This window comes from Phocoena sinus, chromosome 14, assembly GCF_008692025.1.
Source record: "Phocoena sinus isolate mPhoSin1 chromosome 14, mPhoSin1.pri, whole genome shotgun sequence".
Classification (NCBI taxonomy): domain Eukaryota; kingdom Metazoa; phylum Chordata; class Mammalia; order Artiodactyla; family Phocoenidae; genus Phocoena; species Phocoena sinus.
The window spans coordinates 89,138,185-89,260,080 of record NC_045776.1 but is presented as its reverse complement, the minus strand read 5'-3'; the positions used below and the strand labels follow the sequence as shown (position 1 = coordinate 89,260,080).

Here is a 121,896-nt window from a genome sequence, read left to right as displayed (position 1 = left end):
CAGGCGTCCTCGCCCCCAAGTTCACACGCAAAATGCTGCAGACGCCTGTCCGCCGTGGGCAGGAAGTGGGTCTACAGTTTTCCTGACTTTTTTTCTTCCCCCAAACTTCTTATTCTGTAGTCACAGAATGCAATTTTTGAAAGACTGTGGTAAAATACACACGACCTAAGAATTTCTCTCTCAGCCATTTTAAGCGCACAGCCCAGGGGCATTCAGTACATTCGCACTGAGCGACCGTCCACCACCATCTCCACAAATTCTCATCTCCCCACACGGAAACTGCCCCCTCAGACCCCTGACACTTTGGCAGGCTTCCAGCGCCGAGAAAGGCTGAGCCCGCGGCCTTGGGCCGCCCCGCCTGTGAGCACTTGGCGCCGTCCCTCTATCTACGTGGGGAGGGATGAAGCCACCTCCCTGCTGCAGGCTCTGCCTGGCGGTCACTGCTCAGCGCGGCCACTTCCTGCGCTAAGAAGCTCTGGCTTAAAAGCCCAGTGGGTCACGAAACTATCGATAATTCCCCGGGACGCAGGGCCACGATGGGGAGACAGTCAGGGGACGGGAGCTTCGCGCTCGGGACAAGTGGCCTACACTGGAGACACTTACTCTGCGTGGTCTCCCCCAAAACTCTGATGAGAAGTGACAAGAGGTGTCGGCTCCCTGGGTAGGGTTTCGGATTAAGTCTCTAGGTGGCTAATCCCCTAGGTGCTGCGGGCTGAGCGCAAGCATGGCCCTGGAAGCGCTTTGTGGCTACGGTAACGTGGCTGGAGAGAAAGCGGGCGCTTTGTGGTACCGATGCGGCGAGCGCCGGCGGCTGGAGCCTTGGGGCGGCGTGGGCCCTGCAGGACCCGTGGGCAGGGAGCCCCGAGCGCTGGGAGGTTTGCTGGGGAGAAGGAGGGCGGGGGCGCTGCGTCCTGCGGGCGTGAGGGGCACGGGAGGGAGGGAAGACCCAAAGTTTGGCTTTTGCAAAATATAATAGAATAGAAAAACCTCTGAGAGTCTGACTGACAAAAGAGGAGACACCGGTGAGCCCGAGGAACGTGAAAGACAACAGTCTCAGAGGAAAGACAGTTGTAAAAACTGGAAGAAGCGTGCTGTGTGGACCCATTCGCTTGATGCGCCCACATTCCTCAGAGAGCAGACCCATTCCCAGGAAGATAAAAACTGCCCAAACTGTCTCTGAGACCAGGTAGTAATGCTGAAGAGATGGGTTACCCCCTAAAATCAGAAAAGGTCAGTGCCCCTGCCTGGCCGGGGGCAGGCTCGCCGGGACCTCCTTGGGGGACAGATGTGGTCACAGATGAACGCGACATCCTCAGAAAGATGTCGGCAAGGTTGCCAGGCAATGTGTTAAACAGCCACGGAGGCACAGGAAACTAAGTCTCAACTTCCTCCTCAGGACTCGGAGAAGCAGAATAAAATTTGGTCACCAAAGAGCTGTTGAGGGACTTCCCTGGTGGCGCGGTGGTTAAGAATCCGCCTGCCAATGCAGGGGACACGGGTTTGAGCCCTTGTCCGGGAAGATCCCCCATGCCGCAGAGCAACTAAGCCCATGCGCCACAACTACTGATCCCACAAGCCACAACTACTGAGCCCCCACGCCACAACTACTGAAGCCCGGGCACCTAGAGTCCATGCTCCGCAACGAGAAGCCACCGCGATGAGAAGCCCGCGCACCGCAACAAAGACCCAACGCAGCCAAAAAAACAAAAAAACAAAAAAAAAAAAACACACACACACCTGTTGGGTTAAAGTGGTCAAGTGTGCAACCTACAAAACCATTTTAAAATTGAGTGCCTGGCTCAAGGCAGCGAGGGTCAAGGGGAAGAGCACGGGTTTGCTTGGTCAGACTTGGCCATTTCACAAGAACTTGAGTGCCTAAGCACAAAGGCGGTTCAGAGTCAGGACAGCTGTTTGTGCCATGTGTGACGTTATCCGACTCAAAGAGAAAACCCACACGGCCAGCTAACAGATACTGAACACCTGTGTCTGATTTAAAAATTTTAAAAAGTGAGCTAACGAAGAAAACCTGGTGACCTAACGTCAAACTACCCACTATATACGTACAGCACGTAAGTGCCAGCCCCGGGGTGGCACGAGGGGACAGCATGAGGAGACAGCACGAGGGGACAGCGAGAAGATGCTGGAGGACAGCCAGACTGTTCTTGCCTGAAGACGACCTCCCAGTCTACCTGGAAAGTAAGAGAACCAACAGAAAGGCAGTTGGAACTGCTAGGAGGTTTGGTCAGTACCTTGGTCAGGAGAGGTCCGGTTGTGTTGCCATGACGAACAGCCCCACGTCTCAGGGCTCTGCTCTGTGCTTTCCCACCACGAGCCCCACAGTGCAGCCCGCTCGGGAACAGTCCTGGTTGCTGAGGCCCCGGGGGACGCCACACCAGCGATCGAGCGTCCCTGCTCAGAAGCAGCTTATGCCCTAACACGGCTGACGATGACCAGGGCGAGTCCCACAGCTCCGTCCACACACGGGGGCCAGTGGTGCAGCCCTCCCGTGCACTTGGAGGCTGCGGGGTGCTCGGCAAGCAGCACCAATGCCACAGGAAGGGAGAGAGACCCACGGCGGACACGCGAACCAGGAGCTGCTCTGCACTGTCGTAACGACCAGCGCGACACGCAGCTTTACCGCGAGCGTCAAACACGTGGCAGTACACACGAGCAGCTGCGAGACAGCTGAAGAGAATTAAAACCTTTACCAAGAGCCCGAAAAGGAAACTTAAATACATTAGTGAGAGTCCTGTGATGGGTCAGGAAGGATCAACATTGTAAAAGTGTCAATTCCTCCCAAACTTGTCTATAAATCCAATGCTATCCCAGTATAAAAGTGACAGGAAAAAACTAACAAAATTTGACAAGCTAACCCTAAAGTTCACATAGAGAAACTGTCTGCAAGAACAGCAGCAAACTTTGTGCTCACAGCCTCCCCCAAGGCTTCCCACCTCCTTCCTGGGCCAGGAGGGTGTCCTCCTGGGCCCCTCTCTTTCTCTTTCACGTGGTTTACACCCTTATTTTACCGGAATATTTCTTCCAGTGGCTTGCAAAGAAGAGACGCAGGGAATGAACGTCTGTCTGAATCCTTGCGTGTCTGATACGTCTTTTTCTTGACTGGTATTTGGCCAGGATGTTTTAAGATCGCTCCTTTAAAATGTCCCACTGCACTTAGCTTTCTCCCCGCCGCCCAAATTCTATCAGTTGGATGAGGGACATCCTGGAAAGGCCGTCTAAGTCGTTCACCTTTTCTCACATTTTCAACTCACTTTTTGTTTTACCTTCTAGGGGATTTTATCAACTATAAATACTATCTTTTAACCCTTTTATTGAAAAATTTTGACAATCATTTAACTTCACAGACGCTTCCTAGGGGGTGGCACTCCAGCGTGGACTGTGGGTCCCTGGAGGTTGGTGCTGCCTTACAGACAACGGTCCCTATGGGCCACTTTCGTAGACTACGGCCCTTGTTGGGTGATGAGCCAGCACGGAGGGCGCCCCCCAGTGGGCAAATTCCGTTATTGATTTTGCTCCATCAAAAATCGTGCCCTTCTGGATGATACTCCATTAGAGAGCATGATCCCTTGAAAAGGACGTCCCTTAGGGATGGCCTGCCCCAGGGCAGATGCCAGCACTACCCTGCAGGTGACACGCTGCTAGGGGCCCTTGTCTGGGAAAAGGCAAGCCGCGCAGGCCTACTCCCCTGGTCCCTGTGGTTCAGTGCAGACTGTGTCCTTTGGCTTTAACTCAAGTATTTTATTCCTTCATGTGACATCCCTGGACTCCCAAGTGACACTGGTCAAGGGCAGACCCTGAATCGCACCCACCCTGCAACTACACCTACGGGTGGGGTCCCAGAGCCCTGGGCGCCAGCCGGCTGGGCCTCTGCTTCTCACTGCCTGCTCTGCAGGGACCCTGCAGCGGGGTGGGGGGCAGCCCAGGGTGGGCGTGGCCATGACCCTCTCCAGTCCATCACAGGAGAACTTGGTGACGGGGTGCCCCTGAAGCTCTGCTGTGTAGGCTACAACTGAGACCGGGGAAAACCAAGATGTGCAAGAGGAAGGCACTGCGGCCCAGTGGCGCTGGTCCCCGGGAACCAAACCCCTTTGGAGAAGCCCCTGGCTGGTGCTCCAGGGTGCAACGGTGACCAGGAGCTTGTCCCTGGGGATGAAGGGCACCCCCCCACAACCCTCCATGGGGACCGTCATGGGCTCAGAGGCCCTGCTTAGGCCCTGGCTGCTCACCCAAGGAGGCCAATCCACTTGGGGTACAGTGCCAGGGCCCCATTTCTAAACCACGGCCAGGGCAGGAGTAAGGGCCCAGTGCTCAAGTAGCTGCGGTCCCCAGTACAGGGCAGGCGCCCCCTCGCCCTTCTCCTCCAGCGGGTGGAGGCAGCCAGCGGTGGCCCTGCTCCCCTCCCTCCTGAGCTCTCACCTCTCCAACAGCACCACCTGCTCTGCTGGGGCAGTGGGGGGCAAGGCCCGCCCCGCCCTGCACGTGCACCCCGACAGCTGGTGCACAGAGAAGACCAACCCAGCGGACAAGTTCCATACAGGGGTGACGTGGCAGATGACAGGGTGGGGACCACGTGACCAAAGCGGAGTTGAAGACCCAGCTGGAGGTGGCAGGCAAAGGTCAGAGGGATGAGGCTGAAGGGCCTGGGGGAGCGGGGCGAGGCGAGGCGAGGCGACGTCGGCGCTCCACCGGGCAGCCCTGGTGGTGGCAGCGGCCAGGGTGCGGGAAGGAACTGAGGGTGGGTGCGCGACCCCCAGCTGTCACAAAGCCCCACAAAACACTCAACCACCTGTCCATCCAAAATCAAGGCTGTATTTACCTTCATTGGTTGATGTGAGAACAGAATGTTTAAAATAACCGGAGTCTACAGTGGAAACACAGGGTTGAGGATACAGAACCGAAGAAAGCAAACAGCTACAGATGGCCGAACCAAGGCTCAAACGCCGAGGACACAGGTGTGGATGCCAGCAAACGAGGTACGCTGACAACAGGGCATGGTGACATTCACGGGGTTATGAAAGTAAGCCTGAAACCAAAAGGAAATCATGCCAAGGCCTTGGCCGGTGGGAAAACATGAGACAAACGTCTGCTGATGTCCTCCGTGAGAAGTTACTTCTTTTGTGCCTTTAGCCTTTTCACCTCCCAAGCCCTACTTGTCTGGGGTGGATCCCGAGGACGCTGCACAGTTAGCACAAGGTGCACACACGTCCCAGGGCCGCTCCGTGGTCCCCCCGGCGGCCCGGCCGCCCTGAGCGCTTGCATAGTTGAAGGACGGTGCTGCAGTTAAACGTCTCAGGGCATTTCCAAGTGACAGCGGGTGGGTTTTTGTGACCACGTTAAACAGATAACCAGAGGAGTTTCTAGAAACCGTTTTTATAAAGTCTACCCAGGTAAAGAATTTAATAACATCATATATTTATATTAACAGACTATTTACACTGTTTGTGTTTTTTTTTAAAAAAACAAACCGAAAAAGAAACCCTTCTACACTTCTGCATAATAAGGCAAATAAAGTTTTGTACATTATTAATTATCTTAATATATATCTGTAACTTCGGTTCCAAGTACCAAGGGAGGGCCAGGGCCGGGCCTGAGTGGGGACATCACAGTGCGCTGGACAAAATGACCGTTTTCTTCTCCATAAATAAGACAAAAAAAACCCCTGGGGCTCTGAGGCCATTAAATCGCAAAAGCAAACTAAAAGTTAAAAAGCAAAAGTCTTTTTTGTTTCATTTAAATGTCTAAAGAGCACAAAGTTGAAAAAAATACAAATCTATTAAAAACGCTTCTCACCTGTGGGAAAAAAGGTACAAACTTGAATTTTTTTTCCAGTAGCCTCATCTCAAGCTCGGAAAACAAAAGACCACCCCCAGAAGAGCTGTGTATGACACCCCCAACTCCGCAGGCTGCGAGTGGAAGAGCGAGCATCGCCCCAGGACCGATGGAACTGTGCTTAAGTTCTAGAAACAGACGTTTAGGTTAGTCGACAGCAGTGTGTTCGTTCGTGGAGGAACCTCCGCATGCGCGGCGGGCGCGGCCCCGCGGCCACTACCGCGCCTCTACCTCCTGGGGGTTGCGCGACGGGGAGTAGTCGCGGGCCTCGCCGGGCGCGCGGGCCCCGAGCGGCGTAGTCCTGCTCCGTGGCGGCCCCGGGGGCGTGGGGGGCCCGGCCGCGGCCACCAGCGGGGGCGGCGCGCCGAGCGAGGCGGCGGCGGCCGGCGGGGTCCGCGCCAGGAGCCCGTTGTGCAGCGCGGCGGCGGCCGGCGCGAGGCGCGGGTAGTGCAGGGCGCCCAGCGCGGGCAATAGCGCCGCGCCGTCCAGGTGCGCGGCCCGGGCGCGCTCCAGCTCGTCGCGGCGCGCTTCCCGCAAGCGCTCGGGGCTGTAGTCGTGCGGCTCGCGGTCGCGGTAGGGGCGCTCGGGCGGCTCGAGGAGGGCGGCGGGTCCCGGGGCGAGCGGGGCGCGGCGGGGCGGCTCGGGGCCGCGGTAGACGTCCCGCGGCGGCTCCCAGGCGAAAGCTGGGCGCTCGCGGCCCGCGGGGCCCGGGCCGGGCTGCGGGGGCGCGTCGCCGTCCTCCCCGCGCTCCTCCTTGACCTTCACGTCGCTCTGGGGCCGCTCGGCCGCCGCCTCGAGCGGCTTCACCGGCTCACGGCCCAGGAGGCCCGCCAGGCGGAGGCCGTCCCCCAGGGCCGCCTTGCTGGGCTTGGCGCTGTCCTCCCGGGCCGGGGAGCGGCTCTCCTTGACGCGGGGCTCGGCCTCGCGCTCGGCAGACACCCCGGGCCGGCCCGGCTCGCCCTGGCCGCGGAGCAGGAGGCCACTGCCCGGGTGGCCCACGGCGGCCACGGGCGAGGACCGGCTCAGCAGGCGCGTCTTCTCCAGGAGGTCCCTGGGAGCGACAAGACAGCACCCCTCAGCCTGGCGGGACACCCTGCAGCGAACTCCCCTGACACAAAGCTCCCACCTCAACGCGGCGAGGCCACTGCCCGCCGTAGTGACCTCAGGGTCCTTGCCTGCGTGCGTGTGGGGTCCGCTTAGCACCCCCGGCTCCCATGGAATCACTGCTAGTGGGACCCCGTCAACACGTGGTGACCACAACCCACGTCCCCACGAGTTACCCCACGCCTGTTTCCCCTCCACAAGCACCACGGAGACCGACTTTGCAGCAGAACCGCAGAGCGCTCCACGGGGTCCCAGGCCACTGAGCCCCTGAGCCGGCCCCAGACCCGCTGCAGAAACAGGGTCCTGCAAATCCTTCCTCACGTGGAGCGTGTGGCCTGGCTGCGGTCACCACAGTTCCACCCACCCCACTGCAGGCTGGTTCTCACCCGAGGCGCCACCCTGTTGTTGTTTTTTCACCCTGTACTTTTTAGTCCTTTGCCCCTGAGCTGGGAGCACGATGGGCACGGCCCCCACCTTGATGAAGGGCTGGGAGGGCAGCTGGGCTTGACTGGGTCAGATCCGAGGCTCCTTTTCCCCTTGGGAGTCCCCAGGTCCCCCGGCCCCCTGACCAACCCTCAGTGCTGCACCTGGCCACCATCACTCTACTCGAGCCCCACCCGCTTGACCCTGAGGTCCCCATGGGGGACCTGCAACTCCCCGGGCTCCTGACCCGCTGTGGCGTAAGTGCTGTGGCTGTAGGAGGTGGGCAGGCCCTGGGCTGCTCCCTGGCACCCTTCCTGGGTTCTGCGACACATCCCCACCGTCTTCCAGGCTGATTCTAGGTCATCTCCTCTCTCTCCTTGCTGTCTCAAGCTCCACCCTGTGCACCCTGTGCACCCAGTGCTTGGCACGCAGCACTACCCATGAGTGAAATGCTCCACATTCAGGAATGGGGGCACAGGACCTGGGTGGAAGGGCCGAACAGGGAGCCCTCTGCTCCAGTCCACGTGGCGGGCCACGACTCAAGAACACTCAAGCCCCAGCCTCTGCCCCTGACCTCAGAACGTGGCTACCACCTCCCCTGCCCTGGCCTAGCTCTGCAACGCATGGGGCTGGGGGTAGGGAGGCACGCACAAGCTCAGCCCCCATCCACCTGCCCACAGGTGTACCTCCCAGACTCGGGCCCTCTGGTGGCTCAGCAGCCCCCTGCAGCGTGCAACGGCATCCTCTGCCCTGCTGATATCTGAAGTCCCTCGAGGCCCCGCTGTGGTCCACAAGCCCACGGTCCCCGCCAAGGCCTCGGAGGGAGCGAACCCCCGCCCTGGATGGTGCCTGCCCAGACCCTGCACCAGCAAGGGTCCTCTGTGCAGGTAGAATGGAGAGTGCTTGGGTGTGGGGTCCCCTTCCCCTACTCTTCCCGGGCCCTGAGGATACAGACTTCACAGCCTCCCAACCAAGGAGACTGAGGGCAGAGCTCAGTGTGCCCCGCGGGCAGGTACGCGCGGCTCAGCTGAGCTGCCTAGGGTCTGCGGGGGCAGGAAGCCGGCAGGATGGGAGAGCGGAGGGTCCCCACTCACCGCTCCTCCCTGCTCTTGTCCAGCTCTCGGTCGTGGTTGGTCAGGGCTGAGACCTGCTCGGCGTCTACAGGCTTAGGCCACGGGGGTGGCGTGGGAAACGAGGGCGGCGCCCGGTGCAGCCGGTTCCAGGCCTCGCGGGGGCTGGGCAGGCCGTGCAGCGTGGGGCCCTCCTTGGGGGCAAAGAGGCTGCCACCGGGAGCTGGGGGGTGGGTGGCGGTGGGAGCGTGAGGCCGGGTTGCGAGGGAGGCGCACACACACGGAGATTCCCGACCTCAGACCTACACGTGCCCCAAGGAGCCGGCAAAAGAGGTCCGTGCGCCCGGCGTCGGGGCGGCCCTGCCCCACGCAGGCGTGCGCGAAGTGAGGGCGCATGCGCGGGGAGGGGGGACGCAGTCACTCACTCAGCGCGTGGCTGCCCAAGCCTCCGAAGGCGTTGCTGCCCAGGCTCCCCAGGCCCCCGAAGGTGCTTGATCTGCTGAAAGGGTCTGTGGGGGTAACGAGGGCTCAGGGGTCCCCACGTGCGCACCGGACCCTCCCCACACCCCGTGGCTCCCGAAGCTGGCAGGCGCTACCTCTGCAATCGGAGGGGTACCTGCTTTTTGGGGTCATCTCCCCACCCACCTGCATCCCCCCAGCCCTGAGGTCAGCACAGGCCAGCCAGACCGCACGGACCTCAAGGGGCACCTACCCGTCAAGTGACCAGTGGGCAGGAAGCTGCCGGGATGGGCTGAAGGTCCGAACGGGCTGGTGGTCGGATGGGCGGCACCTGAGAGGGGGACAGGCTGCTGGAGGCCGGAGTGCAGCCGGGACCTCGACTGCGGCTCCTGCCAAGGGCAGGTGCGCCCGGGGCGGCTGTTCCTCCCACTGCAGGCATGTGACCAGGTAGGAGGTGGGCTTTCATCTCCCCGGAGCCTGGGGGACCCCGAGGGGGCGGAGCAGAGAGGCAGGTGCTGACAGCAGTGGAGCCCCCAGAGGAAAAAGGGCAGAGACACGGCCTGCGATCGAGCCTTCAGGGGGCTCTGCCGAAGCCAGCGGCCCTGGAGTTTCCGACCAGAGCTACAGTCCCGGTCACCTAACAGTGGGTGCGGCCTGGGTGCTGACGGACACTGGCCAGAGTCACAGCTGCCCGAGGCCGCAGCTCGTCCTGTGGCGTCCCCTGGCTGCAGGCCACAGTCCACAAGCGTCACGATGGCAACGGCCCCGGCTCCCCCGACGCCCCTCAGGACCGAACCTGGAGGGCAGCCGGTAGGCCCAGTCTGGAGACGGGGCCTGTTGAGTCAGGGGCCGACTCTGCTGCCTAGGGTGCCCCACCCCGTAGCCTAGGAGTGAGTGCCTGGCGAGACCAGTAACGTGGGCGCCCCCTCGTGTCCCTCCAGCTCCCTCCACCTGTGGGGACCCCAACAGTGGTGCGCTGTGTGCGTCACAGGCGGGCTCCTCCACCTAGACACACGCAGGTTCGAGTCCCCAGAGAGCTCCCAGCTAGAAACTTGACCTCACCTCCAAGCGACCTTAAGTCAAAGTTCGGAAGACAGCTGGCCCCAGGGCTAAAGAGGATGGTGCACGACAGGGCCATGGGTGGGTGAGGAGCACAGAGGGGCCCAGGCCACAGCCTGTGGGCTCTGGCCCAGATGGGAGGCCCTCTGCTTTCTGAGGGGCCCTGACGCCTGGCTGGGGTCTGGAGGCCATCAGGGTGGTGGAGCCGGGGCTGGAAGAGGCGCCACGCTCACCAAGCCGGCCAGCGTGACACCCATCATGCCTGTGCGCCGACGGGCTGCCCGCATGGACCACGTGTCCACGTGCAAGGGGGCAGCGGGCGGGGGTGAGCGTACATGAGCCTGGAGAAGGGCGGGGGGAGGTGTCCGAGGAACAGTCAGGGAGGGCTCTCTGAGGAGGGGACGTCCTTTGAGGGCCTGACAGCTGGGGAGGAAGCAGCAGCAGCCCCGGAGCGAGGGCTCAAGGCCGCTGACCTCGGAAAGGCCTGCTGCTCGGCTGCCCTCGGCCGGCGCCTGGGAACTCGGGTTCCAGCAGGTTTCTCGCTTCCCTCTGATAGGAAGGCCTCACGGAAGCTCAGTTGCTTGTGCAAACAAGGTGGTCTGTGTGACCACCTGCTCTCCTTCTGGGAGTCCGGGTTTTGGTCCATGCAGGCAAAGCTGCCTACGTGAACGGCCCCCAGTAAGAACCCTGGGCAGTGGGTCTCCACGAGCTTCTCTGGGAGACAGCGCTTCTCATGTGTTGTCATGGCTCCTCTCTGGGGAATGAAGTGCGTCCTGGGGCCCCTGGGGCAGTGCTCGGGAGACACCCGCCCATTTCCACCCTCCTCCTCTTCCCGGCCGAGGCTGCAACGCATACAGCCAGGGCTGGAGTGTGACTTGTGCCGAGTCCTGGGAGCACTGCCAGCCTGGGGTAGTCCCAGGGACCCTGACGCCGCGAGGCTGTGGCGCGGCTGCTGGGGGGCGAGCACACGGGTTCTGAGAGAAAAGCCAGACCCTTCCTGGGAGGGACAGCGGGAAGGACGCCCCAGAGAGGAGGGCATCCTGGCCAGAGTCCACGCGGGGCTCAGGTTGGCGGGGGAAGTCTCCGCAGGGGGAGAAGCTCGAGGACCCACCAGCTACGGCCGGAGAAACAAGAACGCCGCTGGAGCAAAAAGGTGAGAACGCCTCCGCCCGGCCGCCCCCCGGCCTGTACGGTGGCCGAGCCCCCAGGGCCCACGAGCCAGGCTGCCTTACCTGAGCTGGAGAGGAGGGGCCGGGCCAGGTCCTGCGGGTAGTGGAATCCGGCGAACACACCCGGGGCAGGGGGTCTGCTGAACAAGTCCAGCTTGGCGCCCGCGTCCAGTTTGTGAGGGCCCAGCTGCATCTGCGGGACAGAGTGTACGCAGGGGCCGCCGGTGAGCTGACAGCAAGGTGGGAAGCTACCTGCTCCGCTGGCCTTGCCCAGTGAGCGCACAGACAGGTAAGATTTATCCTGACGGCGTTTCAGCAGATGCAGGATAACCGAACGCCACGTGTGACTGACACAGGAAGGTCCTGACTGGGGTGTTCCACTCCTTTTCATGCGCTTCTTGAAAGCTGGTGTGTTTTACACTTAAAACACATCTCAATTTGGATGCTACATTTTCACTGGAAATACTTTGTTTAGATTTTGTAAAATTGAGCTGGAAACGTACATCCCACACCCAAGTCGTTCCAGTTTTCCGATGACTAAATTTACCTTCAGTATTAAGATTCAAGTTTATTGAAGTTGAACAGAACTACGAAGCCCGTCCCTGGGTCACAAGGGCCGCAGGAGGCATGGGGCTAGGTGAGTTCTATCTGCCGAGATAGCAGCGACAGAGCGGGTGCTTGGGCCCTAGCTGGGGACCTGCCCCACCCCCGCTCCTTCACTGTGCCTTCTAGGTGGCTGAGCGTCTGCATGTTGAATCCCACAATACTCTGTCATAAATCCCTTTCTGTGACTGGGCCTTTGTAGCAAATTTAGGACGTGATGAGTTAAAAGTATTGTGTGTGCGGTAACGTGTTATCTGAGACGGCAGACGAGAGCACGGAGACCCTTCTGCGATACGAGGGCAGGGTCCCGTCCCGGCCCATTGCCCCAGCTGTGGGTCCCCAGGTCTCCCACTTCCCTGTGTCGCTCGGCCAGGGCGCCTGGTACCACCTGCCGGGAGGGGGACGGCCTCGAGCTGGGTTCCTGTTCACCACCTGTCACCCGCCCCAGCCCCAGGAGCACGAAGGCTCCGCGAGCGCTTTTGGTCATCTTTGCCCCTGGCTAAAAACCCAGGCACACAGCAGGCCCAAGTGCTAATAGACGCCTGGGGGGAAGAAGGGGACAGGGCCGACGGCCCACTGGGAGGACTCAACTGATGGTGGGGAGGCCCCCAGAGTCAGCTCCTCCCAAACCCCTGCCTGCGTCACCCTGGGCGGCCAGGTGGGAAGTGGCCTTGAGTTCCCCACACACCGCTGTCCTGTCCCCTCCCCACCTCCAAGCCCTCACAGCCCAGCACAGCGCCGGGGCGAGGGGCAGCCTCTGAGCCGCAGGCCTGGCCGGCAGCATGCGCACCCAGGCTCACCTTTAGCTTCTGCTGATGGTGGTAGATCTGCCAGGCGATCTGCACGTGTACAGCACACCACTTCCCGGGCTTCTGCGACAGGGCGGGCGACGGGCTCAGCTTCGAGGCCAGGACCTCCTCGCTCCCCCCACCCCAGATTCCTGCTGTCACGGTGCACCCCTGTGGCCACTCAAGAGGCACCCAGAGTCCTCCCTGGCCTTGGACCTTCCCTGAGGTCCCGCCAGGCCCCTTCCTCCCAAGGTGAGGCAAGCAGGCATACGCACACTCACCCTGACTGCTGTCCGGTATGGGTCTGACACCTGCCATCGACAGAGGAAGAAGCATTAGACCCAGGCTCTGCAAGCAGCCCAGCCCCGGGGGGTCGGGGGGAGAGGACTACGTGGGCCTCCACGAGGAGCCACGCCGGCGGGAATGCCCACCAGAGAAGGAAGGAGGCACGGGCACCGCTGCCACCTACCCCGGGGGCTTTCTGTAGGAGGGTGTTAACAGCACTGGCCTGGCCTGTTAGCTCGAGTGGGTTTGAAGTCTGAGGGGAGAGACGGACAGGGCACGAGATGACTTTGCAGGCCCCATGCCCAGGCGGCACGAGAGCCCCCAGGCGCCACCCAGGGGCGGCCTGGAGTCCCACCATATCCTATCCGGAGGTTTCTGAAAAGGTTCTTGATCGACGTGCCTGGGCCAGGGGCTTCCCCAAGGGCCAAGGCAGCCCCGCCTCAGGCCAGGTGAGCGGAGCAAGCCCAGTCCCTGGTCCTGGGGCGTAGGGGGTGCTTCCTGCCTGGGCCTCCTGCAGCGAGGATGTCCCTGAGCTGCCGCCATCCGTACCCCAACCCCGAGCGCTGCCAGCAGGAGGTGAGAACGAGCGAAGCCACGCTCTCCCGGCCCCGTGGGGCACAGAGGGCCCCAAGGGTCAGGATGTTCTGCGCTGAGGTGAAGACCCCTTGGGGGCCACCCGGGGTCACGACACACGCAACCACGTGCGAGGCGGCTGGAGCTGCCCCGGGACGGCGAGGGCTGGCTGGGGGCGGGGCGGTCCTGCAGACCCCACCCACCGTGCCCACCCCCCTCCTGGGAGCAGCTGGTACCTTGGGCTGAAAAGCACCCTGCAGGGATCCAAAGGGACCTGGGTGTGGGAGCAGGGCGGGCAGTCCTGGGACGGCTGGAGGGAAGGGCGGGAAAAACTGCAAGAGAAGGCGGGAGGGGCATTCCAGGGGCCTCGCTGGGGCCTTGCTGGACGCTTGGACGCCCAGGGCAGGGACGCCGGGCCCAGCCCTCTGGTCCCCACCCCGTCACCCCTGCACTGGGTGGGAGGCTACACGGACACGGCACAGCCCCGCCGCCCTCCACACCCCTCACCCTGCCTGGAGAGCTCAGAGCGCACAGGGACACTCACGTTGGAATGTCGGAAGTAGGGACTGTCCAGCTTGGGCGTGTACTTGTCAAACTGGAAGGGAAGGAGACAGAGAGTGAGGCCTCCGGCCACGCTGACGCCCTCCAGCCAGGCAGTGGCCAGAGCAAGGCTGCTGGCCTTCAGCCAGCTGTCCCCTAGGCTCCCCGAGGGTGCTGCCCCTTGGCCTTCCCTGTTCTAGTGGACCCAGCACGGGAGGCGCAGACTCGCCCATCTGGTGTCTGTGGCCGTGACTGGGGCGGGGGCGGGGGCGAGGGCATGGAGCCCAAGGCCGTGGTTAGGCTGCAGGACACACCGAGGCCACTGTCAGACTACTGAGCGACCAAGCAAAGCTGGGCGGGAGCAGAGGGGACCCTGCCCCACGGCAGCTGGCTCAGGGCATGAGACCTCGAGGACAAGGAACATGGGAAGAGTCCTGGCTCCCGTAGCCCCTCAGTCCTGTCGGGCCTCCGGACCTGCAGCCCTGCTACCAGTGGAGACACTGAGGACCCCATGTGGGTGCAACTGGCCCCACGGCCGTGTGGACACGCGGTGCTCCCCAAGCCCGAAAGAACGGCTCAGGATGGGGAACCTCAAGGCATGACCCGGGGCGGGTGGCGGGGGGGGGACGAGAGAAGAAGCTGGACGGATGGCCGGACGGAAGGGGATGGTGTCAGCCTGCATGCGTGCAGAGAGCGTCTGCGTGTGCCTGCTGCGTGTCCTGCGCCCGGGCCGCCCCCGCCCGCCCGCCCGCCCCGCCGGCACGCAGCCTACGCACCGGCGGGGGTGCGGCAGGCGGCAGGAGCGGCGTCGGGGGCGGCCCGGCAGGGAAGGGGGCGAATGTGTGTTGGTGCTGGTGTGTGTGCTGGTGTGTGTGTTGGTGCTGGTGGAACTCCGCCCGCAGCAGAGCTCCCGGGCCCAGGGGGGCGCTCTGGACCAGAAAACGCGCGTTCAGCTCTTGCCTGAGCAGCTCGTGATCTACAAGAGAAAAAGAGAGAGACAGAGAGGCACGTCGGCCGCGGGCTCCCGGCGGGGCGAGGCGGATAGTCACCTGCTGGCACTCCCGGTTTCGGCAGGCCAAGCCGTGGTGGCCGCTCGCTACGTGCGGGCCCCAGGGTGGAGGTAAGAGAGGTGCCTGTGACCAAGTACCAATCAGAATCCCCGAATGAGGCTGGCAATACATGATTGGCTGGCTGAATGAGATCAACAGGCTGGCATCTAAAGGCAAGAGAGAACACCGTGAGCCACCCTGGGAGCCCCCGGAGACAGCCCTGAAGGGGAGCCCTGCCCGTCCCAGCACCCCCGGACCAGTTTCCTGGTCCCATCCTGGGGCACTGAGCTGCCCCAACCCAAGCTAGGCCGACAAGATTTTAGAAAAAAATTGGGAGACCCACAGAGAAATCCTTAGTGACCTAAGATTTGGCCGTGAGGAAGCCCCTGCTGGAATCAGGCAGGGAGGGAGAGGCCAAGCTGGGCCAGGCCAGCTGCTGTTCACCTGGGGCCCCTCTCCTCCACCATTCAACCCTCCTCCCTTCCCCCACCCGCCCAGCAGCCCAGGGACGGTGGATGGGAAGAGCCACGGCAGGCCCTGGGAGCCCTCACTGCCATGACCACGGAGCAGCTCCAGGTTTCACCAATCCCCTGCCTCAGACTGCCCGACCAGGCCTGGCAAGGGCTCAGAATGGAGCAAGGGATGTCTGTGTCCGTGTACGCATGTGAGCATCTGTATCTGTGTGTGTGTGTGTGTGTGTGTGTGTGTGTGCGCGCGCGCGCGCACACACATCGGAGGCCCTGGCAGGAAGCTTCCTCTGCCCTGGGCAAGGTGGCCTGCTAGCGCTATGGGCTGCTGGGGGGCTGCCATCCAGCTGGGTGGGGGCCGGCCCCTCCCCAGGGGCCGCTTCCCTCCCCCCGGGGATTAGGATCCCACAGTGGAGGGGAACAGTAACCCTGCTGCCCCACCAGCGGCGCCCGGACCTACCGGCGGGGTGTCCTGGGATGACCAGGCTGTTGGCCGGCAGCGCCGGGGGCGGGGGCAGTGTCGGGGGCGCGGCGAACATGGCCGCCGCGTGGTGCTGGTGCTGGGCCTGCGAGCGGAGCGCCAAGTGTGAGGTAGAGAGGTGGGGGCCCGGCCCGTGAGGCGACAGGGACGCGTGCTTCGCGAGCCCCAGGCTGGCGCCGCTGCTGGCGCTGCTGCTCCTGCTGCAGGGAGGGGCGCTCAGTGCCCGGCCGGCGGCGCGCCCCGCGCCCACCTGCGGCTGCGCGGGCCCCGCCCCGCGCCCACCTGCGGCTGCGCGGGCCCCGCCCCGCGCCCACCTGAGGCTGTGCAGGCCGTTGTGCGCTGCCGCGCCGGGGCCCGGGAAGGCGCCCGGGGGGAGAGGCACGTGTGTCGGGAGGGAGGCCCGGGTCTGCAAGGGCGCGGGCGGCGGCTGCGGCTGCGGCGTGAGGCGGGGCAGGCCCGGGGCTTCCTTCTTGACGGGTGGGCTGGACGAGGCGCCGGGCGCGGGGCCGGCGGAGGGCAGGACCGGCGCGGGGCTGCGCACAGGGGGCAGGAAGGGCGGCTCGGTGCTCAGCTCGCGGCTGCGCTCCAGGCCCGAGACTTTGGGCGCCGCCCCAGACTTGGCCTCGGACTTCTCGCCCAGCGTGGGTCCTGCGGAGAGAGGGGGCCGGAGTGAGCCCGGGTCCTGGCTCATTGAATGCCCTCCAGGACTGTTTCCCACGGGGCGATGCGCCGCGCGGAGCTCCCGCCCACAACACCTCGGTACCCCCGCCCCCCAGGCCACCTGCCCCGAGGGCCGACCCGCAGGGAGTGTGCTGCACCTCCTGCCCACGGAGATCCCAGCGCAGGGGCTGTCCCGGCCCCATTTTACAGAGGGAGACGGAGGTGCACGAGGAAGCCGGGCCAGGCAGGGCGCTGGGCTCCCAGCTCATTCTGTCGCCCTTCCTTCGTCTGGCAGGAGCTTCACTTGTGCTAGGGGCTGCTCCTTCGGGACCCACCCGGTGACCCCTGGCCTAAGCCCTCTGTGGGCCCTTGCCCTGGGGGAGACTTCCGGATGACACGCCTTGCCTGGTCTGTCGGGAGGAAGCTGCTGCGGGCCAACACCGCCCCCCTCGTCACCGCCCCGAGCCTCTGCTCCCTTCCGAGCTGCGGGCCTGCCCTTGGGCCTGAGCTCCAGCCAGCTCACTTCAGACCCTCCTTTTGAAACTGCTACAAGGGAGGCCTCAGGTCACAGCCCCAGCGGCCAGGCGGAGGGCAGCCCCACCCGTGTGAGCAGCTTTGCCTGCACGGGGCAGCATCCCAGTCCCCAGGAGGAGTGGAAATTCAGGTCGCTGGGCTGCCACGCTGAGTGAAGAGCTGGCCACGGCCTCCCCTGCAGCTGCAGGACAGTGTGACCCAGGCTGGCAAAGAGGTGAGAGGTCTGGAGCCTCTGGGAAGTCTCCTTCCCTAGGGCAACACCTCCCTCTGCCTTGGGTCTGTTTGCTTAGGGACGCACCTACAGAGGAGGCCAATGCCACCACTCCTGCAAAAGGACAGGAACAGAGGACCGCTGGCTTCAGCCCACGTGCTGCTCACAGCTGCCCAGGGACGCTAGCCCTTTGTCCCCTCCTGCCTCTCGCACATCTCCACACGAGGCCCTCACAAAGTAAGAGCAGCCATCAGAATGGGAAGAGGCAGGCATGGGCCATGCAGACCTGGACGTGACCCCACGTGCACCACGAGTGCCCCAGCCCTTCTGGAGACGCCTGGAACCTTCGAAGAGCCTCCTGCCACTGGAAGAGCACGAGCACTGCCGCTCATCACCCCCCGCCCTCCGCCACTAGGCACCTCTCTGGGCGCCTCAAAGCCCAGAGTCCCCTGAGCTCTGCTGTATCATAACCTCCAAACCTGTGGCTGTGACCTTATTTGGAAAAAGGGTCTTTGCAGCCGTAATCAAGCTAAGAATCTCAAGATGAGATCAGCTTGGAATCGGGTGGGCCCTAAATCCAGTGGCAGTGTCCTCGTAAGGGACAGAAGAGGAAGAGGCCTCGTGAAGACGGAGGCAGAGACGGGAAGGATGCAGCCAGAAGCCAGGGACGCCCAGGTTTGCCGGCGATACCAGGAGCTGGAAGAGGCAGGAGGGACCCCTCCCCCGGAGCTTCTGGAGGGAGCGCAGCCCCGCACACACTTGACTCCAGATTTCTGATCTCCAGAACCACGAGCAGGTGGACGTCTGTTGTTTCAAGCTGCGCGGTTTGTGGTCATTTGTTGAAACGGATGCGCCCTACGTTAATTCCGTGTGAAAGGCCAGCTGAGCGTGCCTGGCTCCTCGGAGCCTCTGGTGGGCCGCCTTACCCAGACTCCCCAGCAGGCGTCTGCTCAGCTGTGATGCTCTGACTTGAGGAAGGGGCTTCTTGAGTTCAAGGCACGTAGAGGCCATGCCCGGCTACCAGGCCAGCAGGACCCACAGGGCTGTGGGTGCCCCAAGGCCTGTCCTGTGTGGTCACATCCTGAGGGAGCCCTCCAAGCAAAAGGGCCCCTTCTCTGCGCTGGGTCCAGTGAAACCCCCTTCCCGGCCACAGCCCACAGCCGACAGGCTGGGTCACAAAGGCCTATCCTGGCCTTGATGGGACCGTGGCCAGGCATCCACCCTCCAGAGCAGTGCCTGCCAGAAGAGCTTTGTGGGACAGTGAGATGCTGGGTACCTGCGCCATGCCACTCGGGGCTCACTGGCCAGGGCCTGGGTGTGCTGGCGGGGCTGCATCCCGAGCCAGCTCTGGCCACCCCAGAGCCCCTGAGCCCGGGGAAGTGCATTCCTCACGGTCCCGAGCGGTGCAGGGACCCCGCTTTGGGAACCGCCGCTCCAGCACTGCCCAGCTCTGGCCGAGACACTGGCCCCGTTCTCAGCTTCCCTTGTTTCCTTGGGGTTTTCCCCGGGGGTTGGCGGGGGGGGGGGGGGGGGGGGGGGCGGGCTGCATCCCTCAGTAAATGACAGCACCCAACTCCTGCCTGAGGCTCTGCACCTGAAACCCAAGACAGCCTAACTTGGGGGCCGCCACGGACTTCAGGAATGTGTCCTGTCCCTTCCTAGAGGCCAGGAGCCCAGGGACACACGTACCTTTATCGGCTGCCGGGGCAAAGAGCTTCTCGGAGCCCACAGACGCCTGGAAGAAAGAGAGGAGGGTCAGAGGCCAGAGAGACCTACAGCGCTGGGGTGAACCTGGCCCTCACCCCCTGCCCCCGGCACCCAGGAAACAGGTCTGGGCAGGTTCTGTGCACACAAGGGCCGCCCAGCCTGGCAGAACACATCCTTCTGTGCCCACAGCCCCCATGGAGGAGGGTGACCACGCCCAGGCCCAGCTGCAAGTACTCGGACACAGGTCATTCGGCCTGTGATCAGGGAACCAAGGATGCCCCACTCAGCAGGGATGCAGGGGCTCAGCGTGGCCCTGCTGGGTGGGGAGCTAGGACTTGGGAATCGGGGCACCAACCCGCGGAGCCGGCACCAGGAACCTGAGGGCTCCGCTAGGCCTGGCACTGGAGGTGGCGGGGGGTGGGGTGGGGAGCAGAGTTGGGATGCCCCCGCCCCCCAGCCCCAGGCTGCGGGACATCACCTGCCACGCCCCAGACATGCTGCGTCACAGGTCTGGGGACCCCGGCCACCATGATGCACTGAGCATCCAGGTGGAGTGGGGTCAGCCCACTTCAGGGGGGAACGTGGCCGTTTCTGATGGGCCCCTGGGCCGCTCCCCTCCTGGGGAGACGCCCCTGTGTGTGCAGGGCCTTGGGAAGGACGGGGGGGGGGGTGAGGGTGTGGCCCACCGCTGGCTCGCGGTTCTCCCCAGCTGATGTTGTTTTCAGTCTCGCTGAGGTATGGTTCGCATACCATACAACACGCCCACTGGAGGCACACAGCTGCGAGCGACCGTCACCTCAGCCTGTCTTAGAACATTTCCAGCCCCAAAGAAAGACCACGTGCCTTTCAGCGATCAGTCACCCCAATCCTCGCATCTCCCGCCGCCCTGGGCGCCACCACTCTGCTTCCAGTGTCTCCCGATGCCCCCATCGTGGGCTTCCTCGGGGAGAAAGCAGACAGTGGTCGCTGTTGGCGTGGGGTGACTGAGTACCAGAGGGCACGAGGCCTCCCCCCAGGACGTCCACTATCAAGAAAGACAGAAAACAGCCGGGGCTGGCGAGAACAACGTGGGGAAACTGGAACCCTTGTGCGTTGCTGGTGGGAATGGAGAACGGTGCAGCCGCTGTGGAAAACGGTATGGAGGTTCCTCAAAAAATCAATCACAGAACTACCGTATGATGCGGCAATCCCACTTGTGAGCATATGTCCAGAGAACTGAAAGCAGAAGCTCAAACATGTATCTGTCCACCCACGATCACAGCAGCATTATTCACAACAGCCAAAACGTGGAAGCAGGGACTTCCCTGGTGGTCTAGTGGCTAAGACTCTGCGCTCCCAATGCAGAGGGCCTGGGTTCGACCCCTGGTCAGGGAACTAGATTCCACATGCCAGCAACTAAGAGCCCGCCTGCTGCAACTAAAAAGATCCCACATGTGGCAACGAAGATCCCGAGTGCCGCCACTAAGACCCGGTGCGGGCCAAATAAATAAATACTTAAAAAAACCCCAAAAACAAAAAAAACAACAAACGTGGAAGCAACCCAAGTGTCCATAAACAGATGGCTGGATAAACAAAATGGGGTGTATACACACAATGAAATATTATTCAGCCTTAAAAAGGGAGGAAACTTTGACTTGGCAGCAACGTGGATGACCTTGAGGACACTAGGCTCAGTGAAGCAAGCCAGTCGCAAAAGGACAAATCCCGTGTGCTTCCACGATATGAGGCCCCCAGGGCAGGCAAGTCCATGGAGACAGAGAGCAGGCTGGTGGGTGCCGGGGGAGGGGAGGGGCATTAGTGTTTGATGGGGACAGAGTTTCAGTCTGGCAAGATGAAGAAATTCTGGAGCTGGATGGTGGTGACGGTTGCACGACAATATGAATGTATTTAATGCCCCGAGCTGTACACTTAAAATGGTTAAGATGGTAATTTTGTTATGTGTATCTCACCATGATAAATAAAAAACTTAAAGAAAAAAGCGTGAAAGAGCTCTCTGGGGGTGATGAAGACATCCTCTGTCGGACTCTGGTGGGGGGTATGTAGTGGGATGTATTTGTCGAAACACCAAACTGTAAACTCAGAACAGGCGCGTTTCGTTGCACGTAAATTGTGGTGCAAGAAAGTCAATCATGAGACGAGGACTGAGGTGAGAACAGACTGACAGGTGAACAGAACAGAAACAGGAGTCCCAGACAGTGACGCACACAGGAGGCCCAGCACAGGCAGGGCCCGGGTCTGTGGGAAAGGGCAGGAGCCGCTCGGACGGAGGCTCCCCGGGCCCGTGTCACTCCAGGCCTGCTGACGGCAACGTGCAGAGCGAACCGCGAACAGACCGCTGTGCCCCTTACACTCGTGCTGGGCTGGGGCCTCCTGCCTAACCACGCCCCGAAACCCCACACTGGGAAGAAAACAGGTGGCGAACGCAGCCCGAAAACACAGGCCCACGCTCCTCGGGCTGGACTCGGACCCGCACCAGAGGGGCGTCTGTCAACCAGCGGTGCCAGGCCGGCGGGAGTCCCCAGCGGAGGATCCCCCGCCCAGGGGGGCAGGGAGCTGAGGCCCGGCGTGCCCTCTGCAGGGAGGCTGTGGCTTCACCTCTTCCTAAGGGTGTTCCCGAGGCATCCTGCGTGGTGAGCAGCCTGGATCGTGGCCTTGCCCGAGGAGACCCCGGGGGGGGGGGGGGGGAGGGCGGGGATGGGTGGGTGAGGGGTCAGGACGGCAGAGTCAGCAGCGCCGGCCCTCCTACCGCTCAGGGCCAGGATGGGGACACCTCATGCCAGCTCACTCTGCACCAGGCATGGCCCCAGCTCTGCTGGGAGCTACGGCCAGGGGCCCCCAGAGCCCTGTATCCTCCCGCAGAGGCCCATGAGTCACCGTTCCTCCCACCCGAAGAACCCCAGGCCTAACAGGACTGGACCCTCGCCATGACCCCAGGAGGGGGTCCTGTTGACACTCCCACTTGAGGCCACACAGCCCGAGTGACAGCTGCTTAATTACTAGCTGGTCTCGTTAACACTCTCACAAATTAATTCTCCATACAGCAGCCAAGAGTATCTTTAAAAACCAAATCAGAACAAGTCACCCTGGACTGAAAACACTCCAGTGCCTTCCCACTGCCCCAAACTACAGTGTGAGCTTCTCCCCCAGCCCCCAAAAGGGTGTGGCCGGCCGGCCTGTCTGGGCCTTTGACCCAGTGGCTTCAGCCAAGTCCCCACAGGCCTTCCCAGACCCCGTCAGTCTGAAGGTGCCCCGCCCCCACTGGCACACGTTTAAATCCTCTTCGCCTGCTGCCCTGCACCAGCGGGAGAAGGGCATGAGCGGGCAGGGCTGGCGCCGCCCGAATGAGATGGGCCGGAGCAGGGGCAGCCACTCTGCTCTCCGGAGGCCGCCCCCTTAAGGTCTCCAGTACCTGAGGCACCGACAGCCCCTCCGGGCCTGGGGGTGGTGCTGACCATGCAAGCAACCCACCCCAGTGCCTTATCGGGTGCCATCAGCAGGTGCAATGAATGAGCTCAGCCTGCAAGCTGTCATTAGCTCCCAGGGGTGTGGTCGCTGGGCCACTGGGAGGGGGAGGGGGCTACTCCACGGCAGGTGTGCCAGCCCTCACCTGATACAGCAGGGCACCCCGACCCACCAAGGCTGGTGTCGCAAAGGAACGTGGTAGAGGTGTCACTGTGAGAAAGTGCGTTTGCTCCTGCGGGGCAGGACTGCCCTCGGTCCGAGACTGGGGGTGGAGGGAAGAGCGGCAAGTCCAGTTAAGGCTGCAGGCGCCGCCGCTGCCCTGCCCGGGAGGCCCAGCCAGGCCAGTTCTGGTTCACTTCAAGGCCCCAGAGCCAGGAGGTGGCGCCCCAGACACTGGGAAAGTGAAAGGGGAGCAGAGGAGGGAGTGGAGGGGGGCGAGGAGCGGCGACGGGGAGCGTCTTCCCTGGCCCTGCCGAGCCCTGGGAGGCCACCCGGGCAAAGGAGGGAGGCAGGTGGCAAGGCCACTGTCCCCTGTCCGTCCGGTCCTCCCAGCCACACTGCCCAAGTTAAAGTTTGCTCAGGGAAGCTGAGGGATCCGAGTCCCCACAGGGGTCGTGGGCAGGGACCTGGCAGGCTTCCACCGCACGGCAAGGGCCGGGATACCGGGCCAGGCACAGCCAGGCCCACTGGAGAAGGCTCTCAACAAACACCCACAGGCACCCTTAGCTCCCAGGACCTCTGAGGCCGTGGCTCAGGTTCCAGCCCTTCCCAGCACAGGCACAAAGCCACCCCTGCTGGGACTTGGCCCAGGTCGAGGTCCCTCGGTTCTTTCCCTTCCAGGACAAGGGGTCCGGAGCCGGCCAGCTGACCCAAGGCGGGTGGGCAGCCCTAGCGCAACCACCAGATCTGTGCTAATAACTTCTCGAGGATTATCCACTGAGACTTGACCCAGGCAGCGCCGGCACCCTCCAGTCCTGGCACTGAGCCGGTGTGGGTGTGAAAGGAAAGGGTCACTTCAGGCCAAAGTGCAGGCTGGAGGTCCCCGGGCTGCAAGTTCAGGGTCCCCGTGGAAGGGGCCCGCTCCGTACGGAGAATGTCAGGGTCAGCACTCTTTCCCCGGAGATACGCAATCCCGGCCGCGGGCGGAGGTCAAGGCGCGCTTTGTTTGCGAGGACCCAACCTACGAGGCAGCCTCGGCCCAGACACGCGGCAGACTCCGCCGGCCGCGCCCCGCCCCAGACAAAGAGCTCCAACTCCGGGCAGGTGAGCGCGGCGGCGGCCGGGAACCCGGGCGGCCGAGCCCGCGCCAGGGCGCAGACAAAGGCGCGCGTCCCCCAGCGCCCTGCCCCGCCTCCGCCGCGGGCCCCCCAGCGCCCTGGCCGAGGCCCAGGACTCTCTGCGGGTCTGCCGCCACGTGCGCCCCAGGGGCGCAGGCGGAGGTACGTGGGGTCTCCGCGCGCCCGGCTCCCGTGAGAGACGGAGTGAGCAGAGCGCCGGGGGCCTCTCCCGCTCCCCGTTCCTACAGAAGGGGCGGCTGCTCTCTCAACCCCGGCCCCCGAAGTCCCGAGTTCCTCCCCGCAGCCACCAGCGCTCACTCACCGCGCGGGCGCCCCGGGTCCGGCGCGCTCTGCAGGCGACCGCCGCTAGTCCCCGTGCCGGAGCCGGAGTCGAAGCTGGGCGGCATGGACGCGGGCCACCGCCAGCCTCGGCCCGTCGAGGTGGCCCCTCTCCCGTGGCGCCCTGCCTAGCCGGAACCCAGGCCGGGGGCGCGCGGGGCACGCACGTCCGCCGCGCCGACTCGGCGCGCTCCGGGCGGCTCTCGGTGCGCACTGGGCTCCCAGACGCCGTCGGGCGCGGCGCAGGGCCCACAGGCGGCGAGGACGACGGCGGCAGGCTCACTGCTGGCTGGCGCGCAGGCGGCGGCCAGGGAGCGCGGCGGGGCGGGGCGGGGGCGGGGCGCGGCGCGGGCAGGCCCGATTAATCCAGCCCCGAGACGCAGATCTGCCCGCACGGGGCCGCGGACTTGGGTTCTAGCGTTCGCCGTCCCATCCCCGTCACCAGGTCAGAGAGCGCGGTGCCAGCTGTACCGAACGCTGTATGGGCCGGCTCCTCCGACGCTCACAGCAACGAATATGGATGGCTCCTACGCCCAGTTTACAGGGGGGAAAACTGAGTCACGGAGCGGCGAGGTCGAGGAGCTGGGACTTGAAGGAAGGACAACAGAGCCCCCACATCTGTCCGATGTAAGCTCCGCCCTCAGTTTCACCATCTGCGAAATGGGGATGCAAAGTGGGAGAAGGGGTCCAACTAGTTACTGTAATTGCGAGTACACGCCAACCCTGACCACTACTCCGGAGCCACCTGGCCGCTCCGTGGGCTCAAACCGAGTTCAGATCCAGGGGGTACAACCGCCCCTTGAGAAGGCCGAGTATATGCCCCACATGGATCCAGGCCCACGGGATGGCACCTAACATTCCAGAGCGCGCAGGTGCAACACCAGGACGCCAGCAGCACAACTCCCAATCATGAAACTTGCTGTAAAACAATCCACGGAGAGTAAGGGGGCCGAGGGGCTCCTGGAAGGAGTTTGAGAGCCCACCTCTAAGCTGCTGTGGGGCTAGGGGCACCAGGAGGTCAGCTCTGGCGAGGCATCCAGGGACCCACAGCTTAGAGCCCAGGTTCAGGGCCTGCATACGCCTGCCCTAAGCTGGGTGGTCAGAGGCGGGTCCATTCAGCGGGGAAGCTCGCAGCCATTCAAATGGGACCCTGGGACACAGCTCCAGAGCCTCGGGCACTGGGCCAGCGCTCCCTTTTCAAAAGGCGGCAAAACACAGGCAGACACATGCACTTACACAGCCCACAGTTAATCTCCAACCGTAAAAGAGAAATGGCCAACGGTGCCAGCCTCTAGGTGGGGCTTTTAAGTCCTTTTGTTCTGTTTGAATTATTTACCAATTACATATATTCCCCTTACCCCGCCCCCATAAACATCATACCACGAAACCCTGTTTCCTGCCATAAAAACAGCACATATGTGGCACCGTGCTGAATGGCTTCTAACCATGAAATCACTGGGCCCTCACGCCTATCCTTTGAGGACATACTATTGTCATCTCCGTTTTGTTGATGAGGAAACTGAGACAGAGAAGTGAGGTGACACGCTGGAGGCCACGGAGCTGGTGTGTGGCAGGGCTGGGATTGGAAACCCGGCAGTCTGACCCTGGGGTCCGTGGGTTTAGCCAAGATGTGCTCTTCCTCTAGGAGAGCAGTAGAGACTGGTCCTGGGATGTGGGATTCTGGCGGGAGAACCCTGACTCCCAGGCTGGGGGGTGGCTGTACCTCAGGGGTGGGTGTCTGCGGGCCCATGTGCCCCCGTGCCCACTGCACCGTGCCCCAGCAGGGTGTGAGCTCTTGCACTTGGCCCAACTCCAAGGCCTCTGGCAGCGAAGGGGAAAGGTGTTCATGCAGTGGGGTGTCCTGATCTACCCCTCTGGGGTCAGCAGCAAAAGGGCCCTAAGCCCAGAAGTCTGTGAACCTTACACAGCAAAGTGGAATTAAGGTTGGTCAGTTGACCCGGAGATGGGGAGATGATGCCATGGGCACAGCTTAATCTCAGGGTCCTTACTAGTGGGAGGAGAGACGGGAAGACGCTGCCCTCTGGCTGTGAAGATGGAGGAAGGGGCCGGGAACCCAGGCATGTGGGCGCCTCTACAAGCTCAGAAAGGCCGGGAAGGGATTCTCCCTGGAACCGCAGAGGGGCCGGCCCAGCCCACAGCTTGACTCCCGCGGGGACACTCCTGTGGGACTTCTGGCCTCCAGACTGAGAGATAATAGTGTAGTACTCAGCTGCCGAGTTGGTGACAACTTGTCACTGCAGCCACACTCAACTACACTCACAGCCAGGACCCTGACTAGGGGATGGAATGCAGAAGAACAAGCCGCCCCATCGGCAGGCCTGAGTCAAGCTCACAGCCTAGTGGGAGAGAAGGGCCATACACAGGGAGACAGGTAATACGAGTGCAGATGGGGTGGACAGACAGTAAAGGGCAATGTGAAAAGCAGTGACGGGCACTGATCTGAATGGCAGCTGGGGGAGCCTTCCCATGAGGGGCGTCTGAGCTGAGACCTGAAACATGAGAAGGACCAGGCTAAGCTGAGGGGAGCTCAAGGAAGAGTCTTCTGGGGCGGCCACAGCCAGGGCAAAGGCCTCGAGGCAGGAACAACCTGGCAGGGCCAGCCAGGGAGGTGGGGTGGGGCACAGGGCCTTGAGGGCCATGAGAGAGCTTGGGCATTTGTGTTGAGCAACGGGAAGAGATGTGTGTGGGATCTGAGGAGGAGACGGACGATGAGGTCTTTAAAAAGACCCCTCTGTAGGATCCGCCACAGGGCTGGGTGGGGCACAGGGAGCTGGGCTAGGAGCTGCAGTGACAAGCAGGCATGGGGATGACAGCGGGTAGGTGGTGGGGCCCCTCCAGAGGTGGGGACAGGGGCTCTCCCACTGGAGATGTCAGCTGGCAGTGGTTACGGAGCTTGGAGCTCTGGGGGCGGTGACCCTGGTGCGCCAGCTCAGGCAACCTCCCCCAGTTGAGCAGCTGAATCCTTGGGGCCCCAAAGGTACACTCCATCATCACGTCTCCTCCAGATGAGCAGCCGGGCTGCACCCAGTCTCTCCCAGCTACCTGGAGACCCCACCCCTGGCAGTAAAAGTTTCCTGGAGCCAGTGGCGGTGGGGAGAGCGGGTGGCAACTGAGGGCTGGGCCAGCGCCGGACACCAGCGGGAGCAGCTAGGAGCTTCTCCAGCCCCAGCCCGGCCTTGTCTCCCGGTCCAGACCAAGCCCCTGGGTCTGACCATCAGGTCATGGTCAAGGTCTCAGTGTGCCCCCCGGCTCCTCTCCCACCACAGCCTGACCTTGGAGGAGCCTGTCTTCCCGTAATGACACGGCTTCACTTCAAACATCATTCTTAAGACCACCTTGGGCACTCATGGTCCTTGAAGCCACTGGGCCTCACTGACCAGCCCATCCCTGAGGGGAGTGGGTTCTCAGCCGGTGTCTAATGCAGAAGCCATGAGCTCCAGGTATCAGGAGGGGCGTGTGGGCACTGAGCGCACCCGTGTATGTGCACACGCGAGTGCCCGCTGAGTGCACGTGTGTGCGACACTCCGTGGGCGAACACGCGCACGTGTGCGGGTGTGAAGGCGTGCGTGTGCGTGCGTGGGAGCACGCGCGTCGCGACGCAGGGCAGGGACGTGCGGCGGCTGCCTGTCCCCAGCCGCGTCTGCGTCTGCACGAAGGCCACGGAGGCCTGGCTCTCTTCAGCCAGAGCAACGGCAAAGCCCTTCCTCTCGGGGCAGCGCCTCCGGTCCTGCTGGGGGCCCGAGGGCACAGCGCCGTTGTGGCGCTGATCCAGCTCTGCGCCGTGGCAGGGCCGGGGCGTGCAGGGACGGGGTGGGGGGTCTCGGCCGCCCTCTAACCCCTGCCCCAGCCACCTGACTGGCCCTCAAGCTCTGACCATTTCTGAAAGCATCTGCTTCTTCTACGTGCTTGGCCTCTGCCTGTGCCCTGACCAATCCATGGTTCCCCCAGGTAAGGACCACCCACCTCGCAAGCCTGCACCAGGCCCCTGGCGCCCCCGCCCAGTGAGGCCCCCTCTGAGGCTAGCAGGGCAGGTGTCGTCTGAAGGTGCTACGACCCCTCCAGGCACAGAGGGGTATGGACACCCCAGGGCCAGAGGACAACCTCCCTGTAAGCGCCCAGGCAGCCCGGTGCATCCCTGCGGGAGCCCGGGGAGACCTGGAGGTGGATGCGGGAGCTGCCCGGGGTCCTGCTCAGCTAGTTCTGGAAAGGCCAGGGCAGGGGAGGCAGCAGGGGCAGCTGGCCCCCACCGTGGAGGTCTTCCTGCCTTCTCCTCCAGCCTCCCGGCTCCTCCTCGGCCTCAGCGTTCCCATTCAGCTGGAAGGTGCAGGTGCAAGTCCCGCCGGGCACTCAGGTCTGTGTGACCCCAGCAGGAAGTTAAACTCTCCGCACCCGGCTTTCTGCTGAGCACAGCGGGCACTCCCACCTTCGCTGCTGTGCCGGGCCTCACGCTACACGGCGCTCGTGGACGGTGCCCCTGGGGTCGGTGCCCACCCCCCATTCTCTGTCCCTGGCAGCCATCACACCTGTCTCACCTATGCTGGGACACCCCTCAGGCTCCTCAGACCCAGCACCTCCCAGACTGAGACCCTCCCCTACCTCTATCCCGTGGCACCCTGCGGCCCCCCATGCGCCCAGGGCCGTCCCAGGGGAGCAGTGGGTTCCCGAAGGCATCAGCGGGCTCTAGCGTCCCAGCCCACAGGCCCTAGTGGGCCTGGATGGACCCAACGTGGTCACAAGGGACCTCATAAGAGGGAGGCAGGAGAGTCAGAGAAGAAGACGTGACCTCAGAAGCAGAGGTCAGAGTGACGAGGGGAGGAGGCTACGAGCCCAGGAACACGGCAGCCTCCAGAAGCCGGCCAGGCAAGGAACCACGTTCTCCCTGGAGCCTCCGGAAGGAACCAGCCCTGCTGACGCCTTGGTTTTGGCTTAGGGAGACCCATTTTGGACTTCTGACCTCCTGAACTATAAACCTGAGCTGTTTTAGGCCACCCAGTCTGTGGTAATTTGTTACAGCAGTTGTAGCACACAAGCGCCTCTCCCACCCCTGCTTCCACAGCCCAGGCCTCCGCCCTCGCCTGCTGGGACTCTTACAGTAGCCTGACGGTACCTGACTCCCCTGAGGCCTCCGGTCCTGGCAGATCCTCACTCTGTACCTTGGGCTCCTCGCTGAGGGTGGGGCTGCAGGACAGATGCCACTTCAGAGGGTTATCTGGGGCAGAATGAGCTGACGCGTGCAGGGCCCAGGAGGCGCGGGCTACATTTCAGTCATCAGATCGTGGTCCTTGCTGGGACCTATGTGCCGCCCCAGTGCCTGCCTGGGACCCTCAGTGAGCAAACCGCCAAAGGCCCTTCCTCTTCCTCGGGCAGCCCCGTGGGAAGACACGCTCTGGTTGGAGCAGCCCTAGGTCACGGTGCACAGCCCGGAGCCCCTGTGAGGACACCCTGGTGAGGTCACCGGTGTAGGACCCCCTGCACGGGGGAGCACCAGCTCCCTGCACCTCTGTCCCCCAGCACCCAGCCTTGGAGGGGGGCCCGCGGCTGGGAGAGAGGAAGACGGGTGCACCTCCTACAGACTACGGGAAGGTGTTCTCGGGAGCGGGCTGGGCCGGCACACGGAGGAAACCTCTGTGAGCAGGGACGCTCCGAGGGCAAGCAGGGGCGTCCTGCGGGAACTGGGGGCGGCGGCGGTGGCGTGGGAGGCAAGTACCAGCGGGGCCCGGGATGCAGAGGGAGCTGCCCCGAGACGGGCGGCAGGGATGCACGCCGGGCGCCGCGCGGAGCTGCTGTCGGGCTGTCGTGCCCTTTCCTTGCTGCCACAGGGACCTAAGGGGTGGGTCCAGTGAGCCTCGTGTCAGAGGCGAGAAGGCGGGGACTCAGAGGAGGCCCCCGTCAGGCATCAGGCGTCAGCGCCTGGACCGGCGTCCGTGCTCACTGCAGACTGAGGGCCCCGAGCAGCGAGGCTGACCCGGGGCCTGGGGGGCGGACGCCGCCCGGCCATCTCAGCAGCAAGTGCCGACCCCTCAAGCCCCAGCCTCCACCCCGAGCCACAGGCACCGCCACAACCCCCCTTCGCAACGCTTAACTAAGCGAAGACCGAGGCTCGGGGCTGCAGGGCTGCCCTCGGAGGACACCCGGCCCTCCGGCCAGCCACCTGACGGCCCCATCCCCGGCCCTGCCCGTTCCCGCAGCCCAGTGCGGGGAGCACGTCCTGGCGGGCTGGAGGGGCGAGCCTGGCGGGCAGGCCAGACAGACACCCCTCAAGAGAGGGCTGGGTGCTGGCTGGGCCGCTCAGGCAGACGGCAGCCGGCCCGGACCAGCAGGCTGCCTGACGAGCCCCACACAATTTTTCACCCCGTATTTTTCCAATAAAACAACAGTTAGACACCAACCGCAGCCATCTGGCCGCGCGGCTCCGGAGCCTCCTGGCAGCTCAGGCCGCCTTCCCCGCCAGCACTGAGCGCCCAGAGCAGGGCCGGGGTGGGGCGTGGGGAAGCATGTAGGGGTTCTGTGGCGAGGGGAGCGTCTCAGGGGGCGCGGGGCCTGCATCCCGGGCGTGGGCTGCCCCTGGGGCAGGGCCTGGTCCCGCAGAAGGGGAGGCGGCGGAGAGGTTTTCCATCTGTCTGTCTGTCCCTAAGTCTGCGCGTCAGCCTCCGGGGCTGGGCTGGTTGGAGAGGCCTCGCGGGTTTCCGACTGTCCGTGTCTGGGAGGCACACCGTCCTCAGCATGTCGGCACCTCAAGCCAAGAGGCAGAGCCCGAGGCCGGTGGGCAAGGGGCGGGTGGGCCGGCAGGAGCCCGGGGCCGGGGAGGCAAGCAGGGCAGGAGGGGCAGCCGTGGGCCCTGGAGGTGCAGCTGCCCTCAGACCCTGACCTCAGACGCTGGCGGGCGCGGGGGCGCAAACCGGCCAGGAGACACGGAGCCCTGGTCTTCCCGCCGCCCTGCCCAGGAGGAGGCCTCCTTGGGGCTGCCTGCCTGGCACGCCATCCCCAGCGCCCAGCACGGGTGTGGAGTCAGCGCCCACAGACCCCCGCGCACAGGGCTCCGCCCTCACTCTCCCGCCCCGCCTGCACACCCAGCTGGGTCTCCGCAGCCCGGGGGGGGGGGGGGGGGGGGGGGGGGGGGGGCGGGCTTCTGGCCGCTGCTTCCAGTCTGCTGTGCACCAAGAGGTGTGACAAGTCAGGCTTGTCCCAGCTTCGTTCAGCCTGTTCGCGGCCCGGCTCCAGGGGAGGCCAGGGCACTGCTGTCAGCGGACGGTGTTTTCCTTGACACCTGTGCTCTCGCGGCCTCGGAAAGGCAGGGCTCTGCCCCGGAGTGCGGCAGAGGGTGGACGCCTCTCTCTGCTCTCCCCGCCCTAGGGGGTGGGGAAGGCGGGGGATGGTAACTTTGGCCGAGGTCCCAGGCAAGTGTCCACCCTGGCCCTCTGACCTGCGCCTGCTTTTGGACAGGCCCAGAGGAAGTTACTCATTGCCCAGAAACCCAGCTCGGGTAAAGGACAGAAGGAGCTCCAAAGGTCTCTCCATACCCACCACCCCAACTCAGACCCAAACAGCCTCGAGTAACCGGGTGTCCCTGCCATGGAGGAAACAGAGAGGTCTGGACCGCAAGTGATACCCTTGGTGCATAATTCGTGTCCCTGGGGAGCACTGCCAGGGGGAGGCTGTGTGTCAGGGACCTCCCAGGATGGTGGCTCCCCACCACACTTGGATCAAAAGCTGAATTTCTTGCCATGACTTTTTACAACGTGGCCTCTCTGAGCTCAGCCACTCTCTCCCTCCCTCCCTCCCTCCTTCTGCTTCGGCCCCACTGTACATTTTACATCAACATCATCCCTGCGTCACCACGCAGGAGGTGATCAGTCAGGCTGTAAGATCAATGATGTGGGAAAGGGGAATGCAGATAAGATGGCTGGTGCTACAGCTGCTTCTGTGGATTAAGAGGTGGCTATGAGGAAGGAAGCCATATGCCAAGAATGGCCAAGCAGAAAGACAGGGGAGCCTGATGACCACAGACAGGCCATGCCAGCCGGCAGGGTCCACATCCGGGCCTTTAGGTGAGAAATGCAAACTCCTTCTCTAGTCCAGTTCCATTACAGCTTCCTCCCTGACACGGGGCCACGTGGTAGACAGTTGGTGTGTGCTTGAAAGCCAGGACAGAGGTAGGGAGTTTATCGCGTAGGCAACAGAGGTCTCTGCATCCTTCTGGTAAGGGCAGAGATGTGAGCTGGGGAGCAAAGAAACTGTGCCACACCCAGAGGAGAGCTGGTGAGGGCAGAGTGAGGGCAGCTGCAGCCTCCAGACCTACAGCCCAGGCAGCCACGCAGGGCCTGGCGAGTCACAACAGCCCAGCCAGTGCTGACCACACACATCCCCGTCCCGGCAGCAGAAATACCAAGATTTGTCCATGCTGGTTGGTGAACAGCCCTGGGGCCCTAGAGGGGGCCCCTATCCCAGGGGGCAGCTCTGGGAAGCCCCAAGACCTCCCCACCACCAGGCAGCTCTTGGGCTCCGTCCAGGCCCCCTTCTCCGAGCGGCACCATGGTCAGCTGCGTGGAATCTCGGCCCTGGCCTCTGGCCTGTATCTCCAGCTGTTTGGAACACACCCTAGTGTCCCAGAAGCCCCATGTGCTCATGGAGAAGGCAGACTCGGGTGACCGGGGAGGAATCCTGTACCTTTCCCTGGCTCATCAGCCGAGAGGCTCTCTGCAGCATGGCCCGGCTCTGCCCACTTCAGGGGGCCCATCGCCCCACAAGTGGCAGGCCCAGTCACCCTGTGCTAGCTCACTCAGAGCTCACCATAGCCCAGCAGAGGCACCCCATCACTCACGGGGCAGGTGGCGACAGTGGGAGGCTTCTCTCTCCCACCCCCTGCCCGGGCCCCACTAAGGCCTGCCCGCGACGGAGCCAGGGGTGGTCACATGCCCAAATCGCCTGTGCAGCCCACTGGGGGCCCACCGCCATGGCCACGCCGGGGCCCAGTCACCATGGGGAAGACTGGGCTCTGCCCCTCCTCCTGGGGAGCCCCGGCCGCCGAGGCCCGATGAAAGTGCCACGGGGTCAGCCCCAGCGCAGAACCCAGTCTCTCCCAGCAGAGGCCTCTGGAACTCGGACCCTGGCCTTCCCAAAGACCCTCAGAGTGGGGCTCTTCCCTCACGCTGCACGGGGAATCGCCAGGAGGAACTGCTGGTTCCAGACCCCACCCCAGACCCGACCAGAGCGAGCTCCCGGGCCACCCCCAGTGACCGTGCCTGCTGTGCCCATCAGTCCTTGGCCAGGCTGAGCTCGGAGCCACGGCCAGTGCGCGGGTGGGCGTGAATGCAGAGGAGGCCAAAGCCACGGCCTCTGGCTAGCCCTCGGTCACAGCCTGCTGGCCTCGGTGCTCGGGGTTGACGGCCCTGGGCAGAAGTTCTCGGCGTGCCTGGTCGGAGCTGCCATGTGGGGCTGTGCCCTGGCTCGGCCCCTTCCAGCGCCTGGTCTCCACTCCAGGGTCCTCGCTCCGGCAGGAGGGGTGGACCGAGGGGTGGAGGGTGAAACATGCCAGACCCAGCGCTGACCAAGGGGCCCCTGGACAGAGCAGTCAGCTGCCTCAGGGTCTCAGAAGCCCCTCCCCACACCCCCTCAAAGCAGCCCATGGCCTCAGAGAGCGTTTCCTGCAGATCTGCAATTAAAGGAGGTGCTGAAGGTGATGGCCCAGCGCAGCACTTTCCCAGGTGCTGCGATCTAATACATTAAAGACATCAGGAGTGGGGCTTCCCTGGTGGTGCAGTGGTTAAGAATCCGCCTGCCAAGGCAGGCGACACAGATTCGAGCCCTGGCCTGGGAAGATCCCACATGCCATGGAGCAACTAGGCCCGCGAGCCACAACTACTGAGGCCTGCGCTCTAGAGTCCATGAACCACAACTACTGAGCCCGCGAACCACAACGACTGAAGCCCGTGCATCTAGAGCCCGTGCTCCGCAACAAGAGGAGCCACCACAATGCGAAGCCCGCGCACCGCAACGAAGACCCAATGCAGCCAAAATAAATACATAAATTTATATATAAAAAAAAGACATCAGGAGTGACAGCTCCTGCGGAAACGCGGCACCTGTCCCAGTGCCCACCGGCGGCCCGACACCCTGTTCACTCCCAGGACGGCTGAGGGGCAGCACTTGGGACCACAGACACTTCCTAGCTGCCCTGCCCTCTGGCCACCTTCCCCGGATGGTCTAGACCACAGCAAGGACTCCACACGGACCTTCTGGGCCCCTCGCCTTGGGCGGCGCACCCCCAGCCTCAGCCGCCCACACCTGCTCCTCCTCCGTTCGCCGCGCCACTCCTGCCCCCTCCCGGCCCGTGGGATGAACGCTCGCCCAGCCCAGACCCGTGCCCTACCTCACGAGGCTGGTCGTCCGGACCCCAGGCACCCTCAGCAGGCCTGCCCTGACCCTGAGCACCCCGCTAGCCGGCCTGGGTTCCTTCCACACTTGCTCATAGGCTGCTCTGTGCTTGAGCGTGAAGCCTGTACGAGTGGGGCTGGCTGTCTGTCCGTCCAAGCTCCCGCCCACGCAGGTCAGGACACACCACAGAGGCAGCAGCTGAGGCTCTCACACTGCACAGACCCCCCGACGGGACCACGTTCCAGTTCACAGAAACTTGCCTAGACGCCAGTCGGTATTCAGCTGCCCTTCCACCCGCCTCACACGAAGAGCCCTCATGCACACTGGCCCCGCTGCCTGGACACTTGTCCTCCTTGGTGCCCAGCGCCACCCCCGGGGGGCCCCACCCGAGGACGAGGGGCTCCACCACGGCGGCGCGGCCACCTCCTGCCGTCTCACCACCGAAGGCCTTTCAGGTGGGCTGCTAGCTCGTTCACCAAGGACGGCGTGCCCAGCCTGCCCGGGTTCCAGCTGTGTGACCTCGGGCAGGTTCCTTACCCTCTCTGTGCCTCGGTCTCCACTTCTACATCAGATGGCGACAGTCCCTGCCCCACAGGGCTTTGGGGCGGTGAGTGCCAGGCGCCTGCACCCGCTGGGTCTCACGCCTGTGCCTGCTGCTGCTGGGCGCTGCCCCTGAGAGCCAGTCCCGAGTGGCGCTCCCAGCTGCATCCCTGCCCACACAGAGCTCAGCACACAGTAGGTGCTCTGCAAGTAACTGCTGAGCCAAGGGCTCCTCCCCTTCCCCCAGGACACACAGGGCCCTGCAGATGGCCAGGACCAAGGCCTCCTGCACCCCAAGGGCCAAGGCAGGAGCTGCGGAAAGGAACGCGGAAGGATGCCGGCACCTCCGGGAGGCCCCTCGGCTGTCCCTGTGCTAACTCTCCCACTGCATAAATCCCGAGTTAGTAGAAACTTCATTGTTCCTGAAAAGCGGGGGGTAGGAGGGAATTGCGAGGGGCCAGGCGCTGTTGCTATTAGCGGAAGTCTCTGTTTTGGGGTGATGTTTACGGCCCCCAGCATGGAAACGCAACAGAGTGTGGCCCCCGCTCTGCCCACGGCTCCCCCATCCCAGGGAACCCTGGACTGAGACAGCTGCTGACAGGCCAGGAGCTGAGGCCCGGTCCTGCAGTCCCAAGGGGCCCGGGCAGCGTCCCAGGTCCCAGCGTGGACGTCTACCGCATCTGGTCCTCAGCCAGGTCGGGGAGGCGACAGTCACCCGCACAACCCACAGGAGAACCATGACCTTTCTGCCTGGTGTCCAGGGCCCTGCCTGCTGGGGTCCAGGTCAGCAGGAGGGGCAGGTGAGGGGGTGGAAGGCTTACCTTGTCATCCCCGTCGCTCTCGCTGTCGCACTGCAGTGGGGGGAAGAGAGAGAGAGAGGTGAGTCAGCGCCCCAGAGGCAGGTTGGGTGCTAGGGGCTGAGAAGGTGAGAGTGTGGGAGGGGCCTGGGCTGGTGGGGAGGGCCAGAGGAAGCGGCTCTGGCTGCCCCACGCCCCGACTCGGGGCCTCAGGTCTGGGATGGGGGTGTCCCCAGCCAGCAGGACCAGGGGCCCAGGCACTGGGAGCCGGGAGGGATCTGGGGGCCTAGGCAAGCCCTGGATGGGAGCTCCATCGAGGACCTGGGCAGGGGGCCAGTTGTGGGGGTAGGCGAGGCAGAGGTGAGACAGAGGAGTGCACGTGACCAGGCAGATGCAGGCCAGCACCAGCACGCCCCAGCAGGCCCGAGCTACCCGGTAACCCCAGGAAACACGTGGAGCAGCCCCCCGCCCCCTCAGGCTCCCTCCCAGGTGCTGAGCTCTCCAGGCAGCGGGGTTGCCGCGGTGAGATGCGAGGGGCCCCTGGCTGCTTACGAGGCCGAAGGACCAGGGCCCAGGGGAGGGACTTTGGGCACCGCCTGGGCAGGGAGACAGAGAGGCCCAGCCTCGGGTGGCCTGAAGGGGCCGCAGGGCGGGCGGGGGGCAGTGAGGGCTGGGACCCATGGAAGACAAGCAGTCAGGACAGCCTGTCCTGCAGGTGCTGCCTGGCGGGGTGGGGGCCACCTGCTCCCCCGCCCGCCCTGCAGGTGCCCCAGCAGAATCCGCCCCACGTGGTAGCGCAGCTGGTTAAGGGAAGATTGTGAAAATCGTGCAAACAAATCCTTGCTTTCCATTTTCAGCGAGCAGAGCTTTAAAAAGAAACCACAGCAATTTCCCCCCTAAAAGAATATACACCATAAAGAATCTCTCCCCAGCAACTGTAATTGTGACACGTTTATGTCAAGTGAATTATGTTGCTGAAAATAAATCTCCCCGGGACGCACAGGAGGGTGATGGGCCCCAGGCAGACATGAGGAGGTGCTCCAGACACGTGCTCTTTCTGTGGGGCCCTCCACCAGACCCGTTCTGCGATCCGCCCTGGGGCGAGGGCCGGGGTGGGTCCAACGACAGAGTTCGCCGTGTTGTGGCGGCCTGCGTGTGCTTTATCAGGCGGAGAGTGACCCTGGGGACAGGGGGGAGCTTCCTGAGGCTGACAGCAGCCCCGCGGACCCTCTGGCCCCCGACCTCGCACCGCACCCTGCAGGGCCTGGCCCAAGACCTCCAGGGTGGGTGTCCCTTCACACATGGCAGAAGGGACCACGGGCCCAGTCTCCTGGCTGTACAACCACGGTGAGAGGCCAGGTCCAGCCCTCATGGCTGGCTGGCTCTGGCAGGGTGGCTGAAACCCAGAGACAGAGCAGGAAGGCGAGAAGGGGAGGTGGGAGATGAGGCTGGAAAGGTGAGTGGCCAGAACGTGCAAAGCTTCACTGCGCAGCGAGCTTGGACTGAGCTTTGTCGTGCGGCCACATGACCGGCACTTCGGGACGCTCTCTGTGCCAGGAGGGAGGGGTAGGGGGAACTGGGGGCTCGTGGCCTATGGGAGCGCGGCCTGGAGGGGGGCTGTGGGGGACAGGAACCCCTCTGATGCTGCAGAATTAGCCGAGCTGCCAGACACCCCCAATCAGGCCTCTTTATGCCTAACTAGCCCTTGAGGTGGAAACTGCAATCCCACCAGACCGTCAGGGGGCCGGGCCTCGGGCGCAGCACACCTGTCCCTTGGGCAGCCTGGAAGCACCCCTAGGCCTGGCCCTGCTCCACCCCAGGCCCGGTTTCATCCTTTCTGCGCTTTCGGACGGTGCCACTGGTGACAGCTAAATGATCTGACATGGAGGAGGGGGTGAGGGTGCTTTCCAGCGAGGCCACGGAGCCTATAATTAAGCAAACAGCTCACCGTTTTCAGGCTGCAGTGCAAATGAATTGACGTTATTAAGTCCCACTGAATTAACGTTGAGCTGCAATAGAGTCGGAATTGAATGAGGCAATTAATCAGGACAAAGAGAGAAAAAGAGCCCCATCTGTCTTGTGGGAGCTGCCTGAGTGGGGCGACCTTCACGGGGCTGTGCTGGGCTGGGCGGGTCCTGGAGGGCGTCATCCTGGTGTGGGTGCGGGTCTAGGCGGGGAGTCCACAGAGCAGGCGACAGCCCCTAGGCCCCAAGGGATGTGCTGGGTATGGTGGGAGCCCAAGACATGGGCTCTGGAGCAGACGCCTGCTCTGATGCTGTGCAGCCCTGGGCAAGTACCACGACCTCTCTGTGCCTCAGTTACGCTTCTGTAAAACAGAGCCAACAGCCCACCTACAGGATCGTTGTACAGCTTATATGAGTGAATACATGCAAAGCACTAGGACAGTGCCGGGTGTGTCCTCATCATGGTACACCGTGTGGTTGTATTTTCACCACCACTGCCACCACCACCACCATCATCACTCAATATTATTACTGTCTTCCAACTAGGCCAAGAATGAGGGTTTCCCCTTTGGAATGGCTGAAGGCCCAAACCTGAGAGTTTCAGGGAGGTGTCTCTCAGCCCTGGAAGTGCCAGCTCTTGCCTGACCCTGATGGCTGGTGACCAGGAAGGGAGCACTCCTTGGCCCAGATGAGAGCCCAGTATCAACTCTACCCTTCCCTGCTCGCCCCCAGCTCCAATCCCGCTCAGGAGGCAGCATACCCCTCTACTTGCCTACCAGTTCCTCCCAGCCTGGTCGAGCCAGCAAACAATGAACCAGTAGGACTACTCATCCGGGACCAGCCCCTCTGCCCATCCTTCAGTCAGCCCAGAGGGTTCCAGTCCTGAGTGCGTCTCAGCTCATTCAAGGGACCTCAGACCCCGTCAGCCTGAAGCCTGGGCCAGGTGACTCTTAATGAGTGGCTGGGGAGAGGCACCCCGCTGGGAGCTCAAGACCACCCCGTGTAGGTCAGAGGCAGATGTGAGCTCAGGGTCCCGCATCCCAAAGCCCCAAAGCTCAGCTGTTCCACGTCCCCGGCCACCGTGTCACTCACGCTAACAGATGTGACGTGGGGACGCCCAAGGCTTAACTGCGTGTCGTTCACGGATGTGATGTGACGAGGGACCCATCCATGGGTGGACGTGGCCTTGAGACACAGCGTGAGAAGCCATGAGCTGGATGAGGCTTTGCTTGGCCTAACTGGCCTAATTTTCAAAAAAAAATTCGCTGCCAGCTTCCCAGTTGGTGCAGTGGTTGGGAGTCCGCCTGCCGATGCAGGGGACGCGGGTTCGTGCCCCGGTCCGGGAAGATCCCACGTGCCGCGGAGCGGCTGGGCCCGTGAGCCACGGTCGCTGAGCCTGCGCGTCCGGAGCCTGTGCTCCGCAACGGGAGAGGCCACAGCGGTGAGAGGCCCGCGTACCGCAAAAAAACAACAACAAAAAAGAAAATTCGCTGCCAATATTTAAAAATCTGGAGATCTCTCATGAGACCCTGTGGAACAACATGCCCACATACAGCCCTGCCCAGTGCCAGGCAGGGCTCCGCTGGGCCCCCTCCCCGCCTCTCCTGACGTCCAGGGCCTGAGTGCTGGCCCTTGTCGCATGCTGGGGACGTAGCCCCCCGGCGGGTCCTGGAGCCCGGGGCTCCGTCCTGCCTTCACTCTCGGTAATGTTGGCTGCTCGTTTCACCTCTCTGAGCCTCAGTTCTTCGTCTGCCAAGACGGGGGGCCTCCGGTTAAATTAGTCAGTGTGGGTGGAGAGCTCAGAGCACCAGCTGGTTGGCAGTCTGGGCTTCACAAGCGTGAGCCGCTGTCGTCGTCACCTCCACCTTCCTCAGTGTCACCCCCATCATCACCGTCATCTTCATCATCACCACTGTCACCTTCGCCGTCACCGTGATGTGCCCCGGCCCCTTCTTCCGTATCACCCGACCAGCCCTTGGAGGCACCTGAGCCATCCACGGGCCTGGGCACAGACACTGTTGCCGGACAATGCCTGCTTCCCTGGGGGCACCTGCACAGCAGGTCTGGAGAGCTTGGCCTCCGTCACCGAGACCCTTCCAGAAACCTGGGCAGCTACTTGCTTGGGGCGAGGGCGGCTCACGGGCCTCCACAAATTGACACAGCTGTTCAGCAGCCGCAGAGACAGGCCTCGTTCTGCTCTCAGAGCGAACGTTAATTACTGCTGCGTCACAGCAGTGCTGAGGAAGGCTGCCTCTCCCACTCCCCAGACAAAGGCATGAAAAATTCATGGGCAGGGAGCCCTGCTGCCGAGCCTGTGCCCCCAGCAGACGTTCCAGCACCCAGGGCTGGGCCAAAGTCACCCCTGGGGCGGGGGCGTCCCTCCTGATCGCTGCGGAGTCTCCACTGTGCGACGGAGACACAGGCCGAGGGGCGGCTGGGGGGCTGCTGGAAGGAGGTGTGAAACCGCCCCGGCCCTTCTTCTCACGCAGGCGGCCCCCCTTCCACCCAGGGGTCCAGCAGGCTCAGGGTCAGTGTGGCCTGGCGCTTGGAGGCTGGGGTGGGCCGGCCCCTGCCCAGCAGCAGGCCCTGACTGCAGAGCTACTGGGGGCCGAGGAGGGCCGGTCCCTCCCCCCGGCCTGGGCCGGGCTCCCAGTGGGCACCGTCACCTGCAAAGGCCTGAGCAGCTGCAAACTGAAAAAGTAGGCGGGATCCGCGGTCTGCGCGTGAGCGGAAGGTGACAGGACGTTCTGTTCAGGCCACCTGAGCGTGGCAGTGAGGAAGGTCTGAGCTGCTGGGCAGCCGGTGCTGACCCCTGCCCTGGGTCGCAGCCACGTGGCCGGAGGTGTGCCGGGGACGCCCGGGGAAGCCCAGGTGGCACCAGTCCTCGGCGTGGGCAGCGCTCGCTGGGCATGTTCTCGTGGCTCACGTGTGCGCCAGGACCTGGGAGTCGTGCTCCGAGGCATCTCACACATGAGCACCTGGCACCCTGTCCAGGGCCGCTCTACCCTAGCGTGTCCTGCCAGATGTCCCACTAGGGTGTGGCACCCGAACAGTAAGGCGACCTGCCACGGGGCCACGTGGGCCCAGGAGCAGTGGCTGTGTGGACAGTCCGTGCCTGCGCTCGGGGCTCCCGCCCTTGGCCTGCACATCAGCTCCAGCTTATTAAACACTCTGCTTTTTGGAGCCGCTTTGGAAGAACTGGGGGACAAGAGAGGGGCGTCACTGTCTGGGGAGCAGAGGGACCCCAGCCCGGGCGGAAGTGTCACCTTCGTTTCTGCTGCAAACGCTCTATGGGGATGTAGAACACATGCCAATTAAGCGATTCAGCTAAAATACAGAGCCAGATGAGGAGCTGTGAACCCCTGCTGGGCAGTGGGCAGCCTGGGAAGAGGCAGCGCTGTCTGGTTACGCTCTGCAGTGGGAGGGCCACTTCTCATCCTTGTATGCACACCTCCAACATGTAAAGGAGCACCGCGGCTGAGGGTTTCAGCCAGGCACCCCCTGCCTGTCAGAAGTAGACCCTGGGGGCCCTCGGGGGCGGGGGTGCCAGGAGGGCAGTGCTGGGGCCTCCACTGTCTCATCTGTGGAATGGGGTGCCCATCGGGTTGTCGGGTGACCGGCTCTGAAGTGCTGGGAGTTGGGCACACGGCTGGAGAAGGCTGGCACCAACCTCCTTTCAAGGGCGGCCGCAGCCACCAGTGCTCACCGTGGCATAAGCCCACTTCACAGATGAGAAAGCAGAGGCTCAAAGGTTAAAGGGATTTATTTGCGGCCACATGGCCACTGAACAGGGGCCGTGAGCTGGGTCCAGGCCCCAAATGGCCCTGTGCCACTGTCCACCTGCCCTAGAACCCCAGGCAAGCCCTGGGACCGCAGGGCTGGCAGGAGTGGGCGCAGAAGAGAGGCAGAGGCCCAGAAAACCACAGGGCACGGGGCTGATGCTGTGTTTGCTCACTGGGCTTGCTTCCACACACTTCACTAGGCCCCGCCACAGATCTACCTGCTTATGGACGGGGAAACTGAGGCAGAGCGGTTGGGAGTCCTCCTAGGGCATGGCTGGAGGGTGGGTGAGCAGGGCTCCAGAACCCACAGTCTTAACCTGGCCCATGTCGTCAGGGCCCCACGCCAGCGACTCCCTCGTGGTGGCCAAGACTGGACTGAGGTCCCAGTACTGCCCCTCAAAGAGCCCCTGGCCCCCTCGGCCCAGGAAGTCACAGTCGGCCCTGATTAACTAGGCATGATGCCTGGATGGTGGATCCTGAAAATCCCATTCTTGTTTACTCAGCTAAGTCACTTTTTGTGAGTGTTTAAGGCTTTAAAGCAAAACAAAGCACTAATTACTCAATTAACGAGCAATTAAGTTACTGCATCCTAACAGCCGGGCGCCGACTGCCTCTGTGAGCAGAGAGAAGGTGGGGAGACCACCGAGCAGGGATGCGCTGTGGGGACGCCATCCGTCATGGGGTGGGCGCAGCGGGGACAGAGGGGCCCGAGTCCGCCTGGGCCAGGTGCTCAGCCCACACGGCCCACCTGCCTGCCCCGGGCCCCTCCGGGCCAGGAGGACTGAGCCCCGCAGCCCGTTCCCCTTTCCCCGCTCCTGCCTGAGCGCCTGTGCCTCGCCGGCCGGGAGCTGGAGCCAGAGGTGGCAGTGGGTGGAGCCCTGGGGGCCACAGCGGCGCCAAGCCTGGCTGAGAAGAGATGGCCCTGCAGCCTGGCCGAGGGTTTCGCGGGGCCTGAGAGCCGGTGGGGTGGGGGGCTGGGGCCCCTCCTGCACTTTCAGACGCGGCTGAGAGCTGCCTCTGAGGGAAGCCTCCGGGGACACGGTGCGGGTCTTGCTGGCAGCCCGGCTTCAACCCAGGCCCCAAGTCTGAGCTGTCGCTGTGGACACCGCGGCTTCCAAGCGGCCAGCGTGTGGTCTGTCTTCAGTGGGGAGAGTCTGGGGTGGAGCCGGTGCCCAGTGAGAGGGGAGGCGGGCACAGCAAAAGCCGCCCCTCCCAACCTGCCAACCTCAGGAGGACCTGGAACAGAATTCCAGGCCTTCCCACGCCTGGCCTGTGCGACTGGCCTGCTGCCCCGCCCCCCACTCCCCTGCCAGGCTGGCCTTCCCTACCCTTCCCTGAGCTGGGCTCGGGTGCAGTCCTCCACAGCTGCCTATGCAGTCCCGACCTCGCCCTGCAGCCATCTTCAGTTAGTTGCTAATTTGTTTATCATCAGCCTCCTTCCAGTGAAACCCAAGTTCCCTGAGAACAAAGATCTCATTCTGGGACTTCCCTGGTGGTCCAGGAGTTAAGACACCGCGCTCCCAATGCAGGGGGTACGGGTTCAATCCCTGGTCGGGGAAATAAGATCCCACATGCCACGCGGCAAGGCCAAAAAAAAAAAAAAAAGTACAAAGATCTCATTCCTGCAGTCTAGCGCCGGCAGGGAATGAGTGACTGACTGAATGACTCGGGGGGGTACACACAGCCCCGGGACAGCAAGGGGTAGGGAACGAATGAATGAATGACTCGGGGGGTACACACAGACCCCGGACAGCACGGGCAGGGAATGAATGAATGAGCATTTGGATGACTTAGGCCCTGACAACTGGCCGCTCCCACCCTCCTCCTCCCCTCATGAGGTCTCGAGGGTCGGTATCCAGAGGGTGCTTTGGGTGTCACACAGAGTGGGGCTCTGCCTGTGCTGGGGGCCGTACCCACAGCATTGCCTAGCACCTCACATAATTCTGGAATGTTCTGTTAGACAAAGTTCACAAAGCTGACACCCTGCTCAGTATCACCAGAGCCTTGACCCTGTTACGAAAAACACAAAGTTACTTTTCATTTTATCCCGGTGCAGCTCCCACAGATACCAAGGAGAACTGGGGCATCTCCTTGTGGGTAACTTTTCCAAGAGCGACGAGGACGCACTGCAAACGCCCCATGGCCTCTGCTCTGCGCATCCACGCCAGGACTCAGGCCTGGCACTCACATCATGAACGAGTCATTTTCCCCCAGCAACTTCTCTTCCCGTCAGTTTCACCAAGGGCCGAACTCTCTGCTTTCTAATTCTGTGCTGGGGTTATGTGGTCCCACCGTGAGGGGCGATGCAGGATGCGGGGACAGGGGGCGCGGAGGGCAGCCCCGTCCTTCCGGGGAGCCCTCCCTGAGCCCTCCGCGCAGCAAATCTGCTGCCTCCAGACGGGCCAAACGTGTCTATCTCTGCAGCCCCCATCCTCCGCTCTATGCCTCATCTGTCCCCACCAGCAGCTCCTGGCAACAGAGCAGCAGCCACATCACTGCTCAGGGCCAGGAGTGACACCCGCCTCATTCCCGGGGCAAACGTGACGTCCCCAAATCTCCACAGGCCTCACGGGCCACCAGCTCACCCGACATCCCCCCGCCACTGGCCGGCCACATTGTGACTGTAATTACACCTGCACGTACACACGAGTACTCACGTTGTCGTGTACACGCACACACCCGTACACGTACTTGCACACATGCCCAAGCACACACACACACTGACACACAAATGCTCACGTGATGGCTAGGGTCCCACGCACTCTATTCCCCTTAGGAACGCCAATGCCACAGGTACCCGGAGAGGCCGGGCCCCTCCTCCGAGCCTCTCCTCGGATGGCACCCTTGGACCCCGAGCCTCAGGGCACCCTCCACATCCTCTCCCCTTCCTGCTTCATCCCGTGCAATTTTGCTGACACGACGCTCCTTTGACTTGCTTCCCCTCTTTCCCATCTGCCCCTCCCTCCATGGCCTCCACGAGAGCGGGGATTTCTGGGTTCTCTTCAATCCTCTGACCTTGGGGCCTGGAGTGGTACCTGGCCCACAGCGAGGGCGCCACAAATACTTGGGGACGGCCAGCAGTCACCGCTTTGGGACCCACTTCTCGCCCACCCCCGGCCCCGCCCGAGCTGCAGGGGAACAGGCGGGGCCTTGCTGCAGCTTTCGGCTCGTCTCAGGGGCCTCGCTGGGGCCTGCTGGGTCCAGTCCTTCCTCCACACCCAGGACGGTGGGTCACACCAAACCCGCTCTCCCTTTTCTCATCAGCGGCTCTCCCCGCAGCCCTCACTGGGCTGGAATAATGAACGATCCCATGTCAGGAATGAATAAAAGATGGCCCCTGCCACCCGCCGCTGACCTTTTGGGAGTCGACTGTGTTAATATATTCTCCTGTTGTCAGGCTCAAAGCGCTAACTGCCTTATGAATTATTTATCAACACAAAAAGTCTTAACCAGAACGGTGTTAACATTAATTCCTAACCTTCTGGGTTCTGGCAGCCCCGCCTGTTCCACATAATTGAATTTCACTCCCAGCGGCCTGCCTGTCACCCACCCGCTCCACAGCATGACCGTCCCTCCAGCCGTGGCTCCTGGCACATGCGGCCGTGGCCTTGAGGGGTTCCCTAGAGCGTCGGCGTCCAGGCTCTAGGGACAGGACCAGACTGGACGAGAGTCCTTGGCTCGTGCGGGGGGGAGGGGCCTCCAGGGGCCTGAATTGCTCAGGGTCTGCTGGCACCCCAGGCTGGGTCAGGAGGGGCGGGCGCCCGCCGCATCTCGCCTCTGCAGCCGCCCCACAGGCCGAGAGGGGCGGGACGAGTGGGACCAGGGGTAGAAGCTGCCGCCTGTCCAGAGGGGCGGGGGAGGAACCTGGGGAGGGGGCTGTGGTGGCCCCCACGAGCCCTCCCAGAGCCCACCGCAGAGTGACCACGCTGCCCAGAGCTGGGCCTCACCGCCCCCCGCCCCACCGCAGGCTGCGCTCTGGAGAGGTCCGCAGCCAAGCGCCCCTGAATGCCCGCCCTCAGAAACGCTCATCGTGAACGCTGCTGCCCTAAGCAACTAAGTCAGGGCAACTGGTTACTTAGCAACCATGACAAACACACGAGTGAGAAGCAGCTCGCTGGCCTGGCGAGGGGCGTCCTGAGGCGGCACGGCCCTCCCATCGAGGGCAGAGGCCCATCCCCTCCCCTTGGACCTGGGCTGGCGTGGCTGAGCCGACCAACGGAAAGTGGCACACGTGCCACCAGGCCAGCCCCAGGGCTGCCTTGCCCCCCGGGAGCCCCGAGCCGCCCCACTATCCCACAGGGAGACCCCCGTGGAGGGCCTCGAGCTGCCAAGGAGAGGGTGGGTCTGTGCCCACCCAGGAGCCAGGAGTGTGAGTGAGGCCACCTTGTGGCCTGCCGCCCAGCTATGGGGGCCGAACGCCCAGAGCTGAGTGCACAAAGCAGTGGGATACGACAAGACAGCTCTGGGGGCCGGTGGTTTCTAGAATGTCCCAGAGCCTTCCACATGGAGAGCAGGGGAGGGGAGGGACCCCGTATGGAGGCCAGGGGCTCGGCATCCGGATGGAGGCGCCTGCAGGGCAGGGGCTGGTACGGTGTCCGGGGTAGCTTCTCCTGGCAGTGCCTGCTAAGTGCCCAAGGGGGGCCCAGATCCAAGGCCCCCTGAAGGCCTGACCCCGCAAGGCCAGCTGCGGGTGTTCTCCCGTCAGCGGCTCCGTAACGCTGGGCGGGCTGGTGCGTGCGTCTCAGCTCCTACCTCTGCAGCGGGCTGATGCCTCTTCGTGGGTCTGCTGCGGTTTGAAATAAAATAATGGGGGGTGGGGGGAGCCTTTTAAAGATGGTTGCAAGATGCCACGGAGACTTGAGGTTTCCTCACGAATGAATGCTCTCTTGCCACTAAATCCGACCCTTGCTCAGATAACAGCACAAGATACAGACGGGTGACACCCATGTCAAACCCGAGGCCCGGACAACCCCGCCTGAAGCTTCAGGCCCCCAGCGAGCAGAGGGCCTCCCAGCCTCCAGTCCGGCTTGCTGATCACTCCCCAGAGCTCCCGTGGAGCCACCCACCCAGAGGACTGCCAACGCCTGATGTGTTTGGGCAGCTGGGACGAGCCTTGCTGAAGCCATGGGCTGGCGGGCCCCTCCCTTCCTCCTTTCGGGCCCCTGGCGCACCTGCACCCCAGCTTGCATTTGCCCTTGGCCCGACTTTCCTGCTGGCTCTTCCTGGGATGCTGCCCCCAGATGCCCTCCGCAGCAGCCAGCACTCTCTGGAAGCACCTGCCGCTGATGTATCTGCTTTCTCCCACCATCTCCCCACCAGGGCAGGGACCCCAAGACTCGCTATCCTGTGCCCCCAGGGCGGGCGGCGCAGAGGCCACAGGCCTCAGTGGTGCCCTCGGCAGACACGTGGAGTGTGACAGCGACCCGCCACACGCAGAGAGTAAGAGCAGGCGCCTGGCAGGCTCGTGGCTTCTCCCCGCAGCCCTGTGGGGCGGGTCCCGGGGCTCCACTGTCTTACAGATGAGAAGACCGGGGCACCGGGTGGCACCCAGCCCGGCAGCTTCACCTCCTCTCCCGACCTGAGACCCTGCTAGGCCCTGCCCAGCGGGCCGCTCAGCCCCTAAGGCTTCGCAGGACCTCGGACTGGCAGTGCAGCCTCCAGGCGGGCAGGGGCTAGTGGCCTCTGGCTCTGCCATCCCTGCTCCTCCCCTGATCGACACCTGGGGGCCACACTTGACCTTCCTGGAGGTGGCTCCAGCGTGTTCCTGATACAGCAGAGCTAGGAGCCAGAATATTCACCAACCCGGAGGGCCAAGCCGTCCTGCCGGGTCAAGCGCCCAGAGGACAAGGGGCCTGGGGGGCCCAGGGCTCCCAGAGGCAGGTGGCTGTCCAGGTCTGTGCCACCCCAACCTGACCGTGACCCGTGGGGGCTCTGAGACGGCCTCCCCGCAGCACACGCTGGGGCGCTGCTTCATGAGAGGGCAAGCAGCACACAGCGGCGGGGCGGAGGGAACGATGCGGGCTCAGGGCCAAGAGGTTGGGCCAGGGACCCCCGGGGAGCACGGGACGCCTCCTTCTCCCACCCCAGCGTCTGGCCGGACAGAGGGTGGCTGCAGGAGGTTTCCTGGCCGGGAGGCCGGGTCCCCAGGACCCCGGAGGGGCCCAGACGCTGGAGCCCTCAGGGGAAGGGCACGCTGCCCTGGCCTGCCTGCTGCACACCCCGTGCCCCGGCAGGCTGACCTCTGTGCAGGACAGCAGAGTCAGGGGCCAAGGACCCGGCTGCCTGCAGAGGATGGCCATAGACAGACGGGCTCAGAGTGCGCCCATGGGAAGCCCCGGCAGGCAGACCTGTCAGATGCACACGGCTCCACTCGGGGCCGCTCGTGCCGGTAAAATCCCGAGCCCTTGATCGCTCCTCCTACACCAGCACCCCGTGTAAAGCTAGCACCCACCCCCCATACCAGCACCCCTGTGCCTGCACCACCTACGCCTACAGCACCGTGCAGGTCACCTGCTTCTCTTATTTATCACTCTGTCCCTCTCTATCTGGGGCCTAGACCCCTCTTAGGAAGAACCTGCTGCCCCCTGCCTAGAGAGGCCCCCCACCCAGTGCCCGCTCACAGGAAGCTGAGCAGAGGCCCTGAGGGCCATTCCGTTCCTGGTGCCACATCCACCGACCCAGGTCAGCGACGAAGAACGGTCCAGCTGTCCTGGGCGCTCTCCCTTCCTGGCCCTGGCTCCCAAGGCGAACACATCACGGTCTGCTTCCCTGGGAATAACAGCCATGGATGTACCCACATGCCTCATTCAGAACCCCTCACAATTGGCCGAGGAGGCGGTGCTGACCCCCCTGCCCCAAGCCAGGCCAGGAGAGGTGCCGGATGACAGGGGCAGCGGGACACAGGCTCTCCATCAACCCACAGGGAAGGACTTCCGTGTCCTCTGCCTGGTCGAGCGTGGGGCACAGCTGCACCCCAGGACCCTGAGAGGCGGGCCAAGTGAAGGACAGACGATGGAAGGATGGACGAACAGACGGATGGATGTATGGGCAGACGGTGTCTCCTGACAGAAGGCCGGCTGGGCACGGGCTGGGGTTGCCTCACAGGTGAGGACACTGCCCACCACACACCCGCCGTCCCTGGCGACCCCTTCCCAGCGGGCGGCTGAGGACTGTCCTGTGCTCGGAGGTGGGACGAGGATGCAGTTCCCAGCTCCAGGGAGAGCCTGATGGGCTTTTATTGCTTTTGTACAAATTACGGCTGCTCGGAAGCGGCCCGAGAAGCAGGGTAACGGATGTTGTAAACCCGCCTCATGAAGACGGAGCCTGCCGCGGGCTGCGAGGGGGGCAGCGGGGCGGGTTAGCGGAGGCCCGGGCCGCCAGAGCGCGCAGGGGGCGCCGCAGGGGCTGAGGGCGCTGAGCCGCTCCCGCGGTGGGCACGGGGGCAGGCAGGCCTCAGGACGGCCCAGGGGCACCCCGGGTGCCTCTGCCAGCCAGCAGGACTCTGCCGCTCGCATCCACCGGCCCTCCCGCCCCTGAAGGCTCACGAGAGCCGAGTCCCCCGCCACGTGCTGCACCTCATCTCAGCCACGATCGCCCCTGGCTTACGGGCAAAGCTAGCAAGCGACCTGCAGGCGGCCAACCAGGTACCCCGTCCCCGGGGGCCACCTGCTCTGCCCTCCCGAGCCCCAGACCGGGGCTCCCAGAAGGCAGGGCTGTGCCGCTCGCTCCTGCCAGAGAGGGTGGCGGGGCAGAAAGCTGAGTGTGGAGCCGGGAGCCCCGACGAGCACGTCTGGGAGGAGGGCCGGCAGGAGCCACAGGGCGGCGGGCGTGTGCACACGCGGGGCACGGGACACGGCCCTGCCGTCGTGGCTAGAGCGCAGCTGGCCTTGGCCACCGCCGCACCTCACAGGGCTGCGCGCGGGCTGATGCCAGCTGTCACACGCGCGTGCACGGCTGACTTCCCCAGCGGAAGCCGCTGCGCCCCTGAGTGTGAGAGGCCTCGTCAGAGTGGGGAGGGGCTCCGGTTAGTGAGCGGCCTGTGCTTCCCCAGGCTGCCCAGGTGCCTGCACCCCTCTCGTGAGGTGCTGACACTCTGACCAGAGAAGGGAGGCATCCACAGCCTCTCCCCACGAGCCTAAGGGGTGCTTACGACGACACAGCCTCAGGAAGCCACGCCATGCACCCGGAGCTGAGGCCACACCGTCACTGCTGCTTCCTCCAAGCTCTCGGGACCCTGGTAACCAGCCACCACGCTGGAGGAAGCCCAACCAGCCCGCCGGGGGAGGCCCACGTCAGAGGAACTGAGGCCACCAACCACGAGCTGGCACCAAGCCCCAGAACGGGGAGGAAAGGAGCCTCCCGTGACCCCCAGACGTCGAGGTGTTTCCTCGACAATGAGCCCCGGCGGCCCCCCTCCCCGCCCCTCCAGACAGACGTCCTCGGCAACAGCTGGCTGGGCACAGCGCCAGCCTGGGCCCTACCAGCCCTCGTGTCGGCTCTGTCTGGGCCACGCCAGCTGCTAGTTTTAACTCTGCCCTACCGCCCAGGCTCCGAGGGGAAGGGACAAGCCAGGGGCGCGCCACAGGCCGCAGCAGCCCCCTCCGTGACCCTGGGGCAGGGCGCCAGCTGGGCCTTGACACGTCTTATTCGCCCACTTGCGCCAGGAACGCGAGGTGTGGAGGTCCCTGCGACCCGGGGCTGGTGCTGCGGGCAGCTGATGTGAGATTGGCAGGCTCTCTGCAGCCCAGCCAACAGCTCAGAGTTCATTTCCAGAAACCCCCTTGAGGCAGTCATGCCCATCAGCTAACCATGCCTCGTGCATATGTGTGTACGGGGGCCACCCTGGCTGGTTTGGCAGGTGGGGTCCCGCCCGACCCAGGCAAGCCTGGGCATCCTGGAGACCAGGGTGCAGGCAGGTGCCCCTTCCTCCCAGCCCTCCACCACTCTACTGGGAACCAGAGTTAGAGGCTCACTTACCACCCCCGCACTGTTCCCGACACACGACACACGTGGGCCCCCCGGCAAGGGCCGCTCCCTGTGTGTGCGTGTGTGTCAGGGCCGCTCCGGTGTCAGGGTGAGGTGGGGAGGCCTTCCTGCCACGCCAAGCAAACTCCTCCGCAGCGCTCACCACCCCCACAGGGACGCTACGCACCCCCGGGGCAGGGGCCTTGGCTGTTTGATTCCTTTCCAGCCTGCCGTGAAGGGCGGTGACTGGTGCAGAGCAGACGCTCAACCCAGGTGTCTTGAGGGGAGGAGGGAAAAAACAAATGCACCCAAGCCCAGGGGAGGGCGGGAGGACGGCGGCTCAGCTGAGACTGGCCAGTGAGGGCGGGAGAGGTGCCAAAGGCAACCAGCTGGGTGCTGTGCCTTGGGCTCAGGCGGGCGAGGTGGCGGGCAGGCTTCCTCCCATCGGTGACAAGCAGGGGCCGGGGGCAGGCGGGGCTGGGCGGGAGGGGACGGCAGGGACGCCGAGGTGTGGCCAGGGCTGGGGGTCCCTTAGCAGAGACCCCTCCTGACAGTGGGCGCTGCAGCGGGTTCTCTGCCCCCGTGCCTCAGCGCCCTCATCTACAGGGTGGGCAGCCATCGCCAGGATAACAAAGTCCACCCCGAGGGTGGTGTGGGACACCTGCCCGGGTCACCGCGGCGTCACTGCCGCTTGGTGTCCTCCGCTCCCGTCCCCGGGCAGCACACTCGGGGTGGGGGCAGGGCCAGCCTCCCGCCCCGGCGGGAGTCTAGATACTCATTTCTCTTTAATACAGGAAAGCCCCAAGTCCCCTGCTTCGGCGGGAGACGAATCCTCGTGTCCTTGGTTGCAAGCAGTCAAATTAGGAAAATCACTTTCTAAGTAATTTTATGGCACTAATGAACCTCTGATGGCGGGCAGGGGAGGTTGCACTGAGCTTTTGGGACAGACGCTGTTGAGGATGAATGATAATTGGGGATTTGCTGGGGATAAATCTCGGCAAATTAAACTTTTTTAAGTATGGTCTATAAACCAGGTCAGGTGACAAATGCCCCCCCCCGCCGCCCTGTCACCTAGTATGGGGGTGGGGGGACGCTGTTGGGGAGAGGCAAGGACAAGTGTGACCCCTGCTGGGCCTGAGGCCCCAACTGCAGACACGCACAGACGGCAAGGGACACACAGGCCAAGGTACACACCTATACGCAATGCCACGTGGCCAGACACACACACACACACACGTACTGCAGAATCACAGTTGTACATGTACAGATGCACCCGTGCCACATCCGGTCACAGGCTCCCAGATGGACACTTACATGCAGACACACACGTGTGGCACACACCCACCTGCTACATACATAGACACATCCGGGCACCTCCAGACAGACATGCGAGAGGCCAGGACCCAGACACACACACAGATGGCCAGAGAGAAACACGTAACGCTTCCACGCGCAGGCGTGCAGCCGCATGGCCACACAGAGACACCGCCTCAAGGCACGTGCATGTGACCGACATATGTCAACACACAGGGGTACACAACACACACTCCCCTTTCACTGAGAGCCACACACAGACACGGCCCCCAACCTGAGTGGCACCCTCAGGTGTGTCTGAGGCCTCCACAGTGAAATCTGGGTCTAGAGGCAGGACTGCAGCCGCCCTGAGCTCAGCCCAGCTGGCCTCCAAACCCCAGCCCCCTGTCTCCTGGCAGAGCCGCCTGCCTGCCCCCAGCCCCGAGCTGCTGCCTGCTGGGGAAGGGTCCTCTGGGCCCATTTCCATTCCTCCAGCTGCAGGGGCAGCCCCACCTGCGACCATGCCAACTGGGCAAGAGTGCCACCTGGGCCGGGTTGACCACGCATGCCCTGCAGTGCTGGCCAGCACACGTCAGGGACCTGCAGACACATCTGCTCACGCCAGGGCCTGGTGCGCACACGCAGGCTGCTGCAGACATGGCTCAGGAACCCCACGGCTGAGCAGCAGGCTGGGCCCCTGCCCGTCACCATCTGTCACCCCTGTGCAGCGGCGGTACGGAGCTAAGCTGCAAGCAGCTGGCATGTTAATTACAGGTTCTTCTCCAGGAAACATTCAAAGCAGCGTTCTGGGGAGAAACCACGAATGACACATGGTGATTTGGAAGCAGAAGGGCCGCCCAGCAGCTCTGGCAAGGAGACTTGGGGCAGGGAGACCCCAGCCGCCCCGGGCATCTCAGAGCCAGCGGGAGGCTCCACACAAGGCATCCCTGGGCTCAGCCTCTCGGGACTCCTGGACCCTCTGGGGCCGATGCAGGCCGGTGGGTGTTCTGGCTCCCATTACCATGCCAGCTCGCCCCCATGCCGACCTGCCCACACTGCCCACCATCTCCCACAGCCCTGGTCCTGGCCCAGCTCCTGGCTTGAATGTCACTGCCAACACAGCTCCAGGGGAGGCTGGTGTGTCAGGCCCGCCCAGGCCCACGGGAGGAAGGGACAGCACGGGCCACCAACCATGACTGTGACCACAGATGAGAGCACCAAGGCTGCCCAAGGAGGGCAGAGGCCTCCCCAGGAAGACACCCCTTGGTGGCACCCGGGACCAGCACCCAGAAGTGTCCAGCCCCCCAGGTCAAAGGCTCGCAGACGCTATGGCCTGGCCCGGGGTTAGAGGCAAAAGGCAGAGCTGCCTGGGCCAGCGGACCCTGGGGGTCGGGGAGCTGGGGGAGAGGACGGCCAGGGATCCATGGCTGTCCCTGCCCCCTGGGGAATTAATGGGCTAATTACACACCCTATAAAAAGCCCCTGTGATTTAGAGAGGCTGCCTGTCAAACCCTGGAACTCTGGAACTCGCAGTAAATCAGGGGCTGCGGGGATGAGGCGGGCGGAGTCCAGGCCCCTGCCCTCCAATGAGCCAAAACGGCTGTAAATCCGCAGAAATGGCTTTTATGGAGCTCTGGGTTTTATGGTGTCATTAACAGTCCTCCTGATACTCAAGAGGAAATGAAGTCGTGAGGAGGGGGCTGGGGGACAGGGACGGGACCCCCCTTGGCTGGAGTATCAGGCGGCAGCAGGCCGTCCCCCTCCTGCCCTTGGGCCCCAGACGACAGCTAAGGGGCTGGGGCCTCATGCCCCGGTCCAGACTCTCCGGCCCGGCCGAGTATGGTCCGGGAGATGGGGTCAGGGTGCTAGGGGGCAGCTGCTCCACGGGTGGGACCCCTGACACCAAGCGCTGTCCCACAGGACCCAGAGGCAGAGTGTCCGGCCCACCCACACTCCTCGCAGGCCAGGACCCCAGGAGGGATGCTCCCTTGCAGCCTCTGGCCCCACCTCCAACCTGCACCGACCCCCCCCCCGCCCCGCCTCCAGCCTGGGGGCAGCGCCTGGCACAGTCGGGACTCCTGAGGGCCGGGGTGTGGGGAGCAGCAGCAGAAGCAGGGCGGGAGACTTACGGAGTAACCTCTGCCTGAGACCGCCTGCGCCGAGCTCTGCAGGGAAGGAAGAAGGACAGTCAGGAACCGGGGGCAGCCCTTGATGGCCACCCTCTCCTCCAAGGACCTGAGCGGGCAGAGACCGGCAGCCCCCTCCGGGGTCTTTGCCGGCACTCTGGCCTGGGGCCACGCCGAGCAACACGGAGCCCAGATCAGCCTGGGGCCTGGCTTGAAGACCCACACCAGGAGCCTTCCACCCCCAGACCTGGAGATGTGGTCCAGCCCAGCGGGGTCTCCCCACGTTCCTCGGGGACAGGCTCAGCCCTTGGCCAGATCTCAGCCCCTCCCAGAGGACCAACCCCACCTTTCCACACGGGGTTCTGGGCCAGGGGTTGACCCCCTCTCTGTGCTCAGGTCGACCTTTCCCTCACCACCCACGAGCCTCCCAGGTCACAGGGTCCAGCGGGAAGCCTCGGGAAGCCTTCCTGGAGGAGGAGCTGGGCAACTGGGGCCTCAGATGTCAAGATGTGGGGGTCAGCTGTGGCCTGGAGGCTGGCAGCCACCCCAGAGGTCCTGTGAGGGCGACCCCAACAATGCTTGACGGAGCTCCCTCTGGTTCAAAAGGGCATTTCGGATCCGACGGGAGAGACCAGTCAAGTGCATTTCAGCAGCTCCCCAGGGCTGGCGGTGGTCACCAGGGCTGAGCCCTGAGGTCCAGGCGGACAGGACATGGTGACAGGGCAGGTGTGTGTGCAGGGGACATTGGCGCAGTCAGCGAGGGTGGGCTTGTCTGAGGTTTGTGGGACCCACAGACCAGGGTCCAGACCGCACTGAGGTCCAGATGCCAAGATTCTTCTGGGAGGGGTGACCACTGCAGCCCGGGCCACTCTGCTCTGCTCAGCTGAGGCCAGGCCACCCCTCCCCTCCCCGGGCAGCCCCTGGGGTCTGCCAGGCCGAGCTCACCGCAGTGGGGGTCCCTCACCAGCAGGGGTGGCCCAATCCCAGGCCCTGCTGATGGGGTGGGGAGGGTGCCATAATTGTCCCCAAGCTTGCGCCCTCACGCCGCCGGCGCTGTGCTCAGAATCCGTCTCCGTTCGTTTACCCCGGCTGGCAATTAGAGGAGTTCGAACTAGGGCAGCCCCCGCGGCCCCAGACAATTACCAGCCTATTTTCCCATCTTGTGGCAACAAGATCGGAGCCCGGCCTCCCGTGCCCGCCCTCCCCCAGCCCCCATTTAAATGATAATGAGAGACGACTCGTTCCATTTAGCCCTGCAGAAAACCCATCTCTGCTCTGCGGCCACTTCTGCAGCTGGGGGTCAAGAAGACAAAGGCCTCTTCCCGAGCAGCGCCTCCTCCTGGGGCCCCTTCTGCCTGAGTCCTCCCTCCCCCTGGGGCCCCTCTGTTCCCACCCCTAGCCCTTACATCACCTGCCCATCCCCTTCTCCATGGTCCAGGGAGACCCGGGGGCCCTGGAGGGCTACCCAGCACCCCCACTGTGGTGGGCCAAATCCCAGCGGGAGCTCCTGTGTGTTGCCTGCCTGGGTCATCCGCACACTGGGCCCCAAGAACACCCACCCCGGGACCTGAGCTCAGGGACCCGTCTTTTAGGCAGGACACCGAAGGGTGTCCCCAGACCCAGGCCAGCTTGTGCCTCGGCGGCGCACCCTCCCCTCCGCGTGGCCCCCAGTGTCTGCCTCAGCAGCGAGCTGGACTGCTGGACACCCATGCCACTGCCAGCCCGAGCTGACAGGCTGGTCCGCCTGGGCAGGTGGGAGTGCTTCCAGCTTGTTCCCTGCAGTTCCAGACCGGCTCACCGGGCCAGGGACACTCCCCCTGCCCTTCTTAATAAACACATCTGTGGGAGTCATTCCCCATCGACATCCCTGCCGGCTGCCAGCCTGGCACCAACCCCGAGCCTGCCCCCAGCGGGATGCAGGACCTGCACCCCAGCATGGTCACCTCCGTGGGCCCCTGCCAGTGCCTCATGGCTGCTCCTCATTTAAATCCCTCCTAACGGGGAAGCCCTAATTAGTGAAAAATCATGTTTTAATGAAGGCAGATGCTAATTGTGAGCACAAAACCCTCAACTGAGACTCCGGGCCCCTAAGCAAACGGCTTGCAGTGTCTGAAGGTTGGGGGCTGGTCTGGCAGTCGCCCCAGGGACCCAGAAATGCTCCGGTGAGCGGCTGGGCTACTCACGTCACTGAGCTGGTCCCGAGAACTGCTCCTCCGGGAGCTGGTGGCTTCTCGGACGCTGTCGCCGTCACTGTTGTGGTCGCCCCCTCTGGACACCATGACCTTCATCTGGGGAACGGGAGAGACGGGCTCAGCAAACACCCTGCAGGGTGGGGCCGGGGCACAGCCAGGCTCGGCCTCCTCCCCGCTCCGCGACCCGGTCCCTCTGGGCTGAAGCCTGGGGCGGGGGCACCAGGGGCACAGCCAAACACTTACAACCCACTACCGCCCATTCCTACCCAGAATGGGAAAGAAATGCCTCAGAGGGCAAAGGGCGGGCACTCAGCGGCATAAACTGCTACCAGCTCTGTCTGTCCTTTCCTCCCGCTGGCCCAGTGGACGGCTGTAAAGGGTCCCGGATGGCAAGCGGGCCAATGGGCCGCCCTGCCCTTTTCCACTCCACCAGGGCCGGTCACGGGGCATCAAGACAGGCCGGCGGCAGTTCACCCCCGCTCCCGGCATGCACGTCACTCCCAGGCCTCTTCAGTCCTCACCACCACCCAAGGTGGGCAGTCAGGGCTGCAAGGTCTGCAGAGCCACTCCCCGCTGTGTGTCCTCGGGCCATTACTCAACCTCTCTGTGCCTCAGTTCTGTCATCTGCAGAGCGAAGCAAGTAGTACTCACTAGGACAGGTGCTGCCATGTCATATATCTGCCAGAATTTCTGTAGACCTGGTGGGCCCTCAGCTCTTTGCTCCTCACACAAAAGCCCTGTTAGATGCTCTGCGCCCACTTTACAGACGAGGAAACCAAGGCCTAGAGAGGTTAAGTGACAGTGTGGAAAGTGGACCCAGAATCCTGCTTGCATCTTTCTTTTCACTCGGAAATAGTTTCAAACCTCACAAAACTGTGGGGCAGGGATGCACATCACAGCCCCAGACCTCCACCCTCCCTGGCCCAGGAAGTCACCACCCCTGAACCAGGCCAGCCTCCACCCATGTCTTGCCAGCTCCTGGTGCCCTCCTGGCAGGACCCACTGAGCTCGGCCATCCCACCACCTCCCGGTCTCTCCAGCCTCCCTGTGTTGGAACATTCCCACAGCTTCATCTGGACACGCACCGACAGCCCAAACCTTCGTCTGCGTGTCTGACGTCTCCTAGCAGCACACCGAGGCCGTGGTTTTCGGCCTGCACGCTGCCTAGCAGCCGATGACCCCTGCTCCAGGGGCGGCCACTGTCCCCGTGGGGCAGCTTGGGGGCCGTGCAGGGCGTGCGAACGTCCTGCCCTCCTATCCACCCCCAGGCCTCCCAGCCCAGCGCACAAGCTCGCGGAGCTCAGGAGTGCTCAGAACCTGCACCACGACGGGGTCAGGCAGGCCCAGTCCTCCACACCCAGCCGTTTTGTCATAAGCATCCTTCAGCCCCAGAGACCCCAGGCAGGGCGGAAGGTCAGGACGGGTCAGCAGGGCGCACCAGCTATGCTCTGGAATATTCTCGAGTCCCCAGGAAACCCCTTATGGCCTGCGCCCTTCTTCCTGCAGACCCCAGGGTGGGCTCAGCCAGAAGCTTCTCTCGAGGCAGCCCCTCAGAGCCCCTTCCCCAGGGCCAACCGAAGCCCTGAGATGGGGCACAACTCCCCAGAGCCACAGGCCCTACATTGTGTGGCCAGCAGAGTATAATGACAAAACAGAACCAGTGACCGTCCACAGCCCGGGCCCTGGGTGCAAGGACCCAGGGGAGGGCAGCCCTCTTGGGAAGCTGGAACAGCCACAGCCGGGGGGAGCCCACGCCTCAATACCACCCTCGCTCCCCACGGCAGGCCCAGGGTGGGGGTCCAGTCCTAGCCCAGGCAGGAGCACCCCCGCCTCGCTAGCTCCATCGTGCTCAGCCCGGCGGTGAATGCGCAGCCCCTGGGCCAGCGCTGCCTCTTCTGACTGTGCTTGAGCTTGTCTCCTCATCTGTGAAAGGGGGGTGCCGACAGAGCCCTGCGCAGGCACTATGGGGGTAAGAGGTTCTGCTTGTGAGCCGGAACCCTTCTCCAGCACCGAGAAGCCACCAGGTGTCCCTGTTGCCCCCAGTGGGCTCTAACTGCCCCGCAGGGATGGGCCTTTCTTGCCTCTGGACCCCGTGACAGGTCTCACCAAAAGAAGGGAATATGGGAGCCTGGGGGACCTTCCTCGCTGCCTTGCTGGTAGGGAGCCTCTGCAAGAAAACAAATGCCCTAGTGCAGTGGTTTTCAAAGTGGGGTCCCTGGACCTGCAGCGGCGGGACCCAGGAGCTTGTTAGCAGTGCAAGTGCGCACTTTCAGGCCCCACCCCAGACCTGCTGCGCCATCGGGCCTCTGGGGGATTCTGCTGCGGCTCCAGTTGAGACTCACAGCTCTGATCCTTAGTAATCACCCCCATGAGCCCCACATTCACTGCTGCGGGACAGTATTTTGGGTTGGGCTCAGAGCAGGGTCCCTGCCCAAGAAGAAGGCTGGACCCAGGGCCACCGCAAGGACAGGAAAGGCCTGGCGCAGGGCTGCTGTGCATAGTTGCGCAGGTTGCTCACTGCACAAGGACACCCAGCGAAGCGGGAGGGGAAGCAGAGGCTAAAGAACAACCCCCACACAGCTGAAATGGGAGGAGGGAGCATGCCACAGTCCACATCATACATTCACACAAGTTGTCTCCTCTCTAAGCTGGGCCTCAGAGAGGATGCCTTATCCTGACTCCTCGGTGGTGCCCTGCAGAGCGGGGCAGGCTGGGGTCTGTCAGCCTTCCTCAGGCGGTTGGTTTTAGCTCTGAAAGCCCCATTTCCCAGAAAATCCTGTAAAACTGAGTCCTGTGCCCTGGGAACCACCCCAACCCTGGACTGGGATGGCTGGTCACCTTCTCTTTCTAGGCCAGGACCCCAAACAGCCCAAGCTCGGGTCTGGCTGTCCTGTAGCCTTGTCTGCTTCCTAGCGGCTCAGAAATGCTGCTAGCCAGCTATGCCAGAAGGCCAGGGATGCCATGCCTCCATTTCTAGCTGGAGCTGGAGAGATAACATCGGATTCCCTGGGCACTGATTGTCCTGGGAGGGCAGCTGGGAGCCCCTGTGCCTGTGCCCACCCCTGGGCCTTGTGGTCTATCCATCTGCCCATCCATCCATCCTTTATCCATCCATCCTCCCTTCCACCTATCCACCCATCTAGCCACCCACTCATCCAACCATCCATCCATCCATCCATTCACCCTTCTACCTATCCACCCATCTACTCACCCACGCATCCATCCATCCATCCATCCATCCATTCACCCTTCTACCTATCCACCCATCTACTCACCCACGCATCCATCCATCCATCCATCCATCCATTCACCCTTCTACCTATCCACCCATCTACTCACCCACGCATCCATCCATCCATCCATCCATCCATTCACCCTTCTACCTATCCACCCATCTACTCACCCACGCATCCATCCATCCATCTATCCATCCATTCACCCTTCTACCTATCCACCCATCTACTCACCCACGCATCCATCCATCCATCTATCCATCCATTCACCCTTCTACCTATCCACCCATCTACTCACCCACGCATCCATCCATCCATCTATCCATCCATTCACCCTTCTACCTATCCACCCATCTACTCACCCACGCATCCATCCATCCATCCATCCATCCATTCACCCTTCTACCTATCCACCCATCTACTCACCCACGCATCCATCCATCCATCTATCCATCCATTCACCCTTCTACCTATCCACCCATCTACTCACCCACGCATCCATCCATCCATCTATCCATCCATTCACCCTTCTACCTATCCACCCATCTACTCACCCACGCATCCATCCATCCATCTATCCACCCATCTACCTGTCCACTCATTCATCCATCTGCCCACCCATCCATCCACCATCCATTCACCTATCTATCCATCTATCCATTCACCCACCCGTCATCCACCCGTCCATCCATCCACCCACCCAAGGCTTACCGAGTGCCTATGAGCTGGCTCTGTTCTGGGCAATGAACACAAACAGACACAAGCCCCGCCCCCCTGAAGCCCACAAAGAGGCCAGCACACGGTCGGCAATGGCCACAGGTGCTTTGAAAGGACTACGGCAGAGAACAGCAAAGAAGGGTCGCCAGGGAGGGCCTCACTGAGGTGACACTCTGAAAGGTGAGGAGGTGGGTCACGAGGCTATCGGGAAGGGTAGGGGACGGCACTGCTGGGAGCAACGAGGCTTTCCTCGAGGTGTGCAAAATTCCTGAACACACAACAATCGGCTCGTGCAAGGTGGCACACCACCAGAACGTGTCCTCAGGCTGGCGGGGCCAGCACTCCCCTTTAGACGGGTGGATATGTGGAAGCAGGGCATTGCTCTCCAGCTGGCAGGGTCAGGTCACAGCCTTCAGAAGGGCGGGGAGAGGACACTTCCCTCAGACCAGCAGGGTTAGGGACACCACCCTCAGACTGAGGCACCCCAGGAGCACCTGGGGTCCTGGGCTTTCCGGCCAGCAGGGCTCCCCTCCCCGCCCTGGGCTCTGTGGCACATCCCAGGAGGAAGCGTCTGTCTCCCGGGCCAGCCGCCAAGTGCACTTGGCCACAGAGAGGCAGCGTGTGGTTCCACTTGGTGATCAGACCCCCAGAGTGTGGGGAGTGGGCGGCCAGTCCAGGGGGTGCGGCTGAGAAGGGGCTCAAGAGGTGGGACCCAGCGGTGTCCCCAGGCTGCCCCTCAAGCTGCACACCAGGTGGCTTCCCCCCTGGTGGGGGGAGGAAACGCCCTGGGCCTGGGATGCCCTGGGGCTGGCTGGGGCACCCGGCACCCCTCTCTCCAGCAGTGAGCAGGCTCACGAGGACTCCAGACCCTTCACAGACCAGCACCCACCAGAGCACACAGATACGAGGGCGACGGAGAGCCCCTGGACGGTCCCACGTGAACCCACCCCGGCCTCTCCTGCCCACATCCCGACCATCGCCCACCTGCTCCTGACACCTGCCCGGCGCCCTGCACGCACACCACCCTGCCGAGACCCTTGGCTGAAGCAGGGCGCACACAGGGCCCCCGCGACCCATGGAGCCCTGCAGCGCAGACGGAGCAGAGGCGCCCTCCCTCCGCACACCCGACTGCTGCGCGCCACCTCTGGCGACAGTGGGGCGGCGGCCCTGGAGCTGTGCAGTGCACAACCCGGACAGCCACACGTGACAGCCCCTGCAGGAGCTCACGCCCCACCAGACGGTTCTGCCCGCAGACGAGCACCAGCCCGTGGAGCTCTCAGGAGTGCACACGAGCGCACACACATTCTCAGGGGCTCTGGGCTCTGCCCCATGCCTCTCCCCTCTGCCCGCCAGGGGTGGGAGGTGCCCTCTGACCCACGGCTGGTCTGCACTGGCCTCCAGGATAAGGAGAGACCCACTTGGCCTCCACACCCGCGGGCCTGGGAGGGGAAGGGGTGGAGGATGGCCTAGTGCAGACCCTGGGGAACCCTGAGATGGGGGCTGCGGCTCAGGCCACCCAGAGTCTCCTTCAAACCAGTCGGGGGACAGGCTCTGGGGGGTGGGGCAAGGGTCAGGCACATCCCAGCGAGAAGGGAGTCAGGAACAGTGCCGCCATGGCCAACTCCACTACACCCCTGCAGAAACAGGCTCACGACAGCCCAGGCACCCCGTTCCGTGTCCACTCAGCGAACACGCGCAAACACGCACACGCCCGGCCTCTCCGTGCCGGGGCCACGTGGCAACCCAGGCCTGCAGCGGAGGCCCCTCCTCCTTCACTCCCCACTCCTCCCAGCACCCCGATTTCCTCTCAGGGACCACCCCCTGTGCAAACCAAGCGCTCCTGGGCCCCCCAGGTGACTCCCCTGGGCACCTCAAGGACGACTGGGCAGCCATAGGTCAAGCCCATGGCCCTGACTGGCCCCCGCGGGCTGGACTGGGAGGCCGAGCTGCGCTCATCCATGAGAACCCATCTGCCTTCTCGCCCCCACTCGCGGCTCCTGCTCGTTCCAGCCGGTCCCCAGTGTCCAGTGCGCTCTGTGGGCTCCGAAGCCTTCCATGACCCCTCGGAGCAGGTGCCCGGCACAGCTAAGTGGGGGGCGACAGCCTGTCCGGTCCACCTGAAGCCTGGACTGCAGCAGGGTCCGAGGCCCAGGCTGTGCCGGGGATGGGGCCCCCCCTCCCCATGGTGCCCCGCCCCCTAGCCCCTGTCACCCGTGCTACATCAGTGCCCCAGGGCTGTAAACCCAAAGCTCTGCCCAAGAAGCCCCTTGCCGCCCAGACTACTTGCTCTGTACCCCGTTCCCTGTCGCTCAGGGGGCCACCTGACCCCACTGAACCTGTACCCCCTCCGGCCTGGCATGTGACAGCAGTGAGGACATCACATACTTTACTCTGTTCAGCCCCCCCGCCCCCGGCCCCGCCCTCCGAGCTCCACGTCTGTGCTCTACCTCCCACTCTGGGAAGCCTGGGCTTTGGGCAGGGCCATAGGGCAAGGCTGGCCCAGGGAGGGGCCCTTCTCACAGACCGTGCAAACACACCCACGAGGGGGCTGGTGGGCGAGTCCGACGCTGGGGTGGGCGAGGAAGGTCAGGACCCCCGCCGCACCCGACAAGGCGGCCTGCACGGCCTCTCCTCCGCATGCGCACAGCACACCCCCCAGCTCCGCGTGGAGGACGGTCACCCCAAGTGCAGCATTGCAGGCTGGCGTCCGCGACTGACAGCAGCGCCTGCTGGTGAAGTGTGGTACTGCAGCTGCCGGGTGACCCGGGGAAGCGGGAGGGAGGGGGGCGGTTCTCCGGGCTGCGAAGGGGTGGAGGCTCCAGAACCATGGAGTCAGCCCTAAGGAGCCCCGGCTCTGGCCGTGGGCCCTGCTTCTCCCAGGGATCCTTCCCGATGCTCCCTCCACTCCTGCGTCACCAGGTGTCCCTCTGAGAGCGAAGCAGGGTCGCTGGACCGCGAGTGCCCAATAGGCAGGGGCTGTCCTAAGTCCCCACTACCTGGCATGGGGCCCGGCACAGTGGGGAGGGTCCCACGGCCAGCACAGGGTCAGGGAGCGAGCTGCTGCCCTCGGAGGCTGGCCACCCCTCCCGCTGCTCCACGTCCTTCCCCGGGACTCGGCCGGGTGGACAGATGGACAGATGGGTGACTGATGGATGGATGGACAGATGGGGGATGGAGACGTGCAACAGACCGTATACGGGATGCTGGCTGAGTTGAGGCTACAACCCGAGGAGCCAGCAGGCTCTGGGAGCTCTATGTAAGCAGTGAGTGTCCGCGACGCCCTGAGTGTGGTCCCTCTTGCTGGGGGACAGGGGTGGTGTGCCGTGTCCTGCCCCCAGTCGTGCCAGTGGACCCTGGGTGTGTGTGCCACCAGAGCAGGGTCCTCTGGGCTCCATCTCACCTCCACTCTGGCTGAGCCACTCAGCCTGCTCCACTGCCGGCCCCATCTGTCTGCTAAGTCAAGCCGCAAGCACCTCCCCGCAGCCGCCCAGCCCTCCTCCAGTGTGAATTCTGAAAAGCGTAACTCAGCTCACATCACTGCGCAGCATGGAACCCCCAGGTGGCCCCTCTGTGGGCGAGTGGCATTCACCCCTGCCCAGGCCCTGCGCCACCCCCATCCCAGGGTACTGGCCAGCTGGCTCTTTGTCACTCGGGCCTCAGCTCGGGTCACCTCCTGGGTGAGGCCGCCCCGATCCCCTGGTCTAAAGCAGGCCTGTTGGCACCCCCAAATCTCCCCACTCCTGTCACGCCTGTCTGGAACTCCAACGTGTGTCGTAGTCACTGAGGCATTCCCGGGCCCAGACAGGGACTGACAACAGAGCCCAAAGAAGTACATGCCGAACGGGCTTGACAGCACGGCGGGCCGGGGGCGTGGGGTGGGTGCCGGCCGCGCCCAGGCGTCCACTCCCCTCCGCCCTCCTCCCAACAGCGCCCCTCAGCAGGTCCCCCATGCTCCATCCGCGTGAGGGTCCTGTCTGGGGTGGGGGCCCATGTTGCAGGCCCCGGGCACAGGCGCCAAAGCTGCGGAAAGGCCAAGCACTCTGCCCTTAGGCCGTGCCAGACCGCCGGATTCCCCCCGCAGGATGGGGCCAGGTGAGCGTGCCAAGGAGGCCAAAGCTGAGCCTCGCCCGGCCAGGCCTCACCCAGGAGGCAGGAGGAACCCTTCTACAGGGAATAACGATAAAGCAGTGACCACGGTAAGAGCAGCAAACGAGCGGATCTAGCACGGACCGTGCACGCCAACTCAGTTTTTCATCTCAGCAACCTGAGGCGCATGCAGTATTGACAGCCCCACTTTACACACGAGGAAACAGGCCATCTGAGAGGAGGAGTCCTTGCCTGGGGCCACTGCAGAGCCCGGGCGCCTAACCCTGGAACTGCACCTCCACGTGTGTGGTACCAGCCAAGCTGGCGCAGAGCCGACGATAATGACGATGACGGCATGATGGGGTGGGAGGGGGAGAGGATGAAGAACGACCCAGGAAAGCCCCCCGCGGCTGCCCCTCCCCACAAGCTGCAGCCCAGGCCTCAGAACAGGTGGAGGTGGGAGAAACCATCCACATTAAAGGAGCCAGGCATTTACAGCAGCTAGCCAGGACCCAGAATGGTTCTGACTTTAAATTGACTCTCCGAAAACCCTTAGAGAGGGGTGTCATTACCCCACTGTACAGATGAGAAAACTGAGGCACCAAGGGGCAGTCACCTGCCCAAGGCCACACCGCTAGCAGGTGTCAGAGCTTATTCCCCACCACGATGCTCATCTGCCAGCGGCCAAGTGTGAATCTTCTGGAAGGACTCTACCCGGCCCAGTCTGGAAACTGTCTTGTAAGTGATCAGAAACACCCCTAAACAAACTGGCCAACAAATGTGGGCCCGGCCGACAGGTGTGATGGTGAGGAGGATGGACGGGCCAACGTGGAGTGCGCCCAGGACTCTCACCGTTTACCGAGGCTCCAGGGGCCCAGCCCTCTGCCAGCCTCGGGGTTACCAGGCCTGGTGGAGGGGTGCAGATGAGAAACGGGTCATCACCACACCGCAGAAGGGTGAGCTGAAAGAGAGGGGCACGGGGGACTTCCCTGGTGGTCCAGCGGTTAAGAATCCACCTTCCAATGCGGGGGACGCAGGCTGGGTCCCCATTCAGGGAACTAAGATACCACATGCCATGGGGCAACTAAGCCCGCGCGCCGCAACTAGAGAAGCCCACGTGCTGCAACGAAGGCCCAGCACAGTCAAGATAAAAATTAAAAAAAAAAAAAAAAAAGCGGGAGAGGGGCACGGGCACAGGGGAGGGAGGGCGTGTGCGGAGGGGTGGGCGGCGCGGGAGCTGAGCCACAGGGTGAGTGAGCTGGCAGGCAGGCTGCGGCGGGGGGGGGGGGGGGGGGGAGCAGGGGGAGCTCAGGCCATATCCAGGAGCCAGGACTTCCCGAGGGTGGAGGGGACCTTCCAGAACGCTTTCAGCAAGGGAAGGGCATGCTCAAATGAGCTCCTGAGAGGAACCTCGCTGCCCGCAGACAGGCAGGGAGACGGGGGCTGGCCAGCTGCTGCTGTTGTCTTCCACGGAAAGGTCAGGGTCAAGGGCAGAGACTCTGGAGCCGAGCCACCTGGTTTGAATTCTGGCTCAGCCACTCTTCCTGCTTGTCTTGGGCAAGTTACGGAGATGCTTCCTCGTGTTGTCATTGCTGTTGCTGCTTGTTTTTTGCTTCAGTGCCCTCGTCTGAAAATGGCACTAGCAACACGCGGCCTCACAGGCGCGGTCGCTGAACACAGTCCCTGGGCCGACTGGGAGGTCAGCTTCTCTTTGCTGGTGAGATGGTGGTGGGCTGGCCACGACGGGTAGGCACGACATCCGGTGACAAAGTCAGTTTCTTTAACAGGTACAGGACTATTCAGATCACCTATTTCATCTTATGTCGGTTTTGGCAAGTTGTATTTTTCCAAACATTTGTTCATTTCACCTAGGTTGTTCAATTACTGGAATAAAATCGTCTCTGCGCCATCCCTCCACGTCTGTAGCCCCTGCAGCGCTGCTGCCTTTTCCGTTCCTCACGCTGGTAATCTGCCTTCTTTTCTGCTTAATCATTCTTAACTACGGAGTTCTCAACTTCGCTGATGTTCTCCAAGAAACAATTTTTGGCTTTATTTTCTCTATCGTTTGCTTCCTGGTTCACTAATTACGCTCATTTGCATTCGCCCCTTTCTTCTTTAGGATTCCTTCCTCTTCTCTTTCTAGCTTCTTCAGGTCACTGATCTCGAACCCGTCTTCTTTTCTAACACGAGCACTGAAGCTGGAGGTCTCACTCCGAACACTGCTTTAGCTGCACCCCACACATTCTATATGGTGAATTTTTGTTTCCATTTGAATTTTCTAATGAAACCCTGCTCATAAGGACAGGTAGGAGGCAGAAGCAAAGGACTGGCCTGGGAAGGGGAGTGAGCAGTGGAAGGGGGCCCCGTTTCTGGCCCAATCGCCGGGGCAGACGCAAGCCTCCCCACTGAAGTGCGGGGAAGCTTTAGAGCTGTGTTCTGGCTTGTTCTCACTCAGTGCGGGGGCTGTGGCATCTGAGTGGAGGGTCTCGGGCCTGGATACACAGGCCTGGTGCTCAAGGGGAGGTTCTAGGCTGACACGCGCCCGGCTTTGCGGCCCAGTGGTGAGGGGTCAAACCAAGGCTGGCTGAGCGAGGGAATGAGGAAACCAACAAGAGGAGCAAGTGTGGGGAGAAAGTGAACTTGGGAAGCTCACCTCCCCACCCTGCCGGCTCTGAGACACAATGGACCAGTCTGAGCCCAGTCTCAACTGAGAAGGGCTGCATAAGGGCAGAGTTAGATACACGCTGCCTTTCCAAGACTTGGTACAAAAATACTGGAATATCCCATTGATAATTTTCATACTGACTACATGTTGAAACGATACTACTTAGAATATAGCCATCCCTCGGCGTCCGTGGGGGACTGGTTCCAGGAGCCCCCTGCAGATACCGAAATCCACGGTTGCTCAGGTCCCTCGTATAAAATGATGTAGCCCAGTCAGCCCCCTGCGTCCGCAGATACACAGAGCTGATGGTACATGGATCTAAAATATATTAGGGTTAATTCTGTCTCTTCTCTTCATACTTGTAAAGTGGGTCCTATTACAGTCCTATCAAAGAGTGTGCTGTTCCAAGCGTCACCTGCAGGGTCAGGACCTGCCTTTGACAAGGCCCCTGGGACCCCTCCAGGGGTTTGGGCAGTGCACCCCTCAGTCTCAACCTCCCCAGTCCCACCCCTGGGATAGGTTTCTTGCCAAGCCCCCCAGGCAAGGGCAGGTGGCTGGACATGGACACCATCTTCCTTAGACACCACCACCCCCGCTCTGACAAGTTGCTAGGGGTGTCTTGCGGTCAATGCTGCCCCTGGCTGGGGGAGGCGGTCCAGCCAGACATCTGTGCACACCAGACACACGCTTGCCTCTCCTAACATACTGGGGGACTGAGTCACATTCCGTGTCTGCAGGGACAGAGGCTACACGGGGCGTGGGTGATCTGCTTCAGTTGGGACGCATCCTCAGTGTCGGCGCCTTAGGTGCCGACGACGTCCTCGTGCGGGGAGCGGCCGGTCCAGGGGCCTGTCCTCCCCAGAGTGTCTCCCACGTGAAGGAGTAGATCTTGTTGGGAGTGACCAGGCGTTCACGTGTGGAGCACCTCTGTGCTCAGAAGAGGTGCGTGCACACGTGCACACGGGGAAGGCCTGCGCACAGCAGCAGACGAGCAATCCTCCCCAGGAAACTGTCAGCCCGGACTGGGCGTCCCAGGTGGACGCTGGAAGTGGCGTGCGGTCCCCTTTGAGGGCCAGGGGCTCATCGGGGTCGCCCACGCTCACCTCCCGGGGCTGCCCTGCCACCCACTGGCTGGATGCCAAGGGGTCTCCTTAGTAAGCACCTGCACAGGACGCTCCATCTCTGGCCGCTTTTGGACGGACCACCTGGTCACCCCTCCCTCTTCAACCTGGCAGCAAATCACAACCACCACTGCCCTTGCCCATCACAGGTTTAACAGGGACCAGGCGCCAAGTCAGGGGCTCCTGCCCAGAAGGTGCCTGTCCCCTCCCCACGGCCCAGTCTGCAGAAGGGGAGGTGGGCTGCAGGGCCGGAGGAGAGGTCCCAGTACAGCACTGTGCCCAGGCTCTGGTCTCCGTCCGAGGGCTCCCTGGGGCAGCATGGGGCCTCCCCCAGAGCCCCACGACACCCCCAAAGACTCACTCCAGCCCCACCCACCAGGCTGGGCTGCCCTACTCTCCCTATGACGGGGTGGGCCACACCCCACACCCCACACCCCTGACCTCGGGGCCAGGTCAATTGCCAGGGCCCCAACCTCTGCCACCAGGCCACGCAGAGCCCACACAGCTGTGTCCTTTGGCCAGCAAGGTGAGTCATCAAATTAGAATTAGCCACCAAAGTTTCAAAAATCACTGAATCCACAGAAAAACCCAGGATTCCAGTTGTTCGCAGAAACAAAGATCTGGCCACACTGGACCTATATTTTCTCATGGCAACACGGGTCCCCCAGGACACGACACACGCAGCCCAGTCCCCTCCGTGGCCAGTGGGTGCCTCGCCCAAGTGCACGTCCCTCAAGGCCCCAGCACTTTGAACCTGAGGCCAGCCGCAGCCATGCGGAGCCCCGTAGGGGTCAGAGGGCCCCTGCAGGTTCAGGCAGAAGCCAAGCCCCTTCCTCAGCAGCGATCACACAGGGAACAAGCCCCACCCCAGTCACCTCGGAGCTCCCCCACAGCCGGGGCCCTTCCGGAGGGGAAGGAGGAGGGCGGCCCCAGCCGTGGCGTCCCCGTGGGCTCAGCCCTCTTCCCCACCCCGCTTCTGCCATCAGAGATGGTGCCCCGACAGTCCTGTCTCCCCCACTAAGTGGCACCCAAGCACTGCAGCCAACATGCGCAGAGCAGAAAGGCCTATAAAGGCAGGAGCTGCACCCGTCCAGTCCTGGCCTGCCTGTGCCACGCCCAGACAAGAGCATGGGGCCGGGCGCGTGGGCGGTGCAGCGATGCTCACGCTACCCCTTGGGCTGGGAGTTCAGGGCACTGGGAGGGAGGGGGTGGCCTGAAGCCTTGCCACCCTCAGTGCATGACGACAGGGAACAGTGGGAACGAACGTGAAGGGTCAACAACAAGACCTCAGAAGCGCCTTCAGTGGCATATAGAAAAAGACCCCTTCCAGAGCCGGGGCTCCGAAACAGGACAGGTGGAGCTGGTCCATCAAGGAGGCCGCCAGGGAGGCCTGGAGGGTGATTATGGCGAGCTGAGTCCCCCCAAGCCCACACCATGTGACGCAGTGAGCCAGGTCCAGGCCAGGCACCCCCTCCCCTGGCTGCTCTCCTGCAGCTCAGCCGGAATGGAATGAACGACAGGCAAGTCCAGATGTGCAGAAAACCACTTGTCAGAGTAAAGCACTTCCAGTACGACACATACTTTGTTAAATTACAAACACTGATGCTGTTATAAAAATAATGGCACAGCACTTTTTATTTTCTTTAATCAGAAAAATAAGCCCCATGTTTCTGGGAGGGAGACCAGGTATCTGTAGGCTCTGCTCTGGGTGTCAGGACCCCCGGAGGGCCAGGGTCCTCATGGCCAAGCAGGGAGGAAGGCTCGGGTCTGGAAACCGGGGGGCACCTCCGTGGCCTCCATGAACCGGGTCGGTATTAGAGGTGGCTGTCACAGCCGGGTGAGACTGGGCGCACAGAGCACTGCGTGGGAGCCTGGCCAGGGCACCCCTGGTGGCCGACGCTCTTCTCCCACCTTGTGCCCAGGACTCCAGGAGCACTAGTGCGGGGCTGCCCTGAGCCAGAGGTCAGGGGCAAGGGGTGGTGACCCTTGAGCACAGGTGCGGGTCGGGTGGGAGTGGGGGGAAGCAGAGAAAGGTTTGTAGTGTGAGGTCTGCCCTGACCGGGGACGTCCTAGGGGGCCCGGAGCCGGAAAGCTGTAGGGGACGAGTCGGATGCTGGGAGGGGACATTCTGGGAATGGCCTCAGAATGGACCTTCTTGGTCCAAAGCTGGGGGGGTGGACAGGAGACTGCCCCCGGCTTCAGTGCTCAGTCACTGGGGTGGAAGAAGAGTCCTGAGGGGGAGCCTCTTGTCTCACCAGCAATTGCTACTCAACCGCAGACAGCCCTGAGCATCCCTCGTGTCCCCTCTCCAGTCACAGGACTCGAGAGCTGGGCAAACGTCACCCTTTGCAGAGGGAAGCAGCAGGGCCTCAGGCCTGGCTCTGGTCGTGCCCACGTTCTACCTGGTGGGGGATGGGAATGCACACTGGCCAGATGGGGTGGGGCCCAAGGAGGGCAAGGCCTACAGCTGGCACGCCCCCCAAAATCACACGCACAGGCAGACACTTGCAGACCACACACCATGTATATGCACACACAAACGCACACACTGGCTGGGCAGCACACCCGGGCATGGAAGTCCAACATTCAAGGACATGTGGGCACTTTAGAGGCACAGAGAGATGCTAAAGGACCCCCCACCCCACAAGCCTGAGCCCTTGGGGGTGGCTGTGTGCTCTCTCCCGGGCGCGTGCACGTCACAAAGCAGCGGGCACGGCGGGGGCCAGCCTGGCGGGAGGTGGGAAGGCGCTGTGGTCCTCTCCTCTCTTCCCGGCGTGGGGCGCCTCGGCTCGGTGGTGGCCCTGCAGGGGCTCCCGTCTCTGCTGAGCCTCAGCCTCCAGCCGCAAATGGACCGGCCTGTCCGGAGAAGGCCTCCGGCCAGTCTGACAACACACCTCGGGCCACAGGCTGAGGGGGCCTTGGCCCGGCCCAGCACAGCCACACCTGGGGTGGTCTGGGAAAACAGGCGTCAGGCTCCAGGGCTCACAGATGGGGCCTGGCGGGCCACTGCAGGGGTGGAGGATCGAGTCCGTCGTGACCTCAGGGGCCGGCAGGGTTGGCCTGGGGCCAGGAGGGAGAGCTGGGGCTGATGGGCCCGGACCAGGTCCAGCAGGGACTGCCGTGGCTGGCTCGGGGGCCCCAGGAGAGGCCGGCGGGGCGGGGTTGGCCGGCCCAGAAGTGACGGGCGCTCAGGTATGGGGAGTAACGGCTGGGGCTGGCAGGGCTGGCTCGGACCCAGAAGTGACCGCAGGGGCTGGCAGGGCTGTTTCGGGCCCAGAAGTGGCCGCTTTCGTCGGCACGGCTGTTCTGGGCCCAAGAGTGGCCGCTTGGGCGGGTGAGGCTGTTCTGGGTCCATGAGTGGCCGCTTTTGTTGGCACGGCTGTCCAGGGCCCAGCAGTGAAGGCTTGGGGGGGCCAGGCTGCTCTGGGGTTTCGACTAATTGCTGGGGCTGACTGAGGCCCAGGAGGGACCGCCGGGGGCGGCTGGGCTGGCCCAGGAGGGACCTTCGGGGCTGGCATGGGGCTAGGGACAGCCGCCGGGGGCAGCAGCACTGGCCCGAGAGTGAGCTGGCAGGCCGGCGACGTGGGCGCAGCACGAGGAGTGACTGTGGGGGCCGGCACCGCTGTCCTGAGGATGCCCTGCTGGGCTGGCCACGGAGACACGGGCCCATCCACGACCGCGTGGGCCAGCAGCGGTGCCAGAGGGCCAGCAGGGACCGACAGAGGTGGCACGGGGCCAGGACAGACCGCAGGGGCCGGCAGCGGTGCCACGGGGCCAGGATGGACCGCAGGGGTCGACAGAGGTGACACGGGGCCAGGAGGGACCGCAGGGGCCGGCAGCGCTGCCACGGGGCCAGGAGGGAGCGCAGGCGCCGGCAGCGCTGCCTGGGGGCTAGGACTGCCCAACGCGGCTGGCGGGGCTGAGCCGGGAGTGACCGCTGGGGCCGGCAGGGCTGATCTGGGGCTGGAAGCAGCTGCTGGGGCCGGCAGGGCTGACCTGGACCCAGAAGTGACCGCCGGGGCTGGCTGGGCTGTCTTGGGCCCAGAAGTGACCGCTGGGGCCAGCTGCGCTGACCCGGGAGTGGCCGCTGGGGCTGGAAGGGCTGCCCAGGGTCCGGGAGAGCCCGACGGGGCTGGCAGCGCTGACACGGGGCTGGGAGTGACCCCTGGGGCTGGCTGGGCTGGAGCTGCTGCTGGCGCTGGGCCGGGCCGTTCTGGTCCCAGTGGTTGGCTGGGAGCGGCCCCCCTTCTGGGGAGCACACCTGCATGGAAGAAAGAGCACGTGTCCACCTGGGCAGGTGTGCCTGTAGACCCCCCATCCAGCCCAGGCCCCTGAGACATGCTGCCCCCTCACCAGCATTCCAATCCCCAAGGGAGTTGAAAGTGGAGTGTGAAACACCAAGAAGAACCCCTCTCTGAAAAGAAGGCGCAAACCAGTGAGTCCCTGGAGAGGAAAACAGCTGTAGTGCTGAGCCGACACCTAGGACAGAACCCTGTACCCTGGGAGAAAGCCCCTGGCCCCAGTCTCCCTGCCCCATGCCAGCTGGGCTCTGGGTGACAGCAAGGATGGCCCCTCCCAGCAGGGCTGCTCCTTGCACCTGGTCCACCAACCACAACTGACGTGACTCCCTCCCTGTCTCGCAGACCCACTGCGTTTCGCGTAAGTTTAGCACATGGAGAGCAACCAGCAATGAGCCTGGTCCCCACGCGTTACAGACACGCTGGACACCCCATAGTCGGCGGAGCCTGACAGACGCAATGGGGAAACGGGGCCAGCCTATCAGCGGGTGCACCCTCCAGTTCCGCCTGAGCCAAGCACCCCCTGCCCCCAGTTCCTGGGTTCCTGGCCTGGTCTGCCTTTCTCTGGCTGTGACCCCCACCCCCCACCCCGGGGTGTCCCCTGCCTCCACTCAGAACCCTCAGACTTGCGGCAGGCGGCTGCTCCCGGCCCCAATCCACATATGCCCCTAATCCCACACCCGACAACGATGGAGCACGTTGCCAGGCAGGCCCAGATGCCGATGGGTGGTGTCCAGGTGCTGCTGTGGCCCCCAGGCCGCCCAGGAGCCCTTGATTCGGAGTGGGAGGGCCCAGCGCTCACCTGCTTGGTGGGCTGCAGAGGGGCCTTCTTCTCCCCTCGGTCGCAGGTGGGCTCCAGGTCCTGCTCGGAGCTGCCTGCCTCCAGGGGCCGCCCGTTCTCACCAGGCTCTGCAGACGGGCAGTTTTCTGATTCACGGGGCTTCTTGACAAGGCGACGTTCCCACTTCTCCTTCCGCTCGTGTGGCTTCAGGGCCATGTCCTTCTGTGGGGTGAGGAAGGACAAAGCCAGTTAATCGGCGGTGACACGATTCCAAGTGTTATCCCACCAGTGACACCATGAGAGACCACGTTGTGCCGAAGGTGGGGTCCTGGGCACGTGACAGCACCTACCTGGAGGTGCCACTACCCGCCACCCCCCCGCAGTGGGCTGTCAGGCTGCCACACCTTGGGAAGGAGCCTCCCATCCTGGGAGGGCCACATGAAGGGGAATGAAGGGAGATGGGTGAATGGGTAGGCGGCAGACGGGTCTGATGAGTGCGGGTGGGCCTGTCAGGACTGGGGGTTTGGGGAGGGTGACTGGGGTGAGTTTCCCGAGGAGCCCAGCCAGTGACGTGGGGCCCTGATCCTTGGCCCAGTGTGAGGCCTCACCCAAGCTCAGCAGGAAGCAGCTGCTGAGACTGGTGGCTGGGCTGGCCTTCAGGAGGCACGGCCCATCCTGGCACCCTCTGGATTCCTGGTCTGAGACCGGGGCGAGCCCTGGGCTGAGGGCCATCGCCGCAGTAGCTGGCTGTAGGCAGAGATGCTGCAACTCCAGCTGCCCCGTCCCCTGGTCCTGAGCCACCCGTGGGTTTATCAGCCCAACTCGAGGATGCCCAACTGGCATCCTGACCCAATGGGAGCCTGTCTTGGGAAAGCAGTCTCCATGTCAGCCAGGTGTGCAGAGCTGCAGCGACCCCAGACATCACCCCTGGAGCAGGGACCTGGGCCTGCCTTGTTCACAGCTGTGCCCAGTGCCTGGAGCCAGGCCTGACACACAGTGGGTGTTTAATAAGCACGTGCTAAAACGATGCCGACAACGGCAGCATGGTCTCCCATCCCCATGGGCGGCTGGGCCTCTGCACTGCCTGCACAGCTCCTACAGTGCAAAGGGGGCCTGGACCCACCGCCACCTGCAGCTCTGCCAATGTGCCCAGAGATGCCTGGCATTCACTGGTGGTGAAGAGGAAAGGTGCACCCACCGGCCTCTTGCTTGGGTCCATGGGGGAACCAGGGGCAGCACCAGCGCCACTGGGCTGCTAAAGAGAGAGCTAAGGAAATGCCAACAAGGGACCCAGAAGGTTCCGAAAGCATCTGCCCACGAAGGAGGGGAAGAGGAAAGCCTGAATGAGGGCAACGGTGACTTATCCCAGGTGACACCCTCACGGCCCCCCAGGAAACGTCCCTAAGCCACTTAAGCAGGTGGCAGGAAGGACCAATGTCCCAGCCTGCTGTGGTCCCCTGGACTGGGGGCAGGGAAAGGGATGTGCTGTGCTTGCCGCGTGGGCTCCTCTGACCTGGAGCCAGCAGCTACCTCAAGACGACTCCCCACATCCCTCCTCCCGTCCAGTGAAGGGGGCCCACAATTCCCAGAATTCGAGAGGAGTGCCAATGAGGTCAGCCAGACTGGAGCTGTCCCTCCAGGCACGGAAGCCCCCCAGCTGCCCTGCCTGGTGTGGCCCGTGGCCTGTCCTGGGAGCAGCCATGTCCCATCGCAGGCTGACTGACCATCCCCCTCGGCGGCTGCACACAGTCGTGTCTGCACAAGGCGTGGCAGCAGATCCCTCTCCTCTCCCAGGCCCAGATGCATGGGCACACAGACCTGCGGCTCAAGCAGGATCTGGGGAGCGAAGGGCCATCCACAGCCTCTCAAGAGGGGGCATGTGGCACCCCTTGACCTCTGACCCCACACCAAGGGCTGGCGTACTCACCTTCCTGCACGCCCTGCACCCCTGCCCTGTCCCCAGTGTCAGCTCAGGGGCTGACTCAGCGTCAACCAGGAAGAGAGAGAGGGATGGTGTGCCAGTGGGGCTGGGGGCTCCTAAAGGTCAGCTGAACCGTGAGGCCGCAGGCAGGACGCTCGTCCTGGTGCATCTGTGAGGTCAGACACCCTTCCACGCAGAAGCACTCCCACCACACGTGGATCTGCCCAAAGTTCCACAGGCTTCTGCCTGAGCAGCAGGTGAGACCCCAACGTCCTGGATGCAGGACTGACCCTTCCCCATGCTCACACTCTGGGCTATCAGACCCCAGGGACACCCACAGGTCATCTGCACTTCGGTGGCCACTGCCAGAACCCCCAAGGGCACCAGCTCATCTTAGCCCGAGGGGGTCACTCTCCCTCACGCCCTGCCGACAGAGCCCCTGCTGACCCCAGGACTTCCCAGCACCGGCCCTGCTCACAGGCCAACTCATTAAACTGGCAGTGAGCGCCGACTCTAGGCTAGCTTGGCTCCAGGCACCTGGGACCAGATCAGGAGGGAGCTGGCCCAACAGGCGAGTTGTCACGACACCCAAAAAGGCAGCAGGGTAACACAGGCAGGGAAGCAGAAAGGAAGGAGCCACTTCAGAGATGCTTGGGGACGACCCTTGGTCAGAGCCCAGGGAGCCTCCCTCAGGGAGCAGCCAGTGCAAAGTCCCTGAAGTGACGAGGAGTTCCACGCTCCCTCTCTGGTGCCCTCTCCTCAGGACGGTGATGCCAGGAGGGAGGTTCTACTGGTCAGCAGCTGGCCCAGCATATGGCCACGGGCTTCCCTGGCGAAGAACGCTGAGGCTGTCCCTCAGGTGACGAGGAAGCACTGGTGAAGGCGGCTCGCTTTCCACACGCAAAGTACTTAATAAGTATTGACTCCTGGTGTGCCCGTGACGCATGAATGTCAGCCCCCTTATAGACAGAGGCCAAGGCCCAGAGAGGTCCAGAGATATTCCTGGTCACCCAGCCCACAAGGGTCTCACTGCTAACAGGCTGCTCCCACACAGGCCCCGGAGAGCAGCGAGGCCCCCAGAGTCCCTACCTGTCCACCCTGGATGTCACCTCCTAACCATGGGACGCCAGCCTGCAGGTCCGTTACCTTAGAGCCTCACTGCCCACCCGTGGGTGCCCACCTCCACCCAGCCCCATCGTGGTGCAGAGGGTGGGCCCAGCAGGCTGCGGTCAGAGGCCCCAGGGAAGACACAGGGAAAGTCCCCAGGCACCACGCTGTAAGGGGTGCATGAGTCAGGGCCCTCCAGAGAAACAGACCCACAGCGTGCGTGCGCAGGCGAAGCTCGATTAGAAGGAGGCGGCGGCACGACCGTGCAGGCCGACGTCCCAAGACCCGCTGCGGGCAGCGTCGTGACCCCAGAGGGCCGCGGGAGTAGTTCCAGTCCGAAGGTGGAGGAAAGGCCCCCATCAGACAGGAGGAGCCCCCTCTTCCTCGGGGCAGGGCGGGCCTTTTGGTTCCACACAGGCCTTCAGCAGACAGGACGAGGCCCGCCCGCATGCAGGGGACGCCTGCCGCACTCAGTCTGCAGTGGAAATGCAGCCCCGTCCACACGGCCTCCCGTCTGGGGCCAGGCTGGCACGGGCAGGCACCACTTGAGGGGCCCCGCGGGTGTGGGGAGGTGGGGCTTTGAGGCAACGCCGCCCTGCACACCCGGGACCCTGGAGCCCCGGGGGCCCCGGGCAGGACGCGAGTCTCTGGGCTGCAGCCGTGCTGGTCAGGCCCCGGGCCCAAGCCTGCCCTGACAACAGGCATCTCGACTCCCACACCTCGGAGCCCCCCCACCGTGGGCCACCTTGACCTTCTCATCGCCACAGAAAGTGGCAAGTTATCTCCCCCGACCTCCCCATGGGCCACCTCCTTCCGGAAAGAGTAACTAACCATCCTGTCCCCGTGCGACCTGGTCCTGAGATGAGCACGTCCCGCATCACTGCGGGGTGAGCCTCGCCTTTACAGGGCAGGAAGGGAGCAAGAACCCGCCTCAGGGTCTTTCTAGGGCCACCCGAGGCCACTTTTGACCTACTTGGCTAAAGTCACAAAGACTGCTTCTAGCCCGGGGGGATAACCTCTGAGCTCTCACGTCTGAGCCCTGGAACAGAACAGGGCTGCCCGTGGTGCGTCCGATCAAACACAGAGAACGTGTCCACTACTACCGATGAATCTACGGGGCAGCCTGCCCCAGGGGGACACCTGGGACCTGTCTTTCTAACAAGCATTTGTGAACAAAGAAGGACAGGGAAGGGCAGACGTGCAGCGAAGCAAGCGTGGTGCTGACTCACGTGGTGAGCACCTCAGACAGACCCGCCCCTGCCGTGCTCTGGGACCCACCTCGGCCCCTCCACAGGTTCTGGAAGGGCCTCAGGAAAATTCTAGGTCATCTCTCCAGACACATCTGGCCACCGCATCGTTCATGTGGTAAAAAGGACGCGTCTGTCAACCACAGACTGTTCTAACTCGTCACATCTTCTATAAACCTGTTTTTGGCATTCTGTTGTTTTTCGTTAAAAACAACTAGATTGTCAGAATCTTTGAAACACCAGTGCCTCTCGCCTGGCCTGGACTCAGTCCAGCTCCATCTTGGCCATAGCCCACAGTGGCAGGTGGGGCCCAGGGCGGGACCTCCTGCATCTGGAAGAATGGGGGGAGCAGGAAAGCCACCTGCCTTGGCCGGGTTGAGGTGCACCAGGCGTGGGCCTTGTGCAGACGGAGGGGACGGCAGGCCCACCGGCTCTCTCCTGGCTTCCGCAGGCAGGAGGCCTCGTGCTGCACACGTCCCGGCTCCAAGCGAGGCCCATAGTGTTTCCTGCCTGAAGGTTCGAGAGGATGAACTCTAAGCCAAGGGCCTGCCAGTTTCCTCGCCTGGAAGGAAAATCGCCATCTCAGCAGGATCTCTCTGGAGCAGGGCTTACCAGGGTCCAGATGCAGCTGCCCCCACCCCAAGCCACTGTCATGAGAACGACCGCAGAGCTCCCTGGGCTTCTGTTCTGTACCGCACTGCTAGTGAGCGCGAGCCAGGCCTGAGCTTGGTGCCCGAGGCTGGGGCTGCCCTCGAGGGCCTGTGACGCCAGCCCCATGGGGGTGTGTCTGGGCCCGTTTTGAAGGCTCAGCCATGCTTGGGCACACGCAGTGCCAGCGTTCTGCCCTCACTGGCCTCACTTTCCTCATCTGTAGTCTGGTGCGGCAGCTGTGCCCAGGCCTGCAGGGAGGAGCGAGGCTGAGGCGTGCGGGGGTTTTACACACAGCCACACTGCGGGCCCCCACTGACTTGAGGCAATGGCCCTGCAGCGGAGCCCCCTGCAGTAGCCAGGCCCTCTGACCCTCCCGGACCGTGGGGGCGGGGGTGGGCATGTTGCTGTGAAATCAGACTAGATCTTCCTGCAGCGATTTTACGTGACCACCTGTAACTCCCCTAAACAGGATTACTATGCAGCACCGATACATTTTCTAACTTGCTTCTGTAAACCGACCACGGAGAGAGAAAAGCAAGTACAACTAGTAAACACAGACTGGAATGATTCCCCTCACCGGGGGGCTGAGGCTGCCTGCTCCCACCTGGATCAGGCCCTTTCAGGCCCCCAGACCCTGCAGGCAAAGGCGCGGCCACACCCCTCTGGCCAGGCGGGGGCCCCTCTACTCTGTGAACCACGCTGGGGTCTGCTCCCCAGTACCTGGGCCCCAGCCCATAGAACTCACCCCTCGTCACCAAACTTGGGCAACTCTCGCCACCGGGGGTGAGAAGGCAGATGGCCCACCTGGGCCCTCACCACTGCCCCCCACCCCACCTGCCCCTCCACTTCCTGGAGGAAGGCTTTGTGGGATGTCCATGTCACCCTGGGACAGGGCCAGGCCTGGAGACCCGTCCCCGTAAGGGGCCAGGAGGCTGCGGGTGGCGGAGGTTGCCTTCTCCCAGAACCTCTGGACCTGAGGGCCCCAGCAGCCCTCCCGACTCGTGGTTCAGGCACCTGCTCTCCATGGTTCCAGGAGCTCACGCCACATCCCACCCACGTCCAGTCTGAGTGCGGCCCCACCCATTCTACCTTCAGAGCCCCACCCATGGCTCACCGGGCAGGCTGTCATCCCCCGACCTGGATGCCCTTCAGAGCACGTCTGCCTCAGGGCCTTGGCGCAGCTGCTCCCTCTGCCCTGGCACCCACATGGCTCACTCCCTCTCACCTGCAAGTTTTGCCTCAAACTCCCCCTACCCCACACAGGGTAAAACCGCAGCCCCCATGCTCCGCCCCGCCTTCCCCACCCCTCAGAGCCTCAACGTGCAGGTGCTCCTTTCCTGTGGTCGGGGCAGCAGGTGGCTTAGCGCAGGGTCTCTCCCCAAGCGGGAACCCCCTCCCCTTCCCCCTGGCCAGACAGGAGGCAGCTTCTGCACCACCCACCCCCAAGTGACCAACTCTCCACGCCTGCCTGGGACTAAGGAGGCTCTGGCGACGACGTGGGACTCCAGTGCCAAAATCAGGGAAGTCCCAGAGACACTGAGGCGGCCCCGTGAACCACGACGACAGCATCTTCCTTCATTTAGACAGCCTTCGCCAGAGCCCCTCCCTGCCCACACAGTGGGCTGGGGGCCAGGATGCAGGGGTGAGAAGGTCCCTTTGCCTGGCCTGACCCCCACCCCGGGCCCTGCTCCAGGTGCAGGAAGGCCGGGGACACCTCCAGCACCTGCCGCTGACCTCTCTCCGGGCTTGAATGCTGAACTGGGAGCTGTCCCGGCTGTCCCAACCCTGGCGTGGGGACCAGGTCCAGTCACCACCTCCAGCTATGCTGCTGGGACAGAACTGTCCTCCCTGACCCATCCACCGCGTAAGTCACATTCACACTGCACAGGCACCGCTGCCCGTCTTCTCCTCAACCCCACGCCCAGTGTGCCAACCCCCCAGGCAAGTCATCTTGCCTGAGTCACCTGGCCCTTGAGGACCATTTCCTGAAGGCCTCACTGACATCTCAGCTGTTCCAGAAGCTTCCGGAACCTGCCTCGTTGCATCCTGGTCCCTCTGGGTCCGTTTCCCGCTGGCCCGCTGAACACCTGGTGAGGCCGGCATGGCTGGATGGCAGGTGGTCAGGGAGCCGGGAGTCAGGAGCCGGGCCTCCAGCAGGACGACCACGGCATCTGGAGTGCTTTCCGAGCGCCAGCCCCCTGCACGTGAGTGGGGAGCCCCTCCAGGAGGGAGGCTCCTCCCAGGCCCTGTACCCATCCCTTCACATATCCAGTGAGCCCCTGCAGTGTGCCGAGACAGAGAAGAGTCACCTGGAAACAAAACACAGACCCACCCCGTTGCTGAAGACAAGCCAGACGATGCCTGGTGGAAGAAGGCGGCCACCTGCCCAGGTCTGTGCCCTGTGGGTCCGCTTGAGCCGCCACCCAAGACCACGTCTACGTGTGGGTCCCCCACCGCGACCCTGGCCGACGGCTGGGCCACCCTCTGCCCCACACTCGACTGGGATTTACGGTCACAGCCACTGTCCTGACAGTGACATTGCGAGGTCAGTCTGTCCAGGCCCCTCTCGGCATGACTGCCAGCTCCTCCACACCAAGACAGCACATCCCACACTTGCCCACGACTGCCACAGCCACTCTCACGCTCATGGCCCTGGGAGCTCCCCCTCGGCCCCGGAACCTACACAGCTGTGGCTGAGGCCTGCCTGGCCCGGCAGGGGAAGCTGTGGGGGCCGGGGCCGCTGCCGCTGAAGCATCTCGTGCCTGTCTTCCGTTCGGGTGGGGCACAAAGAGAAACAAGCTCAGAGAAGGGCCTCGAAGAGGAGACGGGGAGGGCGCAGGACCACGCGGCAGGTACTTCTACCTTGTCATTCCCTAGACGAGAAAACTGAGACCCGGAGCAGGCACAGGGCTGGCAGGGGCCACACGTGAGGAGAGGGAGACACTAGCTTCACTGGCCACCTCAGCTGGCTGGGAGGGCCTCGGAAGAAGCATCCTAAACTTGCTCCTGGGTGATGGCGAGAGCTGGGCAAAGGCCCCAAGGCAGATGTTCCTGGGTGCAGGGACTGAGGTGAGGAGATGGGTAGGGCCAGGCCTCGAGGGGAACGTGGGTTCATTCCACAGATGACAGACAGGGACCCCTAGGGGATCTGGGCCAGGCAGAGATGTGATCTCTGGAGCCAGGGGCCCCTGGCTGTATCCAGACGAGTCTATGAGCATTCCTGTCTGACAAATCCTCACTGGGGCCGCAGGCGGAGCCAGGGCTGAGGGCAGGCCAGGCAGCACGTGGGAAAAGCATCGGCCAGAGGCCTGCCAGGGTCTGAGGATCAGCACGTGGGTCCGGGGCTGGGGGGCAGAAGGGACAGCTGTGGTGTGTGAGGTCAGCTGAGTGATGGGGTCGTGGCAGACCCATAGTCCCTGTGGGGATTGGCTCGCACAGAGACGGGAGCCCTGGGGCCACAAGAACACCCCACCCAAGGCTGCAGAGTATTTGCAGGGAGGGTGGCAGCTGCCAGGCACCCGAGGTGGCACAATATGTCAGACTGGGGGCGACCAGTGGGCCAGGGCCAGGGGAGAGGATTCAGGACGTGGCTGATGGCCACGCAGGGCTGGAGCTCCCATGGAAGCTGGTCTGGAGGATCCACCAGGAACCTGATCCTCACAGGGTCAACTCTTGACTCAGCGTGAAACTGCGAGGCCCCTCCCTCCCAAGGACAGGAAAGGCAGGGTGGCCAGACATGCGGCCCTAGGCCAGAAAGGTGAAGCCCAGGCTGGACAGGTGGGAGCCCTGCCGCTCTCTGGTCACATGGCCTCCACCCCCAGCCCCCAAGGCGCAGCACAGACCCACGCCCTGTGCCTGGCTCCCATCCCGCGCTGCCACTTGCCAGCCATGTAGACTCAAAAAGTGACTTAACCCCCATGCCTCAGTTTTCTCATCTATACAATGGAACAGCAAGCACCCACTGCAAGGGCTGCTAGGAGGATGAAGTGAGCCGAGGCCCCGAAGGCCGTCGCTCCTGTTTCCGTGGCTCCCTGGCAGTGGTGTGTGAGTGGCGGCCCCCTGCCAGGGCCACACGTGGGCCTCGCGCAGATGGCGGCTCTGCTCACCACAGTCACCGGCTGACGCTAAGCTCTCACCAGAGAACCCTCCCGTGCCTGGGACCTGCAGGCACCTGCGGCCGGTCAGCGTGTGCTGCTCCGTGCGGCGTCCAGAGGGCAGCGAGCGCCCCAGGCGGCTGCTCCAAGGAAGCAGCAGAGCCGGGGCCACCGAGACGCTTCCCCAGGCCAGGCTGTGACCCAGCGGTCCCTGCCCTCACATACATTCCGTGCGAACCAGGAGCCCATCAGCTCGCCCGCCACATCCACACAGAGTCCTGGTGAGCTGAATGAAGACAGTAGCGCAGTGCGTTTTCCTTCCAGGACTACTGTGGGAAACCAGGGCACTGGAAGGTTCTCCACATCCAACCGGAGCCAAATACATCTGCCCCAAGTCCCCAGAGCACTTGACTCCATGCAGGTTTCAGATTCCAGCTCCCAAGGGAGAAAGCGCCTCAGGTGACCCCAGTGACCACCCACATCCCCACCCTCACCCCAGCCGACGAGCGCCTCACCACCTTCCCCAGGCGTCTCCACCTGAGAGTCCCACCCGTGCCAGCTCCTGCCCAGCAGCCGCCTGGCCTGCACGGCGGACGCTGTCATGACAGCCCGTGACCTCCCCCCAGCCTCCGGCGAGTCTAGTCACCTATCTGCCTGGAGCCAAGCCCGCAGCCAGCACAGGCACGGCCACTGCTTATCGATGCTTAGTGAGTCAGGAGAGAAGGACGGGTCAGAGCCCTCCCTGGTGGCCAGCGGTTGCTGCCAGAGGCCCGGCAGCCTCATGCGAGCCTGCCTTCGCCTACCTTGGGGCCACCACTGCCTGGGCCGCAAGGAACGAGAGCGACGAGAGACCGTCCCGAGCAGCCGTCCAGGAGAGGGAGGCTGCCAGGGCTGGATGAGGGGGGCCACGGCTCAGCTACGCAACCCATGGTGCTGAAAACCTCTGACTGGGAGGCGGGCCGGCTGCCCAGGGGCCTCACGAGACTGCACCCGGGGACACATCCTCAGGGGCACCAGGGCCAGCAGGTACGCCGGTCACCAAGGAGGCAGAAAGGGGCTCTTGGCAGCGGAGTGCGGGCCGGCGGGCGGGCGGGCAGCACGGCCTGGGCAGCGAGACCACAGCAGGCACCTGGGCCCTGCCCCAGGTGAGTGGCAGAGGCCAGGCCAATGCTTCAGTCTCCCCATCTGCACAGGGCCCCCGTGACCATGGATCCCCGCTCCCAGGGCTCTGCACAGAGCACGTGAACCACACGGGTCAAGGCCAGGACGGTGGTGTCCCCCAGCGGGTGTCTCACTGCGTGCCACTGCTGTCACTCTGGCGGCCCCCAGCTCACAGTGACCCCACGCCCACGGTAGGGGTGGTTTCCAAGCACCAGCATCCCTCCTACAGAAGGCCGACTCTGCCCGCCTGACACGCATACCCGGGCCCCCAGCCCTCCGCAGCGCAGACATGTGCACACTGCCCAGAAGCCAGGGTGGGGCAAAGGGAAAGCGGGGTGCAGCTGCCCCCGGGCCGCACCACCAGGGCAAACTCAGCTTGTGGGAAGGGGAGGCTGCAGGACGCGGGGGCCCACGACGCTCTGCCCCAGGCACAGCACAGCCTCCAGGCGCCCAGGAGAGGGTGGCAGTGGGGAGACGGACGTCCACCACCTTTCCTGTCGTCAGCCCCCCGCCGGCCTTCACAGCGTGGGTGGGACACACAGGGAAACCAAGGCCCAGGGGCCACAAGTGCTGTGTGCGCAAGCCCCAGCCATGGGAGCAGGGGAGTGGGCCAGCGTGCCAGAGCGCAGGAGATGGCCCTGGCCCCCTGCGTGGGGCTCAAGACCCTCACCTGTGCTCAGGGGCAGGCGAGGGTAACGAGCTGACCGTCCGTCAGGACTGTGGCTGCCTCCACGCTGGGTGTCACCTCTGGGTGTTCGCTCTGTGATCCTACTGCCTGCGATGGATACGTGGTAACGCGGGGGACGCAGCTGAGCCCTCCCAGCCTGGTGCAGCCTCGGGCTCTGCAGTCTGGCATCGATCCCCGCGGTGCTCAGAAGGGACAGCCCTTCCCTAGAGGTGGGACAGCCGGCCCGGGCCACAATGTTGCTCCTGCAGTGCAGGAAAAGGCTGCCCCTTCGATGTCACGCAGGGCCACCCTCTGCCTCTTCCCATCCGTGGACTGGGACTGTGGCGGGCAGATCCTGGGCGAGGACTTGTCCCCCCGCCCAGCCTCAGTTTCCCCATCTGAAGACTAGAAGGCAGCCTGGAGGAGGTGCTCTGGCCTGGAGGCTCAGACGCTCTGCAAGCTGAAGGCTTCTCTGGCTGCTGGCTCTCCTCACAGAGCCCAATCATCTGCATGGCCTCAGCCCTGCTTCCCCGTCAGAGGGCTGGGCTGGACACGTGGCCCCCCAGGCAAACCAACAGCATGGGCTTCCGTCCATGGGCCGCGGGGACTACACCCCAGCTCCCTGAGTACCCAGAGCCAGCACAGACCACGTGCTCTCAGCCCCCATGGGCCGCTGAACGCGGTGCACAGACAGACCACCACCATTGAGCCTCCTGATGTAGCCGGGGGTAGGGGGCGTCTCGGCACCCCTCACCGACTCGCCGACCCCCAACGGGGCCAGGTCCAGACCTGACCCCACCGCTCAGCGGGTCTGAGGCTCGCCTCCCAAGCTGGAAGAGTGCAATTATTTTTAGGGGAAATGCACAGCAAGCCCCTGGGCAGCCCCCCACGTGGTGTGCAGCAGGGGCAGGGCTCCCCAGGCACGACTCCACGTGCAGCAGCTCACGTGCAGCCTCGGGGTGTGCTCTGTGCTCATAAGAGTAACACGTGTTGGTCAGCGTGTAGGAAACAGAATTAGAGGAAGGCAGTCACCTGCGACCACAGCTAAAACGTGGGGTCTTTTCCTTTCCATCTCTATTCCCGTACACACACCTCCCAGACATGTGTATAGATATGGTAAATAACCTTTTCCTGCTGCACAAAAGGAGACACAAGACTGAAAGCGTGGTTACAGCTGCACAACATGCTCTGGACAGGCCACGGGCTGGCGAGAATGGTCACTGAAGGAGGCTGAGTTTGGACCTGACTTTTTTCAAAATACACCTTGTCATAAAGCTTGACTTTTGAAGCACGTAAAAGTGTTTTGCCGTTCGAAAAGCAAATTAACAAAGAATCATATGGATGCCCAATCAGAAGAATGGTTCTAGCGGCAAATGCTTTCTCTCCAGACCTGCGGAGATAGAGGTGAGGGCAAGGGCTGGCGGCCCTGAGGGAAAGCCCCAGGAGGCGCACAGTAGGTCTGCTGGGCACGTCCTGACTGCCTGCGAGGCAACTCCCGGGAGACCTCGGGGCCCGCACAACCTGCCCTGCGGTCGGAGGGCAGATCTGCCATAAGGAAGAAAGGTTGAGAGGACCCGGGGAGAGAACCACAGTGCAGCTCTGGCCTGCCCCACAAGGGCCTTCCCATCACCTCTGGTCAACACACTGGGAGGTGGAGACACCACAGGAATCAGAGGGACAGCAAGGGCTGTCCATCAGTCTGTCCCAAATGTCCCTGGTCAGTGAGAACAGAAGAAAGAGCCCCTGTCCTGCCCAAACCACAAGACCGCTGTCCTACTGCTACCTGCTCACTGCCCCCACACAGATAGATGCAGACTCGGAAAGCCGATGGGGACCAGGGCTCAGGTGTAAGACCCCCTGTCCAGACTGCGGCCTGCATCCTCAGGACAAAGGCAAGGAGAACTTGAGGGACACTGGCACCGCGCACAGGTCCCACCTCCTGAGCAGGGCCACAACCAACATTAGGTTATGCTCCAGGGGTGGCAGCCTGTGTCCACATGGAGGCCAAGACGGACCCCCAAGGGCTTGGCAGAGCTCTGAGACCAGGCAGGCTGAGGCCTCAACGCTCACGGTGCCGGGCCTCAATGTCCCCATCTGTGCCGTGGGGACACGCAGGCCTCAGAACAGCACCTGGTGGAGCACACTCGTCTGCTGAGTGCTAGCTGTCACCCTCAGCCTCATTATCAACTATCTGAACTCTGGGGGAAAACCACTACACTTTAGCAAGAAATGAGGCCAAACAAGCGGGGCTGGTCTAGAAGTTATGACTCGTCCAGAAGCCCCGTACTTTCCAAGGCAGGCAGACTCCTCCCTGGCTCAGAAGGGCAGAGAAGGGTGCACGGAGTGGCCCTGGGGTGGTGCGGCTGTGTGAATGCCAAGCAGAAAGCAAGCTCAGTCTCACTATGACCCGGCCGGGGCTGGTCTGAGCCTGCAGAAGTCCCCTAAAGCCGAGGCTGCACCTTCTGGCCCCTGATGCAGAAGGGGTGCAGCCAGAGCCACTGCAGGCAGCGTGTGGACCCAACAGGTGCACCGAGTGACCCCGGGCGCAGCTTTCCTGAACCTCAGCTTCTCCTCTCACTGGTTCATTCCACAAACACGTATGCTAGGACCCCGCAGGGGACACACACACACACACACACACACACACACACACACACACACGGGGCCTGCTCTCTTTCAGCTACAAGTTCTGGCGGGGAGAGCATCACAACAGAGCAGACAGCTTCGGAAAGAGTGGTAACTGACAGCAAAGAAAGTTTGTGAAATAAAACGGGGAGATGGACAGCTGGGGGGAAAGGCATGCTGCTTCAGGCCATGCCTGGAGAGGGCCTCTCAGGGTGACATTTGCGTCTGAGACATGAAGGCGCCAAACAACCCAGGCAGAGGGAACAGCAAGTACGGAGGCCCTGAGGCAAAACCTGAAAGGGGCTGATACGCTGGTGTGAGAGGATGTCAGGTGGCAGAGGCCAGCTGATGGGACGCAGGGCTTTGGAGGCCGCAGTAGGGGTTTTGTCTTTTCCCCACGGGGCAGAGTGGTTACACTTCTGGAAGGTGGGTGGTGTATCCCCTCTCAGAGGCCGCAGGCCAGGACCTGGCTTGTACAAAGGCAGAAAACTCAGCCCCGGGACCTCCCCTGCCCAGTACGGAGCCAAGGCACGTGCCACCACACCCCACCAAAGCGCGTTCGCTGAGGACCCCTAGGCGCAGGAGCCATCTCAGGCCTCCCAGATGTGCACAACAGACGATCCTGGGGCTGTGTGTTCACACAAGCTCTGACACAGGTGCCCCACCTCTGTGCATCCATGTGCCCAGACAAGAAGGGGCAAACCTGTCCCTGGGCCACCTCTCCCTGGCTGCCAGCACCTGACCCTGAGGCTCTCTACGGACCCGGGGCACCCCTGGGAGGGGCTTACTGCAGAGCCCTGCACTGTGGGGACTTCCCTTCCCCCAAAGCTCGGCCTCTGCGACTGGCGAGTCCTAGGCCACTGGCCCCCAACCCCCAGGAAAAGGGGAGCTGTTAACTGAGCGGCCCCTGGAGGGTGGAGGGGCTGGCCAGCTGGCTGGGGCTCACGGGACTCCGCAGCCAGGCGGCATTCCTACCCAGGCCCAATCAGTCCACTTGCCAACTCTGACAGCATCCATTTCCTTCTCCACTCACTTGGTTCCAGGCGAGAAGGGAAGCATTTGCTCAACAAATATTGTCCATGATAACTCAACCAGACAATTTTTTTTTTTTGCCATCCTATTAACCACGCAGCAAACAGCGGTCGCAGAGGGGGATAAAATATGACCCTCCCTCTCCCCGTCTAAACAGAAACCTCAAGGAGGAGGAGAGGAACAGGAGGAATTCCCCATGTATCCATTTTATCACGGCCTCCACCAAGTCCAGCAGTGTCCACCTCCCTAGCACATCCTGAACCGAATCAAGTGACATTTTGGCAACAGAAACACAATTGAAAAAAGACCGGCTGAGTAGCCAGACAGCCCCCAGTTCGGACAGTGTAATTTAGAGATTCTTCTCCCCAGCACCTCAAGACACAAACACACCTGCACCCAACGCACGTTGCCGGGTCCTCTAGGAGCAACCCGCCGGGCGCGTGGGGTCCACGCAGCCCGGGGAGCCCTAAGGGGTGGGTGTGCCCATGCCCCAGGGGCTTCCCGCTCGCGACCCCGCGGCAGCATGCTCGCGGGGGGCCCACCTACCTCCAAGGCCTCCAGCGTGCTGAAGCTGGCGATGGCGAAGCCATCGATGACCTCTTCCTCCTGCGAGCTGGACTCGCGGCGGCGGCGGCGCGGGGGGCGCGCGGCGGCGGCGCGGGGCGGGGGCGCGCGGGGCAGGCCCGTGTTCTCCTTGCCGGGCCCGGGCTCGGGCTCGTCCCCCGACGACGCGCTCTGGTCGCGGGCGTCGCGGGCCGCCTCCCGGCGCCGGCCGCGGTCCCGCTGCGCGCGCGAGCGCCGGCTCTGGCGGACCTTGGCCTCCATGGCGCGCGGTGACCTTGCGGCCGCGCCGTCGGGCTCCCGCTCCGCTGCCGCTGCGCTACGCGGCACCGCCGGCCTCGGTGCGGACCGCGCCGACTCCGGCCGTGGGCGGCGGCGGGCAGCGGGCCGGGCCAGACATGCCGCGCGGGTGGCCTCAGCCCCGGGCCCGGCGCGGCCTGGGCGCCTCGGCGCGGGAGGCCGCGCGCATCGGCGGGGCGGCCGGCGCTCAGCGGCCCTCGGCCGCGGATCCGGGGGCACGCCCCATGCGCGACTGGCGGCGGGCGGCTGTCGGCGGGCGAAGGCTGGGCGGAGGCCCGGTGGGCGGGCGGGGCGCGGACCGGGGCTGAGGCGCCTGGGCTCTTGAGGCGGCGGTGGCAGCGGCGCCCCGAGCGGATAACAACTGACGTACTTCCGCCAGGCAGCCGGCGCCAGAGGAAGTGGGCGCTTCAGCAGGGCCGACACGAGCCCCGCCCCGCCCTGGCCCCGTCCTGGACCCGCCCCTCCTGGCCCCGCCCAGGCCGCGTTCTGCCCCTCGACCTTGCCCCACCGCCCCGCCTCCGGCCCCGCCCCGTCCGAGCCGCGCTCCGCCCCGCCCTCACCCCGCCCCTCGGGGAAGGCAGCAGGAAGGCCGCCCGGCTTCCCGCCCCTCCGCTCGCACCTGGGCAGGCGTCCCTGAAAGTGAGAGGTGTGGGGAGCTGGAGCGCTGCCCGCTGTTTCAGTTGCGGGGTGGGGGTGGGGGGGGCGTCTTTGCGCCTCCCCAGGCGCAGCCTCGTTCCGAAGAATCTTTAAATGGGAGCGCATGAGCAGAAAAGTGGGGGCCTCTCCACGCTCACCGTCACCCCCTTCCGCCTCCGTCCCCGCCCCCGCCCCCGCAGGGTGAGCATGGATGAGGCGTCCTAGTCCCAGCCCTGATGCGAGGGCGGAGGGTGGGGCGTCCTCGCCGCCACTCCCGATACAGGGGAGGGTAAGGGTCTTACTCTGCTTGTGGAGGGGCACAGACCACCTCCGCCCCGAGTGGGGGCGTGTGAAAGTCGGGTGACAGTTTCTCGGCCCCTCACTACCCTGCGCCCCAGTCCAGGACTTCTTCACGTGTCTCCTGCCCCTGTTCCCCTTGGGGGGCTTCCTGCAGGCTGGTCTTGCCCCTCCACGGCTTCACCGTGCTCTCCACCGGCCTCTGCCCAGGCACCCCAACCTCTGGGTTCTAGTCTGGGAAGGGGGAGTTCTACACGAAGTGCAGCCCCTCTCCCTTCTCCTGGGTCAAGTTCCCCACCTCACCCCTCTGGGTGGGAGGCCCCGGGCGTGCCTGGTTGGCACAGAGACAGCAATTTGGGGTGCATGGGCTGCTCCCCATCCAGGGCTGCACCAGGGCGGGAACGGATGAGAAAGGGCAGCCTGAGAGTTGAAAGCTAGGTCTAGGAGGACCTTCCTCTTTCACGCATGGAGACTGGTGAGGACCGACTGCAGGTCGGGAGGGGCCAGCTGTCTTCCTCAAATCTTAAGGTCATCAATTCATTTAGCACACATTTACCAAATACTCTCCATCCCAGCGCTGTTTGTGATGCAGTAGTCGATGAGGCAGATGGCTCTTTTAGAAGTGAGAGAGCACGAACACAGCCAAATAACGTAATATGGAAGGGCAACTTGAAGAAAACTGACAGGGAAGTGTCACAGGAAGTGCGCATGGGGTGGTCCCGGAAGGCCTCTGAGGAGTGGCAATTCGAGCTGAGACCCACCAGATGAGAGGGGGCCAGCCAGCAGCCAGCCCAGGGCCCCAGCGTGCGCAGGGCAGGGAGCTGTGTGGTCTGGGTTGTCACAGGCTGTTGGCAGGGTTGTCCCTGGGGGTGGCTGGGAAGGCTGCTCTACAAACTTCTGGATACGGGGGTGGTGGGGAGCTCAGGCCTCCAGACCAACCTCCAGTCCTCCCAGGCCCATCCTGCCAGGCTCCCTCTGCTCTGGGCCCTCCCCCCAGCCTCTCCTAGCCTCTCCGGGGTGGGGGCAGGGTCCCCCTCCCCCTCTTCCCATTCCAGATTTTGTTATAACTCTGACTTCCCCCAGCAGCATATCCCTTTTGATTTTTAAGAGCCTTGTTAGGAACGCAGAAAACTTTCTTTGCATTCGTCCTCCCCTAATTCCCCTCTGAGGACAGAAGGCCAGAAAATCTGTGTTGGGGGGTGGTCCCAGGGGAAATACTTTCGGGTTTCATTTGGATCTAGGCCCTTGGGCCTGCCTGCCCATCCCCAGAGGGGTCTCCAGGCCCCATACCTGCTCCGGAGGCCTCAGAGACCTGCAGCCTGGGCTGCTGAACTGACCTCGGGGACTGTAGGGGCTTCCTATGGGCCCTTCCTTGTCACCCCTTCCCCACCCTCCTAGAGCAGTGCTTGGGAAGGTCCAGCTTCTAGTGTTGAAATTTTCAAGTGTAGAAATGACTGTGTCTGCTCATCTGTTCTTGAAGACGCTTGGGTGTGCGTTCAGGGTGAAGGATGGGATCTCTGTAGACACCCTGTGGGAACTCCTCTCTGAGTTTCTTAGCTCTCCTGGGGAGCACCCCCTTCCCCCCCCCAGGTGTTTCCCTCCCTCGATTCATTTCCAGGTGGCTGGCCAGCGCCTTAGGGACCAGCTGCCGCCATGTCCTCTGGATTCTGGGCCCAGGGAACCTCCCGTCTGGAGAGGGGCAGGGTGGGGCGATCTGAGGCCGAAGCCTACTTGCCTGCCTCATGCTCCTTTTCCCCCCAGCTATGCACATCGTGACAGAATGACTGGGTACCCTTCCCAGGGCTCTAAACCTGCTCCGCAGGGTTTGCAGGAGCCCTGCAGAGCTCAGCGCCTGACGCCTCCGCTCCCTGCTGGTGTAAGGGGTGGCAGGGCCCCTGTGCCTCTCGTTTTGACCTGTTTGCTTGCACACACATTTGCTCTCTTCTTGCTGGAGAGACATGGGGGGGTGGCTTTGGAGTGTGGACACCAACAGTGGCTAAGGGATAGCTTCTACACCATGCTAGTGATGGGAACTTTCTAGATCTATGCTGTCCAGTCCAGTAGCCACCAGCCATACAAGGCTCTTGAGCCCTTGAGATGTGGCTCATGCAACTAAAGAACTGAACTGTACATTTTATTTATTAACTTTAATCTGAAATGAAATGGCCCCTTGTGGCTGGTGGCTACTCTGCTGGCCGGGGCAGATCTAGGACCTGGGCTCCAACCTCAGCTTCTGTCATCGGACTGTGGGCAGGTGGTCTAACTTCTCTGCATCAGCTGTCCCTTCCATAAACCCTGGGTGGGGGCGTGATGACGATGCTCCCTGTGGTGGGTGGTCTGAACTTCACCTGGAGTGACACAGGGGCAGGAGGCTTGTTACCGTACCAGAGACTCATCTGGTCCTGGAGATTTGCCTTTCCAACAAGCTGGGCTGCGGGTCTGCGCCCCTCTTGTTCACGTGAGAAAGGGCTTCTTCGCCCTTGCTCTGCCTCCCCCGAGAGATGCACCCCTCAGGACCTGGCTCTTGATGACCTTGATTTCCTCCCTCTTCTCTGCCTTCCCACAAGCTCCCTCCAGGCCCCTGGGGCTCAGCTTTCCGGTCTGCAGCCAGGCCAGCTCTCTCCTGCCTCATCCCATCCCTGAGGACTCATCCCTCCCAGTCCAACAGGGGAAAGGGGACCCTCCCCAAGGGCAGGACGCTGCCAGAGAGAAGCCCCCCATCCCACCCCCAGCCTGCTGGCCCATTGCTGTGAGGCCAGAAGCCCAGCCTTCCCCTGGGCCCATCCCCAGAGCCAGGCCCTCGCCTGGTCACCACAAACAGCAGAGCGCCCTCCCCAGCAGAGCTCTGAGAGGCATCGCTGAAAGTTATTTGCTTCCAGGGTGGCCTGTCAGCCCCATCGGTCTCCGCTGTTTGGCTTTGCGTTAGAGTCACTGCTTTTCTGTCAGGCTCTGAGCAGAGTTAATTGGTGTGGAATTGTATTCAGAATTCAGTTTGCCCTCACAGAGCCGCTTCAGGCCCTATAAATCATCAGAGTCAGCTGCTCCTTTGGGGTTCAAACATACTTTTCGCTTGTAGGGTGACAGCCAGAAAATGAGTTCCTGCTAACAGGCCAGCCCCTGCTGCCCCGTCTGTGAACATCTGTTTGCTCCAGCACGGTGAGAGATGATGTTGGTTTCCACCTTCCCAGTATCCATTCCACCTCCTTCTGGCAAGCATGCCTCAATGTACTTGGACACTTAGCCTCCTTCCATGGGTGCAGTCTGGGAGGGGTGGACAGCTCACTGCACGCTCCCCCCTCTCCTAGCCCAGGAATGGGCAGGTGTCCTAGTTCCTGCCATATTAATGCTGTGTGACAGACAGCCCCTGGAATCTCTGTGACTTGGAACATAACTCTTTCTTTCTTGCCAGTGGGGCTGCAGGTTCCTGGAGGGGCTCAGCTTCAGACTGTGGGTCAAGTTCAGGTCTGTTTCAAGGGTCTCTCTCTGGGACCCAGGCTGCAAGACATGAGCTACCTGAGGCATTTTCTTTGCAAAACTCATGGGGCCAAGCCACACTGCACAGGCACTTTGGAAGTCTATGTTTAAGCCTCATCATGTCTGCTCATGTCCCGTCCAAATCAAGTCTCCCAGCCAAGACTGCCACCCATGGGGCAGGAAGTTGAGGCCTGCCGCTCCGGTGTGGGGAGGGGAGGATGACACTGTATTCTTGTGTGTGTGTGTGTGTGTGTGTGTGTGTGTGTGTGTGTGTGTCCCTGCTACAGGAAGGAAGTAGAGATTTGGGGACCATATTCCCATTTGTCACAACAGGGGCCCAGGCTACGCCAATCCAATGGCCTCTGCCTAAAATTAGACTCTGTCCTTGTTTTTTGGCCACGCCGCAAGGCTTGTGGGATCCTAGTTACCCCACCAGGGATGGAACCTGCGCCCCTTGCAGTGGAAGCGCAGAGTCCTCACCGCTGGACCGCCAGGGGATTCCCTAGAATCTGTTTTGAGCAGGGTATCCAGGGGATTGGAATTTGGGTGTGCTCATCCCAAGTGCTCCCCCACTCATTCCTGCTGCTCAGGACCTGCTCTGTGCTTGGGCTCTGAGCCACTGCTGCTCGGGGGCTGCCCAGCTGTCCTGACCCCCTACTGCCCCACCCTGTCCACAACCTCCCTCTTCATCAGCCCTAACTCAGATGTCACTCCTCCCCGAAGTGCAGTTGGGCGCTTCGTGCTGGGTTGACCCAGCTGAGTGGGAACATTTCTCAGAATTCCCCTCGCCGAGTGGCCAGTCAGGGATGCCCACGTGAGAAGTCCGTGCGCTCTGGCAGGCGGAAGTGAGAGCGAGAGCCGTCAGTTCACCTCCGAGGACCCTGCAAGGCGCCCGGCCTGCCAGCATCACCCACGGAGTCAGGACCCACCAGCCCCCGTCCCCGAGAGGCTCAGGCAGCTCTGGGCTGTAGCCCCAGGGGCTTCCTCCATCTCCTGCCCCTCCTGGAGCCCCAAGGAAGGGCTTGGCTCCCCGGGACGGCTGTGAGAGGTCCCTCTGGAGCGTGGGTTTGTCCAGGCTCTATCTTAACAGCTGCTGCCCGGCCTCCTGGCCATGCTAGAGAAACACAGGCAACACCCCGTAGCACTGTCCTGCCACCCCTATCCGCCCATCGCGGAAGACCAGGCTTCGGGGCCCAGTCCCACAGGCAGTGCACCTCCCTGGGCCCGAGGCCTCTCCAGGCACAGGCTCCCTCCTGCCATCTTGGTATCCTCTCCTTCGTGGGTGCGTCAGCTCTAGAAGAGCAGCTGTGGGCCTGACTCTGTGCCGCACACACTGGGGGCCCTGAGTATCCTTTGTCTGGGGCACCCCAGGAGTCCCGGCTTCCTGATTCTCCTTGGACGGTGTCTTCCAGGAGGTCCAGCCTTGGAGGAGTGGAAGGCTCATGCAAGAAAGGGGTGTTTGGGGACTTCTCTGGTGGCGCAGTGGTTAAGAATCCGCCCGCCAATGCAGGGGACACGGGTTCAAGCCCTGATCCGGGAAGATCCCACATGCCGCGGAGCAACTAAGCCCGTGCGCCACAGCTACTGAGCCTGCGCTCTGGAGCCCGTGAGCCACAACTACTGAGCCCACGCGCCTAGAGCCCCTGCTCCACAACAAGACAAGCTACTGCAATGAGAAGCACACACACTGCAACGAAGAGTAGCCCCCGCTCGCCACAGCTAGAGAAAGCCCGCACGCAGCAACGAAGACCCAACACAGCTAAAAATAAATAAATAAATAAACAAATTTATAAAAAAAGAAAGAAAGGGTTGTTTGCAAGGCAGGGAGATCCTGTCTGCACTGTCCCTGTGTCCCCAGCATGGCCCTGAGCGGTATGCACAGCAGGTTGGGGGTGGCAACCTGTGGGAGGGAGGACAGGGCCACAGGGACCCCTGGGGCTTTTCCACTTGAAGTGGACAGAAACCCAAACCCAGCCTGGCTTCCTCTGCTGTGGAGCTTCAGATGTGCACCTGGGCCTCAGGTCGGGCTGGACTCAGACTGGCTTCACCTGGGGAGGTGAGGGTTGCAGCAGTTTCATCCTGCTAAGTTCAGGTGAGCAGTAAAGAGGCAGTCTTTTCAGAGCCTTCAGAGGGAGCACAGTCCTGCTGGCACCTCGATCTAAGACCTCTGGCCCCCAGAACTCGGAGAGAGTGAGTTTCTGTTGCTTTAAGCTGCCCATTTTGCGGCCACAAGAAATGACTACAGGCTGCTACCCTGAGGGGGGTGTGTTGCTTCCCCTACCAGCACCCCCTCCCAGAGGCCCCTACAACCTCGCCTTGGTCCATGGAAGGGATGGAAGTGGCCATGTGCCCATTCTGAGCCTAGACTCAGGACACCCTGTGTGTTTCCACTTGCTCTCTTACGCCTCTGCCAGGGCCGTGAGAAGGCCATGCCCAGGCTAGCCCACTGGACCCAGGAGGATAGGGAGGGTGAGGCTCACCCAGGACTGAGCACCCTGGCTACAGTGCTGGGCATGCCCATCCTAGAGTCAGTCCAGCTGAAATGAGCAGTCCAGCCAATGTCCAAACACATGAACCATAAACACTTATTGTCCAAAGAAGCGGGATCTTGGGGCCGTTTGTTACACAGCATGTTGTGGACTAGCTGACTGATGCAGATGGGGATGAGGAGGGTAGAGGGGACGTGCAGCCAGGCTCAGAGAAGACCTCACATAGCTCCTCAGCTACAGCTGGGTGCCTCAGGCATGGACTGTGATGAGCCCAGCGGTCAGGGACTGAAACGTTTCTGCTCTGCCAGCCTGTGGGAACCAGCTGTTGGTTCTGCAGTGACTTTCAGGACATCTGTGTGTGCAGCAGAGGCAGTGGTGACCTCGAGGGGCACAGACCTGGCCCTCGGGGGCCTGCGGTCAGTACTGGAGGTAGGTAGTTAGCAAGTCATCACGCTCGAAGTTACCAGGTTCTGCCATGGCTGGTTGGCTGTGGGTGTGACGTTAGGAAGCACAGGCACCTCTTTCAATGAGTGTGACAGTGAAGGGGAACATGGTGTGGGACGGTACCTGGAGAGAAAGGTAGGGCCGGGAGAAGCTCCCCGTGGAGGGGGCACCGTGTGGTGGTGCAGCAGTGGTGATGGTGACAAGGGCACTAATATCCGTCGCTTTTTGAGAATTTATCTGTCAGACGTGGCTCCAAATCCTCTTCCTGCGTCAACTCATTTCATCTCTTAGTTGAGCTAACACAAGACTCTTTGTAGGTGTTCTTATCACAGGTTGCCGTTCTTTTTTTTGTTTGTTTTGTTTTTTTTTGCGGTACGCGGGCCTCTCACCAGTGTGGCCTCTCCCGTTGCGGAGCACGGGCTCCGGACGCGCAGGCTCAGCGGCCACGGCTCACGGGCCCAGCCGCTCCGCGGCACGTGGGATCTTCCCGGACCGGGGCACGAACCCGCGTCCCCTGCGTCGGCAGGCGGACTCCCAACCGCTGCGCCACCAGGGAAGCCCACTTGCAATTCTTAATTGTCTCCAGCTAGAAAAGTGCAAGGCTCAACGCATTCTCATAAAATGTTCCGTGTTCCGTGTTACCCATGTAACAATCAAGAAATAGAACGTTACTTACAGCATTGGCTTTTATTTATCTTACTTGATGTTTTATTGATACGACATGATTGCTGCAGTTCCAGCCATCATGGCCTCACTCCAGCACCCCATGAGGAGAGGAAAGCAACAGTGATGCCAAATCCCAGGAGTTCTCATCACCAGAGTAGTGTGTCTCATGGCCGTTAATTGTTGTAAAGGAAGCTGGGAAAGTGAAAATCTGGCAAAGGGGGGTGGGTTTACTAATGACTGTCTTCAACCAAATATGATTTGTCATAAGGCTGGGGTTGGGGGTCAGACTTTCCTGTGGTCCTGGGGTTTCTGCCTCTGAAGGAACAAAAGGGGCTCTGTGAGCCAGGAAGGGGGGCATGGACGGCTATTTGGTGGACAGCGGGCATCGTCCATCGTCCACCGTGCAGCACGTCTTTGCTGCTGGCACCCTGATTTTCCTCTGGGGAATCCTCCTCTCCTGTACTCAGTCCATGAAATTAAGGCGGTGTTAACTTCATCTCTGGCTCCAGGTGTGAGTGTGTCACTCAAGCCATGCCAGTTGCAACATCCCATTTATGTGCCCAGTGATTGGTCCAGGGGTGGGCACATGACCCAGGGCCTTGGTGGTGACCATGGAAGGGAGGTTCCCTCTTTCCTCAGGTCTTGGGGGCAGGCAGGTGTCAGCTGGGGTCTTGCCATCACAAGGGGAGTGCCTGCCAGAGACTGGATCCCACATGGAGGACAACTGAGCAAGGAGACTGAGGGGACTGAGATCTAACGACATTTTTAACTTCGGATCCAGCTGTACCTGAAGCCAGTTCTATGCATGGACTTCACATACACATGATTCAATACATTCGCTTTTTGCTTAATCCAGTCTGAGTCTTCCGCCACAAGCACATCTTACTGAAAGAGTGCATCTGAAACGACCCCGTTACCTGTCAAAAGCCCATGAAAGCCACAGCAAAGGGGATGTGGAGCCCGGGTTCTCTGGTTCCCTGTGCCTTGAAGCCTGATACCCTCCCAGGGTCCTGGCTGCCCCTCAGTCAGGGCTGATGCCACCCACCACCTCCTCAGGCAGGGAGTGGCCCCTGAGGCGTCCGGCCCCGGCAGCTCTCAGGCACCCGTGCCACGCTTGGTTTCTTTGTTTATCCAGCAAACACTTCCTGAGCTCCTTGGAAGCCCAGAACTTCCCTTTGGTTATGGAGAACCCAGAGGAGAGCAGGACAACGTTGGATCTGTCAGGTTTTCTTTGGCTGTTCTTGCAAACGGCAGACACCCAAGTTCAGGTTCCGCTGACTCGGGCCGGAGGAGCCTATGGAGCGCATGGGAGGGAGGTTGAGCAAATGAGCCCCGGAGGGCGGGGTGGGGGCGCTCGGGAGCCACCGGAATGGGGCTCAGGCGCACGTCCACGCGGGCTCTGAGGGGCGGCGGCTGCTCTCGGAGCTGTTTCCCTCTCCACTTCCTTGAACTGGGTGTGAGCACCCAGGCCTCAGCCACGACAGGCTAGCTTACGGTGCGAGCGGAGCTGGAAGCGCAGCGCTTCTCACAGGCTCATTCCATTCCTGTGCACGTGGTCATTCAGGAACCCAGGCCGGTGGAGGGTCTACTGTCTGGAACGGCGTCAGTTCCCCGAGCCGTGTAAGAGGGAGCTGGGAGGGAAGGCCCCAACCCGTCATGCGGGGTGAAGTGACACAAGGCAGAGCAGCCACGTGGGTCCCCAAAACACGAGAGGGCTGGGAAGTGAGAGGAGCTCACAGGTATTTGTAAGCAGTAGATGTCTCTCCAACAGCGTTTACGAGTCCTGGAGTGTAGACAGGACTCGATACGCACCAGCTGTTGCGCTTATAACTATCTGGACTCGTCCGCAGAAGCCCTATCTTCTGGTCCTTCAGAGATCACACGAGGTCTCGAGTCTCAGGTTAACCCAGGTCAGTGTTATTACCGAGCACCTGCTCTGCTGGGCTCTCTGTGGGACACATAAGACTCCATCCTTGCTTAAGGCACAGTGTCTCTATTTCAAAGATTCTGAACTTGACCTGAATTCTGCTTTGTGCTCACTTTTTTGGCAGGTGGAAGGTCAAGGCATTTGAACACCTTTAGGCAGAGTCCGTGCTTCCCTGCCACTATCCTCACCACTCCCTATTCCCTTCCACCATGTGCTTCTCTCATCTGGTTCCTGCCTGTCTCCGCAGATATCTGTTGTCCCTGGATTTCCTTATCTGCTTGTCCAGGTTACTCTTTAAGCCTTGTTTCAGGTGGTTCCAGAGAATCGATGATTAACCTGACCTGAGCTGACCTTTAGAGATTTGGGCTGAAAATTGTCACTCCAAATACAGACTGGAAAGCCTAAGTGCTGAAGGTTGGCGTCTCCTGAAGTTGTGCAGTGTACAACCTGTGTGGGTGTACACGGCGACCCTTGACTGGAAGGGAATGAGAGATGGGCCAATTCTGGAACCTGGCCACCATGGTGTGAGGAAGCTCAAACTGCTGCCCATGGCCACGTCCTCTTCTCCCTCCTTCCCTCACCCTTCAGACCTTGCATGGCTCATCCTTCACTTATCACCTGCCCTCAGGGCTCAGCAGAGGCTCACATGGATCCACTGGGGTCCCTTCCATCATGAAGAACCTAAACCTAAAACAACTGGTGAACGTAGAATGAAAGGACTTTATTCATGTTGCTGAAAAGGGCAGACCCAGCTTGACCTAGGGTTTCAGATAATCTGCCAAGACCCTGCCTCCCTCCATCAGCTCCGGAGTCCCCTATGTTGGCCCTGTTCTCGGCCAGGCTCACACCCTGGGGTGCAGGTTGGGGCAAAACGGCCCGGGGCTGAAGCTGCCTGATCACACCCTGCCAAGGCGGTGACCCCAGCGAGATGCTTCTAGTAAAGTCCCAGGGTTCCCTCTGATTGGACTCTCGTGGGGATCCTTGACCAGACACTGTGACTAGGGGGGGATGACAATGACACTAATAGTTAGCAGTTATTGAGTGTCATCGATGACCAGAGTGCCATCTTTCTACCTAGACATTTATTGTCATAGCAACCCAATGAGATCAATTCCTTTTTATCCTCGTTTTATCACTGAGGACACTGAAGCACACAGAGGTTGAACAACTTGACCTAGAAGTCACATGGCTTTTAGTCATGATCCGGGGGTGATGGGTCCCAAATTACCACCCTCACCTCCATCACCACCACCCTCACCTCCATCATCACCACCCTCACCTCCATCACCACCACCCTCACCTCCATCACCACCACCCTCACCTCCATCACCACCACCCTCACCCCTCACCTCCATCACCACCACCACCACCCTCACCTCCATCATCACCACCCTCACCTCCATCACCACCACCCTCACCTCCATCACCACCACCCTCACCTCCATCATCACCACCCTCACCTCCATCACCACCACCCTCACCTCCATCATCACCACCCTCACCTCCATCATCACCACCCTCACCTCCATCACCACCACCCTCACCCCTCACCTCCATCACCACCACCCTCACCTCCATCATCACCACCCTCACCTCCATCACCACCACCCTCACCTCCATTACCACCACCCTCACCCCTCACCTCCATCACCACCACCCTCACCTCCATCATCACCACCCTCACCCCTCACCTCCATCACCACCCTCACCTCCATCATCACCACCCTCACCTCCATCATCACCACCCTCACCCCTCACCTCCATCAGCACCACCCTCACCTCCATCAGCACCACCCTCACCTCCGTCATCACCACCCTTACCTCCATCATCACCACCCTCACCTCCATCACCACCACCCTCACCTCCGTCACCACCACCCTCACCTCCGTCACCACCACCCTCACCTCCATCACCACCACCCTCACCCCTCACCTCCATCACCACCACCCTCACCTCCATCATCACCACCCTCACCTCCATCACCACCACCCTCACCTCCATTACCACCACCCTCACCCCTCACCTCCATCACCACCACCCTCACCTCCATCATCACCACCCTCACCCCTCACCTCCATCACCACCCTCACCTCCATCACCACCACCCTCACCTCCATCATCACCACCCTCACCCCTCACCTCCATCAGCACCACCCTCACCTCCATCAGCACTACCCTCACCTTCATCATCACCACCCTTACCTCCATCACCACCCTCACCTCCATCACCACCACCCTCACCTCCATCACCACCACCCTCACCTCCATCACCACCACCCTCACCTCCATCATCACCACCCTCACCTCCATCATCACCACACTCACCTCCATCACCACCACCCTCACCTCCATCACCACCACCCTCACCTCCATCACCACCACCCTCACCTCCATCACCACCACCCTCACCCCTCACCTCCATCACCACCACCCTCACCTCCATCATCACCACCCTCACCTCCATCACCACCACCCTCACCTCCATTACCACCACCCTCACCCCTCACCTCCATCACCACCACCCTCACCTCCATCATCACCACCCTCACCCCTCACCTCCATCACCACCCTCACCTCCATCACCACCACCCTCACCTCCATCATCACCACCCTCACCCCTCACCTCCATCAGCACCACCCTCACCTCCATCAGCACTACCCTCACCTTCATCATCACCACCCTTACCTCCATCACCACCCTCACCTCCATCACCACCACCCTCACCTCCATCACCACCACCCTCACCTCCATCACCACCACCCTCACCTCCATCATCACCACCCTCACCTCCATCATCAGCACCCTCACCTCCATCACCACCACCCTCACCTTCTTCATCACCTGTTTCACCATCTTCCTCCTCCTCATTGTCTCCACCCCCACCATCAACATCCCGAGAGTGAAAGTGGAGACGGAGGTGGTGATAGTGGTGAGGGACGCAGGGAAGACTTCTCTGGCACTGGGGTCTCCAGCCCAGATGTCAGGCAACAGTGCTTTGCCTGCATGGGGAGAGTCGGGGGGCACGTTGGAAATATCAAGTCTTTGCTGAAGGACCAACGTATTGGCTTCAGGCTCACTTTCTTTGCAGTGTCACTACTCGTAGATGTGATGTGCTGGGGGGGCATGGGGACTTGCTCACAGTTGGGTTAAGTTGTGGAATTTTCCTCCAAGAAGGCAGAGTTGGATGTGGAGTGACTCCTTCCCAGTCCCTCAAGCCCCACTTGGAACACCCACACCAGGTCTTGTAGGAAGTACTGAGGGCCATGGGCTCCTATCCAGGGTGATGGACACAGAGTCTCCCACCGAAGGCTCCTTCTGGCTGAGCCCAGGCAGAAGCCAGCCTGGGAGGCTCCACCTGCAGGGTCAGGAATGGGCAAGGAATGAGTCCCAGGGCAAAGAGCTGGGCACAAGTTGGAACACAAGGGTGGAAACAAGAACGAACTTCCTGGCTGGCTATGCACAGACAAGTTTCTTCTTGCTGCAGTGAGGCAGGCAGCTCAAACCTCTGTTAAAGAGATAACGTTCAGCCCTTCTTGCTTCCCTGGGTGCCCTGACATTTTTCTGAAGACGGGGAAAGGCTGACGTCACAAGGAGATTCTTTTGACGTCCTTCTGATGGCACAGAGTGGAGGATGCTCTCACAGTGAGAGGCCATTGTGAGCACCCAGTCCCCATGACATAGAGACCAAAGCTCCTGGGGGGTGATTTGTTTAAAGGCGCACAGGGTGGGTCAGGGTGGAGCCAGGACACAGCCTACCTGTAGGGATCTTTTTAGGACCCAAAGAGTATTAGTGAGGGCTCTCCCCAAAGTGACAAAACCCAACCCAATCAGGCATGAATAAAAATGGAGCTGTGCTACCTCAGGCAATTGCAGATGCCAGGGATACTGGTTTCAGGTATGGCTTGAACCAGAGGTCAACCCAGGCCGACACATCTGAGTCTCCCTGGCTCTGTGCTCAGCCATTTGCCTTTGCTAGGTGTTTGCACGTATCCAGGAGTATCACTGGTTTGACTAAGGTTACCTGCCCAGACCTGGACCAACCTGTGTGACACGGACAGAGGTAGGGGAGTGACACCTGCTGACTGGCCAGACCTGGGTTTGACCAAGGTGAGGGTGGGGCCCCTGAGTCTGTACTCACAGGAGCAGGCCGCGCCTCAAAGCAGGCTGGGGTGCCATTGGCAGAAAGGGGGAGGGAGGCGGGCAGGTCGCCCGCAGTGGGGCTCCCCTGGCCCTGACGGATGCAGAGGGGCCCAGCATCGCCTGTCCCTCCCAGGGAAGGCCCCTGGCTGTCCTCGGTGAGGCCCGCTGGGAGCAGGTCCCCAGCCACATGTGTGCTCTGGGCACTGGGCCAGCAGCCTGGCCGGGGGGTCCCAGGGGAGCGGGTGTCGGGCTGCCAGGCGGCCCACACGCTCTGGGCTTTTCCATGGCAACAACTGGGCCAGCTGGCAGCTGGGCAGGCACTTCACGAGCCTCTCAGAGGACATGAGGCCGTGTCCTGCATCCAGATGAGGGAAGAAGCTAGGCTTGAGGGTGTGGCCCACAGCGGCGTTAGCGACACGGCTGGCAGGAGGTGGAAGGAGGCCGGGGGCTCCCGGGAGGGCCAGGCAGGGCTGGGCCAACCGAAGCTCATCTCTCACCCATCCCGCAGAGGCTCCTGGGTGCAGGCGCAGTGGTTCAGAGCCTGGCTCTAAAGTCATTGTGTGGGTGAATGACCTCCAACGCTGTGCACACAGCAATCTGGGCCTCAGTTTCCTCACCTGTAGGACACGAAAACTCATGCCCCCGTCGTAGCGTTGTTGAAAATCGTAGGTTTAAATGAAACGGAACGAGTCAGGCACCCTCCACCTGGGCCCTCTGAGGAAGGTATAGAAAAGAGACAGGCGCCAGGAGGCTGCCTCGAAAGAAATGGTGGACGACGGCCTTCAGGCAGACGGAGAATGATTTAGGCCAGAGCTCAGGTCTGCAGAAGAGAAGAGAGCTGGAGAAGGAATAAATGAAGGCAGAACAAGATCTTCGCTTTTTCTTGTTCTAGTTGTCCTAACACGTAACAGTTTCTTCAGAATGATGCCAGCACAAAGCATCGGGTGGTTACGGCTTACGGGGATGTGAACGGAGCAGTGTTCCAGGAAGGTGCGGACATGCCTGTGGAGCCCGGCAGTGTTATTGGAAGTGGACTTGGATTGGTTGTGAATGTACATCGCAGACTCTAGGGCAACTACCAAACATTTTTTTTTCCCACAGGAAGTACAGTTGCCGTGTTGCAAAGGGACACAGGTGTGTTTGGGGCGTGGGCATCCACAGGTGGGGCTGGCACGGGAAGAGCCGTCCCACCTGGGGCTGAAGGGCGGAGGGGAGGGGACAGACGTGGGAACCGAGGGAGTGAGACAGACACACGGGGAGGGAGAGAGGAGGGGACCCTACGTGGGCAGGGTGCCCGCAGGGGCTGTGGTCCAGGTAGGTCAAGGGCTGCAGCCAGGGGCCCTTCCTCTCTTGCCCCTGGCCCTGCTCTCCTGCGGACGCTCCCTGGGCTGGACTCAGTGGTGGCCGGAGGGCAGGGAGCCCCTGACTTGCCCTGTCTGGGCCCACGGCAGGATGGGGAAGTGTGGGGCAGGGAAATTCCAGGAAAGGCACAGATGGTGACCCGCCCCCGTTCTCAGTACCCGGGAGCTGCTAGACGCCTGTTTGTGTTCCTGGGCTTTACTTCCCCGCCCCCCCTCGGGGGGTCTGGAGCCTGAGTGATGGGGCCAGGATTTTGTCCTTGGGCCTGGGCTTTACTTCCCCGTGCCCCCTCGGGGGGTCTGGAGCCTGAGTGATGTGGCCAGGATTTTGTCCTTGGGGGCTGTGTGCTCTCATGGCGGGATCTAGTCCTCAGGATGTCTCAATCACCGTCTTTTTAACGACCTCAAACAGATGCTCTGCCCACCAGGGAGAGACGGCGTGGTGTGCCAGGAGCCTGCCCAGCAAATTTAATCAGCCACGTTACTCATCTAACAAATGCAATCCTTCTCCACCCCACAGCCTCCAGGCGACCACAAGCAGCGAGTAGAAGCAGGGGTGTAGCCAGAGGGTGGGGACAGCCCAGGGCCATTCTGGGCCTGCAGGGAGGCCCTGGGGGAGGCTCCTGGCACCCACCAGCTGTTGGTGACAGCTGCTTCCGTCTGTCCCCCCACCCCAGGGCTCTGTCAGAGGGTTGTTGTTCAAACAGATTGATTTTGGCAAAGCCCGTGGGATGAATGTGCTCTCACAACTGTCACCGGGTGTGCGGTTTCCCGGCTGCCGGAGGGAGGGCCACGCCAGAGGCACTCCCTTGGTCTGGAGGCCAGGAGCCCGATGCGGGTCTCATGGGGGCCAAGGGGTCGAGGAGTCGGCAGGTGCCCCAGGCAGCCGGCTGGCCCTGCTCTTGAGGGCTGCTTGCAGTCAGGCCCCAATCCTCACCCCAGTGAGACACAATAAGTGAGTCAGATGGGTGACAGTCGGTGGTGAGGGCTGGCAGAGATACGGCCCAGGGGACTTAGGTCACAGTTAAAAAGGAGGCCAGGGGCGGGGGAGACGTCAAATAGAGGCCTGGGTGAAGGCCTGAGAGCGGACCCTGCTGTGGCAGTGGGGAGAGCGCGTGAACACGCGGCCACCACTGGGTGAGGGGCAGAGGCTGTGAGTACAAGTGGACGACGGCCCAGCACCCAGTGGGCTCAGCCTATGTGACCTGGGAGTGAACTGCGGCCTGGGTCAAGGTCAGACCGTGCACTGAGGGACCCTCGGCTCATCAGAGGCCACCTGGCGCTCCCAGAACCGGGACGGAGCCCTCGGAGCAGGAAGCCCCTGCAGCCTGGGAGGACCCGCCGTCCACACAGATGCGACGGAAGGTCATCTCCGACTCTCACAGGGCCAACGCTTTCCCTGGGAAGCAGCAAGGGGCCAGGTGCTAGCAGAGGGGTCAACCCACCCCCTGGCCTTTCTCTCTGTCACTGTGACCCAGTGCCTGGGTCCTCAGGCCCAGACAGCGCTCCTGGAATCTGGAAGGCACCTCTGCTTCTCCCCCACCCTCACATCCAACCGGGCAATTGACTGATTCCAGCCGATATTGATTAAGCCCCCGCTCTGTGTCAGGCTCTCTCCTCGTTACCGGGATGCAGCGAGACAGAGCACAGAAGGTGCCCCGTGTGAGGTTTGGAAGCAGTTCTGCTGGCTACCGTGTGAGCGTTAGCCACCCTCAAGGTTAGGGGGAGCCCAGTGCACACAAGAGCCCTGCTTGGACTACAAGTCCAAGGCCCCTGAGATCCCCTCGGGTTGGACAACCCCCCGGGAGGATTACCCGAGCCCCCTCAGGGCTCTGTTCTCACGGTCCTGGTTCACTGCAGGGAGGGGGCGTGAAGTAGCCTCGGCCAAGGGAAGGGCGCAGGACAGACCCCGGAGATCCCCGACCACGAGCGTCCGGTGTCTTCCCCGTGGGCCCTGACGTGTGACGGCACACGCACGGGGTGCTGCCAGCCGGGGGCTCCCCGCCTCGGCCTCCCGTTTTTACCGGGGCTGTGGGACCCACGTGGCTGCCTCCAGTGTCCAGCCCCTCCGGAGGGGGAGCGGATGCCACTCAGCCCAAAGCCCCGCCGTGACCCCCATCGGGGACTTTGACGGGCCGCGGCCCCGCAGACGGCGCTCCCACCAGGACGCCCGGGGCCTCGGGTCCCTCCTGGAGCTGGACAAAGGCCAGCCCTCAACTTGGCAGGGGTGGGTTAGCTCTACACCCTCTGCAAAGCATCTCTGGCTGCAGCAGACTGAGAATCCCCGAGGCAGGGTCAGAACGTGCTACCTGCCACACAAGGTCCTTCCATGAGGCAGAGCCTCACGGCTACAACTGCCAACAGTGCCATCTGGGTCCCGTCACCGTGCCCTGGGCCAGGGCGGGGTCAGGGGGCACACTAAGTGGCCGCACGGTGTGGGGCTTCCACGCTGCCCCAGCGCTGTGCCTTGGGCTCCAGCTGCCACTCCCTCGGGTGGCACGGCTTGGGTGCCCACTGTGTGCTGGTGTTCCGGGCCCGGGACGCAGCCGGCCGGCTGTGTGTCCTGTCCAGTGTCACACAGAAAAATGCATTAGGAAGAGGGTAGGGAACGAGGGTACTCAAAGGGCAGAGCAGGGCCGGCTGAAAAGGTGCCTTATCTGGAGGCGGTGAGGGAGCGGGCTGCCCGGCGGGGAAGCAGCGGGGCGTGTGCGCAGGCCCGTCACCTATGGCTGCTGTGACGCGGCCTCTGAGCCAAACGGGCGCCGGGGAGGGCGTGAGACCCGGGAGGCAGGAGAGGCGGAGACAGCGCCTCGTGTGTCAGCTCGCCTGGCCGCGGGCCCCTGCCGCAGAGGCCTCGCCGGTGTCGGGCCTCTCCAGTCCGGAAGGGCCTGAGTAGCGCCCAAGGTGCAGGCAGGAGGACGCCCCCCTTCTTCCCGCCTCACTGGCGGTCAGGGACACCTCGTCTCACCTCCTCCTGCCCTCGGACCGGGCTTCACCCCGTCGGCTCCTCTGGTTCTCAGGCCTTAGAACGCGGCCGACCTACGCCACCGGCTGTCCTGAGCCGCTGGCCTGCAGGCGGCAGGTTGTGGGACTTCCCAGCCTCCATAATCACGTGAGCCCATTCCTAGAATGAATGAATGAACGAATACAAGCAGGAGGCCGGCTAAAGCCACTGCAAACCTAGGCAGCAGAGGCGGGGCTGGGGACGCGCGTCTGGATGCGAGTCCTTCTCGTCCTGGTCGGATGCACTTGCTCCGAGCCCAGGTCCCTGGCCCACTGTGCGCGCCGGCACCCAGCTGCCGGTGACGCGCCGGCATGCGCCGACGCGCTGGGCGTGGCCGGGAGGACGGCAACCTGGGAAGGCGCCAAGGTCCTCCTATCGACCTAGGAAACCAGGAAGGAGCAGTCGTCTCTCAAGGGGGGGCGCTGTGCGAGGGGGCAGGTTTGGGGTGTCGTACTTGCTTCCTGGGGCTGCTGTAACGAAGCACCACAAACCAGAAACAACAGGAATGCGTTCTCTTACCGTTCCGGAAGCCCGAAGTCTGCAGTCAAGGTGCGTGCAGGGCCACGCTCCTTCCGGAGGCTCAGGGGAGGGTCTTCCTGCCTCTTCCAGCTTCTGGGGGCCCCAGGTGTCCCTGGGCTTGTGGCCCCATCACTCCCGACTCTGACCTGCACCCAGCTGGACTTCCTCTGCCCAACCCTCCTCCTGCTCTTTTCCTCTCCGGGGTGCAGGCCCCTCCCAGGCATCTTGCTTACTTACCCAGGGCCCGGGAATAGGACCTGGATCTGTCTGTGTGGGCGTGGCCTGTCTCTCGACAGGGATTTCCCCTCCTTCACCCCAACATGGACTTTGTTCCAGGAGAAAACGTCTAACGCCAGGTGGCCATCCAAGCACCTGCAACAGCAACGCTGCTCAGCTAGCTGCAGGCTCTCTATGGCACCTCACCCGCACTACGCCTCTGGCTCTCAGGTCGCCTCCGAGGCTGCTGGCGCTGTACCCATTTCACGACGAACATGGGGTCCGGAGAGGCAAAGCGACTTGCCGGAGATTCTCAGCAAGAGGTTGTGGTGCTGAGGTCCAAACAGAGGCTTGTGTCCTGCTTCCAGGCCGGATCGCAAAGGGGAGGGGACAGGACCAGAGCCGCTCTTGGTGGAGGCCCACCGACTCCTTGGGGCGGCAGGCAGGAGGCCAGCCTCCCCCTGGTGGCTGGTCATATTTATTCTGCTTGAATAACAACGGCTATGACATGAAAAGAGCTAAGAGCTATTTCCTCTGCCCGAGACAGGGACTCACCTAAACGGCTGTGAGCGCCCTCGTGTCCACCACGGCGTCCCCAGGACAGAGGCAGCTGCGGGGTGGTGGCTAATGCTCTCGTTCTCTCGTCACCTGAATGGGTGAGTGCTGACTGGGGCCTGTGGGTCGGGCCCTGTTCTGGGCGCTGGCGGCAGGCAGAGCCCAGGCACGGAGAGGCCCTGCTCCCACGGGGTTGTCCCGCTGCAGGGCTCTCGGGGTGGCCGCCATGGACGTGGCCCTGCCCTCCATCCCTAGAATGTCCAGCCTCACACGTTGGCGAGAAATAGGGTCCTCCTGCTAAGGCCTCACCAGGACGGGTGACCCGATGGAGGTCAGGCAGGCTGGGGTGCAGGAGTGGGAGGCCAAGCTGAGGTGGAGCGGGGAGGGGAAGGCCTCTGTGCAGGTAGCACGGAGACATCCGGGTGGCCTGGACCCGCTGGCCGGAGTTCAGCTGCCCTTCACACTGCTGGTCTTTAAACATTTGTTCAGATTTTGTTAAGCGGTGGTGGGGAGAGACAGGTTTCTATTTTGCTAACATTTCATTTCTTCCCCAACACTTGTCATGAAAACTTTTCAAACACACGGGGAAGCCGAAGGAACGCTCCAGTGCAGACCCACAGCCCATCGTCCAGACGCGGCTGCACCATTTACTGTACCTGCTCTCCACCCAGCTCTCACCCGCCATCCAGCTGGGCTGGTCACCTTGGGCAGCTGCAACAAGTAACCACAAACTGGGGGCTGCATCCAACAGACTTTATCCTCTCATGGCCGGGAGGCCAGAGCTCTGGGATCAGGGGTTGCGGGGCTGGGCCCTCCCTCCTGCGGGTTCTGAGGCGAATCTGGGCTGGGCCTCCTCCGGCTCCTGGGGTTGCCAGCATCCTTGTTGTCCTGGGCTGGTGGCTGCGTTGCCCCGTCTCTGCCTGCGTCATCACATCACCTCCACCTTTCTCATCTGATGACCTCTGGGGGCCACCAAATGGTAAGTGAGAGAGCTGGAACTCAGGAGAACAGGAGCCCAGGAATAAATGAATTCGTAAATGCAGGCGTGATACGGGCAGCACCAGGCGGAGGCTGCCTTAACTGTAAATCTAGGGCCAGCTCTGTCAGGGCCTCTCGGGGATGGGACGAGAGATGGGGGTGCTGGGGGGTCGGGGGGTGACCCCGACTTTCATCTTGCTCCATCTTAGACCTCATTTCTGAGCATATAATACCTAGACAATGACGGCAATTAAATGCAGATTAAAATTTAACTTCGAAGTGTGACCTACAAGTAGGACAGACAGATGCAAACACCAGCACCTCGATGTCCCCCAGAGCCAGTCCTGGGATGGGGACCGGCGGGTGGGTGCCGCCAGGTGGCCTGGCTGCAGGTGCAGGAGGCTGCTGGCCTGGGAGAGCCGGCGGCACGGGAGAGGAAGTCCTCTTTATGGGGGTCCCAGGCTTGCCGCATTGGGGCCCCGAGGAGGGCTGCCTCCCTGCCTCTGCCTCCTGATTCCTGTGACCATCAGACCATGGGATGCAAGCCCGGCCCTCCAGCCCTCCCAGCAAACATCGGACTGACGCGGTTTGATGGCCAGAGACACCCGACCCCTCCACGAAGCCCTCCCCGGGGGCACCTCTGGCCTGGCAGTGTTGACGGCGCCCCAGTCAGCCGCTCAGGGAGAGACCTCGCAGCCAGGAGAGGAGGCTGGGGACCAAACAAAGTGAGATTTCAGTTTCCCAAAGGGTGGAGAGGATGGGGGCCAAGCCCTCGGGCCTCTGAGATGGATGTGGTCTTGGGCACAGTTCCGGGGCAGACCTCGAGAGGACACTGGAGGCCCTGGGAGAGGGAACAGTCACCGGGTGGCAGGCCCCCCTGCTGCATGACAGTCACGTGAGCTCGTGGCTCGAAGCCACCCGGCCGCCTTCTCCCCGCGAATCCCAGTCTGGGGGGTCAGGTCTGGGCAGGTGGCTCCTTTCGGAGGTTCCGGCGAGAGTCCTTTCCTTGCTTTTCCAGTTTCTAGAAGCTGTCCTCGTCCTTGCCTCCCACCCCTCTGCAACTTCAGAGCCAATCCTTCCAACCTCTCCTGCCGTCACGTCCCCTTCTCTGACTGACCCCCCACCTCCCATTATAAGGACCCTTGTGATGACACTGGGCCCACCCTCATCACCCAGGACAATCTCCCCATTTGAGGACCTTAATTAGTAATCTCTTCCAAAGCCCTTTTGCCTTATAAGGTAACTATTCACAGGTCCCACGGATTGAGACCTGGCATCTCTGGGGGCTGTGACTCTTCCCCCCACCCCTGTGCTAGACCAGCAAGGAGTAAGGCGGCTGGGGAAACGTGTGTGAATTTTAGCATTTGGCCAGACTTCCAACCTGTTCTGCGGTGAACAGCAAACAAGGCTGGATGCTGAAGGAGACAGTGACCGCTGGACCGCGGGTCGCCGCCTGCTGACGCACGGGGTGTGCCGACCGGGCCGCCCCTTCGCCGGTCCTGAAGGCGGATGAGGATCCTTAGGGGACACTCCTCAACCTCGTGGCTGGAATCGTGCGGATTGTCCAAAAGATTCCACTCAGCTGCAACAAGGGAACGTCCACCCCCTGGGGACGGAGGTCTGGGTGTCCATCCCAGCTCCGCTGTCCTTGTGCGTGGCCTTGGGCGGCTTACTGACTGCGCTGCACCCCGGTTGCTCACCAGGAACACACGTCTGCCTCAGATGGGGGTGTGAGGGCTACAGTGTTTTGATTCACACGTAGCAAGCGAGTCTCTAAAGATGCCGGCATAGCATCTCCCACTTGCGTGCCCTCCTCTGGTCCTGGTGGGGCTGCTCCCTGCCCTGGAACCGGGCTGGCCTTCGTGATTGCCTTGGTTCACACAGCACAGTGAACGTCGGGCCGAGTGCTGGACTGTGTGACACTGATGTTTGCTCTTGGAACCAGCCGCCATGCTGTGAGGAAAGCCCCAGCAGCTCACGTGGGGAGAGGCCACGTGGGGAGGGGCCACGTGGGGGGAGGGCCACGTGTGGAGGGGACCACGTGTGGGGGCCACGTGGGGAGAGGCCACGTGGGGGGCCACGTGGGGAGGGGACCACGTGGGGAGGAACCAAGGCCCTTGGCCCCCAGCCAAGTGGGTCCTCCCACCCAGCTGAGCTGCCCAGGTGTGGAGCAGAGGCAAGTACGGTCACTGAGCCCTGCCCACCTGGCAGGTACGTGAGCAAAAGAACTGAGTGCAGTTGGGTTGAGCCACGGAGTCTGGGTGACTTGTCAGGTGGCGACAGAGAACTGAGGGCCCGCATGAAGCACTTGGCTCGGTGGGAAGGTGCTCAGTAAGTGCATGGGGCGCAGGCGTGGGTGCAGGGCGCCTGGCCTGCACCTCCTCTGTGTTCGGGCCCTCACCTCCCGCAGCTGAGCCCCACGTGGCTCAGGGTGTGTGGGTCGTGGGGACCCCAGCCGGCACGTCAGGCGGGGCAGGGGTCTCACTAGGGTGACGTCGCCCCCGGGGCATGTCTAGAGACATTTCCGACTTACGCACGGCGGCAGGAGTGACACCCGCTCTGCGTACAGACCCGCCCTTCCTCCTTCCCACTTACGGGCGCGGGGTGGCGCTGGGCCCGCCTGATCACCGTCTCACCTTATTCTGAGGCAGGCTCCATCCCCTGCCGTGTCTGCTTCTGGGGATTTAGTGCAGCAGTGAGACCTCATTTTAGCTTGATCACATTGGAAAGATTTTTTCCAAATGAGGTCGCATTCACAGGTGCTGGGCACCTACTCTTGGAAGGCCGTTCAACCTTTCGACCTGTAACAAGGCCTTAGATGAGCGCTGACGCCCGCCAGTGCTGTGCTACGCTGGCCGCAAGGTCGTGCAGCGGGAGGCTTGGGGTCGGCCTTCTCATCCTCACGGGGCTCCCCGCACACCCCCTCGGCCTCCAGAGGGCCCGGCCTCAGCTGCTCGGCTGTGCTGGGTAGGAAACCCTTTCCACGTGCTGCTCCAAGTCTGTCGGGGCTCTGCTGGGGCATGGGGGGTGTGGAGCGGTGGCCTCTCGCCTCGGCTGGCTAGCCCAGGTCTTCTGTCTTCCCCGGAAGCCTCCCCAGGGGCTCTCCGGGAGCGGGGGCCTCCTGAGGCCTGGGTCCGGGGCTCGAGCGATGACACTCCCTGGTCTGAGCATCTGGGTGGGACACAGGCCAGCCCTGATTCCGGGGGAGGGGAAGTATACCTCCCCCCACCACCTTGATGGGAAGACTGTCACAAGTCACGGGGCGTGGGTGCAGGGGTCCGCAGCGCCCTGGCCGTCTCTGCTACCGTTGGCCGGCACACAGGGGCATTCGATTGTTCTTTTGTTCTGGACTTCAGGAAGGGTGTGTCACACACGTCACCTTAGGCCACCCCAGTCAGGCGGCACATTCACACACTACACCAACCGTTCAACGCTCCACATGCCGACACACTCCCGCACATAGGCACACACGTTCACACATGCTCACATACAGACCCAGAATCTTCTTTATAAAGCCGTAACCCGTAAAACCACACACACCCCTATTTATTCCAAATTAATGGCTCCCCTCCCCCGCGTCGCCTGTCGGAGCGCCGGTGCAGGGCCGGGGGGCAGCAAGCCCTTCAGGTTCCTCCTGGCGCCCCCTGGCTGACCCCCAGGCACATCCCTGCCCTCTGCCCTGGGCCGGCGAGACCCTGCACTGCTCAGCGCCCTCCCTCTTCTCCGAGCAGTCCCCCCAACTTGAATAAAAGCAAGTCTTTATAAATGGCCTGGGGGACCCTGCTCTCTCTCGGCCTCCTCGCCCCCCGTGGGGTCCCCCCGGCCAGGTGGCCTCCTCAGGCTTCTGTGCTGACAGCTGTCTCTGCTGGCACTCTTCCCTGGGTGGCAGGAGGCTGAGTATCTGGTCCCCCCCCGGCCTAGGAACGGGGACAGAGCCTTCCAAACGCTGGGCGCTGGCCTCGTAGCTGCCTTGTGGCCTCACGTGGGGCTCCGACGTGTCCATCTGGGGACGACGGTTACTCTGCGGACTGAGCCCTTGTCCGGCCCTGCCCTGCCAGCTGCAGGTGTGTCCCCTGCTTGATCCCTTGGATGACACTGGCACAACTGAGTAGCTGGACAGATGTTCCCTTAACCCCTTCTCACGCAGGCCGGGGAGCAGACCGGAGAGAACGCCCAGACTGGCTGGGAGCTCGTCCTGACCCCCAAGGCCTGCTGGGCAGGGCTGGGCGGGCGCCCCTAAACCTGCCGCCCAGCCACCCAGAGCGAGCTGGCGGGCTGGAGCCAATCCAGGCTGCAGCGCCTTTGGCCCCAGTAAATCCTCCCGTGGGAGGCGTAACGAGGCCTGAGGCGTCTGCCTGCTCAGCTCGGCCCACAAATTGCAGGTATACATTTCCTAGCTTATTGCAGGGACTCTGGAATTCAATTAAATCAGCCATCCTCCTGCTGCTGGGCGTGCTGAGACGCCTGCTCTGGGGCCCTGCCAGCTGCCGGCTCTGCCCGGGACCCTCAGCCCCTCCACGCAGGCCACGCGCCCGACGCTGCTCAGGCGGTGGGGTGCCGCTGTGAGCAGAGACAGAGCCCTGCCCTGGGGGCGCCATCCGGCTAGAGGCACATGTGGCCTCACGAAGCCGCATTGTGTGCCGCACGGAGGCCAGTGCCTCCCAGTGGGGCTCCGGATGCCCAGGACGGCTGGTTTGCTTTGGATGACCAGGAAGGTGATATTAGAATTCAGTGAGGAGCGAGCCCCGGGAACGTGGGGGCAGAGGGAGCGGCCCATGCAAAGGCCCTCGGACACGAAGCCGGAATGCTGGCCACAGCCTGCGGGGACGCGTGGCCGGAGCACAGCGTGGGGAGCCGGTGGCTGAGGGAGCAGAGGCCTCCAAAGCCGTTTATACGGACTGTGGTTTCATAGTATGCTGCGTGGGAGAGCGTCCCCCCAAATTCACGTCCACCAGGACCTCAGAATGTGGCCTTACTTGGAAATGGGGTCTTTGCAGATGCAACTAAGTTAAGATGAGGTTATATGGGATTAGGGTGGGCCCTGAATCCAAAGACTGGGTCTTTATAAGAGGAGAGACAGAGATGGAGACACAGAGAGGAGAAGGACCCCTGAAGATGGAGCGGAGATTGCAGGAGCCGCGGGACGCTGGAGAGGCAGAAGTGTGAATAAACATGCATATAGACATACGAGTAGGGCTTCCCTGGTGGCGCAGTGGTTAAGAATCCGCCTGCCAATGCGGGGGACACGGGTTCGAGCCCTGGTCCGGGAAGATCCCACATGCCGCGGAGCAACTAAGCCCGTGCACCACAGCTGCTGAGCCTGCGCTCTAGAGCCCATGAGCCACAACTACTGAGCCCACGTGCCACAACTACTGAGCCCGTGTGCCATAATTACTGAAGCCCACTCATCCTAGAGCCCACGCTCGACAACAAAGAGAAGCCCCCGCTCGCGGCAACTAGAGAAAGCCCACACGCAGCAACGAAGACCCAACGCAGCCAAAAATAAGTTAATAAATAAGTAAAGTTATTAAAAATAATATATACAAGCAAGTACCGGGTGCGGCCATGGAGGGACAAGTAGGGCTCCCTGATTGGGAGAGATATGGGTACTCTGATGGGCGGTCACTTTGGGTTTCTGTCTGTTAGCACAGGGGCTCAGTATGGAAGTCAGCAGGCAAATTACATGGACCCGGCCCTTCTCGAGAGCAATTTCATAGTGGTTCAGACCCTTCTGACCTAGTGGTTTCACTTTCAGAAATTATCTTCATGAAATAGCCATAGCTATTTCCTTGTGGGTATATGTGTCCATATTCTAGAACTTTCTGGAAAAGGGAGAACCTGCGTGGGCTCTGGGCTGAGAAGGGGGAGCCGGCAGCCCTGACAGAGAGGGCGTAGGAGCTAAGCTGTCCTGACAGCAGCCTGACTGGGGCTCTGGGGTCAGCCTGGGGGAAGGCGGCCGGGGATGGGGCCCGTCACACCCTCACACAACCACTCATACACCTGCACGTGCCACCCGTGGTGGGAGCCGCTTGGGGTGAGGCTGGGCCTGGCCCTGCCCCCCGCCCCGCCCCACACCTGCCCCTGATGGCCCTGCAGCTCTGGATGCCTTTCCCAGGGACCTGAGGGCTGCAAGGAGGGGCCGGAGGAGCCGGCAGGAGAGCACAGCCCCTCTGCGGGTGCTGCAATCACCTCTTCCAGGCCTGGCCGCCCCTCGCCAGCGGTGGACGTCCTGCCCTGTGACTCGTGGGCCTGACCTCTGGGGCCGTCATCCAGCCGGCCTCCGTGCACTTCAGCCTGTGGGGACCCCGGCCTGGCCTCTGAGCCTGCCCTTGGGGGGCCTGTGTCCTCAGATCCGCGACACGAGCCGCCTGGCTGTCCGCTGGGCCGCTGCACATCCGGTGGAAGGAGGGATGGGTGTGCCCCCCAAGCGCCCCTCCCCGCCTCCCCCGCCCAGTCTCTCCTGTTTAAGAGAGCGTTCAGCTCTCCTGACGCTGCAGAAGGAAAACCAGTGAAATCCTCAGCGAATGCCCCAGAGAGTGAGCCCTGGGAACTCTATTCAGACACTTCTGACCAGTGGCAGGAGGCACCAGAGAGGATGTGGTCCTGGCATGGGGGCGGTGCGGGCGGGCCCTGGAGACTCCTGGGCGGTGCCGGGTGGCCCTCACTGCCCCCTGCCTTCCCGAGCCGGTTGGGCTCACCCTCCTCCCATTGGCCTCTTGAGCGGGGACCGCTCAGCCCTGCCTGGCCTCCCGGGGACCCTTTATTCCATTGGGCGAGCACTGCCCAGCAGGCCTGGCCTCCTCTCTGCTGCGTTCTGAGTGGCTTCTTCTCACAGGCCGGGGGCGTCTCCCAGGGGCAATCAGGCCTGGCCCTTGGCTCCTGGGGGCTCCTGGGGGCCCTCCCATGGGGGCCACTCGGGTGTCTGTGATTGTACTTGCAGTGCCTGCCTTGAGCGCTCTCCCCGACAGGGTGTGTCCACACACCGGGGCGGGGGGAGTCTGACCCCCAAGACCCAGATATCTACACCCCTTACGTCAGCCCAGGGGTCCCCGGGACAAGCCTCCCGTTCAAGTGGCCCCTCTGGGAGATCCAGTTCCTGGGTGCTGAGCTCAGAGGGAGTCACTTGTCACCTCCCGGAGATCTCTGGTCGCCAGTCCAGGCTGAGTGGAAGCACGTAACACTTGAACTTCGGAGAATTTACCGGGAGGTTGACTCTGCGCAGGACCGCTGGCCCAGCTCGGCCGCACTCAGCACCTGTGGCCTCCGCCTGAGGGTCCTCTGGCCTCTCAGTTCCCCGCGGCCCCGGGGCTACGGCGTGAGCAGCGGGTGCCGGGATGCAGCTGGAACGCTCGCCTGGCAGATGGGGGCCATGGCTTCCGGCAGGTGCTCTGAGCAGCGGCCAGTGGGTTAACACTGGATTCTCTTCGCAGAGCTGGTGGGGTAGCACTTCTCCCGGGGGCTCAGGACTGAGCGATCCTCTGTAGAGCACTCACGGGCTGTGTTCCCAGGACGCGAGGGGGTGGCCCTGGGGGTGGGTGGAAGGGTGCCAACAGCACAGAGAGGGAGGTGCTGTGACCTTGGACTCAGGGCAGGCATCGGGACCCCTCGTGGGAGCTGTGGCTGCAATCTGTCAGTCAGGAGCCTCTGCGGGGTACAAACAGAGGAGTGGGATGCAGGGGCAGCCAGCAGAGCCCTGGCAGGGCCAAGGGCAGCAGCGGGGAGGGAGAGGTGCCCTGGTGACTGGCAGCTGCGTGGGGGAGGGGCAGAGGGCCTTGGCCCTGCCAGCGTGGAGGGTCCTGAAAGAGGAAGCCCTTGTCCCAGCAGCCTCCCAAGTCCTGTGGCTCACTCGTCACACTGGCTCCGATAGTGCCCATCCCAGCACTGGTCACGCGGCCAAGGAGTGCCGTGAGCCAACACCTTAGGCCTGGGTTAGTGCCCGAGGTGCCCCACTCAGACAACACGGCCGACGGGGGAATCTGGGGCATCCTCCTCCCGGGCGTGGGGATGCTGGGCGGGAGCATTTGCCGATGACCATGTGTTGGCAAAGCAGACCCAGTCCTGCCCCACACCTGCCGATCAGGAGGGCCTTCAGCGGGTTCCTGGTGATGGAGGGCACCTTCCAGGCCTTTTCTCTGGCCGTGGCCTGGGCCTGTCACCCCTGGTGAGTCCTCCCTACCAGGCTGGAGCGGGGGTGGTCTTGAGCCCCGGGAACTCGGCGATCCCACCCCGCCTTCCCCGAGTCCTCACCAGGCACTCGGGACCCAGCAGTGCGTAAACCAGGGACACCTCCACCCTCAGTGGCTGTCCCTGTGCAGGAGAAAGACCATAAGTAAACAAACGCACATACACGTGATCGCTGGAGAGAATCGGGGTTAGGGCGAGGGCGGTCTCGGGGACCCCCAAACTGCAGGCGACAAGGAAGGAATTAGATACAATAGCTGAGCCGCCCTTGACTGAAGGTGCACCGCTGAGCCCTCACCCCAGCGTCCCTGACTCCGTCGTGGGCCTGGAAGGCTCCCGGTGTCTCAGTGAGAAACCCCATTCTGGACTTCACGTCTGTCCCTCCTTCTGCCTCAAAGAGCATGCCCAGCCATCTCACCTGTGGCTGATTGCCGACGTGGCACATCTGTTCCCACTCAGGGCTGCACACCTGCTCCTTCCTGTTCTCCAGGTGGAATGGCCGTTGGCATGACGACCTTTCTCAGTGGTCCCGTCTCAGGTCCCGGCGAGACTGCATCCTTTGGATCAGTCAGCATTCTGGATCTGGAGAAATCGACTCGGTGATCTACGCAGGAAATGAGTTTAGTACAGAGGATGCCGGTTAGCTCACAGGTGCAGAAGACACACAGGGAGGTCAGAGGCCAGAGCATGACAGGTTCCCTGTGCCGGGGCTCAGGCTGGTGAGGGGTGACTGAGGCTGCCTTGGAAGGCAGAGCCCTCGGCTGTTCCCCTGCTGGCTCTGGGTGCTCTGCACACCTGGAAACACCTGCACATTTCCTGCTCGTGTGGGGTCCTCAAGACAACCTCACTTCTGACACCCACTGCAAGTCTGGTGGTCCCTAAGACCACCCTCAGTTTCAATGATTTGCTAAGTCTCACAGGACTCAATGCTCAGCTGCAGTGCTCAGGGCTACAGTTTATTACAGCAAATGGTCCAAGTTAGAACGTGCAAAGGGAAGAAACACACAGGCCCAAGTCCCAGAGAAACCAGGCGTGGGGTCCCGGTCCTGCCCTCTCCGGGGAGTCGCGTGGGCAACGCTGGATTCTCCCAGCCGTGATGAGTGACAACACGTGCAGTGCCGCCGACCAGGGAGGGTCACCGAGACTCGGGGTCCAGGGTTCTCACTGGGTTTGGTCACATAGACATAGCTGCCTGCCCATGTGGTTGCTCTTAGCCTCCCACCCCTCTGGAAGTCGAGCTGATGCTGTGTGGACAAAGGCCTGACCATAAATCACATGGCAGCAGAGACAGTCTGGTGTGGCTCAAGGCCCCAGGCAAACAAAGACGCTCTTATCAGGCAGGACCTCCCCAGGGCTCAGAGGCCACCTCCCCGAAGCTGGCGAGGGCCGGTCCTAAGGACCTTGGGAGCTTGTGGAGTATGGACAAGCGGGACCTTCTGAGTTAACCCTTTCCTGCCCACGGCTGCTATGAGCACAACTTCTGCTCTGCGTCAGAGCTGGGTATAGGAGTGTCTGGGTGGCCAGAGCTGGGTCCCGTGCAGCGGGGGCTGAGGCGGCATCTGGACCTGTCAGCATAGACGGTGGGAGACAGGGGCTGCCCCTCACCACCCCTGCGCTTGTGGCGACTTGCCTGAACACAGGAGGGGGCTTCCGCTCCCCCAAGTCACGGGAGGTCCATCCACTGTTAAATGATGGATCCAGTCTCACACGTGAAGGTACGAGGTCCTGGTCTGCCTGTGTGTGTGTAGGATCTGCCTTTGTCTCGTCCTGACCCCAGAGGAGCAGGCTTCGGGGACACTCCTCTTCCCCGCCGCCTCTCTGCTGGCCACGTGTGTAGCAGCGACATCAGATTCTTCCAGGCCGGGAGATCTGAGCCCATTGGAGCCTGGCGCCTTTGCCACGTGGGCTCTGGCGCCCTGCACGTGCCCACCTGCTGCTCTGGCAACGTGGGGTCTCCCTGGTGGAGCGGGCAGGGGCAGGACAGCATCCCGCGTCCCTGACAAGTCGACATAGTCGGACCGGCTGGTGTGACGGTGCAGCCTCCGTGGGTCCCTCCCGCTCTGCCCTCCCCGCCGGGGTCTGGGCTGCCCACTGCCGGGCGCCCCTCACTCCCTGAGGCGTTCAGGTCCGGCTCCCCCAACACCCATCCGCTGTACTTGGGTCGCCCCCCTGCCCGTTTCAGGGTCCACGTGTGCCGGGTCCCCTGACCTGCCCCGGTGCTCAGCCTCGGCTGCAGGGCCCAGTCCTTTGGCACCTCGGTTTCCAGCCCCGTCTCCGGAGCCTTGTCCGGCCGTCCCCCTTCTTCCTCTGCTGCCCCCGGCCCGCCGCCTTCTCGCCGTCCCCGCCTCTCCCGCCCGCTGCCCCTCGGCGGGTAACCCTCATGGTCCCTCCTGCACGGGTGTCCTGACCCCGCCATGCTCTCCCTTCATCACGCTTTGCTGAAAAGCTATCATCCTGGGCGCTCTCTGCATCGTTCAGCTGAAGTTGGCTGCGGGGGAGACAAGGACAACAATCGCTCTCACTTTAGATTCACAGCCACTGACCCCGGAGCGTCCGCAGCTGTCAGTCCTGCGTTTCCCAGTTCTGGCCTCTCTCCCGGCGTCCGTCTCTCCTCTTCTCCAACGTCAGGCGCCCCTCCCATCCTCACTCTCGCCCCCCACCTCGTTTCCTACTCCAGCAGTTGCAAGAGGACTTCCCCAGCCCCGCACCCTGCGTCCGCCCGCTTCCTGATCTGCCGGGACCCCGCCTGCCCGCCCGCGAGGGGCAGCTGCCGGGATCCTCTGGCTTCCTGCGCCGGGGCCCGCATCCCTCACCTGGACCGCATGGCCCCCCAGCAGCTGCTTCTTTCTTGCATCGTCCACAGTCTCTCTCTAGGGGCTCTTCCATCTACACACATGACTCTCCCTCAACACCCCCGGCTTCTGTTTTTCTTCCCCTGGCCTGCTGTCTGTCCACGGCTGAGCCCCCCCTCCCTGCATCCTCTCTGAGCCCATCCTCTACCCTGTTCATGTATTCCAGCCACACTGTCCTCCTGCCTGTTCCCGCTTCGCCGCCCTGCTCCCTCCTCGGGGCCTCGGCCGGGAACCACCTTCCGTCCAGGACTGAACAGCACAGCTCTCCCCCTGGGCTCCTCTGATCAAAACACCGCCTCGGGTTGGCCTCACAGAGTGTCACCCGAGCAGCGCATGGGCCCCCCCACCCAAGGGACCACACTTAAGTTTAATGCTCTGCGGTCCCTGCCTTGAAACGTCTAATGATTTTGTCTTTGAGCTTGTTTTGCGAGTGGGGTTGGATGGGATGGAGGAGAGTGCCCCTCTCCCACCCCAGGGCCCCAGGCCCTGGTTCCCTGCCCTCCACGGGGCCTGGTGTGGGCAGAGGGGTCAGATCAGGCTGGGAGCCCACCCTGCAGTGTCTCAGCGTTGGGTGGCGGTGGCCGCCCCACACGGATGGCAGCACGGCAGCAAGCCTGGTGGACGCAAGCCCCTCGGGACCCTGATCAGGGAAGCACGTGCGTCCCAGCATGGAAGTCTAAATTCCTTGGGGGATCACCTGTCTGAGTGGTCTGTTGGGGTACGGGCCTCTGGGAAGGGGAGACACCTGGCCCAACACCCCCAGACCCTGGCTGGCCTTCAGACCATCAGGAGGAGGGGACCTTCAGTCGTCAGGTCCGAGCACACGGCTGTGTGGCAGGAACAGGCCCCACAAACGTCCCCATGCCTGGCACCCTCCCTGGTATCAACCACGCCTTCCATCTTCTGTAATTATGAGTGTCTGGGGCCTCGCTGACCCGGAGGGACGGCCTCTCCCAGGTTCCGGATTCCAGGAGGCTGTAAACCACTCACCTGAGCGCCCCTGTCACATGTAACCCAGCCAGCCCGAGCCCCCCCCCCCCCGACCCCCCCCGTGGGCTCTCACCCCCAGGGCAGGGCCAGCCCCGCACCCCAGAGCCCCAGGAATGGCTCAGCCAGCCACTGCTGGGCTCCCCTGAGGCATCCTCCCCTGGGAAGTCCAGTAAAGGCTCTGACCCCGGTGCACCCCACCCTCTGCCTCCTGACCTCCCCGTGGCCCCTCCTCCTGGGAGCTGGGAGTAACCCCCTCCCGTCAGTGGACGTGGTCTCCTGATCCGCTGGCCTGGTGGCACCTCACATTCCCATCAGTACTCTGTGCTTTACAACGTCCCTCAGACAGGCTCCAAGCTTTGGGGGGTCCTCTCTTCCCCCTGCGACTTCCCTCGGTCTAGGCTGTGTTTTCTCTTGGGCCGGCTGAGGGACGAGCCGCACACGTCACGTGAGTCTGGCGACGCTGCCCGTAGGTTACATGCTGTGGCGAGCGCAGGAACGAAGGGTGAGATTCGTGCTAATTGTGTCAACATTTTATTTAGTTAGAATGACGTTAAATAGCAAGTGAAAACACTATGACAGTTAGAGAGAGAAAAGCGGAAGAAAGAAAGAAAGCGAGAAAAAAGAAAAAAGTTTAGTGCCTACGACACTCTCCCCCTGTGTTTTGAGCAAGGGGCCTTGCTTTTCAATTTTTACACCGGGCCCACATAGCCGGCCCACAAGCGCTGTGTATCTGCGTGGAGG

At 62.6% G+C, this 121,896-nt stretch overlaps 1 protein-coding gene across 11 annotated transcripts; it reads right to left on the bottom strand.

The window, feature by feature from the left end:
* Nucleotides 1-4,805: 4,805 nt before the first annotated feature.
* FBRSL1 (fibrosin like 1) lies at nt 4,806-88,768 on the bottom strand. Of its 11 annotated transcripts, none has more exons than XM_032654603.1 (20): nt 88,113-88,768; nt 73,083-73,283; nt 56,152-56,256; nt 53,972-54,007; nt 35,864-35,893; nt 19,012-19,057; nt 16,232-16,565; nt 15,897-16,117; nt 15,068-15,136; nt 14,697-14,896; nt 13,925-13,975; nt 13,617-13,712; nt 12,992-13,060; nt 12,804-12,833; nt 12,535-12,606; nt 11,195-11,324; nt 9,157-9,234; nt 8,870-8,953; nt 8,469-8,667; nt 4,806-6,898 (listed from the first exon to the last, which is right to left on the bottom strand). In XM_032654603.1, the coding sequence occupies exons 1-20, from the start codon at nt 88,389-88,391 to the stop codon at nt 6,064-6,066; spliced, it is 3,165 nt and encodes a 1,054-aa protein (XP_032510494.1). In that variant the 5' UTR covers nt 88,392-88,768; the 3' UTR covers nt 4,806-6,063. The 11 variants fall into 11 exon arrangements, with proteins under 11 accessions (XP_032510494.1, XP_032510496.1, XP_032510495.1 ...); XM_032654605.1 differs by having other exon boundaries at nt 12,535-12,603; XM_032654604.1 differs by having other exon boundaries at nt 15,897-16,114.
* Between the last annotated feature and the right edge of the window lie 33,128 nt (nt 88,769-121,896).

Excerpts from the sequence above, each read along its gene's own strand:
- FBRSL1 (XM_032654603.1), bottom strand. The coding sequence starts at position 88,391 with ATGGAGGCCAAGGTCCGCCAGAGCCGGCGCTCGCGCGCGCAGCGGGAC. Across the intron at positions 12,834-12,991 it reads TCCTACAGAAAGCCCCCGGG|GTGTCAGACCCATACCGGAC; the intron begins GTAGGTGGCAGC and ends TGTCGATGGCAG. Across the intron at positions 12,607-12,803 it reads CATACCGGACAGCAGTCAGG|AAGCCCGGGAAGTGGTGTGC; the intron begins GTGAGTGTGCGT and ends GCCCTGTCGCAG.